Source organism: Musca domestica, unplaced genomic scaffold (assembly GCF_030504385.1).
Source record: "Musca domestica strain aabys unplaced genomic scaffold, Musca_domestica.polishedcontigs.V.1.1 83, whole genome shotgun sequence".
Taxonomy (NCBI): Eukaryota; Metazoa; Arthropoda; class Insecta; order Diptera; family Muscidae; genus Musca; species Musca domestica.
The window spans coordinates 1,553,029-1,697,207 of NW_026712415.1; positions in this window are offsets into that span (position 1 = coordinate 1,553,029).

Sequence of the window (144,179 nt, forward strand, 5' to 3'; positions counted from 1 at the left end):
TTTCTACTGAAATCGTTATGTTTTTTATTTCAAAAAGACAAATGTCAATAGATTGGTTAGGATAGTGGGAGTTCTGGTTCACTAGCAAAGCAGTCGGCTGGGGGGGGTTCGAATCCTTACCTTCCTATATTCTGATCACCACTACAATAATAATTTAACTCCCTTTAATTTGAAACTACATTATAAAACAATTTACGTAGAATGTTTAAAAATAAATTTTAATCATTATCAAAAATACAAAAACAAAGAAAACCAGGAATGATAACGATGGTTATATTGGTCGCAATTTGTCAAGAATATTAGGGCTACTCAAGATGAAGAAGAGTGCCTCGCCTCTGTACCCTCCCATTCCATAGTCCATTCGGCGGTTATATTTGATGGACCCCTTATTTAAGCTGGAAATTATTAGCTCAATCCATAGTTCCTGTCGTCATAATTGAGAACTCTATGAATAACTCTTTAGCACGACATATTATGTTCTAACGACATTTTTTATTAATTCATTTCATTTGCTTAATACAAGATTTCATTATACTAGTATAGGAGTAATGGATTAAAATTAATAATGAATTTTTCTTAAAAGTATGTAATATATTCAAAATAGCCTATTGTAGGGTAAAGAAATACGAGAAAAGATAATATACGATAATAGTACTCTAAGAATGATTACATATGGTGTGTAGGCAAACACAATAATTATGAATGAAGTAATAATCAAAACAAACGACGAATTCAAAAAATTCCATTCGTCGACAGTAAAAACAAAACTAATGTCACTCATTAGAGTACTACTATCACTCAAGAGAGTTGCATGAACGTACAAATATAAGGAAAAAAAAAGATCACTGAAATGTGCAAAGTATGAATGAAGAATACTTTACAATACAAATTTACATTACATAATGCTTTGACTTTGAATTAAGACAAAAGGGAAGAGAAAGGCATATTTTTTTCTTTCATTCATGAAACAGTGACAGAGCTAAAAAAAAATTCATTCAAAAGGAATAATGCGTTCGAACACGTGAGAGGTTGTAAAGAAGAAGAATGATGTTACAGCTCCCTTACCCCCTTCTAATACGTGTCCACGACAGTATCAATAAAAGAATTATAAAGGTCACAAAAACTTACCCACACTGGATGGTGATGATGGAGAGGCCTTTCCAATATCAGCTTCCGTGGATATTGCTGGAACAAAATTAAAGTTATGTAGCTCGCTTGTCCTTTTTTTTCTTCTTTTGAGCTATATCACATTAGGCTAAGTTTAAAGGCAAATAGGGTATACACTCATGCAAATTTGTCCATTCCTCATATACGTACAATTTTTTTTTTTTTCTTAAATGATCAACTGAATTATCTGGAGATAATTTGAAACAAATAATTCGTTCGAAGCACAATTTGTCCACTTGTATGATTATACACTTTTGGTTCACCGATAAAAAAAAAAAAATCTTTTCTAAAACATCAAATCTTTTGGAAAATTCTTAAAGTTAGCGATCGTTACGGTGTTCTGCACTCGGTGTACAGTCTCAAAATGATGAACCTTGCTCTTGACTCTTAGCACACGTGGATCGAAGTCTGATTCTGTAGAAATAATTGGAGATGTTCGTTTTGTTTCCTTTCTTATGCTGAAGGTGTTTGTTATGGCCTAACATGTAGTTTTGTAGCCTTTTGATTGGAATTTTGTCACTCTCTGTTTCAGTTGTTTTGGAATTGTCTGCCTACTGGTTTACAGATTCTGCCTTCTATGATCTGCAGACTCGCCCCAACATTAGGGTAATCCGAAGCGTGCAAAATGTCCAATAAAGAAAGGATGAGTAGCCGGAACAATTTGACGCCTATTGATGTTAATCAATTTGTAGCAACCAGAATTCAAACGACAACTTTCTTATCTTTTCAACGTGAATTCAATGTATAAATTTAGTGGGTGTGTTGGACAGTATAATGCAAATTCAACCAAGAAGATGGATGCACGTAATCTCCTCCTGTAACCAACCAATATGGTAATTGTCGTATGCCTATTTTGGCAAAATTTATACTTTTCACACGTTAAAGTTTGTGTATTTTAGATTTCGCTGATTAAATCGGGTTGATGTTTTTTAGGCATGTCCGTTCTTGTTGGCCGATTAAAACAGAAAAGGAAGTTCCTCTGACATTCCCAATTTAGGTGACATATGCTCTGTCCATACAACAATATATTGAAATTGATAGCCCAACCAAATCATATGTTAACTGTTTATATTTAATAATATACACAAGGAAAATCGCATGCGATAATAAAGTTTAGTGAACGTTATTTTTGTGGCAAGAAAATAAGTATTTGAATTGAGTCTTGGGGGATAAAAAGTCCATTACAAAACTAAATAATTATTGCTCCTTGAGCAAATAATTAGTTAGAAAGAGGACTTACTTTCGAATATCCTTTGCGTGGAAAGTTCCGATGAGTTTTCCTTCTGTATCTACCAAAACATAATAATGATTTCCAAGCTTTTGCGAAATTTTAGCTTTTAGAAACATGGGTGCCAATTTGGCATTAAAATGTTTTTCCATGTTGCTTTGAGCAAAATTTCGACGAAAAACTTCATCTCCGACGTTAAAGATAGGCGCTCTGGTGCGCAGATTGTAATTTCTTTTATTTGTTTCATAGGCATCTTTAATATGCTTTCGAATGTCATTTCGTAACATTTGTAATTGGTCTTCTCTTGACACAGTGGCAATCGGCTCGTCTAATATGTGTAGTTTTCGCAAGAGGTTATACGAAGAACCGTGGGTTATCATGTTAAACCCAAAAAGCGATCTGTATGGGGAAACATTCAAAGTCTGATGGTACGAATTTCTAAGAGCACACGATATGCTGCTGAGATTTTCGTCCCACATCTTATGGTCTTTTTTTAGATAAGCTCGGATTCCGGCTATAAGTGACCTATTCACTCTTTCGGAGGCGTTGGCCTGTGGGGAGTAGAGGGCAGTATATGTATGCGTGATCCCATACTTTGTCAAAAAGGCGTTGAAGTCATTTGCCTTAAATTGACTACCATTGTCACTGACCACTACCTCCGGCACTCCAAAACGTGAAATATTTGACTTTCTAAAAATTTTTGGATGGAGATGGCCGTGAACTTCCTAAGGGGGCAAACCCAGTGAAACTTCGTAAGATGGTCAAGAACGATTAACAACCCTGTATGACCATTTTTACTGCGGGGGTAGGGCCCGAGAAGGTCTATATAAAGACGTTGGAATGGACGGATGGAAACGTATTGGTTACCCATAGGTGGCTTCATAATGAAATTAGGTGCTTTGCTTGACTTACAGACGTCACATTTTTGAATATATTTCCTCACATCGCGGACTAAACCAGGCCAATAAAAATTTCTCCTTATAAGCTCCAAGGTCTTACAAATACCTCCATGAGCGGAGATTGGGGAATCGTGGGCGCGGTAAAGGACTTGTTGTCGAAGATGGAATGGTATCCAAAGTTTCCAAGCTTGATTCTCTTGCAATTCGTCACCTGAATAATGATCGGTTCGAACATATACGAAACCATCAACTATTTTTATATCGGGGAATTTGCTTTTATCGCTATTAATTTTTCCTTCAATTCTTTGTAGTCGTTATCCTGAAAGTGAGGGGAATCCAGGTCAATTTCAGGCGGGATAAGTTCTAGGGATGCAACTTCCGACTCTGGAATTCTGGATAGGGCGTCAGGAACGACGTTATCCTTACCTTTTCGGTGGCTTACAGTAAATTTATAGCCTTGTAACTGTAAAGCCCATCGAGCAAGTCTGCCAGAAAGGTTAGGTTGACGCATAAGCCATACCAAACTACTATGATCGGTGATGACTTCAAATTCCTGCATTTCCAAGTAACAGCGAAAACGTTTAATTCCTTCGAGAGCCGCTAAACATTCACGCTCGGTAACGGAATAATTTCGTTGAGCGGAGTTGAGTTTCCGGCTCATGAATGCTACCGGTTTTTCATGGTTCTCATCATCCAGTTGCACCAATACAGCTCCTATGCCATAGTCACTGGCATCACAATGGAGAAAGAACTTTTTATTAAAGTCGGGATTTGTAAGGACGGGAGCAGTAGTAAGAAGCTGTTTGACTTTATCAAACGCCGCCTGCGCTGCTGCAGTCCAATGAAATTTCTTTTTTGTGGATAATACCTCAGTAATGGGGAAGACAACTGTCGCAAAATGTTCAATAAATCGGCGATACCACCCCGCTAAACCTAAGAAACCGCGAACCTGTTTCAGGTTCTTTGGTACTGGCCAATTATTGATAGCGCTGACTTTGTCTGTATCAGTTTGTATTCCACCATTTCCTATTACATAACCAAGGTAGTTCACTCTAGTGACACAAAACTTACTCTTGTTTATGTTGATGGTCAAATTTGCCTTCCGGAATTGTGAAGCAATTCGAATTAACACTTCTAAGTGAGTTTCAAAGTCAGCCGTCACCGTTATCAGATCGTCTAGATACCCAAACACACAGTGTCGCAGATCGGGAGGAATAATTTGGTCCATCAACCGACACATAGTCTGCGGCGCGTTGCATAAACCGAAGGGCATCACGGCGAACTGATAAAGGGGCCTTCCTGGAACCGTAAACGCCGTTAAGGCCTTAGAGGGTTCATCAAGGGCAATTTGCCAAAAGGCATCCTTGAGATCCAGCTTCGTAATAATGTTCGCCTTGGGCAGTCTTGAAAATATCCCTTCTATCGAAGGAAGAGGATATGCGTCCTTTTTTGTCACTCCGTTTAATTTCCGGGCGTCAAGACATAGCCTTATTTTATGGGGTTTTACTACTAGTCTTATTGGGGAACTCCACGGCGAATTTGACGGCTCTATGACCCCAAGAGAAAGCATCCGATCAACTTCTTTGAACATAAGCTTCTCAATGGCAGGTGAAACGGGGTAATGCCGTTGCTTAATAGGTGAAGCATCCCCCACCTCAATGTGGTGTTTTATTAAGCTAGTGCGGCCGAGTCCATGCTTCTCACAACTCGGGAATAATGAAATTACAGTAGCAAGTTGACATCTTTGTTGGTTGTCTAGAGGGAACTGGGTTTCAAAAGCCGAGTTATTGTCCTCATTCCTGGTATATACAGGTGTTTCGGTAATACCTGGAGATAAATCCGATGAGTTATCAACACTGATTAGATCCACACAGCCCATAATATTGTCAAATAAATGAAATGTTTTACAAAAATCTACCCCCAGTATAAGTCTCTGCGATATAGATGGTATTAGGAAAAATTTTATATTGTGAGATTGACTTTTAAAGTGCACCTGCACGTCGATCCACCCTATTACCATTTGGGAATTACCATCTGCGGTCTGAACGAATGACTTGCATTTGGTATAATTTGGAAATTTGGACAGGGCCAAATCGGAACCAAGACAACTTATATTTGCCCCGGTGTCGATTAGTCCATATTCCGTAAAGTTAAGAAATGATATTTTAGCATAAAAACGCTTGTCTTTGGGGTTTGCAATTATAGCTGATATAAGAAATTTCCGGGACAGTTTTTTTAGTTTAAAATAGTTACGAAAGCGCAAAGTTGATCGTTTTGGTTTATGATTGAATTGGAAGTCTACATAATCAACGTTGAAAATTTCGTTGCGTTTTTGAATATACCTTTCCAATCTTTTATGGTAAGGGAGACGGGGAAATAAAACATGTTCAACTACAGAATTATCATCGACAGAGTTTGAAAGTCTTTGAGATACAAGCGGGTTAGTAAGTAATTTAGGTACATCAGGTTTTATAGAATCTTCAAAGTTCTTTTTAATAAATTGCTAGGCAAAGATGGCAGTACTATATCTGTTCCTTTGGAGGAACAGAAGGTTGGTGGTTTTTTGAGCCATAAACCGCATTGTATTTACATTTTGTACAGTTTGGCTTATATACTTTCTTAGCCCCGCAACCGTAACAAAATATCTGGCGATCCTGAACACAGTCCTGCCAGTGATGACCTTTACCGTCGCAGTTCCAACAGAGAGATTGGTACGAGGACGCTTGTATAGCATTAATTGCTGCATCATTCTCGATCTGTGATTCATAATCCACAGCAATTCCGTCATAATCTATTTCAGCTAATTGTCTTCTTGTTGTCGGGTTTTGATCTTGACGATTATTCATATTCCTCCGAACATGTAAGTCGTTTAAGAAATTTTCACGCTTGTGCACCAATTGACGAAGGTGTGAAACTGAGCTGATATTAATATACAAAAGTTCCTGTCGAATCTCAGGCCGCAAATTCCTAGTTAATGTCTCGACTATCTCAGTTTCTGTCATGGGGTTATCTAGCCTGTCTATAATACACGATATGGAGTCAAAAAACACATCAAAGTTTTCTCCCGGCTTTTGTTTCCTATTTCGAATTTCTTCTCTTAGGTCCGAAGAAGTTTTAAAATCAGCATATTGAGAACGAAAAGCTTGACAGAAATCTTCCCATTTTATTATGAGGACTTGTTTTCTATATCTCCATAACCACTCTCTTGCACGACCTGACAGCAAGATTTGTAAATTCTTACAAATGAGAGAAAAGTCTCCTTCGAAATAATCTAAAGTTAGAGACTTCACACGATATAAAAATTCGTCTACATTCAAACCACTTTGTGAACCATCGAAACGAAGGTTCCACCCTTGTATAATGGCGGATATTTTGTCAACTGTATAAGGTAAACGAAAGTTTGTGGATATATTAGAATAATTATTCAAATTCTGGTCAGTGGCACCAGGCTCTGCCGATCTTTGCCCCTGAATTGGCACATCATTCTTATAGAAGACATTTCGGTTAGCCGTTGGTGTATTCCTTCCCGGATTTTCGAGAGGACGTTCTGAATTAATGGTGGGGTTTACTCCCAAGGAAGGAGTAATATTGAGGGAACTTATTAAACGGGACACATTTTCTTCAATCATTCGATTGATATATTCATAGTCTACATTCGGCTTATTGTTTCGTTGATTTGGAGGAAAATTATTTCGAACAGAACTTTGGTCTGCCGAATTCCTTGGCCGATATTCATTTTCGGTGCTATTAATTTCTTGGGTTACGTTCAAGGAGGCTGGACCTTCATTATATAGGTTTCTTGTGTAGCTACGTGTGTTATATGCTTTAGCCCCTCTTGGCTTTCCACGTCCATTAGGCTTGGCTGTGGGAATATTAGGTGGATTTATCTGAATAGGAGAATCAAACACAGATGCCTGGTTAGATATTAAATTTAAGTTATATGCTCGCAACTCGGAGAGTTGACAAGATCGTTTGCATATAGGGCATTGTGAACTAGTAGCTAGGAAAGTTTCGATGCAAATTTTATGAAATATGTGATTACATTCTTGAATTATCAGACAATTTTGGTCCTCCAATAGATTTTCGTTACAAATTGAACATATGTTTACCGAATCAGCATCATTATTAACCGCGGATGCCCTAGGCGGGGTTCTTTCCAGTGACATTTTGAGTAGAAAATTTATATAAATATTAAGTACTGGTTCTAGATAAGGGTGGGAAATTCACACCATAAATATAAAATTATTGTATGCAAATTCATAAATTAGAGTTCTCTTTATGACGACAGACTAGAAAAGAGGATTCTAGACTATTTTGACCAATATAGGGATAAAAAAAAAAACTTGTCTATGGAACCATCACCTATTTTACAAACTCACATCTTTTGAAAAAACTAAGTTTCTAGTTGCGATAGGACAGGAGTTCGCAAACAGCACAATTCCTGTATTCCATATACAAACAGTTGCTGATAATTTAATGCAAAAAATGTAAAGTATGCCAAAAGGTTCAATGCTTTCATAAAGTTCGGGTTCAACATCCTGGATCCGGCTACCATAAAACACATAAAATCAGCTATATGGTTAGCCTATTCGACCTTTTGATCCTCAAATAGCTAATATTCCGATATAGGGATAATATTAATTCTTCTGGAGACTTTACCAAATCATTGATCCCTCACTTTATGTGGTATGGATATAAGAACTCTACTAATTATTGAAAAATGAGCAAGAAAGGATACCATCCTTACATGCCCCACGTTGGGCGCCAATTATTGTAATGAACAAATTAAAGTCATACTATTTCTACTGAAATCGTTATGTTTTTTATTTCAAAAAGACAAATGTCAATAGGATTGGTTAGGATAGTGGGAGTTCTGGTTCACTAGCAAAGCAGTCGGCTGGGGGGGTTCGAATCCTTACCTTCCTATATTCTGATCACCACTACAATAATAATTTAACTCCCTTTAATTTGAAACTACATTATAAAACAATTACGTAGAATGTTTAAAAATAAATTTTAATCATTATCAAAATACAAAAACAAAGAAAACCAGGAATGATAACGATGGTTATATTGGTCGCAATTTGTCAAGAATATTAGGGCTACTCAAGATGAAGAAGAGTGCCTCGCCTCTGTACCCTCCCATTCCATAGTCCATTCGGCGGTTATATTTGATGGACCCCTTATTTAAGCTGGAAATTATTAGCTCAATCCATAGTTCCTGTCGTCATAATTGAGAACTCTATGAATAACTCTTTAGCACGACATATTATGTTCTAACGACATTTTTTATTAATTCATTTCATTTTGCTTAATACAAGATTTCATTATACTAGTATAGGAGTAATGGATTAAAATTAATAATGAATTTTTCTTAAAAAGTATGTAATATATTCAAAATAGCCTATTGTAGGGTAAAGAAATACGAGAAAAGATAATATACGATAATAGTACTCTAAGAATGATTACATATGGTGTGTAGGCAAACACAATAATTATGAATGAAGTAATAATCAAAACAAACGACGAATTCAAAAAATTCCATTCGTCGACAGTAAAAACAAAACTAATGTCACTCATTAGAGTACTACTATCACTCAAGAGAGTTGCATGAACGTACAAATATAAGGAAAAAAAAAGATCACTGAAATGTGCAAAGTATGAATGAAGAATACTTTACAATACAAATTTACATTACATAATGCTTTGACTTTGAATTAAGACAAAAGGGAAGAGAAAGGCATATTTTTTTCTTTCATTCATGAAACAGTGACAGAGCTCAAAAAAAATTCATTCAAAAGGAATAATGCGTTCGAACACGTGAGAGGTTGTAAAGAAGAAGAATGATGTTACAGCTCCCTTACCCCCTTCTAATACGTGTCCACGACAGTATCAATAAAAGAATTATAAAGGTCACAAAAACTTACCCACACTGGATGGTGATGATGGAGAGGCCTTTCCAATATCAGCTTCCGTGGATATTGCTGGAACAAATTAAAGTTATGTAGCTCGCTTGTCCTTTTTTTCTTCTTTTGAGCTATATCACATTAGGCTAAGTTTAAAGGCAAATAGGGTATACACTCATGCAAATTTGTCCATTCCTCATATACGTACAATTTTTTTTTTTTTCTTAAATGATCAACTGAATTATCTGGAGATAATTTGAAACAAATAATTCGTTCGAAGCACAATTTGTCCACTTGTATGATTATACACTTTTGGTTCACCGATAAAAAAAAAAAATCTTTTCTAAAACATCAAATCTTTTGGAAAATTCTTAAAGTTAGCGATCGTTACGGTGTTCTGCACTCGGTGTACAGTCTCAAAATGATGAACCTTGCTCTTGACTCTTAGCACACGTGGATCGAAGTCTGATTCTGTAGAAATAATTGGAGATGTTCGTTTTGTTTTCCTTTCTTATGCTGAAGGTGTTTGTTATGGCCTAACATGTAGTTTTGTAGCCTTTTGATTGGAATTTTGTCACTCTCTGTTTCAGTTGTTTTGGAATTGTCTGCCTACTGGTTTACAGATTCTGCCTTCTATGATCTGCAGACTCGCCCCAACATTAGGGTAATCCGAAGCGTGCAAAATGTCCAATAAAGAAAGGATGAGTAGCCGGAACAATTTGACGCCTATTGATGTTAATCAATTTGTAGCAACCAGAATTCAAACGACAACTTTCTTATCTTTTCAACGTGAATTCAATGTATAAATTTAGTGGGTGTGTTGGACAGTATAATGCAAATTCAACCAAGAAGATGGATGCACGTAATCTCCTCCTGTAACCAACCAATATGGTAATTGTCGTATGCCTATTTTGGCAAAATTTATACTTTTCACACGTTAAAGTTTGTGTATTTTAGATTTCGCTGATTAAATCGGGTTGATGTTTTTTAGGCATGTCCGTTCTTGTTGGCCGATTAAAACAGAAAAGGAAGTTCCTCTGACATTCCCAATTTAGGTGACATATGCTCTGTCCATACAACAATATATTGAAATTGATAGCCCAACCAAATCATATGTTAACTGTTTATATTTAATAATATACACAAGGAAAATCGCATGCGATAATAAAGTTTAGTGAACGTTATTTTTGTGGCAAGAAAATAAGTATTTGAATTGAGTCTTGGGGGATAAAAAGTCCATTACACATATTATTGTCTTTTGAAATTTTTTTTTTAAAAATTCACGTTTATAGCTCCAAAGTTCCATTGGAAATATTCTGTTAAGAATCCACGTTTATGGCTCTGTTAATCCTTTAAAAATAATTTTAAAATTTTTAATCCTTTTAAAATAATTTGTAATCCTTTGAAAATGATTTTTAATCCTTTGAAAATAATTTGTAAAAAATTCACGTTTAAAGCTGTGTTAATCCATTGAAAATAATTTTTAGTCCTTTGAAAATAATTTTTAAAAAAACCACGTTTACAGATCTGTTAATCCCTTGAAAATACTTTTTAAATTTTTAATCCTTTGAAAATATTTACAAGTTTACAGATCTATTAATCCTTAGAAAATGATTTCTAAATTTTGAATCAATTAAAAATAATTTTTTAAAAAATCGTTAATCCTTTAAACATAGTTTTTAAGAAATCCGCGTTTACAGCGCTTTTAATCCTTTGAAAATATTTTTTAAATTTTTAATTCTTTGAAAATATTTTTTAAAAATCCACGTTTACAGATCTATTAATCCTTTGAAAATATTTTTTAAATTTTTAATTCTATGAAAATATTTTTTAAAAATCCACGTTTACAGATCTATTAATTCTTTGAAAATATTTTTTAAATTTTTAATTCTTTGAAAATATTTTTTAAAAAATCCCCGTTTACAGCTCTGTTAATCCTTTGAAAATAATTTTTAAAAAAATCCTAATATCTTTTAAAAATATTTTTTTTTAATTTTTACAGCTCTGTTAATCCTTTAAAAATATTTATAAAATTTTTAATTCTTTTAAAATAGTTTTTAAAAAATCCACTTTTAAAGCTCTGTTAATCGTTTGAAAATAATTTTTAAATTTTTAATCCTTTGAAAATCATTTTTAAAAATCCAGGTTTACAGATCTGTTAAATGTTGGCAAACATTTTTAATCTTTTAAAAATCATCAGAGATCTGTTAATCCATTTAAAATAGTTTTTAACCCTTTAAAAATCTACGTTTTCAGATCTGTTAATCCTTTAAAAATAATTTTTAAATTTTGAATAATTTAAAAATAATTAAAAAAAGATGCACCATTGAAACCATTGGCCTTTTGAAAAATATTCTTTAAAAATCCACGTTTTTAGCTTTGTTGGTCCTTAAAAAAACTCTAAAAACCGATGACATTGAAAACATTCAAAAGCCCATAGAAATAGTTTCTTCTCTCAAGGCTCTTTCGAAGCTATCGGTGCTTCGGAACAACTGTAAATCTCAAAAATGCAACATCATGCCACAGAAAGGCCTCGGTATCGAAAACCACAACAACATCCAAATGCAAGGCATTTGCATGAAAAATTTCATAATTGTTTTGTCGGATCGAATAGACGACGATGATGACGATGATAATGGCTGAATGGCATGGATTGGGGATGAATGGACCTTTTTTCATCCATGTCTCCATTTTACATCGCCTATTATTTCTTTTTAATGCCATTCCCCATTGTAATTTCATTTACAAAGTAACTTGCGGTTAAGGTAAACTGAAGTGTTTTTTCTTTTGTGTTGTGGTTGTTGTTGTAATCGTAATTACAATAACAACAACAGCAGCGACTGGGAATTGAAAGAAATAATAAACCGTACAGAAATAATCATTGACGAACGCATGGCATGTCAAATGGTCATAAAAAAGGCAAGCAATGACGATCGCCGTGGCAAGCGTCATATTTATTTCCAAGCCTCTTCGAAGTCCAATAGAAAAGATATTTTTTGTTGTCTTCAATTCAAATTATAACGTGTCATTGTGAGCCGAGGTCGAAGAAAGAAAGAGACACTTGAGCGGTCATACAATGGGATACCGATCTATTGGTCACATGGAATACGGTGGTTGTGAAAAAGGTACGGAAAAAGGTATTTTTCTATTGAAGATCCTCTACTAATGGAAGACCAATTTTTCATGCTAAGCCATATGAGATCTTTGTCGCTTGAAGACGTTAGAACATATACCCTCAGTCATATGGCTACATATCTCATATAAAGTAAAGGAAGTAGTCGATATAGCCCAAACCTAGCTCATCGCATTATTATATCATATATATTTAGGTCCGATGCATTTGTTTGTAACATTGAGAAGGAAGCGAGATAGACCCATATTTACTTTTGAGGATCTTCATAGAATCACTTTTTCTTTGGGCCAAGGACGAACCCTATTGAAATTGGTGATAATCGGATCAGATTTAGGTATAGCTCCCATATATCTTCAACCGATTTCGGGTTAATTGTGCCCCAAATATCACTCCAAAAATCCAGAATTTTGGTACATCCGACCGAATTCAGTCTAGAAGCAAGTACATCGAATTCGGAGAAAATCGGTGCAAATATAGCTATAGCTCCCATATATAAGTTTCATCCGATATGGTGTTTAAGTACCTTACATTCGTAATATGCACTCCGCATGAATGATATTTGGTACCAGATGTCAGATACAGGCCAGAAATACCCCTGCCAAATCGGTTCAGATTTGGACATATATCTTAATCCGACATCAGGTTTATTGTGCACCAAATAGCTAATATCAGCCTTAATGAAATGAATTTTGACGACCGAATTCAGTCTAGAAGCTGTAAGGGCAGGGCTCGCCGGGCCAGGGGTTCGTACAGAAATTTGATTTGTTGAGACAGAAAGGGAAAGACAGTGGTTTGAGATTTATATTAAGTTTATTATACAGTAAATAAAAATTCTCCTAATCGTCTTCGGTCCGGGATTGAATGTGTTTTATCAACTCGATACCTGGATAAGTACTCGTGGAACGGGACAGGGACGCAGGATTTGATTGTTCAGGATTCGGGATGAATTCAGTGCTAGATACCTGGATAAGTACTCGAGCAGGCTGCAGGATATTCAAGGATACGATTGCAAGAGACCTTAATAAATACAAATCAAGCACTACAAGGATCTAGGATACGGTTGTAAGAGACTTTAATAAGTACTAAATCACTATAGGATATTCAAGGATACGGTTGCAATAGACCTTAATAAGTATAATAAGTACTCAAGCTGACTGAAAGGATCTAGGATACGGTTGCGAGGGACCTTAATAAGTACTCAAGCACTCTAGGATATTCAAGGATACGGTTGGAAGAGACCCTAATAGGCACTCAAGCACTACAAGGATCTAGGATACGGTTGCAAGAGACCTTAATAAGTACTCAAGCTGACTACAAGGATCTAGAATGCGGTTGCTAGAGACCTTAATAAGTACTCAAGCACTACGGTACGGTTGGAAGATACCCTAATAAGTACTCAAGCACTACGAGGATCTAGGATACTACGACTATAAGGATATTCAAGGGTACCACCGGGATTCAAGGATTATAGACCTGTATAAGTACTCAAGGAAGGAATTCACTTACCGAAGATGGTGTCTATCACGTTCTAGGTCTGGTACTCACTGTCACGATCAATAGTGGGGATGAGTGGTGCTGTATATTTTTGTTGTTGTTGCGATAACGGTTTACCTTTATTGAGTGTGGTTGCTCCCGAGAATTTAGCTGGGTAAATTGTAATTTCTCATAGCGTTTTGTGTGGGCAAAAATGACGGAGGATTTTTGCCGTCACAAAGCAAGTACGTCAAATTTGGTAACGTTCAGATATAACCATAGCTCACATTTCCTCCGATTTGGTGTTTAAATCTCTCACATTTGTAATCTGCACATGAATGATATTTGGTACCAGATATCAGATGCAGCCGAGAAATGCCTAGGCCAAATTTTATCGAGGTCGGTTTAGATTAGGATAGTCTAGAAGCAAGGACATCATGTTGGGTGAAAATCGATTCAGGTGTAAAAGAAAATTGTTTCGGTTTGGTGTAAAAGTACCTCACATGCGTAATATGCCCTCCACAACATTGATATTTGATACCGGACACTGGTCGAAAATACCTCTTCCAAATCTTATCGAGATCAGTTCAGATTTTTACATAGCTACGATATACACCTTCACCCGATTTTACGGCTAATTCTAACGTAATAAGTAATATCTGCCCAAGTTAAATAGATTTTTTCAAATTCAACCGAATTTTTTTTCATTTGGTGAAACTCGGTCCTCTGATAAATACGCATAGTGGTTTAGGGTATTATATAGTCGACCCAGCCCGATAGTAACAATATCCGCCGCAAGATATCGCTCCTTATTATAGTGATGTATAACTTTTACAACTTTTTTTATTTTCAAAATATTTCTTTAAAATTTTCTTTTGCAGACCACTGTACAAATACCGAAAGTCATGCCATAACGCCATAGAATGATATTGCATAAATTTCCGAGTTCACTTTATCAAAGCACAAAAAAAGAGAAGTTTGTTTTGAAGTCGAATCTATTGAGAAAAATCAAAGTGTGATTACTTGCAGGTTATTGTTGTACCGCAATCGCGGTGATCAACGATTGTAACTATGTTCAACAATGTTATGGCTGGCTAAAATGTCATTTGCTAACGGTAATTTCTTCTACGGCAAATTTTGGCGATAAAAAATACAGAAAATGTCTCGATTTGAATGTGGAGATTTTTCTTTTTGCATGAGAGAAAGAGGGAGATTGAATTGGGTGTCAATTTACTAGGAATTAGGCTAGGAATTACAATTTGCAAATCAATTTTAATGCGATGGGAATGGTTATAACTCTATTGATTTTTTTTTTGTTTTTAATAAGAAATAAACTCAAAAAATGTTTCATTGTAATTTTAAGTGGAGAAATTGAAACATAATTTTGATTTCGAATGGGGTTTTTTTCATTACCGAACTATCGTTTTGATGATTACAATCAAAACAGCCACAATTATGGCCTGAGGTCATTGATTGACTTCAATACATTCGATTAAATATGAATGAAGTTTTTTTTCTGCTTCATCTTTAAAAAAATTTGAATTTGAAAAAAAAATTGAATTTTAGCGCCGAACTGGCCCATTTTATATTTGTTACGTATTTATTCACTTCTTTGTTCTTTGTTTTTTATTTTTTATTTCTTTTTCGATTTTTATCTTGAGGGAGTTTCGAAAGAATTGCGTGTAATATAACCGGAAATTGAACATTTCATTTAATGGCCTTTTATGCAAGTGTAAATTTAAAGCTATTCGCAAACATCTGGCATCCAAACTTGAGTACTTTAAGTGCCTTTAGAAAATTGTATTGAACATGGAGTGCCAATAAATTGATGCATATTTAAAATTTTATTGAATTAAAGGAAAAATGTCGGAAATAGCATCAAATTTTAGTATAAGTTTAGATTTGTTCGAATTGGTCAACTTTGGCACGAATTATGGCCTTCAAACGGCCAATGAAACTGTCACACACTGCCCGAATATTGCTCTGTGGTATTTTGGTCCGTTCCCGGCGAAGCGCTTGCTTGAGGTGATCGACACTTTTGTATTTTTTAGTGCCAACCTTGCTTTCCAAAATACTCCAGACACAATAGTCCAACGGATTGGTATCCAACCAATTGTGGCCATTGTGCGCTGGAAATGAAGCGAGGAACCTTATTTTGTAACCATTCCTGGTGGCGCGGGCTGAGTCATGTTGCAATGTCCAAGGTCTGCGGCCAAGATGTTTGCGTGCCCAAGGCTTTAATATACCCTACAGAATATTTTCACCACAATATTTGGCATTTATTCTAATAGCACGGTCCATTAATACGCGGGGAGAGCGTCCATCGGCTGTTATGGCGGCCCACACCATCACCATGGACGGCGCTTGAGTTCTGAGATCTGGTGGCCAACCGAAGGTGCACATTTTTAGCTGACCTCTTTGACAAGTAAACACGATCATTTGTTTGTTCACAAACTGCTGGACAACGAATGTTTTCTCATCGGAGAAAACAAAATTCGGCACTTCACCACTTTCGGCCAGGCGAAGCAAATCTTTAGCTCTTTTGAGTCTATTTTCTTTCTGTTGCGGTGTAAGTTCTTGCACTTTTTGAAATTTCAATGGTTTTACCGCGAGCTCATTTTTCAAAATTTGCCGAATGGAATATTGTGATATGTTCGGCTCACGAGCCATTTTTCGGCCACTGCGACGCGGGTTTCGAATCAAGTCGCTTCTTTACTTTTCGAACCATTTCTGCTGTTGTTGCTGTTTTCTTCCGTCCACTTCCTTGACGTCGGGCCAAGCTACCAGTATCACGGTATCGACCGATGGTACAAGACACAAAAAATATTTATTCACATTTAAATGCTGGATTGCTCTAACGATAGCCACTTGTGGTTTTCCAGCCAAATATAAAGAAATCACACTATCACGCTTGAATTCCATCACGAATAACTTTTTTTTCTGGAAAATTCTCACCAAAATGCTTTTGTATGCTTGTAAGCAAAATAATCAGCGTAAAGGAGCAGTAGATCCTCTACTCCTCATAGAGGAGCAGTAGATCCTCTACACCTCATAGAGAAGCAGTAGATCCTCTACTCCTCATAGAGGAGCAGTAGGTCCTCTACTCCTCGTAGAGGAGTAGTAGGCGCTCTACTCCTCATAGAGGAGCAGTAGATCCTCTACTCCTCGTAGAGGAGCAGTAGGTCCTCTACTCCCCATAGAGGAGCAGTAGGTCCTCTACTCCTCATAGAGGAGCAGTAGGTCCTCTTCTCCTCATAGAGGAGTAGTAGGTCCTCTACTCCTCACAGAGGAGCAGTAGGTCCTCTACTCCTCATAGAGGAGAAGTAGTAGGTCCTTCTCATAGAGGAGCAGTAGTAGGTCCTTTACTCCTCCTCATAGAGGAGCAGTAGTAGGTTCTCTACTCCTCCTCATAGAGGAGCAGTAGTAGGTTCTCTACTCCTCCTCATAGAGGAGCAGTAGTAGGTCCTCTACTCCTCCTCAAAGAGGAGCAGTAGTAGGTCTTCTACTCCTCCTCATAGAGGAGCAGTAGTAGGTCTTCTACTCCTCCTCTTAGAGGAGCAGTAGTAGGTCTTCTACTCCTCCTCTTAGAGGAGCAGTAGTAGGTCTTCTACTCCTCCTCATAGAGGAGCAGTAGTAGGTCTTCTACTTCCCTCTTAGAGGAGCAGTAGTAGGTCTTCTACTCCTCCTCATAGAGGAGCAGTAGTAGGTCTTCTACTCCTCCTCTTAGAGGAGCAGTAGTAGGTCTTCTACTCCTCCTCTTAGAGGAGCAGTAGTAGGTCTTCTACTCCTTCTCATAGAGGAGCAGTAGTAGGTCTTCTACTCCTCCTCATAGAGGAGCAGTAGTAGGTCTTTCTACTCCTCCTCATAGAGGAGCAGTAGTAGGTCTTCTACTCCTCCTCTTAAAGGAGCAGTAGTAGGTCTTCTACTCCTCCTCATAGAGGAGCAGTAGTAGGTCTTCTACTCCTCCTCTTAGAGGAGCAGTAGTAGGGTCTTCTACTCCTCCTCATAGAGGAGCAGTAGTAGGTCTTCGACTCCTCCTCATAGAGGAGCAGTAGTAGGGTCTTCGACTCCTCCTCATAGAGGAGCAGTAGTAGGTCTTCGACTCCTCCTCATAGAGGAGCAGTAGTAGGTCTTCGACTCCTCCTCATAGAGGAGCAGTAGTTAGTAGTAGGTCTTCGACTCCTCCTCATAGAGGAGCAGTAGTAGGTCTTCGACTCCTCCTCATGAGGAGCAGTAGTAGGTCTTCTACTCCTCCTCATAGAGGAGCAGTAGTAGGTCTTCTACTCCTCCTCATAGAGGAGCAGTAGTAGGTCTTCTACTCCTCCTCATAGAGGAGCAGTAGTTGGTCCTCTACTCCTCCTCATAGAGGAACAGTAGTAGGTCCTCTACAGCTCCTCATAGAGGAGCAGTAGTAGGTCCTCTACAGCTCCTCATAGAGGAGCAGTAGTAGGTCCTCTACAGCTCCTCATAGAGGAGCAGTAGTAGGTCTTCTACTCCTCCTCAAAAAGGAGCAGTAGTAGGTCTTCTACTCCTCCTCAAAGAGGAGCAGTAGTAGGTCTTCTACTCCTCCTCAAAGAGGAGCAGTAGTAGGTCTTCTACTCCTCCTCAAAGAGGAGCAGTAGTAGGTCTTCTACTCCTCCTCAAAGAGGAGCAGTAGTAGGTCTTCTACTCCTCCTCATAGAGGAGCAGTAGTAGGTCTTCTACTCCTCCTCAAAGAGGAGCAGTAGTAGGTCTTCTACTCCTCCTCATAGAGGAGCAGTAGTAGGTCTTCTACTCCTCCTCATAGAGGAGCAGTAGTAGGTCTTCTACTCCTCCTCAAAGAGGAGCAGTAGTAGGTCTTCTACTCCTCCTCATAGAGGAGCAGTAGTAGGTCTTCTACTCCTCCTCAAAGAATAGCAGTAGTAGGTCTTCTACTCCTCCTCAAAGAGGAGCAGTAGTAGGTCTTCTACTCCTCCTCATAGAGGAGCAGTAGTAGGTCTTCTACTCCTCCTCATAGAGGAGCAGTAGTAGGTCTTCTACTCCTCCTCATAGAGGAGCAGTAGTAGGTCTTCTACTCCTCCTCAAAGAGGAGCAGTAGTAGGTCTTCTACTCCTCCTCATAGAGGAGCAGTAGTAGGTCTTCTACTCCTCCTCATAGAGGAGCAGTAGTAGGTCTTCTACTCCTCCTCATAGAGGAGCAGTAGTAGGTCTTCTACTCCTCCTCATAGAGGAGCAGTAGTAGGTCTTCTACTCCTCCTCATAGAGGAGCAGTAGTAGGTCTTCTACTCCTCCTCATAGAGGAGCAGTAGTAGGTCTTCTACTCCTCCTCATAAAGGAGCAGTAGTAGGTCTTCTACTCCTCCTCATAGAGGAGCAGTAGTAGGTCTTCTACTCCTCCTCTTAGAGGAGCAGTAGTAGGTCCTCTACTCCTCCCCATAGAGCAACAGCAGCTCCTCTACTCCTCATAGAGCAGCAGTAGCTCCTTTACTCCACATAGAGGAGCAGTAGCTCATCTACTCCTCATAGAGGAGCTGTAGCTCATCTACTCCTCATAGAGGAGCAGTAGGTCCTCTACTCCTCATAGAGGAGCAGTAGGTCCTCTACTCCTCATAAAGGAGAAGTAGTAGGCCCTCAACTCCTCATAGAGGAGCTGTAGGTCCTCTACTCTTTCCAGATCAGCCTCTTTTAAAATATGATTGATCAATAACGAAACCCCTTTTATAAATACCACAATTAATTCGATTAATTTGCCTCGAAATTAAACAATTAATGACCAAAATATTCATTCCGTAAAAGCCGTTTAATGATCTTTTTTATTGGCTTTAGCTTATAATCAACATGGTTTATGAGGTTTGTTTCTCCATAAATTTATTTGATTTTATAATTAAATTATTTCAGAAATGAAAATGCCCCAGTCATATCGAATTACTGCGGAGCCACTTGGTCTTGGCCAAAATTGCTGTTATCAGTTCGTATGGAGTTTATGGCTCGCCAGCTTTGGCTGATGGTGGTTTTAGATTTTGGTTTTGAATTTTTAAATGCAGCTACTTTTATCGTGCAGTTTGTTGTTTTTGCTCAACTCTCAGTAAAATTATAAACATTAATAAATTTAATTTTTTTCAAAAACCACTTACCAACACGTCTTGGCTGACATCGAAGAAAACAGGTGTTGGACGTCGCCAGCATAACACCAAAGCTTGTCGACTGGTCGTCTCTGCGCCAGCCAACCAACCAACCAACCAACCCTTGTTAAACATATCAGTTAATTAATTGCGATTTTTTCCACAACACTTCGGCAATGGGTGAGCATGTAACGGCATTATGTGTGTGTCTGTGTCTGTGTATTTGTTTATTTATATTTACCATTAGCTTGTGATTTGTTTGCATTCGTTTTGTTTATCTAAGAAAATATTTATTGCTTTAAAGGCAATTGTAAGTTTTACTTTTGTTTTTCTATCGCTTTTTTTGCCGGTGCTGCTGCCTGGAAGCCACCAGCAAAGCTCAAGCATAAATATTGACTTGCAATGACCTTCAGAAGCAACAAATGATCGGAGGGTAGGGTATGGTAGGTCGGGTGGCCGTTTCAGATACTTGGTTACTTAGAGTTCATGTTTTTCTTTCCACTTATTCTCCAAATAGTCAATATTCATAAAACAACAACAACAAAAATAATAATCTACAACAACTATTTTCAGTTTATAACTTTATAAAGTAAGAAGTGTTGGTGATATTATTTCTAAATAGGGTGACCAGTTCATGTATCTCATAGAGGAGCAGAAGGTCCTCTACTCCAATATCAGGGGGAGAACGTCCTTTAACCTCATAGAGGATGAGTAATCCTCTACTCCTCGTGGAAGAGCAGAAGCTGTAGGTCCTCTACATCTCGTAGAGGAGCTGTAGGTCCTCTACATCTCGTAGAGGAGCTGTAGGTCCTCTACATCTCGTAGAGGAGCTGTAGGTCCTCTACAACTCGTAGAGGAGCTGTAGGTCCTCTACAACTCGTAGAGGAGCTGTAGGTCCTCTACAACTCGTAGAGGAGCTGTAGGTCCTCTACAACTCGTAGAGGAGCTGTAGGTCCTCTACAACTCGTAGAGGAGCTGTAGGTCCTCTACATCTCGTAGAGCAGCTGTAGGTCCTCTACATCTCGTAGAGGAGCTGTAGGTCCTCTACATCTCGTAGAGGAGCTGTAGGTCCTCTACATCTCGTAGAGGATCTGTAGGTCCTCTACATCTCGTATAGGAGCTGTAGGTCCTCTGCAACTCGTAGCAAAGCTGTAGGTCCTCTACATCTCGTAGCAAAGCTGTAGGTCCTCTACATCTCGTAGAAGAGCTGTAGGTCCTCTACACCTGAGGAGCTGTAGGTCCTCTACACCTAGTAGAGGAGCTGTAGGTTCTTTACACCTCGTAAAGGAGCTATAGGTCCTCTACACTTCGTAGAGAAGCTCTAGGTCATCTGCACCTGGTAGAGGAGCTGTAGGTCCTTTTCACCTCGTAGAGGAGCTGTAGGTCCTTTACACCTCGTAAAGGAGCTATAGGTCCTCTACACTTCGTAGAGGAACTGTAGGTCCTCTGCACCTAGTAGAGGAGCTGTAGGTCCTCTTTTAGAAGACCCGAAGGTCCTCTACTCCTCAAAGAGGACCAGAAAATCCTCACTCCTCATAGACGACCAGAAATTCCTCTACTTCTCATAGAGGACAAGAATTTACTCTATTCCTTGTAGTTGAGTAGAAGATCAACTTCTTCTCGTCAAGAAGCCGAAGGCCTTCTCATTCTCTCCTGCCGCTATTTCAGAGTTAAACCTCTGGCCACCCTGTTGCAATCAGCTGCATCTATGCCCAGGCTATTGCTGCCAACTTTTTTTTCTGTGAATTTGTTGTTGTGCCGCCGTAGAAGATTTTTTTGCATAGCTCTATGACGGTTGTTGTTTTCTTGCCATAGTTTCCTGTGGTTTTTGCCCAACATCAACGACGACAATCGTAAAACCACAACGAATGGCAAACCAGACAACCTAGCCGCCGTCACCACGCCAAGCGAACAAGAGAAGCAAAAGGAGTTCGTGAACTTGAAGATTTTTTTTCTCCAATTTTTTCTATGGCAAATTGTATTTTTTTTTTTGTGAATATCTGTGCGGGGCCAAGATCACGAAGTAACCAAAACAGCTGTCAGTTTGACAGTTATACAGAAAAAGATTATTATTCCAAGTGGATTTGAAGATGGAAGAAGGCAACTATTGTTATGCGGGTTAGGTGTTTAGGAGAGAGGGAGGCTAGATAAAGTAAGCAACAAAAGCGACCTTAACCTTTGGTAACATTTTTCGTTTTGAGGTATTAAATATGGAAAGTTTCTAAAAATTCTCAGTTATTTAGATTTTATATAGCGGGAAGGTTTTCAGTGTCATAGGAGAGATTTTCAAGTTTTTATGTGTCATTCAGACTTTTTCAAAATCTTCTATGGAATTTTTTTGAGAAGACCATTTTATGTTATCCTATGCTATGAAACCCCTGTCTAGACTTCCCAAACATTAAGAAACCTTTTCAAGGCCTTCCATGTTATAGACGACGTTTTTGTGAATTTCCATGCCATAAATGGACTTTTCAAGCTGTTGTTGAATGTGACGTCCGTTGGAACTACAATTTTTGAATTTCGAAAAAAGGAAAGTTGTGATGAATTGTGATGGGTTTGTACTCAATTGTGTCGATTTTTTTTGTCGAAATTCGAAAAATTGTCCGAGATATTCAAAAAATAGATTTTTTTTTTCGAAATTCAAAAAATTTTCAGAGATATTCAAATATTTATATTTTTTTCGAAAAAAATCTGGGAGAATTGCCATTTTCGTATTTCGAAAAAAATTAAGTTGTTCTGAATTCGCTTGTGTTCATTTGTCCCGTTAAAATTTTTTCGATATCTATTACCAAATTCGAAAAAAATAATAATTTCGAAAAATTTTCTGAGACTTTCGAAAAAAAAAATAATTTTTTTAAAATTCAAAATATTTTGTGAGATAGTCGAAAAAATATTTTTTTTTCGAAAAAAATCTAGGAGAATTGCAATTTTCGAATTTCGGAAAATTAAGATTTGTTCTTGGTTGTGCTAACTTGTGCCGTTGTGCTCACTAGAACAATTTTTCATCCATACATTAGGAATTTCCGAATTCACTCGTTACTCGCTGAATTACAGAGATTTTTCTGAAAATTACTGGTTTTTTCGAAATTGTCATACCTCGAAAATTGTTAAAGATATTGAGAAACCAGTAAAGAAAAGTCAGAAGTCGGGCGGGGCCGACTATATGATGCCCTACATCACTATGCATATTTCCCGTAACAAAAAAAATTATTTAAAGTAGATCATACCACCTATCAGCATTTGGCTATAGGGCATTCATAGTTTCGTTCCATAGGGGATTAATACAGGGTGAGATGAAAAAACGGCAACCAATTTCAGACTGCTATCATTTCCAAGTCACTCGTCCGACAGCTGTTAAAATTATTCCAGTGACACCTCTTTATATTGTTTACAAGCGTACAAAAGCATTTTGGTGAGAATTTTCAAGAAAAAATGTTGTTCGTGATGGAATTCAAGCGTGATTATGTGATTTCTTTATATTTGGCTGGAAAACCACAGGTGGCTATCGTTAGAGCACTCCATCATTTAAATGTGAATAAATATTTTTTGTGTCTCGTACCATCGCCCGTTGCCGTGATATTAGTGGCGTAGCCCGACGTCAAGGAAGTGGACGGAAGAAAACATCAACATCAGCAGAAATAGTTCGAAAAATAAAGAAGCGACTTGATCGAAAACCGCGTCGCAGTAGCCGAAAAATGGCTCGTGAGCTGAACATATCGCATTATTCCATTCGGCAAATATTGAAAAATGAGCTAGGGGTTAAAGCCATTGAAATTGCAAAAAGTGCAAGAACTTACACCGCAACAGAAATAAAATAGACTCAAAAAAGCTAATGAGTTGCTTCGCTTAGCCGAAAGTGGTGAACTGCCGAATTTGGTTTTCTCCGATGAAAAAACATTCGTTGTCCAGCAGTTTGAAAACAAACAAAATTATCGTGTTTACTTGCCAACGAGGTCAGCTGAAAATGTACACCTTTGGTTGGCCACCAGATCTCAGAACTCAAGCGCCGGCCATGGTGATGGTGTGGGCCGCCATAACAGCCGATGGTCGCTCTCCGCTCGTATTAATCGACCGTGGCATCAGAATAAATGCCGAATATTATCGCAAAACTATTCTAGAGGGTGTATTAAAACCTTGGGCACGCAAACAATTTGGCCGCAGACCTTGGTCATTTCAACAGAACTCAGGACCATCGCACTCAGCACTCGCCACCAAGAATGGCAACAAAATGAGGTTCCTCGTTTCATTTCCAGCACACAATGGCCACCAAGATCTCCGGATACCAATCCGTTGGGCTATTGTGTCTGGAGTATTTTGGAAAACAGGGTTGGCACTAAAAAATACCAAAGTGGCGGGAATGGACCAAAATACCGCAGAGCAACGTTCGGGCAGCGTGTGACGGTTTCATTAGCCGTTTGAAGGCTATAATTCGTACTAAAGGTGACCAATTCCAATAAATCTAAATTTATTCTAAAATTTGATCCTATTTCCGACATATTTTATTTTCATTCAATAAAATTAAAAAAAAAAAGTAAAAAACTGTAAGTTCGGCCGGGCCGATCTTTGAATACCCTCCACCATTTGGTACAAATTTGGCAATTTTCAAATAAATAAAATCCATTAAAAATTATTTTGAAATCTTAAAAATACCACATGTAACCGTATATTGGGGTCTATACGACGACGTGGACCTGCATAGGCAACTTTTGTCATAAGCTATTACAATATTCAAATGCGAAACTTGAAAAAAATATGTTTATAATATAGCTAAAATCATTACAATACCGAATATAAAGAGGTACTGTGGGGGTTATAAAACGTGGACCTGCACAGACAATTTTCTGTCATAGGCTGAAGTATCCATTACGAAGTTCAAATGCGATATTTGAAATAGTTCCGGTAAATAATGTCGCTAAAATCATCAAAATACCGAATATCGGGAGGTACCGTTATATGGGCGCTATACGAAGACGTGGACCTACATGGCTCATTTTCTGTCTTAGGCTGTAGTATCCATTACGAACTTCAAATACCTAATTTGAAAAAAAAAATCCGGTAAATAATATCTCTAAAATCATTAAAAAACCCAATATCGGGAGGTACCGTTATATGGGGGCTATACGAAGACGTGAAGCGGCATAGACAATTTTCTGTCTTAGGCTGTAGTATCCATTACGAACTGCAAATACCAAATTTGAAACGATTCCGGTAAACAATGTCTCTAAAATCATCAAAATACCGAATATCGGGAGGTACCTTCATATGGGGGCTATACCAAGATGTGGATCTGCATGGCTCATTTTCTGTCATAGGCTGTAGTATCCATTACGAACTTCAAATACCAAATTTGAAACAATTCCGCTGAATAATGTCGCTAAAATCATCAAAATACCGAATATCGGGGGGTACCGTTATATGGTGGCTATACCAAGATGTGGATCTGCACGGACAATTTTTTGTAATAGGTTATAGTATCCATTGCGATCTTCAAATACCAAATTTAAGACAATTCCGGTGAATAATGAAGTCATAATTATCAAAATACCGAATATCGGGAGGTACCTTTGTATGGGGGCTATACCAAAACGTGGACCTACATGGCCCATTTGCAATACCAAAGGTCCTGTAGACATAATACACATTTGAGTAAATTTTTATCAACTTACTTTATTTCGTTCGGAAGCTAGAGTGATTTCCACAGTCGGACAGACGAACGGACATCGCTTAATCGACATAGCATTTTATGCTGATCAAGAATATATATACTTTGTGGGGTCTAAAATCTATTTTTCGAGGTGTTACAAACGGAATGACAATATTAATATACCCTCCATACTATGGTGGAGGTTATAAAAATGTAAAAATTGTGGCGTTTGACTTTGTTGCAGTTTTTTATCTCAGCCTGTACTTTCCAACTTTGGTTTGCGAATTTGGTAAGAGATATCTAAAAAATTTCAATGGCAGAAACTGAGTACAGTTCAGCACAACTTAATTATTTTCCGAAATTCGAAAATTGCAAATCTCTTAGATTTTTTAAAAAAAATCTATTTTCGAATAACTATAATTTTTCGAATTTTGAAAAAATATATTTTTTTGAATATCTTGGAAAATTTTTCGAATTTTGAAAAAAATCGGCACAATTGAGCACAGACCTAGCACAATTCAACACCACTTTCCTTTTTTTCGAAATTCGAAAAATGCAATTCCAAGGGACACCACATTGTTTTAAAGCATTGAAGATCTTATATTGCTACAATGTCATATGAAAGCCCTTTAGAGTTTCCACTTGATTTAAATAAAACTAAAACAACTTTAATTGGCATTTTCATTCCGCATTACCATATCCGCAGTACTTCTGGTTAATTCATTGGCCACAGTAAATGTCAATATTATTAATTGCGCATATAACTGAGGCCATTGATTAGCCATAAATCAATGCATTTTAAAGCTTTTATTTATTTAAAATGGCTATTTAAATCCTACCTCCCCTCCCTCCCTTCTCTCTCTCCCTCTCTCTCACTCCCTCTCTCTCTTTCTCCATTCCAAATGCAGTTAGTAGCCGGTATTTATAATTCATGATATTTACTCGCTTGTTTATTATCCAGCGCCGGCTTCCAGCCAATCGATCATGGAGTAATATTTTTATTTTTTTTTATAAATAACTTGGTAATAGAGTCTTTATGGCTGTGCTGTCTGTTGCCTTCGACTCCATGTGGCCATTTCCTTTAGATTTCATTCCGTTTTCATCACTACCTCAATTTCAATTACATTTTGAGTGCTGTTGTCCGAATGAATGAATAAATTGCTCATATTTCTTGGGATTTATTTCAACATTACCATTGGAATTGGATTTTTTTTCTCTTGTCATTTTTGTTGTTGTTGTTGTTGTGGTATCGCCCGTGACACGAAACGCTTTTAAATTGTCAAGATATACACACATTCAGATTGTTTGCTAAAAGCTTTCTTGTTGTCGACATTTACAATGTCGTGCTTCAATGATTATTGCCCGGTGTTCTATTCGGAATGGAGAATTGTTCTTACTGGCTGGATGATTTAAAAACATTTTACAGTTGTGGCTATAACAATGGAATATAGAAGTAATTTTAAAATATAAATTTATTTATTTTTTTAATTCTGATATAAATTTGGTTTAAAAAAAATTTCACAGAAATATCTTACAAATGTGGACCTCTATAGACAATAATTTACCAAGGAAGGGTGCTGTTAAAAAATTTATCTAAAAGTCTTGAAATACCGGATATGGGAGGTGCACTTATATATATCCGTACAAAAAATAGGACCTAGGACAATAGAAATAGGACAGTTATCTGCAAGGATGTTTCCAATATACTTGGAATAAAAACTGCAAATTTTCAGCAAGTTCGCTTAAAAATGTGACTAAAAGACCTAAAAAACTCTAATTCTGTCGGTAAAGTTATATGGGTATCATACCCACTTCCAATACCAACCAGTTAATAATGGTCAAAAGCGTGGCCACTAAGCGTATAAAAAACTGCATAAAAATCTGAACCGATCTCGATAAAATTTGGCAGAGGTATTTCGAGCAGTATCTGATGCCTGGTATTAAACATCATTGTTGTGGAGTGCATATTAGGTATGTGAGGGACTTTAACAGCAAATCGGGTAAAACATATATATGGGAGCTATAGCTATATCTGAACCGATTTTCCCCAAAATTTGATGAACAATAAAATCCGTTAAAAATGCTGTTAAAATCTTAAAAAACCCGAATGTATCTATTACATTAGGGTCTATACGACGACGTGGACCTGCATAGGTAACTTTTGTCATAAGCCATTACAATATTCAAATGCGAAACTTAAAAGAAATCGGTAAATAATGCAGCTAAATTCATCAAAATACCGAATAACGGGAGGTACCGTTATATGGGGGCTATATGAAGACGTAGCTCTGCACAGACAATTTTTTGTCATAGGTTGTAGTATCCACTACGAACATCAAATACCAAATTTGAAAGATTTCCGGTTAATAATGTCTCTAAAATCAACAAAGTACCGAATATAGGGAGGTTCAGTTATATGGGAGCTTTACGAAAACGTGGACCAGCACAAACTATTTTCTGTCTTAGGCTGTAGCATCCATTTCAAACTTCAAATACCAAATTTGAAATAATTTCGATAAATATTGTCGGTAAAATCATCAAAATACCGAATATCCGGAGGTACCGTTATATGGGGGCTATACGTAGACGGGGACCTACACGGACAATTTTCTGTCATAAGCTGTGGCATCCATTTCGAACTTCAACTACCAAATTTGAAACAATTCCGATGAATAATGTCGCTTAGATCATCAAAACACCGAATATCGGGAAGTACTGTTATATGGGGGCTATACGTTGACGTGGACCTGCACAGACAATTTTCTGTCATAAGCTGTGGCATCCATTTCGAACTTTAAATACCAAATTTGAAATAATTTCGATAAATATTGTCGGTAAAATCATCAAAATACCGAATATCGGGAGGTCCCGAATATCGGGAGGGCTATACGAAGACGTAGACCTGCACAGACAATTTTCTGTCATAGGCTGTAGTATTCATTTCAAACTTCAAATACCAAATTTGAAAGAATTCCGGTGAATAATGTCTCTAATATCAACAAAGAACCAAATATCCGGAGGTACCGTTATATGGGGACTATACCAAAACGTGGACCTACATGGCCATTTTCAATACCAAAAGTCCTGTAGACATAATATACATTTGAGTAAAATGTTATCAATCTACTTCAATTCGTTCGGAAGCTAGAGTGATTTCCACAGACGGACAGACAGATAGATAGACGGACAGACGGACGGATATCGCTAGTTCGACATAGAATTTTAGGCTGATCAAGAATATATGTACTTTGTGGGGTCTAAAATGTATATTTCGAGGTGTTACAAACGCAATGACAAACTTAATATACCCTCCATACTATGGCGGAGGCTATAAAAACAAACAGGTATATTGCGCCTTTCATTATTGGTAAAAAAATATTCTTTTGCAGAATTTCTTAAAAAATATGTTTTTTTTTTTTAAATTCTATATTTTTCAAACAAAGCAATAAATACTTTTCACCCCCACTGTTTGCCAGGAATTCGTGAAAATATTCTAATGTAATGCCATTTAGCATTGCATAAATCAGAATTGTGGCTGTTTTCTAAATACCTCGAAGAGTCTTAGACAACATTGTTGACTCGTTAATCGCTTGGAAATGACTTACAGCCAGCCAGGCAGTCAGGTAAATGAAGAATTCGCTGTCATTTGTTATCGCCACTAATGAAGTGGGTGTAAACATTATTTGTCTCACAAAAGACACACACAGTTATCCGGTTAGGAATTTAAACGGCTGATGGAGTTATTTTAACAAATAAATTAAAAATAGATTTCGATCGCAGGTGAGGGAATGTAAAGAAGCTCCCTAGTTGAAGGGGGGGGGGGGGGGTTTAGAAAACAAATTGTTGACAATTGATGACAACACGATGGGTACTTAAGCTGAAGCTGGTCGAGAATATGTGGAGAGGTAAGTAGTAGTAAGAAAATGGGACAAATATTGGGGTAATATAAATTCAGGAAAGAACTTGGGTCAGATGCTAGCCTAGAAAATTGTCTATAGAGTATCATCGGTAAATATAGAGGGAGAAAGGGGAAAGGGAGTGGGAGAAGTTTCTGATTGTTCATCGCCCAACCCTATATAGGCACATAAATTAATCAGGAACATAAGACCCCGTATACCTCCATATAATATGGGGAACTGCAGACACCCCAAATACAGGGAGAGATAAAAAAACTGCAACAAAGTCAAACGGCATAACTTTTTAAATTTTTTTTAAATTTTATTGAATGAAAGCAAAAAATGTCGGAAATAGCATAAAATTTTAGAATAAGTTTAGATTTGTTCGAATCGGTCACCTTTGGCACGAATTATGGCCTTCAAACGGCCAATGAAACCGTCACACACTGCCCGAATGTTGCTCTGCGGTATTTTGGCGCATTTCCGGCGAAGCGCTTGCTTGAGGTGATCGACACTTTGGTATTTTTTAGTGCCAACCTTGCTTTCCAAAATACTCCAGACACAATAGTCCAACGGATTGGTATCCGGAGATTTTGGTGGCCATAGTGAGCTGGAAGTGAATCGAGGAACCTCATTTTTTAACCATTCTTGGGTGGCGCGTGCTGAGTGCGATTTGCTGATTCCTGTTGGAATGTCCAAGGTCTGCGGCCAAAATGTTTGCGGGCCCAAGGCTTTCATACACCCTCCAGAATATTTTCACGATAATATTCGGCATTTATTCTGATGTCACGGTCAATTAATAAGAGCGGAAAGCGACAAGCAGCTATTATGGCGGCCCACACCATCACCAATGCCGGGGCTTGAGTTCTGGTGGCCAACCGAAGGTGCACATTTTCAGCTGACCTCTTTGGCAGGTAAATAGATCATTTTTGTTTGTTTACAAATTGCGGGATAACGAATTTTTTCTCTTCGGAGAAAACCAAATTCGGCTCAAATTTTAGCTCTTTTGAGCCTATTTTCTTTCTGCTGCGGTATAAGTTCTTGCACTTTTTGGAATTTCAATGGCTTTAACCCGAGCTTATTTTTCAATATTTGCCAAATGGAATATTGCGATATGTACAGCTCACAAGCCGTTTTTCGGTCACTGCAACGCGGGTTTCGATCAAGTCGCTTCTTTACTTTTCGAACCATTTCTGCTGATGTTGCGGTTTTCTTCTTCGGTCCACTTCCCTGGCGTCGGGCTACGCTACCAGTATCACGGTAACGAGCGATGGTACGAGACACAAAAGATTTATTCACATTTAAATGCTGGAGTGCTCTAACGAGCGATGGTACGAGACACAAAAGATTTATTCACATTTAAATGCTGGAGTGCTCTAACGATAGCCTCTTGTGGTTTTTCTGCCAATTATAAAGAAATTCCACTATCACGCTTGAATTCCATCACGAATAACTTTTTTTGTGGGAAACTCTCACCATAATGCTTTTGTACGCTTGTAAACAATATAATGAGCTGTCACTGGAATAATTTTAACACCTGTCGGACGAGTGACTTAGAAATGACAACATTCTGACGTTGGTTGCAGTTGTTTCATCTCACCCTGTGTGTACATGTATAAATGAGGAAGATAGGACAATGTGTACCTCCAAATAATTTTGCGAATTTCAGCCACTCGAAACGTGCTTTCCATCCCTTCATCCTCCCTTGAGATATGTATTTTGTGCCAATACCCAAATATCCCTTAAGGCCATTGATCTTCGGTTTGATTGGTGTCACAAATTCTCAACATAAATTCCCGAATTCCCTAAAACAGAGGGGACATTAAATCCAGCAGCTTTTTTTTTTTTTTTTTGAAAGAATGCTGCTCAACTCTTCCCTCCGACAACCTTCCAAGTCTACTACAATATGAAACATGATCTAAGTACTTTGAACTTGTCTCTCATATCTTTTGTTTGTCTCCTCCACCAAATCAGTTGTTCAAAAAAGCCCAAAATTTGGCGACATTTAATGAACTGCGTAATACAAACTTATTTTCTGGCAGATCTTTTGTTCGCTCTTGCTTTTGTCAACCCTCATTGCAAATTCAAATGGTGTCTGCGATACGAATTCATTTAAAATAAACACCCGAAAATCGCCTGCTTTACGACTTAAGTGTCAGCGATAATTTAAGGCATTTTTATTTTGGGTAGAGGGAGATATTAAAAAAAACGAACGAACGTGCCTTCAACATTCAACGATGAAAATGTTCTGCAGATATATGTGGGTGTTTTAAAAAAAATTAAAGGACTAACAATGGCATAAATGTGGATCTTAAAATAACTGTTTTTGGGAGACATTGAACTATAGGCTTAAATTGTACTGCGCTACACAAAGAATAATTATAGGAAAGATCCAGCAGATTATGAAAGTAAAGCTAACAAGTAAAAAAGCTGTAAGTTCGGCCAGGCCAAACTTTTAATACCCTCCACCTTAGGGTTAAGGAAACATTAGAAGAAATGTGGCAAAAACCATTAAAATGCCGAATATCGAGAGGTAGCGTTATATGGAGGCTATACCAAATCGTGGACCTACACATTCAAGGTTCCGCCAACGGAGCTAGAACCTATTATGACCTACAAATACCAATTTTCAGACAAATGCGGGGAAAAAAAATTTGGCAAAAATCATCAAATTACCGAATATCGGGAGGTACCGTTATATGGGGGCTATACCAAAACGTGGACCTATAATTACAATGACTCGCCACACGAACTGGGACCCACTATGATCTACAACTACCAAATTTTCAGACAAATCCGTGAAAAAATGTGGCATAAATCATCAAAATACAGAATATCGGGAGGTACCGTTATATGGGGACTATACCATACATGCAATGTTTCGCCACCGTAGCTGGAACCTATTATGACTAATAAATACCAATTTTCAGACAAATCCTTGAAAAAATGTAGCATAAATCATCAAAATACCGAATATCGGGAGGTACCGTTATATGGGGACTATACCAGAACGTGGACCGATATGTCTCATTTTCAATACCAACCATCCTAGACACAATACCAATTGCTCTGCTAAATTTTTGCGCCCTACGTCAAATAATATGGGCTGTATCGTGATTTCAATAGACAGGCAGACAGACAGACGGACATCGTTAAAACGACTTAGAATTTTATGCTGATTATGAATATATATACTTTATGGGGTCTACGAAGAATATTTAAGGATGTTACATACGGAATGACAAAGTTAATATACCCTCTTTTCCAAGGAGGAGGGTATAAAAATAGAAGAAATGTATATCGTGGTTTTGAAACTTTACATTGCAAAGTAACCTAAAGAGTCACCTCTTGTAACGCGATGATTTCATCACATTCATTTGTCACAACATACAACCGCACCTTATGTATCAATAGTACAACAACAACTTTACAACTTGCTATATCTAAATAATTCTCTCAACCAGAAACCTGAGATGAATCGGGAATTTATGAAAATTGGATATAAATGTTCGATTTTCTTATAATTTTGCCAATGTTTTTATCTTCGTTAGATGAAATATTAAAATGGACTACTTCGGTCAAATGTATCGGGCTCTTCATTCACATTTTAACATTTTCCAAACATTATCACATATCTCATATAGAGTGAAGGAAGTAACCAATATAGTACAAACCTGACACGTCGCAATATTTATATCATATTTATTTAGGGCCGATAAGAAATGTATCATGTTGTCCTATTCCTTCGGAACCTACTCCATATAGGGTCAACAATTTGAATAATCATAAAAGAACTGAAAATATTTTTGAGGGTATATGTCTGTGTGTAAGACCGACTGATACTTTTGAACTTGTTATACCCAACAACACTATGTGTTGATTGTGTCAAAAATTATTTATCACCTCGAAATATTGGTCTCTGACATGGACACTATGGATCTTCCTATCTCGCCGAGCTAAGTCGATCTTGCTATGTATGTCCGCCCATTCTTCTGTCCATATTAATTTGTAATCAAGCTACAATTGTGACCCGATCCTCACGAAATTGAAAACGGAAGCGGACTTAGGGTCAGACAGAACCCTATTGTTTTTGAGCTGATCCCAAAATATTAAGGGGTTGAAATGGACAAAAACAAACCAATCGGAATTTTGTATGGAGTTGGAGTTTAGGGCTGGACAAAACCCTACCAATTTGGATAGTCATCGAACCATATTTAAAGGGTAAAATAAACCATAACTTTTTTGAAAAAAAAACACAAAATTTTCACTAAACCGCTAATATTTTTACTCCTGGCGAAACCACAAATACACGAAAATTCTACTTCTGACCGTAACATTGATGCTCATATCCAAAATATCGCATATACAGGGTGAGATAAAACAACTGCAACCAACGTCAGACTGCTGTCATTTCTAAGCCTCTCGTCCGACAGCTGGTGAAATTATTCCAGTGACAGCTCATTATATTGTTTACAAGCGTACAAAAGCATTTTGATGAGAATTTTCTAGAAAAAAAGTTATTCGTGATGGAATTCAAGCGTGATAGTGTGATTTTTTTATAATTGGCAGGAAAACCCCAAATGGCTATCGCTAGAGCACTCCAGCATTTAAATGTGAATAAATCTTTTGTGTCTCGTACCATCGCTCGTTACCGTGATACTGGTACCGTTGCCCAACGTCAAGGAAGTGGACGGAAGAAAAAAGCAACATCAGCAGCAATGGTTCGAAAAGTATGGTCGAAAAATGGCTCGTGAGCTGAACATATCGCAATATTCCATTCGGCAAATATTGAAAAATGAGCTCGGGGTAAAGCCAAAGCCTGAAATTCCAAAAAGTCCAAGAACTTAAACCGCAACAGAAAAAAAATTGACTCAAAGGAGCTAAAGAGTTACTTCGCTTGGACGAAAGTGGTGAACTGCCGAATTTGGATTTCTCCGATCTCCGATGAGAAAACATTCGTTGTACAGCAGTTTGTAAACAAACAAAATGATCATCTTTACTTGCCAAAGAGGTCAGCTGAAAATGTGCACCTTCGGTTGGCCACCAGAACTCAAGCACCTGTGGGCCGCCATAACAACCGATGGTCGCTCCCCGCTCATATAAATCGACAAACAAAATGATATATATATATATATATATATATATATATATATATATATATATATATATATATATATAAATGTAAAAATTATGACTTTGTTGCAGTTTTTCATCTCACCCTGTATATGGGAGTTATAGCTATATCTGAACCGATTTCCACCAAATTTTTAGTACTTTTTTTCTAGACCTTTTGATGATCTACATAGAATCACATTTTGAGTCGATTGCATGCATATCTGTCCGTCTGTCCATGTATTTTAGTAAACAAAGTACAGGTCGTATTTATTGCCCGATCAAGATGAAATTTTGCAAAAATTATTTTTTTGACCCAAGGACGAACCCTATTGAAGTTGGAGATAATCAGTAAACATTTAGATATTTAGATCATTTAGATATGATGATCGTATGTAGATCATCAAAAGGTCCTATGGACCTATCTCGTTTCCTTTTGCCTGTTACAAACACAAAGACACAAATACCCTGATACCCTGACCACCTTGTGGAGTAGGGTATAAAAATCTTCTATTGGGTTGGTCTTTGAATAAGATTTTTTTAAAAGTCCACGATATATTGGGACTGTTTAAAAAAATTTTATTAAAAAGTCCAGGAGTGGTTGGAACTTAAAAGAATATATTTTTTTTTAATCCACAGATTTATCTATCTTCAGAGGCATATTTTTAATAAAAATTCACGACTGCATGGACTCTCGAGTTTTAAGTGCATAAATGGCCTCTCCATTGATTGAAAGAATAATTTCGAACCCTAGCTAATAATATTTTAAATATTTTACTAAAATTCCAATTTTTTGTTTGTTCTCGCCAAAAACATGACCTGACTTAATGTCGAAGTAAAACATATTTCAAACTCATTTCTTCAGAAATTATGCTAAACGGGGTGGTTTGCCTGTTAATATGCAATTTGTAAGACATTTACTCGATATTCTCTCTGCATACGAGTATAGCATAATTTTCCTTTTTCAAATTGGTATTTTGGTTTCAATTTTTTTTTTTCTGTAAAAACCAAAATTGCGCCCTGAATTAACAACACATGTTGTGGGTATTTAGCATGAGGAAAAGAAGAAGCCCCACCGAAAGGGGTTTCATTTCTGTTTGCTGCCATCTCGAATCTCACCAACAGCGAGTGAATTTCGAACACATGGTTTTTCGATTCAAATCAATATATTTCCCATCCCGTCTACCGAATCGATTGGGCCACATGTGTGAAAATGTGTCGTGGAAGAAAACATTTCCAAACAAATTAATATCTTGGTCGTTTTTTTTTCGCACCTATTTATTGATTTTGTAATACAGCCTTGGTGGTGGAGATCACGATCGTTCGATCGGGGTGGGGAGTTTTTCATTTGCATTGAAGACCTGACAATAAACTCCATAACGATGTCTCAATTCTTTTTCCATGTTTCTTTGATGCCATTGTTGACATTTGGAATGCACTCCCTGCAAATGGTGAAGATGCTACTGCTGCTGCTGGTGTGGTGGTGGTTGGCTGATGGTGGAATGCTTAGACGGCGTTTGTACTTTACATTTACACATCAAGGTATTTGGAAATTCGTATTCAATTACCATCTGAGAATAGGTTTGTTTGCTCTGATGGGTGTCTGTTTTTGTACGTCCGACTGTCTGCCTGCCTCTCGGTCAGTCCGTTCCGAAGGCCATTAATATGATATGCGTGTGACGCTTTGCAAGATCACTTACAAACCGGCTAGAGAATTCCAAGTCGGTGTCATAGCTAAACTCCCATGGGGTGGTGGGGAAATGCAATGAATGGAGAGAATTGTTGTGTGTGTGTGTCAACAGAGAGTATTTGTAGTAAGAAATAGTGTAGCATACAATTAGGGGCCTAGGAGGGAGGAAAATGTTTTCTTAATAAAAAACAAGTAAAAAAGTTGTAAGTTCGGCCGGGCCGAACTTTAAATACCCACCACCGTTAGAACGAATTTTCAAAAAAATAAATAAAAAATAAAATAAAAAAATAATAATAAATATATAATAAAAATAAAACTTGTTAAAAATTCTGTAAAAATTGTAAAAATATCGAATATAGCCATTATATTAGAGTCTATACAACCACGTGGACCTGCATAGGCAACTTTTGTCTTGAAACTTAAAAAAAAACCGTGAATAATGTAGTTAAAATCATTAAAATACCGAATATCCGGCGGTGCCGTTATATGGGGGCTATACGAAGTCGTGGACCTGCACAGACAATTTTCTGTCTTAGGCTGTAGTATCTATTACGAACTTCAAATACCAGATTTAAAACAATTCCGATGAATAATGTCGCTAAAATCACCAAAATATCGAAAATAGGGAGCTACCGATATATGGGGGCTATACGAAGACGTGGACCAGCTAAGACAATTTTCTGCCATAGGCTGCAGTATCCATTACGTATTTCAAATACCAAATTTTAAACAATTCCGATGAATAATGTCGCTAAAATCATCAAAATACCGAACATCGGTAGGTATCGTTATATGGGGGCTATACGAAGACGTAGACCTGCACAGACAATTTTCTGTCTTAGACTGTAGTACCCATTACGAACTTCAAATAAGAAATTTGAAACAATTCCGGTGAACAGTGTCTCTAAAACCATCAAAATACCGAATATCGGGAGGTGCCGTTATGTGGAGGCTATACGAAGACATGGACCTGCACAGGTAATTTATTTTTTATTGCCAACCTTGCATTCCAAAATACTCCAGACACAATATAGGCCATTGTGCGCTGGAAATGAAGCGAGGAACCTCATTTTGTAACAATTCTTAGGTGGCGCGTGCTGAGTGCGATGGTGCTGAGTCCTGTTGGAATGTCCAAGGTCTGGGGCCAAAATGTTTGTGTGCCCAATGCTTTAATATACCCTCCAGAATATTTTCGCGATAATATTCGTCATTTACTCTGATGCCACGGTCGATTAATACGAGCGGAGAGCGATCATCGGCTGTTATGGTGGCCCACACCATCACCATGGCCGGCGCTTGAGTTCTGGTGTCCAACCGAAGGTGCACATTTTCAGTTGACCTTCTTGGCAAGTAAACATTTATTCTGATGCCACTGTCGATTAATACGAGAGGAGAGCGACCATCGGCTGTTATGGCACACCACCACACCATCACCATGGCCGGCGCTTGAGTTCTGGAGGTCAACCGAAGGTGCACAGTTTCAGCTGACCTCCTTAGCAAGTAAACACAACCACTTTGGTTGTTTACGAACTGCTGGACAATGAATGTTTTCTCATCGGAGAAAACCAAATTCGGCAGTTCACCACTTTCGATCAAGCGAAGTAACTCTTTAGCTCTTTTGAGTCTATTTTCTTTCTGTTGCGGTGTAAGTTCTTGCACTTTTTGGAATTTCAATGGCTTTACCCCGGGCTCATTTTTCAATAATTGCCGAATGGAATATTGCGATTAGTTCAGCTCACGAGCCATTTTTCGGCCACTGCGACACGGGTTTCGATCAGGTTGCTTCTTTACTTTTCGAAACATTTCTGCTGATGTTGCTGTATTCTTCCGTCCACTTTCTTGACGTTCGGCTACGCTACCCTCCTTCATACTATGGTGGAGGGTATAAAAATCAGCTATTATGACCTTGATGGTCATCTACAAAATTAGATTAGAAATTCAATATTTATTGGTCAGATGGTCCTTGAAAAAATTCTTAAACATTTTTACGATTCTCACCCTTAGTTGTTCCTTGACATAATATCAGTTTTTTTGCTCAAATCTTGTGATTGCTCCAAATTCCAGTTGTATTGATTGGTCATTTGACTCGAAATCTACTTCAACAATTTTTACGCTGAACATTTCAATTTGTTTTTGCGGCATCTCGTATCTCTCGCATCTCTCGGCAATCATTTTTTCATTGAACAAATGATGCTTTGGTAAAGCGAATAGCCTGCCAGGCAGCCAATCAGTCAGTCAGCCTAGCTCTCATGGTTTGTGGTTGTTGGGTGCATGGTGGCCACGTGAGCATTGTATAAGCGCTGTAACTTTTGGGGATGGGGAGGTTGGCGTTTGAAATTGGCTCCAGTCGAAGAAAACCTACACCTTTTGCCAACTGTGCAAGTGTGCGTGTGTATGTGCGAGTATGTTACAATTCATGTTTGCATTTATGTTCGTCAGCTTGTCGCCTTGAATGTTGTTGTTGTTGATTTGCTTAGATTTCCAAATGTTCGAATCATTCGTTCATTCATTCATTCAATCGCTCGCTCGTTCGCTCACTCAAATTCAACGTTGTTAATTAAATATAAATTATTAATATTGACACTTACAAGATTTGTGTTATTTTCAAGCGTTCCGCAGTGTCCCCCAACCCCTCAGTCACCTCTCTATATCTCCTTCCCTCCAGCATCGTATTGACTTTCAAGCATGTAAATGGAAGTAGGTTTTTTCATTTCGCTTTTGAGTTTCTTTGCTTTGATAGCTATCATGTTTTTGGTGATTTGTGTTTTTTGTTTCGATGTGGCGTCGGGCCCGAGGAGCTTTCCATTCGCGCCTATAAGGAAGTAAATTATCGCAATCCACTCTTGTGTTGTGTGTGTGTGTCTATTGGCCTAAACACAATTGACACATTGCTTTGATTTTGCCTGTCAAAATAGTCTATCTCATAAAAATGTCAGATGCTGTGGAGATAAGACAAGCCTAATGTCAAATCGAATTCAAGATCATATCAATATCAAAATCAAAATTTAGTATTTATTAACGAGGAAATATTCAGAAAAGAGGAGAGAAATGTGATGTGAAGGAAAGGAGGGAAAGCCAAGTGGTATAAGCATGATAGGACTAATCAACAATAAACTAGCCTTTAAAAGACCATGCTTATTGCTCCTTGGAAATAAATTCTTAAAAATTTGATTATTGTTGTGATGTCCTTGAAAGCATATCCTTCAGAAATCCAAGTTTGCATGTCCTTAAAAATCTTTATTAATAAAATAATTGACTGACTTGACGATTCATCAACGTACAGACAAAACGGCTGAAACTAGAATCTTGAAATTTTAGTTGAGGGCCACTATTGGTCCGACGGGGTCAGATAAGGCAGGGTGTTTGTATATTCGTACTAGAACGGTACGAAAAGTATTAAAAAGTACTAGATATGGCACCCTTTGTATTTGAGGAAGCAGTAGAGCTAAAACTCTTAAATTTGGAATGAGGGTAACTAATAGAGTGTATGATAGATGTACCAATGGGTTTTTGGAAATTCGCACCGTAAATGTACGAAAAGTGCTAAAATGTACTACATTTGCTACCGTAATTTGCAAACTTGTAATTTAGAATGGGAATCAAGGTTGAGAAGTAGAGCCGAAGTAAGTAGGAAGTTTTGGAAGTGTGTACTCATGTACAGGGTGAGATAAAAAACCAGCAAAGAAAGTCTTTAAGTCGGTCGGTCCGACTTTATGATACCCTACACCACTTTGCTGATTTTGTACAGTTCCACATAACAATTAAAAGTTTTTATGTGAGAATTCAATCATACACGCTATGATCATAATTATAATTTAAAGTCCAAAGGACTAAATATGCCGAAGCATTTGTGTCTTTTAAATTCGGACTTGTAAAGCCCATTTGGTGCACAATTAATTTGAAATCGGATAAAGATATATATGGGAGCTATATCCAAATCGGAGCCGATTTCGATAAAATTTGGCAAATGTATTTCTGAGCTGTATTTGATATATTTCCCCAAATATTGTTGTTACAGAGTGCATATTACGGCTGCGGAGGACAAAAATAACAAATCGGATTAACAATATATATGGGAGCTATAGCTATATCTGAACCGATTTCGATAAACCGATAAAATTTGGCATACTTATTTTCAGGCCTAATCTGGTTATATGTGCAAAATTCCATACCATTCGGCCTGATATTACACATTTGGTGCACAATGAAAGGCAAATCGGACGAAGATATATATGGGAGCTATATCTAAATTTTGACCGATTATCTCCAATTTCAATAGGGTTCGTCCTTGGGCCAAACAAATGATTTGTGCAAAATTTCATCTGGATAGGATAATAAATGCGAACTGTACTTTGTTTACGAAAATACATGGACAGACGGACGGACGGACGGACGGACGGACAGGCATAAATCGACTCAGAATGTGATTGTATGCGTATCATTGTATCATCAAAAGGAACTATGTGTCTATCTCGTTTCCTTTTGCCTGTTACAAACAAATGCACAAAGACATAATACCCTGACCACCTTGTGGTGTAGGGTATAAAAACTGCAACAAAGGTCAAACGCCATAATTTTTACATTTTTTTTTTAAATTTTATTGAATGAAAGCAAAAAATGTCGGAAATGTCAGCAAATTTTAGAATAAGTTCCCATTTGTTCGAATTGGTCACTTTTGGCACGAATTATGGCCTTCAACGGCCAATGAAACCGTCACACGCTGCCCGAATGTTGTTCTGCAGTATTTTTGCCCATTCTCTCTATAATTGTACGAAAAGTGCTGAATGGTACTAAATTTGGTTTTTGTAGAAGGGATAGATATGAAATTCTTTTGATATTTAGATTACTGATGGCATGTAAGTTCAAGATTTGGCGGCGGTTTGGAAATGCGTCCTATATTTGTACAGGGATATGGCTGAAAGCCTAACATATGATATTGAGGTCTCTGTAATTAAGATATAGAGGTGGTATTGAAAATGTGTACAATAATTGTTCGAAAAGTACTGAAAGGTATTGGGTGAAGGGATAGAAATACAATTCTGAAACATGATATTTAGATTACTGATATTATCAGTGTTTGAGATTTGGTGGTGATTTGGAAATGCGTTCTATATTTGTACAAAAAGTACTTAATGGTACTAAGTTTTGTATTGGAAAGTTTTATGGCCCAAAACTTCTCCTTTCACCGTTTAATTAAACAAAATTTTGACATTTGTAAGACAAAATTGAAAGCCTGCCATAAAAGCCATGATCATAAATGCCATCTCCATCAGTTGAAAGCCATCGAAGAAGATTTGTTGGTGTGAACTTCCCACGACTTCACAAGGCAACGAAGGTGGCCACTGACCCACAAACGATCGACAAAAAAAAAACAAGTAAGCAAAGGCTACAGTCGAGCGGGGCCGACCGTTGAATACCCTACAACGCTATAATAAACCAAACAGTTTATATAGGCGAAATACTCGGCAGAATTCCACAAGATATTTTGACAAATAATTATAGAAAACCATCAGGTTTCGTTCTCTAATTTTCGAATAATAGCAACTTTAACTAATTTGCTCATTTCCAATTTATTGGAAGATATTACATGTAAATGGTCTTCCTAGATCTGGAACCAATATTTCCCAAAGACCTATAATCTCTCAGAAGTGGCAAAAGATTAACATTTATTATTGGTATTTGACTGAAACGCATCTATATGAGATACAGACACTTGACTATATTCTTCAACGAAATCAGCGTTAAAGAAATAGTCGGAAGTGCGTTTTTCCTGTATTTGTGAATTCTCCAAAAAAGTCACTGGAATGGACATCGGGCGATAATTACGACCTGCTGACAATTTTGCAGTTTTTTGGTCCATTTCAACCCCTAAATATATGGCGATCATTTCCAAAAAGAGTAGGCTTCTATTCTGATACTCATCTTATCCCCATGCAAAATGTCGTAAGGATCGGGCAATAAATGCGATCTGTATATGATATCCTGATATCATAACTACTTAGTTTTTTTAGCTGTAGAAATATTACCAAATGTTTAATTCAAAATGAAAATATGCCAAAAATATGACAAAATTGAAAAAAATATTAGAAAATGTTACAAAATCAATATTTTCATCTTTAGACAGATATTTTTATGCGATTTTTTAGACGTTTTTTGTTTCCTGTCAAGAGGCCATTCTAAATTAATGAGAACTGTCGAAATCAGTTCAGCCGTTCTCGACATATAAGAGATCTTTCAAGCATATCTTCTTTGATAAACATATATATCGCACATATTTTGCTTTATATCCGATTTGTTGGATGTTAACATCAATGTAAAGGTCAGAAGTAACCTTTTCATGGCTTTGTGATTTCGCCGGGATTTAAAATATTCGCGGTTTAATGAAAAATTTTGAATTTTTTCAACACAAAATATATGGTCTATTTTACCCGCTAAATATTATCCGATGACCACCCAAATTGGTAGGCTTCTTCCCCGTCCTAAACTCTAGCTTCATGCGAAATTCCGCGTCGATTGGTCTATAATTGCGACCTGTATAGCTACTGCAAAATCCGACATTTTTTCAGTATTTGGTCCATTTCAACCCCTAAACATTTGGCGATCATCTCAAAAAGAAATAGGGTTCTATTCTGGCCCAACCCCGACCTCCATTCCAAATTTCGTGAAGATCGGGCCATAATTGCGACCTGTAGAGTGATTACAAATTAACATGGACAGACGGACAGACGGACAGACGGACAGACGGACGGACGGACATACATAGCTAGATCGACTCAGTTCGGCGAGCTAGGATGATCCATATATACTTTCCTATGTGGGAAACCAATATTTCGTGGTGTTACATAATTTTTGGCCCAATCAAACTTATAATACCCCCAACACATAGTGTTGTAGGGTATAAAAAGAAACAATAACAAATGTCAGAGGTCTCATATGACGGTCATAAACTTGGTTTACATTTAAATATTTAAGACGTTTTATCTCTCCCCTGGTTAGCCGAAATCATGGCGGTTGGCATCTAAGCCACCATTGCCAGCCTATTGGTGTCACATGGAAGCCAATCTCCAGTTTCTTTGCTTGGCATACATCTATCGATTTTTGAAAATCAGCGGGTATCATCATTACCAATCAGTTGTTGCAGTTGTTGGCAGCTGCATCGAGAGTGCCGCATGCTGGGCAGGCGCTGCTGAGAGCAACAACAACAGCGTTATTGAGCCACCCAACCAATGTGGTCAACACACATTTACCGCTGTTTATTGGCTAAACATTTAAAAATTCCGAATATTTTCTAATACTCCACTCCCCTGGCCGTTTTGTGGCAAGGTAAATTGGAATTTCTTCTTCCGTGGCAGAGGGAACCCCCCACCGCCCCATTAAAATAAAGTGGCAAATGTATTTATTGGGGGGAAATTATGTCTAGTTTTCTCATTAGCGGGAACAGTGGGCACGACTTCTCACAGAGAAGAAAAAAAAGAAAGAAGTAAAAGATCTTCTAAAAAAAGAGAAAAAAAAAAAACAAGTAAAAAGCTGTAAGTTCGCCTAGGCCGAACTTAGAATACCCTCCACCATTTGGAACGAATTTGGCAATTTTCAAAACAAAAAAAAAATAATAATAAAATCCGTTATTCTGTTAAAATCTTAAAAACACCGAATGTAGCCGTTATATTAGGGTCTATACGACGACGTGGACCTGCATAGGCCAATTTCGTCATAAGCCATTACAATATTCAAATGGGAATTTGAAAAAAAATCGGGCAACAATAAGCTAAAATCATCAAAATACCGAATATCGGGAGATATCGTTAAATGAGGGCTATACGAAGACGTGGACCTGCACAGACATTTTTCTGTCTTAGGCAGTAGTACACATTACGAACTTCAAATACCAAATGTGAAACAATTCCGGTAGATAATGTAGCTAAAATCATCACAATACCGAATATCGGGAGGTACCATTATATATGGGGCTATACGAAGACGTGGACCTGCGCGGACAATTCCCTGTCTTAGGCTGTAGTATCCATTACGAACTTCAAATACCAAATTTAAAACAATTTCGGTGAATAATGTCGCTAAAATCGTCCAAGTACGGAATATCGGGAGGTATCGTTGTATGAGGGCTATACGAAAACGTGGACCTGCACTGACAATTTTCTGCCTTAGGCTGTAGTATCTACTTCGAACTTCAAATACCAAAGTTGAAACAATTCCGGTGAATAATGTCGCTAAAATCATCAAAGTACCACATATCCGGAGGTACTGTTATATGGGGGCTATACGAAGACGTGCCGCTCCACAGACAATTTTCCGTCTCGGGCTGTAGTATCCATTACGAACTTCAAATACCAAATTTGAAACAATTCCGGTGAAAAATTTTGCTAAAATTATCAGAATACCGAATATCGGGAGGTACCATTATATGGGGGCTATATCAAAACGTGGACCTACATGACCCATTTTCAATACCAAAAGTCCTGCAGACATAATATACATTTGAGTAAAATTTCATCAACCTTTTTTATTTCGTTCGGAAGCTAGAGTGATTTCCACAGACGGATAAACGGATAGACGGACGGACATCGCTAAATCGATATGGAATTTTATGCTGATCAAGAAATATATACCTTGTGGGTTCTAATATGTATATTTCGAGGTGTTACAAATGGAATGAAAAATTTAATATACCCTCCATCCTATGGTGGAACAGTCTTCTAGTACAAGGGCTAAGGGTCTTCCCATATTGACCAGAAGGCTTTCTCAAAGAAGACAAGAAAAGGTCTTCTCCTAGAAGACCGGGAGAGGTCTTTCCTCAGAAGGCCAGGAGAGGTCTGCTCCTACAACATCAGGAGATGTCTTATCCTAGAAGACCAAAAGGTCTTCCCCTAGAAAACCTAAAGGTCTTCTCTTAGAAGACCGGGAGAGATAATTTCCCAGAAGGCCAGGAGAGGTCTTCTCCTAGAAAACCAAAAGAGGTCTAAGATAGGATTCGACGCAATGACAAACTTAATATACCCTCCATACTATGGTGGAGGGTATAAAAACAGGAAAAACAATCTTCTCGTAGAGAAGATGTTGACTAGAAGGCTTTCTCTTAGAAGACAAGAAGAGGTCTTCTCCGCGAGAGGTCTTTTCCCAGAAGGTCAGGAAGGGTATGTTCGTAGAAGACCAGAAGATATCTTCTACTAGTAGACCAGAAGATGTGTTCTCCTAAAAGACCAAAAGAGGTCTTATACTAGAAAATCAGGAGAGGTTTTATTATAGTAGACCAGGAGTGGTCTTCTCCTAGTCGTCGAGAAGGTTCTCTTTCCTATAGAGATCCTGTTATAGAAAATTATTGGATTTTCTTCCACTCCATCAAAATGTCCCCCCTCCTCACCACTGTATTTCGCTCCCCAGTTTCTAATCAATTTTCCGTTTTATCGGCATCTTCTGACTGGCAATAAAACGAGTTATTTGAAAAATTGTTGTGCACATGCCGGATGATTGCTGTTCAAATTCAAACAATTAATGAAAGCAGGTAATTCAATACTTTAGTTTGTTTTTATACCCTACAACACTATGTGTTGGGGGTATTATAAGTTTGATTGGGCCAAAAATTATGTAACACCTCGAAATATAGGTTTCCCACATAGGAAAGTATATATGGATCTTCCTAGCTCGCCAAGCTGAGTCGATCTAGCTATGTATGTCCGTCCGTCCGTCTGTCCGTCTGTCCGTCTGTCCATGTTAATTTGTAATCACTCTACAGGTCGCAATTATGGCCCGATCTTCACGAAATTTAGAATGTAGGTGGGGTTGAGGTCAGAATAGAACCCTATTTCTTTTGGAGATGATCGCCAAATGTTTAGGGGTTGAAATGGACCAAATACTGAAAAAATGTCGGATTTTGCAGTAGCTGTACAGGTCGCAATTATAGACCAATCGACGCGAAATTTCGCATGTAGCTAGAGTTTAGGGCAGGGAAGAAGCCTACCAATTTGGTGGTCATCGGATAATATTTAGAGGGTAAAATAGACCATATCTTTTGTGTTGAAAAAATTCAAAATTTTTCATTAAACCGCGAATATTTTAAATCCCGGCTAAATCACAAGGACATGACAAGGTTACTTCTGATCTTTACATTGATGTTAACATCCAACAAATCGGATATATAGCAAAATATGTGCGATATATATGTCTATCAAGGAGGATATGCTTGAAATATCTCTTATATGTCGAGAACGGCTGAACTGATGTCGACAGTTCTCATTAATTCAGAATAGCCTCTTGGCAGGAAAGAAAAAACGTCTGAAAAAATCGCATAAAAATATCTCTCTATAGATGAAAATATTGATTTTGTAACATTTTCTCATATTTTTTCAATTTTGTCATATTTTTGGCATATTTTCATTTTGAATTAAACATTTGGTAATATTTCTACAGCTAACAAAACTAAGTAGTTAGGATATCAGGATATCATATACAGATCGCATTTATGGCCCGATCCTTACGAAATTTTGCATGGATATAAGATGAGGGTCAGAATAGAAGCCTACTCTTTTTGGTGATGATCGCCATATATTTAGGGGTTGAAATGGACCAAAAAACTGCAAAATTTGTCAGCAGGTCGTAATTATTGCCCGATCCTCACGCACATTTGGATGGGGGTTACCGGACATTGCAAAAGCCAAGCAGTTTTGGATGGCCAACCCAAAAATATTCAATGTGTGAAATAGTTTGCCAACTTTTGTAGACAAAATACGAAAATGTCCATTCCGGTGACTTTTTGGAGAATTCACAAATGCAGGAAAGACACACTTCTGACTATTTCGTTAACGCTGATTTCGTTGCGTTTCAGTAAAAAACCAATAATAAATGTTAATCTTTTGCCACGTCTGAGGGATTATAGGTCTTTGGGAAATATTGGTTCAAGATCTAGGAAGACCATTTACGTGCAACATCTACCAATAAATTGGAAATGAGCAAATCAGTTTAAGTTGCTATTATTCGAAAATTAGAGAACGGAACCTGATGGTTTTCTTTTATTATTTGTCACAATATCTTGTGGAATTCTTTCGAGTATCTCGCTTATATAAACTGTATCATTTATTATAGTGTTGTAGGGTATTCAACGGTCGGCCGCGCTCGACTGTAGCCTTTGCTTACTTGTTTATTTTTTATTTGAAAATCGAAATCCATACATTTCTCAAATGCATTGCTTTATTTTGGTTGGACATTTGAAATTCCAATAAAAAGTCAATGCTGTTAAATAACGTTACGTTTCTAGACCAGTGATGGTGGTGATGGTGGTCACCACCTCGAAATGAAAATTTTGTATCGAATTAATCAAGATTTAGTTTTTATTGGCATTTTGTTCGTTTCGGTTCCGATATTAATTTAATTAACGCTGCATTCATTCGGTCGGTCGGTCGGACGATTGGTTGGTTAGTCATTCATTTGGCTTTAATGGAATGGAATGGATCAATATTGCCCATTTCGTATCGGACTTAAATAAATATGATGTAAATATTGCAACGTGCCAAGTTATAATCGAAATCGACTACTTCCTTCACTTTATATGAGATATGTGATATTTTTTTGAAAATGTTAAAGTGTGCGTGAAGATCCAGATATAGTCGATCGAAGTATCCCATTTTTATAATTTATCTAATACAGATAAAAATATTGGTATATGAAATATTACAAAAAACAAGTAAAAAGAACATTAAGTTCGGTCGGGCCAAACTTTTAATACCCTCCACCTTAGGGTAAAGGAAACATTAGAAAAAATGTGGCAAAAACCATTAAAATGCCGAATATCGGGAGGTACCGTTATATGAGGGCTATACCAAATCGTGGACCTACACATGCAAGGTTCCGCCAACGGAGCTAGAACTCATTATGACCTACAAATACCAATTTTCAGACAAATACGTGAAAAAATGTGGCAAAAATCATCAAATTACCGAATATCGGGAGGTACCGTTATATGAGGGCTATACCAAAACGTGGACCTTTAATTACAATGACTCGCCACACGAACTGGGACCCATTATGATCTACAACTACCAAATTTTCAGTGAAATTCGTGAAAAAATGTGTCAAAAACAATCAAAATACCGAATATCGGGAGGTACCGTTATATGGGGCTACACCAAATCATGGACCCATACATGCAATGTTTGGCCACTGGAGCTGGAACCCATTATGGCCAACAAATACCAATTTTTAGACAAATCCGTTAAAAAATGTTGCAAAAATAATCAAAATATCGAATATCGGGAGGTACCATTATATGGGGGCTATACCAAAACGTAGACCTATACATGCAATGTTTTGCCACACGTACAGGGACCCGTTATGACCTACAAATACCAATTTTCAGACAAATCCGTGAAAAAATGTGGCATAAATTATCAAAATACCGAATATCGGGAGGTACCGTTATATGGGGACTATAACAGAACGTAGACCGATATATCTCATTGTCAATACCAACCATCCTAGACACAATGCAAATAGCTCTGCTAAATTTTGGCGCTCTACGTCAAATAATGTGGGCTGTATTGTGATTTCAACAGACGGACAGACAGACAGACGGACATCGTTAAATCGACTTAGAATTTTATGCTGATTATGAATATATATACTTTATGGGGTCTACGACGAATATTTAAGGATGTTACAAACGGGTTGACAAAGTTAATATACCCTCCTTTCCAAGGTGGAGGGTATAAAAATCGAAGAAATGGTCCAATTTCTACCATCTTGATGGAAATATTGAGATGTACCAAGTCTGAATGGAATCGAACGATAATTTCGCGTTTTATGAGCTTCTTGGATATACAAAATTTTTACATTTTGTGAGGGACGTATCAGAAGGAGTGGACTGATATATTCCATCTTCATGCCAGATCTTGGGTTAATAAAAATATTGTGATCTGGATGATTTGGAGGCAATCGGACTCCTACATCACATTTTATAATAGTTATAATTATTTAAAATTGTACCAGGACGAGTGACGTACCATGAGGAGTAAGCCGATATATTCCATCTTCACAGCAAATCTTGTGCTGCTAAAAATAATGGTATGTGTGAAATTTGAAGAGAACAGGATTCTTAATTCGGATTTTACGATAGTTTTGATTATTCAAAATTTTTACCCTTTGTGGGGGAAGTACCAGAAGAGATGGTCCAATCTCTACCATCTTTATAACAGATCTTGTGTTGATGGAAGTATTGAGATGTACCAAGTCTGAATGAAATTGGATGTTGATTTCGCATTTTATGAGCTTCCTTGATATTCTAAATGTTGACCCTTTGTGGGGTAAGTATCAGAAGGAGTACGCCGACATATTCCATTTTCACAGCAGGTTTTGTGCTGGTAAGAATAATGGCATGGGTGAAATTTTAAGAGAACGGATGCTTATTTCGGTTTTTAAAATCGTTTTGCTTATTTAAAACTTTGACCCTTTGTGGGGGAGGTATCAGAAGGAATGGTCTGATCTCTATCATCTTTCTTCTTGCGATAGAAATATTGAGATGTGCTAAAGCCTGAATGGAATCTAATGTTCATTTTGTGTTTTATGAGCTTCATTGATATTCAAAATTTTTACCCTTTGTGGGAGAGATACCAGAAGGAGTAGATCGATATATTCCATCTTCAAACCCGACCTGGGGTTTGTGAAAATATTGTGATGTGTGTAATTTGAAGACAATCGGAATCTTAGCGCACATTTTATAAGAGTTTATATTATGCAAAATTTTGACCCTTTGGGGTACTTGATGGAGTGGACGATATTGTTCATTTTTGCACCTGACCTAGAACTGGGATGGGGCAAATTCGGATTATCCTTTCTCTCTCTGTGCAGTAAAATATTTTCTTTGAAAACTTTCGGCCTTTTATGGGGGGGGGGGGGGTGTGGTACCAGAAGGAGTGAACCGATGTTACCCATCTCCGAACTCAATCTTAGTTCGGTAATAATATTACGATGCACCAAGTTTGGATCAGGTGGGGTAAGTATAAGAAGGAGTACTCCAATATATCCATTTTCAAAGCAGATCTTGCACTAGTAAAAATAGTTGCATGTAAGAAATTTAAAGACAAGCGGATGCTTATTTCGGATTTTACGATCGTTTCAGTTATTTAAAATATTTACCCTTTGTGGGGGAGGAACCAGAAGAAATGGTCCGGTCCTACCATCTTAATAGCAGATTTCGTGTTGATAGATATATTGAGAATCTGAATGGAATTTCATATCGATTTCACGTTTTAAGAGCTCCATGGTTATTGAAAATGTTGACCCTTTCGTTGGGGAGGAATTATAAGGAGTGAGCCGATGTTGCCCATCCCTGAACTCTTTCTAAGTTTGATAATAATATTACCATGTATCAGGTTTGTACCAAATCGGATACTCCCTTCGAGAGTTATCGTGCGCACCAACCAGACAGACAGACAAGCGGAAGAACGGACATCGCTAGATTGACTCCAAATGTCCTGGAACGGATTTGGTCCAATAAGACCTAGGATCTAAACCCGTTATTTCGATGAGCCACGTTTTGGCCGTATTAAATGATATATACCATGCCTCTCTCTAGCCATATAGCTGGGGGTATAAAAATCCAAGTTTATTTGTCCTTGAAAAAATATTCTTTAAAAAAATCCAGTTTTATTGGTCCTTAAAAAAAATATTCTTTAAAAAATCCACGTTTATTGGTCCTTGAAAAAAATATTCTTTAAAAAATCCACGTTTATTGGTCCTTGAAAAAAATATTCTTTAAAAATCAACGTTTTTTGGTCCTTGAAAAAATATTCTTTAAAAAATCCACTTTAATTGGTCCTTGAAAAAAATATTCTTTAAAAAATCCACGTTTTGTGGTCCTTGAAAAAAATATTCTTTAAAAAATCCACGTTTATTTGGTCCTTGAAAAAAATATTCTTAAAAAAATCCACGTTTATTTGGTCCTTGAAAAAAATATTCTTTAAAAAATCCACGTTTATTTGGTCCTTGAAAAAAATATTCTTTAAAAAATCCACGTTTATTTGGTCCTTGAAAAAAATATTCTTTAAAAAATCCACGTTTATTTGGTCCTTGAAAAAAATATTCTTTAAAAAATCCACGTTTATTTGGTCCTTTAAAAAATATTCTTAAAAAAATCTACGTTTATTGATCCTTGAAAAAATATTCTTTAGAAAATCCACGTTTAATTGGTCCTTGGAAAAAATATTCTTTAAAAAATCCACGTTTATTCGGTCCTTGAAAAAAATATTCTTTAAAAAATCCACGTTTATTTGGTCCTTGAAAAAAATATTCTTTAAAAAATCCACGTTTATTTGGTACTTGAAAAAAATATTCTTTAAAAAATCCACGTTTATTAATCCTTGAAAAATATTCTTTAAAAAATCCAGGTTTATTGATCCTTGAAGAAATATTCTTTAAAAATCCACGTTTATTGTTCCTTGAAAAAAATATTCTTTAAAAAATCAATGCAAAAATATATATTTTTTAAAAACCCACGTTCATTAATCCTTGAAAAAAAATATTTTTTTTAATTTTGTTATTTATCCTTGAAAAAATATTCCTCCAAAAATTCACGTTTTTTAATCCTAGAAAAGTATTCTTTTAAAAAATCCACTTTTATTGGTCCTTGCCTTCTATAAGCAATGACAGTTTCCCATCTCTGTTTTTGGTATATTTTGGATAGTGAAATCTCTTCAAAGGTCATGTGAACCTCAAGCCTTTATTAATCGCCTTAATTTTTTGGTTAAAATTGTAACTTTCTTTTATTTTATTACAGCATTTTGTTAATGGATTTTTTGCGGGTTTTCGGTTTCAATTATAAAATGATAAATCTTCCAAATGAGAGAAAATTAAATCAGCAATGATGCGGCAATAAACCTCCGCCAGCGAAAATGCAATTTAAATAAGACACGATGTGACTGCCATTTTTTTCTTTTTTCGGTAAAAGCTGTAACGAAAAAAAAAAATTGAAAAATTAATCAACAAAAAAGTCCAACTGACACAGAGAAATTGTTGACATTAATTTTTTGGGAGGGCATAATGCTCCCGAGTACAAGTCATCTTGCGACTCTGACCTAAATACCGGATTGAAAGTAAAAAAGACTTCCTACCAAGCAAATACCATGGATTTTTAATGAAATTTTCAATTCAAAGAGAAACCAAAAAAAAAGGAATTTTGATCAACTTAATATCAATGTAACCGTGAGTGAGTAACAACAATTTTGCCACTGCCACTACACAAAAGGTTGGACAGCACAAAAAACAGGGAAGACAATGAAAAAAAAACAGTTGCATCCACATTTCCATCGAAGGTTTGCATAATGTCGATGGTTGGTTGGTTGCATGTGACCTGCCTTGCAACCGCACATAAATGGCTGTTTGAGTGTGGTTGGCTAACAAAAAAAATCTGCGCATGCGTATTTTGAAGCGGATCTTTTTTATGATGGGAAGTAAATGAGCAGAGATTTATACACAGGAAAGACATAAATTGTGTGTGTGTAAAAAATACGAGGGACAGCAGACATCAGTAATGGGCTAATAACACTGACCTAATGACACTCTATCCGCTCTTTAATGGAAACTCGAATTAGGGACAAGGAAGTTGAACATATCCTCTTTCACCTACCCAAGGCAAATTAATATTTTGCAAAAAAAATATCAAAAATTATTAGATATCCCTTAAATTTGCTTAATGTTCGACTATCTTATCATCATTAAGAGTTCGAACTTCCCAATCACCCCAGTCTTTGCCTGTAGGGTACACGACCGGAGACAACTTTTGTTTTTCCTGTCTTCTTCCAACCAGCCTGTCATACATTTCAAAAGGTGACTCTTGATGAGGAGCCGACACATGCAATTAACATCAACTGACGTCTGTCTGGTCAGTTTGACTTTATGTCTTCCTCCAGTTGGCTTGCCATGTATTTACATTTGTTGATTTTTTAAGGAAGAGCTGCACACAAAAAATGATGTGAAATTTTTGCAAAAAGCAAACATGAGTGAAACAGGGGGTCGTTTTACGCATATTATTTTTCATATGGCCGAAATGTTGTTCCCAGCGAACGCACATGGCCTGTCATCGATGATATTTTTCATGACCATGGTTGTTAAACAACTCGTGTAGCAAAGGAGAAAAAAAAAACAAGTAAGCAAAGGCTACAGTCGAGCGGGGCCGACCGTTGAATACCCTACAACGCTATAATAAACCAAACAGTTTATATAGGCGAAATACTCGGCAGAATTCCACAAGATATTTTGACAAATTATTATAGAAAACCATCAGGTTTCGTTCTCTAATTTTCGAATAATAGCAACTTTAACTAATTTGCTCATTTCCAATTTATTGGAAGATATTACATGTAAATGGTCTTCCTAGATCTGGAACCAATATTTCCCAAAGACCTATAATCTCTCAGAAGTGGCAAAAGATTAACATTTATTATTGGTATTTGACTGAAACGCATCTATATGAGATACAGACACTTGACTATATTCTTCAACGAAATCAGCGTTAAAGAAATAGTCGGAAGTGCGTTTTTCCTGTATTTGTGAATTCTCCAAAAAAGTCACTGGAATGGACATCGGGCGATAATTACGACCTGCTGACAATTTTGCAGTTTTTTGGTCCATTTCAACCCCTAAATATATGGCGATCATTTCCAAAAAGAGTAGGCTTCTATTCTGATACTCATCTTATCCCCATGCAAAATGTCGTAAGGATCGGGCAATAAATGCGATCTGTATATGATATCCTGATATCATAACTACTTAGTTTTTTTAGCTGTAGAAATATTACCAAATGTTTAATTCAAAATGAAAATATGCCAAAAATATGACAAAATTGAAAAAAATATTAGAAAATGTTACAAAATCAATATTTTCATCTTTAGACAGATATTTTTATGCGATTTTTTAGACGTTTTTTGTTTCCTGTCAAGAGGCCATTCTAAATTAATGAGAACTGTCGAAATCAGTTCAGCCGTTCTCGACATATAAGAGATCTTTCAAGCATATCTTCTTTGATAAACATATATATCGCACATATTTTGCTTTATATCCGATTTGTTGGATGTTAACATCAATGTAAAGGTCAGAAGTAACCTTTTCATGGCTTTGTGATTTCGCCGGGATTTAAAATATTCGCGGTTTAATGAAAAATTTTGAATTTTTTCAACACAAAATATATGGTCTATTTTACCCGCTAAATATTATCCGATGACCACCCAAATTGGTAGGCTTCTTCCCCGTCCTAAACTCTAGCTTCATGCGAAATTCCGCGTCGATTGGTCTATAATTGCGACCTGTATAGCTACTGCAAAATCCGACATTTTTTCAGTATTTGGTCCATTTCAACCCCTAAACATTTGGCGATCACCTCAAAAAGAAATAGGGTTCTATTCTGGCCCAACCCCGACCTCCATTCCAAATTTCGTGAAGATCGGGCCATAATTGCGACCTGTAGAGTGATTACAAATTAACATGGACAGACGGACAGACGGACAGACGGACAGACGGACGGACGGACATACATAGCTAGATCGACTCAGTTCGGCGAGCTAGGATGATCCATATATACTTTCCTATGTGGGAAACCAATATTTCGTGGTGTTACATAATTTTTGGCCCAATCAAACTTATAATACCCCCAACACATAGTGTTGTAGGGTATAACAAGAAATAAATTTAAAGTATATATTTTTCAAAAATATTTTTTGAAGTAACAATAAATTTGGATTTTTAAAAATATATATTTTTTAAAGTAAAATAAACGTGGATTTTTTTTTAAATATTTTTTAAAGTAAAAATATACGTGGATTTTTTTAAAAATATTTTTTTAAATAACTTTAAATGTGATTTTTTTTAAAAATATTTCTTTAAAGTAACAATAAACATGTATTTTTCTAAAAATATTTTTAAAAGTAACAATAAACGTGGATTTTTCTAAAAATATTTTTTGAGGTTTCAAAAAAACGTGGATTTTTCTAAAAATATTTTTTGAGGTTTCAATAAACGTGGATTTTTTTAAAAATATTTTTTTGAGGTTTCAATAAACGTGGATTTTTATAAAAATACATTTTTGAGGTTTGCAAGAAACGAGGATTTTTTAAAAGAATATTTTTTGATTTAACAATAAATGTGGATTTTATTAAAAAAATATTTTTTTAAACAACAATAAACGTGGATTTTATTAAAAAATATTTTTTTAAATAACAATAAACGTGGATTTTATTAAAAAATACTTTTTGAGATAACAATAAATGAAGATTTAATAAAAAAATATTTTTTCAAGTTAATAATAAACGTGGAATTTTTTAGAAAATATTTTCAAGTTAATAATAAAGGTGGATTTTTTTAGAAAATATTTTTTCAAGTTTATGATAAACGTGGATTTTTTTAGAAAATATTTTTTCAAGTTAATACTAAACGTAGATTTTTTTAGAAAATATTTTTTCAAGTTAATAATAAACGTGGATTTTTTTAGAAAATATTTTTTTAAGTTGGTAATAAACGTGGATTTTTTTAGGAAATATTTTTTAAAGTTAGTAATAAACGTGGATTTTTTTAGGAAATATTTTTTAAAGTTAGTAATAAACGTGGATTTTTTAGGAAATATTTTTTAAAGTTAGTAATAAAAGTCGATTTTTAGAAAATGTTTTTTCAAGTTAATAATAAAGGTGGATTTTTTTAGAAAATATTTTTTCAAGTTAATAATAAACGTGGTTTTTTTAGGATTTTTTTTAATTAGTAATAAACGCGGATTTTTTTAGAAAATATTTTTTTAAGTTAATAATAAACGTGGAAAATATTTTTTCAAGTTAATAATAAACGTGGATTTTTTTAGAAAATATTTTTTCAAGTTAATAATAAACGTGGATTTTTTAGAAAATATTTTTTCAAGTTAATAATAAACGTGGATTTTTTTAGGAAATATTTTTTCAAGTTAATATTAAAAATAAATATTTTATTTTTTCAAGTTAATAATAATTTTTCAAAATATATTTCTTCATAACCTAATAAACGTGGATTTTTAAAAATATATTTTTTCATAACCTAATAAACGTGGATTTTTAAAAATATATTTTTTCATAACCTAATAAACGTGGATTTTTAAAAATATATTTTTTCATAACCAAATAAACGTGGATTTTTAAAATAGATTTTGGATTTTTCATTGGATTTAAAAAAATCAAGGCCTATTAAACGTGTTTTTTTTTTTAAATAGATTTTGGATTTTTCATTGGATTTAAAAAAATCAAGGCCTAATAAACGTGGATTTTTTTAATATAGATTTTGGATTTTTCATTGGATTTAAAAAATCAAGGCCTAATAAATGTGGATTTGTTTTTAAAAATATTTTTTTTAAGTTCCAATAAAAGCGGACTTTTTTTTTTGAAAAATATGTTTTTTAAGTGCCAATAAAAGTGGACTTTTTAAAAAATATATTTTCAAGTCCCAATAAACGTGGATTTTTTCAAAAAAAAAATATTATTTTCAAGTTCCAATAAAAGTGGACTTTTTTAAAAAAATATATTTTCTAGTCCCAATAAACGTGAAATTTTTTTTAAATATTTTCCCATGATTTTTTAAAAATATATTTTTTCATAGATTTTTCCGTGGATATTTTTAAATAATTTTTATAGCCTTATAAACGTGGACTTTTTTGAAAGAATAATTTTTCAATGTCTAATGAACGAGGATTTTTTTTAAAAAAATATAGTTTCAAGGCCTAAAAAACGTGGATTTTTTAAAAAATATTTTTTTAAGGCCTATTAAAAATGAACTATTTAATATTTTTATCAAGATTTAAAAGAAATATTTCTTGAAGGCCTGACAAACGTGGATTTTTTTTTTTAAAAAATATTTTTTCAAGTCCTATTAAAAATTAACAATTTTATATTTTTATCAAGGTTTTCAAAAAATATTTTTTGAAGGCCTGATAAACGTGGATTTTTTTAAAAAAAATATTTTTTTAAGGCCTATTAAAAATGAACTATTTAATATTTTTATCAAGATTTAAAAGAAATATTTCTTGAAGGCCAGACAAACGTGGATTTGTTTTTTAAAAAATATTTTTTCAAGTCCTATTAAAAATTAACAATTTTATATTTTTATCAAGGTCTTCAAAAAAATATTTTTTGAAGGCCTGATAAACGTGGATTTTTTTAAAAAAAATATTTTTTTAAGGCCTATTAAAAATGAACTATTTAATATTTTTATCAAGATTTAAAAGAAATATTTCTTGAAGGCCTGACAAACGTGGATTTGTTTTTTAAAAAATATTTTTTCAAGTCCTATTAAAAATTAACAATTTTATATTTTTATCAAGGTTTTCAAAAAAATATTTTTTGAAGGCCTGATAAACGTGGATTTTTTAAAAAAAAATATATTTTTTCATGGCCTAAGAACGTGTATTTCAAAAAAAATATATATTTTTTATAGCCTAATCAACGTGTATTTAAAAAAATGTTTTCGAGGCTTAAAAAATGTGGACTATTTAAAAAAATATTTTTTCAAGGCCTGAAAAACCTTGAGATTTTTTAAAGAATATTTTATCCAGCCAGGCCTAATAAACGCGAATTAAAAAAAAAATATATTTTTTTCAAGACTTAAAACGTGAACAGTTTTAAGAATATTTTTTGAAGCCTAATAAACAAGAATTTTTTAGAGATATTTTTTGTGTAAAAAAATTGTTTTATTTCAAAATACTTCAATAACCTCATCTCCTCAATATGACATTCAAAACGCTTAAACAATTTATTGTTAATTAATATTCATAATTTCTATGGGATTACCGGTGCAGGTTTCAATGGCAATTACGGCGTTTCGCTGTATTTAACTCTAATTGAGCGGAAAATTAATAACCCACCACTTGAGATGAAGTGCTTTTGCATTTTAATTCCCCCAAAAAATCAAAAATATTTTTGACATTTTCAATTCCTTTGTTTTTACCAATTTCGGTTATTGTTATTATTGCTGTTGTCCATGGCTGCATGTTTCCTGGTGTGTTTTTTTTTTTTTTTTGATCTTGAATATAAACCATCAAACCATCGAACATGCTTGAATACGATTTAATGTCTAATTAATGTCAATGTTCGAGTAGGTAAATAATGCCGTTAGCACTGCAACAGGTTTCCAGTTTTATATCTGCGACTTTTGGGTGGAACATGCAACCTCCAATGGCAACTCCTTGAACACCTCATTCAATCTTCCACTTCTTCATCGATACGATATTAAACCGGAGTCTAATCATCCCAACTGGAATATATTTAAGAGGGTTGTCAGAGCATATTTGCCATGGCATTTCTGACACTTTTAAACGAATTATCATTTCTGCAACAACAACGACAACAACAACAGTGGCTGCAACAACTGCAACAAAAAACTTGTTTTCCTTTCCTATTTCGATTGCATTCATGGATGACGGGAGAGATGACAACGCAGTGGAAATGTGGTTTGTGGTGATTTTTCAAAACCAGATCACTTTATTTTATTTGATAGAGGGTCAAGGGCGGAGCTTTGGAGAGGAGGATAACTGGGTTAAAAATTTCGAAGAATTGACGATCTTGGAGGGGATTCGCCTCCAGAGCCACCAGGCTGTGTATGTCAGTTTAGGGAGAAGGTGAAGGATCAAGGAGGTCTATATGAAGGAGCAGACGGATAAGTCGTCAATAAAAAGGACCTAATGGACCTGTCCTCAAAATAGACAAAAAATTGGTCAGACTCCGAAATAGACGAAGGGTCATTCTTCAAAATAGACGAAATGATGGGATATTCGACGATTTAGACGATTTGATGGCGAATTGTTTTTAAAAAGACTAATTGATGGGACAGAAGTTGACTAAGCCGAGCTGTGGAGTCAGTCGTCGATAAGTAAGAGCTGATGAGAAGTCGTCGATATTGACAGGTAAATGGTCCATTTGCCAAAATATACGAATAAATAGTACAGACATCGAAATAGACGAACCGATGGGTTTGTGGTCGATGAAGGCTATATAATCGACTAGTCATCGCTTTTGCCGATCTGATGGGCTGGTCCTCGATATAGACGAGTTTATAGGTCAGTCGTCAGATTTCGACGAGAATTTACGTCATTTGTCAAAATAGAAGAGATCAAGGACGAGAAAATTTTTCAGTAGCCGAAATAGGCAAGCTAATGAGCCTGTCGTCGAATAGAGAGAAATGGGTCAGCCTTCGATTTCGACGAGATATTTCACTAATCTTCAAAATACTTGTCAAAATTATCGACGTAGAGAAGGAGATAATCGACCATTCGTCAAAGTAGACGAACTAATAGATCAGCCATCGATTTCGACGATGTCGTCGAAATAGACGAGGTAATGGGCAAGACATCGAAATAGTCAGGATTCTGGTCCAGTAGTCAGCCAGTCCCCAAATTGATGACCTAATGGACAAGCTTTCGATTTCGACGAAATTTTGCGCCAATAGAGAAGCTCAAAGACCATTAGTCGATATAGACGAGATAATATGCAAGTCGTCGAAATTAACGGGTTTATGGGCAAATCCTCGAACTAGACGACCAGAATTCGACGAGATTTTGCTCTTATCGTTGAAATAGACAAGCTCAAGGATCAGTCGTCGATATAGACGAGATAATAGGCAAGTCATTGAAATAGTCAGGATTATGGTCCAGTCCCCAAATTGACGACCTGATGGACCAGCCTTCGATTTCGACGAGATTTTGCGCCAATTATCGAAATAGAGAAGCTCAAGGACCTTAGTCGATATAGACGAAATAATGGGCAAGTCGTCGAAATTAACGGGTTAATGGGCTAATCCTCGAACTAGACGACCAGAATTCGATTTCGACGAGATTTTGCTTTTATCGTTGCCATAGACAAGCTTAAGGACCAGTCGTCAATATAGACAAGATAATAGGCAAGTCGTCGACATAGACGAGCTGATGAACAATTAGCTCGTCTATTTCGTTCTAATTCGTGGACCGGTCTCTCTAGACTCTAGACCGGTCTCTCTAGACGATAAAATTCGCCAGTTGTCGAAATAGGCGAGTAATGGGTCAGGCATCAATTTCGACGAGATTTTGCGTCAATCGCCAAAATAGACAAAATGACTAAGACCAGTAGTCAATATAAATTATATAATGGGACAGTCGTCGAAATAGACCAGAATATGGGCCAGTCGTCGAAATAGACCAGTAGTTAATGATCAGGAAATGATTTCGACGAGATTCATCAAAATAGACACGATCAACGACCAGTCGTTGTTATAGGTTAGATATTGGTCGAAATATTTCAGTTTATGGTCCAGTAGTCGAAATAGATGAGCTGAGTCAGCTCAAAATCGAAAAGCTCATAAATGAGTTGCCGAAAAAGACGAGGTAATGGGTCAGCCTTCTATTTCGACCAGATATTGGAGTAATCTTCAGGTCAGGCTTCAATTTCAACGAGATTTTGTGCCAATCGTCAAAATAGAAAAGCTCTAGGACCAGTCGTCGATATACACGAGATAATAGGGAAGTCGTCGAAATAGACGAGCTGGTGGTACATTCGAAAAGCTCAAGAATCAGTCGTCGAGAAAGACGGGGTAATGGGCCCGCCTTCGATTTCGATCAGATATTGCACTAATCGACTAGATATCCCACAGTTTCAAAATAGGTGAGCTTAAGGTCCAGTCGTCGAAATAGACGAGCAAATGGGTCAGCCCTCAATTTCGACGATATTTTGCGCCAATCGTCAAAATTCACAAGCACATGGACCAACCGGCGATATAGACGAGATAATATGGACGTCGTCGAATTTCCGAGCTGATGGTACATTCGCCGATTTCGACGAGATTTCAGCCAATCGTCAAAATTGAGAAGTTCAAGAACCAGCAGTCGATATGGACGAGATTATAGGCAAGTCGTCGAAATAGATGGGTTAATAGGCTAGTCCTCGAACTGGACGAGCTTGAGATTGAGTCATCGATTTCGATGAAATTTCAGTCAATCGTCAAAATTGAAATAGTCGATATGGACGAGATTATAGGCAAGTCGTCGAAATAGACGGGTTAATGGGCTAATCCATGAATTAGACGAGCTAAGGATCAGCCTTCGATTTCGACCAGATTTTGCACTAATCATTAAAATAGACAAGCTCAAGGAGCAGTCGTCATTGTAGAGGAGACACTTGCAAGTCGTCGAAATGGACAGGCAATGGGTCAGTCGTCGAAACAGACGAGCTGTTGGTACAGTCGTCGAAATCGAAAACCTCAAGAGTCGGTGCATCGAAAGAGACGAGGTAATGGGCCAGCCTTCGATTTCGACCTGGTATTGCAATAATCGATCAGATATCGTACAGTCGTCAAAATAGCCGAGCTTAAGATCCAGTCTTCCGAATTTAATAGCCGTAAGCCCATCAGCTCGGCTTCCTATCGATATAGACGAGATAACGAGCCAGTCGTCAAATAGCTGAGCTTGCCGAAATAGACGAACTAATGGATCAGTTGTCGAAATCGAAAAAAAAACTTTAGAATCACTCATCGATTTAGGCAAGTTAATGGGCCATTCGTCGATTTAGACGAATCGATGAAACAGTTTTCGAAATATGTGGGATACTGAGCTAGTCGTCAAAATAGGCGAGTTGACTTGCCAATCGTCGAAATGCATTACTATATCGGTTTGGACGAGTTAAAAGGCCAGTCGTAGAAATAGAGGAGTTAACAGGCTAGTCGTAGATATAGAAAAAGCTGCAGGGTCAACGTTGTCATAGACCAACCAATGGGCAAGTCTACGAAATAGACGAACTCTTAGCCCAGTCGGCGAGATATAAAAGCTGAAGGGATAGTTGGAGCCAAATTGATTGGCCGAAAAATCGACGATTTGAGAGGTCGAACTCCAATGTAGGTGTGATAATGAAGTAAATCGTCGATATAGACGAGCTGTTGATTCTGTATCGATACAATCGTCGGAAATTATCACCAGCTATCTTTGCTGACAAGTTAATTAACCTGTCTTCGATAGCGATGAGCTGAAGGACCATTTGATGATTTTGACGAGCAGGTGGAAAGTCGTCGATATAGAAGATGTTATGGTCAAGTTGTCGAAATAGACGACTTGATGGCCAGCTGCCAATACTAACATGTTCATGGCAAGCTGATGGGCTAGATGTCGACGTCGTAGTCCATAAGTTTCGGATCAGCCATCGACGAGCGGAGGGGATTGTTGTGGATATGGAAGAGTCAATGGGAAAGTTGTCGATTTTGAGTAGCTTATATTGGCTATGAGCTGTCGATATAGACGAGCTGATGAACCTCTCGAAATAGACGAGGGAAGGATCGAGTCGTCGAAATGACGAGGAAAGCATCCAGTCGCCGATATAGATGAGCCGACAATAGGGATGAGGTGATACCAGAGCCCAGACTTGCTCGTTTTTACTCGAGAGCGTGAGTGTTTGAAGAGAGTGAGTTTTATACGATGTTTACTCTTCTCTCTCACTCTCTCTTTCTCTCTCTTGTTTTGTGTGGATGCGCTAAGAGTCATTCGTTTCTGATAAATGTGTGTGTATGTGTGTAACGTCAAGCCGGGATTGATTCTGCTGCGAACTGTGTGCCTGGGGCTTGATCGTGTACAAAATCAAAGAAGAGAAAATGAGGAGATGCCAGCTCTTTTTTAATTCCACCCGTGTGAGTGCTTCCGCTTGCATTCGAGCGATTTTTACTCTTTACTCGAAGCGAGTATTTCGGAAGTCTGGTTGACAATTATTGAGCGGATGGTCAAGAGGTTAATTTTAACGAAAATTTTCGATAGAGACCGCAAGGTGGGCCAATAACGTCCATACGGTCTAAATGACAGAACATGAAGTCTTTTGCCTCAAAATGAAAATCAGGTATTCTTTGATCACCATATTAACCCTCTAACCATTTACACACTCAATGAGTAAGATCCTGACTTCTTTTCCTTTAAAATAATATTAATCTCCTAACCTTCCACATCCCCTTGCGTCAGACCCTGTCTACTTATGCATCAACGATAATTTCCCATTCCCATTCAATATTGATCCGCATACTCTCTTATCTTTGAAGACAAACAAATTCTTGTGAAAACCATCAGAAGTGGGATTCACTCAGTGTAAATGTCTCAATGTCTGACGGCATGAATGTCTCTACCATTGACAGCCAGGCAGCTAAGTTGCAGATTTTCTGCATGTGTGTGTGTGTGTGTATGTGTCTACGGAGAGATTGTCAAAATAAGTTATAACACAAATCAGCCAAGACAAGCGTAAGTGGGAAAGATGGAGTCTCGATGCTGGGAGCCAACAAGAAAATAATAAAGAAATGCCATAAACAAATCAAGACGAAGACGAAGATGCAAAAGAGGGGAGAAGAGGTGGAAGGAGAAGATGAGGAGAAGAAAAAGAAGTAGTTAACACTTCGATAAATTTTCTATGGATTTAACTCCTCTTCATTTTCGTCTCTGCAGAGTGATCTCGGGGTTCTTCATTAATCACAGCCAGCTAACCAGCCAGCGGGCCGTTCAGTTAGAGTGGTGGGGTTTCAGATTTTTTTCTTTCTCCTTCTCCTCAAGAGTTCTCTGCCCAAATGACCACAACATGAAACGGCCTTCAAACGGCCATCTCCGGTTCTTGTTTTTTATTTTTGTTGCTGCGGCTGCTTCTGGCCATTTTCATAACATTCTGTTTGTAGCCAAGAACCTGAAACTCCATAAATCCCCAACAGCGGCATGTTAAACATTTGGAGTGGCGTGATGCTCCATAATGCTAAATATATGTTGTTGTTTTTGGTTGTTTTGCAAATATTTTTCTATGTATATGTGTGAGTGTTATGTACTCTTGGAAGGTTGTTTGATGTGGAGGGGGGGAGGAGAGTTGAGTATTTGAAAAAGGCCATTTTGGTGTTGACGGAAATGTACTTGAATTGCAAAGTGGTTGTGTGTGTGTGCGAGAATGTGTGCAAAAATTAACCGTGGAATCGAAGAGGTGGTCAAGCAGGAAGTCCATGAAGGTGATCTTAAGGCAAGGGAGTCATGGAGGAGCTATATGGAGATGAGACATTGATAAACGAACAAGGTAGGAAAGGGAGGGTTTATAGTCGAGTCTGTGCCCAATAAGTGTCTACGGATCAACTTAGTCGCCAGGGAGTCTAAATTTGGATTTAGGGGACCCACACCACGTCTATGTGGATTTTGCTATTCCTTCAGATCGTCGATATAGACTTCAATGGACGAAGGATGTGGACTACTAGAGATGAAGGCATGGTCATCTATATAGACAAATTTAATGTTCAGCGATTGTCTACAGATCAGTAAAGCAGCCAGGAAGTTTAAATATGTATTAACAGGTCGCTCAAACCCTCTATGTATGGATCCCCTGTTTATATAGATCTTATTTTTTTATAGATCTCTTTTATATAGACCTTAAATTCCTTACGAGGATGTATCTATCCATTAAACAAGTGAAAAGCAGCAGTAAGTTCGGCCGGGCTGAACACTGAATACCCTCCACCATTTGGAACGAATTTGACAATTTTCCAAAAAATAAAATCTGTTATAAGTTCTGTTAAAATCTTAAAAATACCGAATGTAGCCGTAATGTCAGGGGCCTAAACGACGACTTGGACCTGCGTAGGCAACTATTGTCATAAGCTATTACAATATTCAAATGCGAAACTTAAACAAAAAATCGGTGAATAATACAGTTAAATTCATCAAAATACCGAATATCGGGAGGTAACGTTATATGGGGGCTATACGCAGACGTGGGCCTCCACAGACAATTTTCTGGCATAGGCTGTAATATCCATTACCAACTTCAAATACCAAATTTGAAACAATTCCGGTGAATAAAGTCGCTAAAATCATCAAAATACCGAAAATAAGGAGGTACCATTATATGGGCTCTATACCAAAACGTGGACCTACATGGCCCATTTTCAATACCATAAGTCCTGCAGACTTACAGACTTACTTATAAACTTGAGTAAAATTTTATCAACCTATTTTATTTCGTTCGGAAGCTAGAGTGATTTTCACAAACCGACAGACGGACGTACGGACGGACGTACAAGAGAAAATCTGTAAATCGACATAGAATTGTATGATAATCAAGAATATATATCCTTTGTGGGGTCTAAAATGCACATTTTGAGGTGTTACAAACGGAAGGACAAACTTAATATACCCTCCAAACTACGATGGGGAGTATAAAAAAAATGGAAGCATAACCTGCTGCTCTTCAGTCACTTCTCTTTCATCTTTCTCTTGAATGGTTTATGGTTTTCATACCCTTAGCCATATGGCTAGAAAGGGGTATATACCATTTGATATGGCCATAATGCTCCTCATCGTAATAACAGTTTTACATCCTAGGTCTCCTTGGGCCAAATCCGTTGTAGGACATTTGGAGTAGATCTAGCGATGCCCGTCCATTTGTTCCTCTATATGGCGGCTGGTGCGCACGAAAACTACCGAAGGGAGTATCTGATTTGATCCAAACTTGGTACATTGTAATACTATTATCAAACTTAGATCGAGTTCGGAGATGGGCAATATCTGGTACCTCCCCCCCACAAAATGTCGACATTTTCAAAGAAAATAATGTACTGCACAGAAAGAGAAAGGATTATCCGATTTTGATCCAACTTTGCAAATCACAATATTTGCATCAATGCAAGGACAGGTGCGAAAATGGACAATATCGGTGCACTCCATCAAGTATCTCCCCCACAAAGGGTCAATATTTTGAAGAATTATAACTCTTATAAAATGTGATGTAAGAGTCCGATCGTCTTCAAATTACACACATCACAAAATTTTTTTTTTTAACCCATGATCTGGTGTGAGGATGGAATATATCGGTCTACTCCTTCTGGTAGCTTCCCCACAAAGGGTCAAAATTTTGAATATCTGTAAAGCTCATAAAACAATAAATTGGCATCCCACTCCATCCAGACTTGCTACATCTCAAAATTCCATCAACACAAGATCTGTTATATATATGGTAGAGATCGGACCATTTCTTCTGGCCCCTGCCTCAAAACGAGACAATGTTTTGAATAACCAAGCGATTATAAAATCCGAAATAAGCCTCCGGTTCTCTTCATATTTTACACATCTCATTATTTCTACTAACACAAGATTTGCTGTGAATATATTTATATTGGTCCTCTCCCTCAGGTGTCTCCCCCACAAGAGGTAAAAATTTTGAATATCCACAAAACTCATAAAACGCGAAATTAATATCCGATTCCATTCAGACTTGGCACCTCTCAATATTTCCATCGACACAATATCTGTTATAAAGATTGTAGAGGTCGGATCATTTCTTCTGGTACCTCCCCCACAAAAGGTCGAAATTTTGGATATCCAAGAAACTCATAAAACACGAAATAACCATCAGATTCCATTCAGACTTGAAACATCTCAATATTTCCATTAACACAAGATCTGTTATAAAGATGGGAGGGATCGGATTATTTCTGCTGCTGACAAAACGTTCAAAGGGAGCGTAATCAGCACCCAACTCTCTTCAAATATCACACATACAAACATTTTAGCTAACATGAAATCTGTTGTGAAGATGATATATATCTGCGAACCCCCTTTTGGTACCTCACCAACAAGGGGTTACAATTTTCAATATTTTTATCTGTCACAACTTGCGAAACAAGTCAGCGATTCTTTACAACTTCCTATATCTAAATATTTCTCTCAACTAGAATCCTGAGATGAGAATTTATCGGAATATGGAATTTATCGGAATTTATGATTTCGCATAAAATTGGATATAAATGTTCGATTTTCTTGTAATTTAGCCCATACCGATATTTTTATCGGTATTAGATGAAGTATGAAAATGGAGTACCTCGGTCGACGGTATCTGGTACTTCACACATATTTTAATATTTTCTAAAAATTATCCCATATCTCATACAAAGTGAAGGAAGTAACCATTATAGTCCAAACCTGGCAAGTTGTTATATTTTTATCGTATTTATGTAGGTCCGACACGAAATGGACAATATTGGCCCATTCCAGCGAAACCTACTCCATAGAGGGTTAACAATTTGAATACTCATAACAGAAGTCATACTGTATTTAAATAATCGAGCATTGGCTGAGGGTATACATCTGTTGGCAAAACCGACCCATACTTTTAACTTGTTATGAGTGCAATTGGTATTCAAAATTGTAACCCTTAGTGGGAGAGGTAGCAAAAGGAGCGGTTTGATAGATTCCATTTTCACACAAGATCTATAATTGGGAGAGATATTGGGATATGAGAAATTTGAACACAATCGGATTCTTCTTCCATATTTTATAAACGTTTGCTTTATTCAAAATTTTGACATTTTGTGGGGGAGGAACCAGAATGTGTGGCCCGAACAATTCCGTCTTCATATCACATCTGGGGTTTGATTTTGGGATATCCGAAATTTAAAGGGAATTGGGCTCTTCTTTCACATTTTATAAACGTTGAGGTTATTCAAAATTTAGAACGATCGAGAGATATTAGAAGGAATAAACCGATATTGTCCATTTTAGCACCTTACCTAGATTACAATTTTCAAAGTTCGAAGGAAATCGAATGATCCTTTATCTTTCTATGAGTTAAATTTCCTTTTTTGTGAATATTTACCTTTTGTGTGCGAGGTACCACAAGGATTGGTCCGACAATTCCCATATCCGAGCTCGTTCGAAGATTGACAGCCCTAGATCGACTCCAAATGTCCTGAAACGGATTTGCTCCAAAGAGAGCTACGGCTTAAAACTGTTTTTTAGATGAGACACGTTTTGACCACATCTAGTGATATAGGCTCTGTAACCATATGGCTGAGGGTATAAAGAGGTGTAGAGCTTTAGAACAAGGTTATCGTCTTGTCTATATCGACGAGTGTACCTTTGTCATGAGCTAGTCGAGTTGTCTATGTCGACGACTAGTCCATCATATCTAAGACATTCTCACCGGTTCAACTATGCCTCTTTGAAGCGCTACGGTGGGATATTAACAACATATTTTATGCATCCGCTCTTGGCCACGATGGCGATGCCGACGACGAAGACAACAACGACGACATTAAGCCAATTTCATATTCAAACCATAAAATATGTTTTGTGGATGGATGGGTGGACGGACAAGCGGATGGGTGAACATCATCATGAGCGAGCGCCACAATGATGATGATCAATCTGAAGCCGGCTTAAAAACATGCCTCACTTCGACGGACGATGATGTTGTTGATGTTTGTCTTAAAATTTGTTTTTTTTTTTTTTTTTTTTTGGTTTTCGTTTTTCCACTTTTTAAGCGGCAATCACATGGGGCATTATCAGGCATTTGCTACAACGGCAGCAAACAGCATTGAAACATAAAAAAACAACAACGCCAAGTTGGAAAAAAAATTTGCGAAGGTCGTTTCAGCATCACATGATTTCGATACATTATCTCCGATACAGCAACGCACCAAAACTTAAAATCACTGCCACAAGGCAGAAGGTTAACGAAATTAAAACGAAAATGTTGTTCGATATCTCCATCTTCTTCTCTTCCGCTGCATGCATAGCTCGGGAGATTTCAAGCTTGAAATCATGTGAGAGTATTTACTGGGGTTTTGGTGTTTGGCAGAAGAAAAAAAATGTGATTTTTTTTGGTATTTCTGTTTCTAACAGCCTTCTGTGACCTTGAGAAATGTCACTTAAGCAGAATTTTTAAACGGAAGAGGATGCGATTTTTTCGGCTGGAATGTCATGTGGAGAAAAGATAATGAATTAAAAATGAAACTTTTGAGCGAGAGCTGGAGGCCAGAAAGTTTTTATGAAGAAGCAGGTTATGCAGTCATTATCAGTGTTGCCGTTTGAAATTTTTTTTCAGCCCAAATTTTTTCTAAAAACCGCCCAAAATCGTCCATATCCGCCCAAACTGTAAAAAGTTGAATAATTTATATGTAGTTTGCATTCAACTAAAATTTATTGAAAATTTTACAAATTTTTAAAATTTTAGAACCCTTACGTAGATGCCGATTGTAAATATATGTGATATATATCGGGAAATATATACAATGTAAATATACAATGGAAGGGGATGTTATCTAGAATGCATATATCTCAAGAATGGCTTTACCGATTTTGACAAATTTTGTCAATTCAGACTGCCCTCTTCGTATAAGAGAATAAAATCTAAAAAAATCGCATAAAAACGTGTCAATAATGGTGTTATTATAGATTTTGTAGTATTTTGTGAATTTTTTTTATTTTTTAATATTTTTTATCGCATGCGATTTTTTCAAATTGACGTAGTTGTTTTGTAATATTTTTTCACTTTACAACACAGGTTAGGGTTATTATTTATATACAGATTGCAATTATCGTTCTATCCTCACGAATTTTTTCACAAAGGTAGGGTTAGGCTCAGAAGGGCTTAGCCTATTGTTTTCAAAGATGTCCGCAATATATTTAGTGGTTGAAATGGACCAGCAACTCAAAATGTTCCTGATTTTGCAGCCGTTATAAAGGTCCCAAATATAAACCTAAGGACACGAAATCTCGCATGAAGTTAGAGCTTAGGACAGCGGGTAGAATGGACCACTACTTTTGTTTAAAAAAATACCAACATTACTTACAGGCGATACACAATAGGTGAACTTCTGGCTTTTTTATGCTGATTTCGTTGACGAATATAGCCAAATATCGTAGACAAGCAAATCATATAGATGAGTTTAAATTTGGAGAAACAGAGGGGCCTCTTGCTTTTGGAGATGCTCGCAAAATATTTAGGGGTTTAAATGAACCACAAACAGTTGAAGCCAATCGACACTCCTGAGAAGATAGGTAAGCACAGGGAAGAATTCTGGCATTTTGGATGACCATTGGAATATATTTAGCCGTAAAATATTGGGAAAATGTCCCTGGTCAAAATGCTAAGGGTAATATCTGGGCAGTGCTCTGTGACATAATTTCAAAAGCGAAATCTTCCAAAACGGATTTGGACATGAGGGGGCTTCTAACATATTGTAGTGTTGTAGGGTATCACGTGGTCGGCCCCGCACGACTATAGCCTAATGTATTATATATATTATTAAAAATCTTAACAAAAATCTATTAAATAAATAACGAAATAAACAATGAAAAATAAATTTGTACCCAATATGGAAAGAATCCGCCCAAAATCCGCCCAAACCACAAAATTTATCCTTTTTCCGCCCAAATTTAGACGGAAACGCCCAAAACGGCAACACTGGTCATTATAGGCGAGTGGAAGGCTACAGAGAGGTAAGTCAGATAGTTAACATAGACGAGCGATGGGCTAGTATATCTATTTATGAAGCTTATTTCAAGATTTATATAAAGCCGAACTGCCTGCCCTGGAAACCAAAGGGAAGAGCTGAATTGCCAAAAAAAAAAAAAAAAAAAAACAAAATATCAGTCGATTTTGCCGACAGATGTATACCCTCAGCCAATGTTCGATTATTTAAATATATTTTGACTTTTGTTATGATTATTCAAATTTTTGATCCTCTATCGAGTAGGTTCCGAAGGAATGGCTCAATATTGTCAATTTCATATCGGACCTAAATAATTATGATATAAATATTGAGGTATGCAGTTTGGACTGTATCGACTATTTCCTCCACTTTATATGAGATATGTGATAAATTTTAGAAAATGCTAAAATGTGTCAGGTACTAGATTTAGTCGACCGAGGTGTCCCATTTTCATGTTTCATCTAATACCGATAAAAATATTGGTATGGGAAAAATCACAAAAAAATCGAAGATTTATATCCGATATTATGCGAAATCATAAATTCCATATTTATCTTAGGTTTCTGGCTAAGAAAAATATTAAGATATAGGAAGTTGTAAAAAATCGCTGATTTGTTCTGCTGGTTATGACAGATGAAAGTATTGAAAATTGTAATCCTTTGTGTGTGCGATACCAGAAGGGGTTGGAAGATATATATCATATTCACAACAGATCTTGTGTTGGCAAAAATGTTTGTATGTGTGAAGATAGTTGGATGCTTATTTCGCTTTCTTTGAGCCGTTTGGTTTTTCAAAATCTTGGACCCTATGTGGGCAAGGTACCAGAAAAAATGGTCTGATCTCTAACATATTTAAAAAAAAATCTTGTATTGACGAAAATATTGGGGTGTACCAATTCGGAATGGAATCGGATGTAAATTTCGCATTTTATGAGCTTCAAGCGGGAGGTACCAGAAGGAGTGGACTGAAGATCTTGTGTAATTATAAATAATGGAATTTGTGAAATGCGAAGGGAACCGGATTTTATGATCGTTTCGGATATTCAAAACTTTTACACTTAGTGGGGAATGTTCCAAAAAAAAAAAAAAAAAAAATGGCCCGATCTTTAATATATTTATAACAGATCTTTTGTTGATAGAAATATTGAGATGTGGCAAGTCTGAATGGAATCGTTGGTTAATTTCGCGTATTATGAGCTTCATAGATATTCAAAATTTTGACCCTTTGTGGGGTAGGTACCAGAAGAAGTGGACATATATATTTCATCATCACACCAGACCTTGGGTTAATAAAGATATTGTGATGTATGAAATTTTAAGACAATCGGACTCATACATCACATTGTGTAAGAGCTATAACTATTCCAAATTTTTACCCTTTGGGCAAGAGGTACTTGATGGAATGGACCAATATCCAATATGGACCATGTTCACAACAGATCTTGTGTTAGTAGAAATAATGGGATGTGTGAAATAAAATGCTTATATCGTATTTCATAATCTTTTTGGTTATTCAAAACTTTGACCCTTTGTGGGGCAGGTACCGACAGGAATAGGCCGATACATGCCATCTTTATAAAAGAACTTGTGCTGATGGAAATATTGAGATGTGCCAAGTCTGAAAGGAATCAGATATTAATTTCGTTTTTTATGAGCTTCATGAACATTCAAAATTTTGGCCCTTTTTGGGTGGGGGAGGTACCAGAAGAAGTGGACCGATATATCCCATTTTCACACCCGACCATGGGTTAAAAAAAAATATTGTGATATGTAAAATATAAGGTGAACTGGATGCTTATGTCGGATTTTATAATATTTTTGGTTATTCAAAACTTTGACCCTTTGTGGGGTAGGTACCAAAAGGAGTAGGCCGATAAATTCCATCATTATATCAGAGCTTGTGTGGACGAAAATATTGAGTAGTGCCAAGTCTGAATGGAATCTGATGTTAATTTCTTGTTTTATGTGCTTCATGGATATTCAGAATGTTGACCCCATGTAGGGGAGACACCTGAAGGAGTGGACCGATATATCCCATCTTCACAGCAGATCTTGTGGTAGTAGAAATAATGGGATGTGTGAAATATCAAGGGAACCGGATGCTTATTTCGGATTTTTGATCGTTTCATGAACTTCATGCATATTCAAAATTTTGACCCTCTGTTGGGGAGGTACCAGAAGGAGTGGACCTATATATCCCATCTTCACAACAGACCTTCGGTTAATAAAAATATTGCGATGTGTATAATTTGAAAATAATCTGACTACTTCACATTTTATAAGAGTTATAATTATTGAAAATTTTGACTCTATGTGGGGGATGCATATTATGATGCAAATATTAGGATTTGCAAAGTTTGAACAAAATCGGATTATCGTTTCTCCTTCTGTGCAGTAAAATATTTTTTGAAAATTTTGACCTTTTGTTAGGAATGTACCAGGAGGAGTGGACTGATATTGCCCATCTCCAAACTCGATCTAGGTTTGACAAGAGTATAAGAGTAAGAGTATAAGAGTTATAATTATTCAAAATTGTGTCCATTTGTGAGGTTGGTGCTTGATGGGGTTAATCGATTTTAACCATTTTCTCACCTGACCTAGCACTGATGGAAAGATTAGGATTGGCAAAGTTGGAGCAAATTTGGATAATCCTTTCCCTTCTCCTGCAGTTTTGTTCGTTTTGTTTGTTTTTTTTTTTTTTTGGGGGGGGGGAAATCTCGACTTTTTGTGGGGAGGTATCAGAAGGAGTGAACCGATATCGCCCATCTCCCAACTCGATCTAAGTTTAATAATAATATTACGATTAACCAAGTTAGGATAAAATCGGATACTCCCTTCGAGAGCTATCGTGCGTACCAGTCAGACAGACAGTCGGAGGGACGAACATCGCTAAATCGACTCCAAATACTCTGAAATGGATTTGGCCCAAAGTGAATTAGAGCATAAAACCGTTTTGGCAGTATCAAATAATATATACCGTCTATGGCTAAGGGTATAAAAAAATCGTTTATTTTTATAGCCTCCACCGTAGTTTGGAGGGTATATTATGTTTATCATTCCGTTTGTAAAACCTCGAAATATACATTTTAGACCCCACAAAGTAAATATATTCTTGTTCAGCATAAAATTCTATGTCGATTTAGCGATATTCGTCTGTGGAAATCACTCTAGCTTCCGAACGAAATGAAGTAGGTTGAAAAAATTTTACTTAAATGTATAGTATGTCTGGTATTGAAAACGGGCCATGTAGGTCCACGTTTTAGAATAGCCCCCATATAATGGTACCTCTCTATTTTCGGTATTTTCGTGATTTAAGCGACATTATTCAACGGAATTGTTTCAAGTTTGGTATTTGAATTTCGTAATGGATATTACAGCCAATGACAGAAAATTGTCTGTGCAGGTCCACGTCTTCGTATAGCCCTCATATAACGGTACCTGCCGATATTCGGCATTTTGTTGATTTTAGCCACATTATTCACCGGAATTTTTTTCAAATTTGGTATTTGAAGTTCGTGATGGATACTACAGCCTATGATAGAAAATTGTCTATGCAGGTCCACGCCTCCGTATAGCCCCATTTAACGGTACCTCCTGATATTCGGTATTTTGATGTTTTTTTGCACACTTTTTCACTGATTTATCTGAAAATTGGTATTTGTAGGTCATAATGGGTCCTAGTTCGTGTGGCGAAGCAATGTTTATATGGGCCCACGCTTTAGTATAGCCCCCATATAACGGTACCTCCCGATATTCGGTATTTTGATGATTTTTGAGACATTTTCCACAAATATGTATTTGTGGGTCATAAATGGTTCTAATGTTTTATTTCCTATGGTGGAGAGTATTAAAAGTTCGACCCGGTCGAAATTAAATGTTTTTTTACTTGTTAAGATTTTAACAGATTTTTTAAAGGATTTTATTTTTTTTGAAAATTCCCAATTTCGTTCCAAATGGTGGAGGGTATTTAAAGTTCGGCCCGGCCGAACTTACAGCTTTTTTACTAGTTGGTAAATAACAAGAACACCATCGAAAGACTAAAAACTCTTTTAAATTGTTTGTCTTATTAGAATCCTTATTTCATCCTCATGAGAGTGATGTTGCTATTCGGAGCATCGTTGTGGTAAACATTGGCCATCAGAGTGTCAACTGAAAACACTTGAGTACACACGTGTGTAAACAAATGTCACAAACTATGGTGACATACATACATGACATCTAATGAATTTGTTTAGCAGATTATTTGAAAATACTAAGAGATGCAAGAACTTAATTAGAGTTCATAGTTGATATTACCTCCCCGAAGATCGCCTGATGAGATTGTTTATTAAAAGATCATGTCATTCACACCCACAATTATTTGGTGGTGTTCAATTTTAATTTTAACAAAAAATTGTTTTAATTTATGTAAATAAACTGAAAATGTTCTCCTTCACATATACTAACACTTTTTACCTCAAATTCATGCGAATATCCAATAGAAAAATTGGGGAATCCATGTGTACTTAAGTTATTCACAGGGTGAGATAAAAAAAAAAACTGCAACAAAATCAAACGCTATAATTTTTATTTTGTTTTTTTTTTAATTATTGAATGAAAGCAAAAAAATGTCGGAAATAGCATCAAATTTTAAACTAAGTTTAGATTTGTTCGAATTGGTCACCTTTGGCACGAATTATGGCCTTCAAACGGCCAATGAAACCGTCACACGCTGCACGAATGTTGCTCTGCGGTATTCTCGCCCATTCTCGGCGAAGCGCTTGCTTGAGGTGATCGACACCTTGGTATTTTTTAGTGCCAACCTTGCTTTCCAAAATACTCCAGACAAAATAGTCGTACGGATTGGTATCCGGAGATTTTGGTGGCCATTGTGCGCTGGAAATGAAGCGAGGAACCTCATTTTGTTACCATTCTTGGGTGGCGCGTGATAAGTGCGATGGTGCTGAGTTCTGTCGGAATGTCCAAGGTGTGTTCCCAAAATGTATGCGTGCCCAAGACTTTAATACACTCTCCAGAATATTTTCGCGATAATATTCAGCATTTATTCTGATGCCACGGTCGATTAATACGAGCGGAGAGCGACCATCGGCTGTTATGGCGGCCCACACCATCACCATGGCCGGCGTTTGAGTTCTGGTGGCCAATCGAAGGTGCACATTTTCAGCTGACCTCTTTGGCGATCATTTTGTTTGTTTACAAACTGCTGGACAACGAATCTTGTCTCATCGGAGAAAACCAAATTCGGCAGTTCAGAACTTTGGGCCAAGCGAAGCATCTCTTTAGCTCTTTTGAGTCTATTTTATATCTGTCGTTAGTTCTTCCACTTTCTGGAGTTTCAATGGCTTTACCCCGAGCTCATGGAATATTGTGATATGCTCAGTTCACGAGCCACTTTTCGGCCACTGTGACGCGAGTTTCGATCCACTTCCTTGACGTCGGGCTAAGCTACCAGTATCACGGTAACGTGCGATGGTACGAGACACAAAAGATTTATTCACATTTAAATGCTGGAGTACCCTAACGATAGCAACTTGTGGTTTTCCAGCCAAATATAAGCAAATCACCCTATAACGCTTGAATTCCATCACGAATAACTTTTTTTTCTGGACAATTCTCAACAAAATGCTTTTGTACACTTGTAGACAATATAATAAGCTGTCACTGGAATAATTTTAACAGCTGTCGGACGAGTGGCTGAGAAATTACAGTAGTCTGAAGTTGGCTGCAGTTTTTTCATCTCACCCTGTAATGGGTTTTAGCTCCAGTGGCGAAATATTGTATGTATAGATCAACGGTTTTGTATAGCCCCAATATATCGGTACCTCCCGATATTATTATTTGCAGGTCATAATGGGTTCTACCTCATGTGATGGAACATTGTTTGTATAGGTCCACGTTTTCGTTTAGCCCTCATTTAAGGGTACCTCCCAATATTCGGTATTTTAATAATTTTTGCCAAAATTTTCACGGGTTTGTCTAAAAATTGGTATTTGTAATTCCTTATGGGTTCTAGCTCCGGTGGCTGAACATTGTTATAGGTCCACGTTTTCGTGTAGCTACCATATAAGGGTACCTCTCTATATTCGGTATTTTGATGATTTTTGCCACATTTTGCACGGATTTGTCTAAAAATGGTATTTGTATGTCATAATGGGTCCTAGCTTCTGTGGTGGAACATTATATGTTTAGGTCTACGTTTTCGTATAGCCCCCATGTAAAGATACCTCCCGATATTTTCACGGTTTTGTCTAAAAATTTGTATTTGTAGGTCAGAATGGGTTCCAACTCGTGTGGCGGAACATTGTATGTATAGGCCCGCGTTTCGGTATGGCGGCTACATATATCGGTACCTCCTGATACTCGGTATTTTGTTGATTTTTGCCACATTTTTCCACGGCTTTGTCTATAAAATTGTATTTGTTGTTTGTAATAGGTTCCAGCTGTGGTGACAGAACACTCGTTATATAGGACCACGTTTTCGTATGACCCCCATATATAGGTACCTCCCGATATTCGGTATTTAGATAATTTTTGCCACATTTTTTCACGGATCTGTCTAAAAATAGATATTTGCTGGATGTAATGGATTCTAGCTCCTATGGCGAAACTGTGTATGTATAGGTCCACATAATTGTATAGCCCCATATAAGGGTGCCTCCCGATATTCGGTATTTTGATAATCACATTTAATAATATTGCCTATATAGGTTCTTGTTTTGGTATGGCTTATGGTTTTTTGAAAAGTTTAACTGAAAAAAAAGATGAAGACGTTAAATGTGTGACCTGTGAGAGGCTTCATAAATTCGTTAATAAAATCCATCGGGAAAATTCTTAAAATTCTGTGATGTCTTTCAATCTACTCATTTATAGTGTCAGGGAAGTTTTGTAAGAATTTATTTATTAAAAACTCGTTGTTGACGGTCCTTTTCGAAGAAAAAATCCTCTATGATAGTTTACGTTGAATTCTTGAAAATGTGATGATTTTAATTTTCATAACATCTCATATCTGGTCTATTTTCACAATTTCCTACCACCAGCGACGCTTACAATAACTTCAACTTATTTTTTATTTATTTATAAATTTTATTTTTTTTATTTATTTATTTTTTTTTTTTTTGCAAACTTTCTTTCCTCTACATTTTTCCCCATTAAATATTCATGAAATGCCAAAATCGAAACACAAAACAAAATAGCAAAGTCAAGTATTTGACATATCAGGGTAGAATGTAACACATTCGAATATGGCATGAACAAGTTTGGTGCATTCATTGCATTTTTAATGCAGAACGGGACCCTATTAAAATACCACCTCTTAAAAATTGAATAAAATATGCAAAGCCAAACAAAGCTAAGCTAAAAAAAAAACTACGAAAACGAAACGAGTAAAAACGTCAACTTTAACACCTACTTGGGGAAAAAAGCGAACAGCGCAAAAAAGTGGGCAATTGTATGTTTTTGGTGCCTTCAAGAATTCTTCAATTCAGTGGAGTGACACTATTTTGTTTTCCATTGGTTTTTTTTGGGCTCACATGGGGTGCCATGCCATGCCACAAACAAAAGCTCACATCATAATTTATAACACCAACACACATGGTCCCATCAACCAGCAATCGTAGGGGAGTGCTGGCGCGCGCACTCGCTGGCTCTTTATGTGAAGTGCGCATGCGCTTATGACCAAAATAATGCGCCCCCATTGCATGTGTTGAGCGTGCGCCTTCGTTCTATGGCTTAGCTAAACGGCTTTCTAGCTAAGCTCAACGAACTCGCCTGCTAAATTTGGTCGGCTTAAACCGTAATGTAATTTATAGGTTTCGAGTATTTTTTAAGTTTTCTTTTCCGAACCTCATCGCCGTCATCATCACCATTGTCGTCATCATCAACAACATCAGCATCAGTATCGTCAACATCTCGGTAATGGAGGTATTGTTAAGTACTCTCAAAACGAAACTTTTGACTTGAGGACTTGGCTGGCCGACTGGCTGGCATGCTTGGAGTCATCAATAAAGTGGGAATAACCACTAAAGTGCCATGGCACAACCGCAGCGGCTGTCATGCTTCTCAATTGCTTCAACCCAAACTGAAATGCGTTGGTGTTGTTTGCCTGATTTGAGTTCAGAAATCTATGTTTTTGTTTTGCTATGCAGTAGTAAGTGGGGTTCCCCTCCCCGATCCATGGCACACAACATAACATGATGGCAACCGTTTTGTAGCTGCCTAAACTTGCGATAATATTTTAAACATGCAAAAGTCATATTTTTAAAATTCGAAACAATAAAACTTCCAACAAACAAATTGGTCGCTACGAGGGGTGGTATGGAAGTTTAAGGGAAAGAAGAAGGGATAAAATTCCTCATGCTCCAGGGAGTCTATAGGCTATAGACCAGCTGAAGCCCCCTGGCTTCAGGGTGTCTATAGGCTATAGACCAGCTGAAGGCCCCTGGCTTCAGGGTGTCTATAGGCTATAGACCAGCTGAAGGCCCCTGGCTTCAGGGGGTCTATATGTTATAGACCAGCTGAAGCCATGGACTTCAGGGTGTCTATATGCTATAGACCAGCTGAAGCCATGTACTTCAGGGTGTCTACAGCCATAGACAAACTGAAGCCAGGGGCTTCTATAGACAAACTGAAGCCAGGGGCTTCAGCTGGTCTATGGCTATAGGCAAACTGAAGCCTGGCTTCAGCTCCTCTATGGATATAGGCAAACTGAAGCCTGGCTTCAGCTGGTCTATGGCTATAGGCAAACTGAAGCCAGGCTTCAGCTGGTCTATGGCTATAGGCAAACTGAAGCCAGGCTTCAGCTGGTCTATGGCTATAGGCAAACTGAAGCCTGGCTTTCGCTGGTCTATGGCTATAGACAAACTGAAGCCTGGCTTCAGCTGGTCTATGGCTATAGACAAACTGAAGCCTGGCTTCAGCTGGTCTATGGCTATAGACAAACAGAAGCCTGGCTTCAGCTGGTCTATGGCTATAGACAAACTGAAGCCTGGCTTCAGCTGGTCTATGGCTATAGGCAAATTGAAGCCTGGCTTCAGCTGGTCTATGGTTATAGACAAACTGAAGCCTGGCTTCAGCTTGTCTATGACTATAGACAAACTGAAGCCTGGCTTCAGCTGGTCTATGACTATAGACAAACTGAAGCCTGGCTTCAGCTGGTCTATGGCTATAGACAAACTGAAGCCTGGCTTCAGCTGGTCTACCGCTATAGACAAACTGAAGCCTGGCTTCAGCTGGTCTATGGCTATAGACAAACTGAAGCCTGGCTTCAGCTGGTCTATGGCTATAGACAAACTGAAGCCTGGCTTCAGCTGATCTATGACATTAGACATCCTGAAGCCAGGCTTCAGCTGGTCTATGGCAATAGACACCCTGAAGCCAGGCTTCAGCTGGTATATGGCAATAGACACCCTGAAGCCAGGCTTTAGCTGGTCTATGGCTATAGACAAACTGAAGCCTGGCTTCAGCTGGTCTATGGTAATAGACACCCTGAAGCCTGGCTTCAGCTGGTCTATGGTAATAGACACCCTGAAATCAGGCTTCAGCCGGTCTATTGCAATAAACACAATGAAGCCAGGCTTCAGCTGGTCTATATCTATAGACTTCCTATAGAAACACTTAAGCCCATTTCAAAAACTTGAAATTGTGTTTCGTAATTTTTTTCAAGGACCTTATATCATAAATTTTCTAAAGAAACTTTCCATCCTGCCCTCCACCCTGAAGCAATTTATTGAACAACAGTTGTTGCCTTTTTTTCCTTATCCCAACACTTTTATCAGCTGACTTACGGTAACAGCAAAGAAATCATTAACGTTTTCTTATTGCTTCATTGTTTTCCAACCCAAAGGGCGTATGAAGTTAACGAAAGGGAAAAAAAGCATTACAATTTTCTCTTTTTCCAGCTTCTCGTATGCAACATGGCCCCTTTAACGGAGTTTTGTTTTTCTACAACGGAATATTGAGCGTGGGTCTATGGGCTGAATGGATGGATGGCTGCAACAGTGCTGACTGTTTGGCTATTCATTTTGCATTCCTCACTCGATTTGATTTAGAGGATCTACACCTTTTAGCCACACGACATCACCATCTTGGCTTCGACGGCAGCAGCAAAAAACAACAACAACAGCTGTAACCTCCATTGCATCCATAATTTTTATTCCAAATCAAAAATCATTTCATCTTTCTTTCCAGTGAAATTACTTTTCATCTCCTCTCCCGCTCTCTCTCTCTCACAGTTGGGTTTTTGGTTTTGCCCATAACCAAAAACGAAACAAATGTGCATGTTTTCCATTTTGATTTAATGCATTTTAATGCAAAGATCCGCACCAGAGGTTAAACGTAAAATATACACGCGATTATTGTTTTCGAAGACATGTTACCCTATAGTCAGTGGGGTTCGGAGGAACATCGTAGTTGTAATAGTGAATTTTTCGATACGTGGGCCAGTGAGTCGATATAGACGAGCTGGTGGACCAGTGAGTCGATGTAGACGAACTGGTGGGCCAGTGAGGTGATATAGACGACCTGGTGGGCCAATGAATCGATATAGACGAGCTGCTGGGCCAGTGAGTCGATACAGACGAGCTGGTGGGTCAGTGTGTCGATATAGACGAACTGGTGGGCCAGTGAGTCGATACAGACGAGCTGGTGGGTCAGTGTGTCGATATAGACGAGCTGGTGGACCAGTGAGTCGATATAGAGGAGCTGGTGGGTCAGTGTGTCGATATAGACGAGCTGGTGGACCAGTGAGTCGATATAGAGGAGCTGGTGGGCCAGTGAGTCGATATAGAGGAGCTGGTGGGCCAGTGAGTCGATATAGAGGTGCTGGTGGGCCAGTGAGTCGATATAGAGGAGCTGGTGGGCCAGTGAGTCGCTATAGAGGAGCTGGTGGGCCAGTGAGTCGCTATAGAGGAGCTGGTGGGCCAGTGAGTCGCTATAGAGTAGCTGGTGAGCTGTGAGTCGCTATAGAGGAGCTGGTGGGCCAGTGAGTCGCTATAGAGGAGCTGGTGGGCCAGTGAGTCGCTATAGAGGAGCTGGTGGACCAGTGAGTCGCTATAGAGGAGCTGGTGGGCCAGTGAGTCGCTATAGAGGAGCTGATGGGCCAGTGATTCGCTATAGAGGACCTGGTGGGCCAGTGAGTCGCTATAGAGGACCTGGTGGGCCAGTGAGTCGCTATAGAGGAGCTGGTGGGCCAGTGAGTCGCTATAGAGGAGCTGGTGGGCCAGTGAGTCGCTATAGAGGAGCTGGTGGGCCAGTGAGTCGCTATAGAGGAGCTGGTGGGCCAGTGAGTCGCTATAGAGGAGCTGGTGGGCCAGTGAGTCGCTATAGAGGAGCTGGTGGGCCAGTGAGTCGCTATAGAGGAGCTGGTGGGCCAGTGAGTCGATATAGACGAGCTGGTGGGCCAGTGAGTCGATATAGACGAGCTGGTGGGCCAGTGAGTCTATATAGACGAGCTGGTGGGCCCGGGAGTCTATATAGACGAGCTGGTGGGCCCGGGAGTCTATATAGACGAGCTGGTGGGCCCGGGAGTCTATATAGTCGAGCTGCTGGGCCAGTGAGTTGATATAGACGAACTGGTGGGCCTGTGAGGTGATATAGACGAACTGGTGCGCCAGTGAGGTGATATAGACGAACTGGTGCGCCAGTGAGTCGATATAGAGGAGCTGGTGGGCCAGTGAGTCGATATAGAGGAGCTGGTGGGCCAGTGAGTCGATATAGAGGAGCTGGTGGGCCAGTGAGTCGATATAGAGGAGCTGGTGGGCCAGTGAGTCGATATAGACGAGCTGGTGGGCCAGTGAGTCGATATAGAGGAGCTGGTGGGCCAGTGAGTCGCTATAGAGGAGCTGGTGGGTCAGTGAGTCGCTATAGAGGAGCTGGTGGGCCAGTGAGTCGCTATAGAGGAGCTGGTGGGCCAGTGAGTCGATATAGAGGAGCTGGTGGGCCAGTGAGTCGCTATAGAGGAGCTGGTGGGCCAGTGAGTCGCTATAGAAGAGCTGGTGGGCCAGTGAGTCGCTATAGAGGAGCTGGTGGGCCAGTGAGTCGCTATAGAGGAGCTGGTGGGCCAGTGAGTCGCTATAGAGGAGCTGGTGGGCCAGTGAGTCGCTATAGAGGAGCTGGTGGGCCAGTGAGTCGCTATAGAGGAGCTGGTGGGCCAGTGAGTCGCTATAGAGGAGCTGGTGGGTCAGTGAGTCGATGTAGACGAGCTGCTGGGCCAGTGAGTCGATATAGACAATCTGCTGGAGCTGGTGTGCCAGTGGGTCGATATAAATGCGTTGGAGAGCCAGTGAGACTATATAGGTGCGTTGGAAGACCAGTGAGACAATATAGGCGATTTGGAGGCCCAGGCAGTCTATATAGGAAAGTTGGACTCCCAGTGAGCCTATATAGGCAAGTTGGAGGCCCAGTGAGCCTATATAGAGGAGTTGTAGGACCCTTGAGACCTCTGATCGCGAATTTTTTAAGGAATTTTTGTCAAACTCCATACAGAAAAAGCGTATTTTGAAAATAATTGTTTTCATGAATTTAGTTTACTGACTCTACAGCCCATTTCCGATTCGTTGTCTGCCCCTTAAAATCTTTGGATTTCACACCATGTCGTGTATTTCTGCAGTTTGTCGTAAAAGTTCGTTGGCATCGAACATTTTTTGTTTTTGGCGTTTTCAAAGTTCATTACCAAAAATGTTTGTTTGTTTGGTTGGATCAGCATCTTGGGTATCGATGGGCATCGACATGCATGTGACAGCTAACAAACAGAAAACGAGCAGCGAGAGGATTGGACAGACATCAAGTCGCACAGACATAGGTTTCGAACTCGTATTCAAATGTTCAGGACGTAATGGTGGCCACAATGCGAAAGAGCCTAGATGTAAGCGTATCACGCTTACTTGCTTCTTCCGTCATGTCTGCTGTTTTTTGTTTCTGGGAGGCCTTAGGCCTACCATTGTTTTTTCGGTTTTTGTTTTCAAAGATATATTTTTCTCGCATTAAAAGTTTTTCCAGATCGCTTGATTGGGAAAGTTGCGTAAATTGGAATTTTAAACATTGTTAATTTTAATTGAAGATTAAAAAAACTTCCAGAGAGTGAGAGGATCCCTCAAAGTTCATCAGGGAGTAAAGCAAAGGAGGGCTCCGCTTTCTGGACCTTGGCTAAGTTAAATGTTTACAAAGAAAATTTCCCAAAAAAACAAATTTGTAGAAAGTTTCCAAATTTTGTTGTGTTTGTTGTTATTTTAGATTTTTTTTTGGTAGAAAAAAATAACCAACAACACCATTGGTGTTGGTGTTTTTTTTTTTTTCTTTTTGCTTTGGGACATTGGTTTTCCGTGGTGTTTTCTGAATTTAACATGGCACCTAACGTGTTGTACGTTGTAACTTGGCCAATGCCGGGTGTATGTGTGTGTGTCGCTATGTATGTGTCTATGTATTGTTGTTGCAATTGATTTCTGATACTCTGCTCATCAGATAATCATTATTTGGCTGTTTGCCTGCCAATGGTCCCAGTGGTTGTATGGCAGTCGGTCTGTCCGCCCGTCCGTCCGTCCACCTTTCTGCCAGTGTTACAAGAGTATCAATTAATTTTGGTGTTTCGTTACTTGTTTTTCTTTGGTATCTGTTTTCTTCGTTGTTGTTGTTGTTTGATTCGTTTTTTTTTTTGGCATTTATTGCCATATTTTCTTTTTGGCTGTTAGAAACAATGTGGCTTTTATCGCTTTAAACGTATCAGGAAAAAAGAGTAAAACTGTAATTTCAGTAATCAAATTAAAGTCAATAATAAATTAAATTCGATCTCCAAATAAGGGGGTACAAACAGTGGGTGGAGGGTAGTCCATTGACTTTCAAAACTTGATGATGGTGCAGAAAGAAAACAACATAAATGCCTTCAAAATGCAACGGAAGACCCTGAACAGGTGGGTATCGGCTGTTGGCAATAAAAAATACTATGGAAATGGTATCTTGCATAAGAAGTTCGAATCCGTATTATATATTAAAATAATGTATTTTTTTACCCAATATTTTCCACTTCGTATTTGGCCTAATTCAGATATAAATATTACAACGTGCCAGATTTGGACTATATCGACTACTTCCTACACATTTTATAAAATATGTGAAAATTTGTTACATACTGGTCCGAATAAAAATATTGAGATGCAAAAAAATCAAATAAAGGGTGTGCCGGTGTGTATCTTTCATTAGTACAAATATTAGGATATGTGAAATTTGAAGAGAATCGGAGGCATATTTCATATCAGACATATATTATTCTGATCACTTTATGGGTCAGAACGTTAGTGTTTCGGTTTTTCAAAATGTTAACCCTTTTAGGAGGAGGTACCAGAAGAACTGGGTCTATACATCCCATCTTCCAATCGGATTCTGTTAATAAAACTGTTGAGACCTGTGAAGTTTGATGAGAATCTGATGCTTATTTCGAATTTTATGAGAGATAAAATGATTAAAAAATTTGACCCATTGCCTCTCCCACAAGGGAGTGGACCAGAAGGAGTGGACCGGTATACATATGCCATCTTTACATCAGATCTTGTGTTTATAGAAATGTTAAGAGGTACAGAGTTTGAAAGGTAAAGGATTCCAATTTCGTTTTACGACCTTCATGGATATTCCAAATTCTGACCCGTTATGGTGGAGGTATCAGAAGGAGTAGACAGATATATCTCATCTTCACACCAAATCAGATATTAGTAGAAACATTGGAATGTGCGAAATTTGAAGATAGTCGGCCTCTTATTTCAAATTTTATAAGAGTTATAACCTAACCCTTGAGGAGCGTACCAGAAGGAGTTGTTCAATATATACCATATTCGCAAAAAATCTTGTGTTGTTAAAAATATTTCGATTTGCGAAATTTGAAGAGCATTGAATGCTCAGTTCGCATTTTATGATCGTTTTGGTTATTCAAAATTTTGACCCTTTGCGGGGGAGGTACATCAAGGAGTTGTCCGATATATTCCATCTTCACAACAGATGTTGTATTGATAGAAACATTAAGATATGCTAAGTTCACGTTTAATGATTTTCATTCATTTTCCCAATTTTGACCCCTCGTGGGGGAGATGTCAGAAGGAGTAGACTGATATATCCCATCTTCACACCAGATTTTGTGTTAATGATAATATTGGCATGTGTGTAATTTGAAGACAATCCGATTTTATTTTTTATATAACTATTCAACATGTTGACATTTTGTCATTTTCGAACCTGCCCATTTTCGAACCTAGAACTGATGAAAATATTAGGATTTGCAGAGTTGGAGCAAAATCGGATGATCCTTTCTCTTTTTAAGAAGCAAGATAATATTTTGAAAATTTTGAGCTTTTGTTGGCGGAGGTGCTTAACTCCAAACTCGAGGTAACTTTGAAAATAATGTTGCGACGTACCAAGGTTGGACCAAATCGGATACTCCTTTCGGGAGTTATCGTGCGCACCAGACAGACAGACCCCTAGATCGACTCCTAATGTCCTAAAACAGATTTGGACCAAAGAGACCTAGGGTCTAAACCCGTTATTTCAATAAGGCACTTCTTGGTCGTATCAAATGATATATATCCTCTATAGCATTAAATTATAGGAAAGCTCCGGAAGGCCTTAAATGATAAAAAAGCTGCAGGAGATCTTCAGTCTATGGAAAAACTCCAGAAAAAAAGAAAAAAGGTCTAAGAATTCTAGTTGCTCTAAATGATCACAAGCTTTTAAAAAGCTCGCGAATGTTGCTTATCTTTAGATTCGTTTAAGGATTTTTTCTATAATTGAAAGAGCTCCACGTGGAGGACTTCTATTTGTTCAATATCTTCTATCCCTCGAATGTCTCTATAAAGTCTTCCATATACAGAAGAGGTCTCAAAAAAGCTTCTCAATGTTTAGAAGAGTGTTTCTATGTACAGGAAAGTTGCAGGAGGTCGTCAACCTATAGCAGAGCTGAACTAGATATGCTATCAGTAGAGGAACAACAGAAAGTCTAGCACTTATAGAAAACTCTCCAGGAAGTCTTCTCTCCATAATGGTCCATATAGCTCCTAGATGAGTTTTAGGAGCTATAGAAAACCCCCCTGGCTCTTGCTCATATGGAGCTAAGCCGCATCACTTATCCATAGAGGTGTTTTTTAGGCCTTGGTCTACCCATGAAAGAGATCCAGGAATAAATATGTGGGGAGGAACCGGAAGAAACGGTCCGATCTCTACTATCCATGGAACAGATCTTGTGCTGATGGCAATGTTGAGGTGTCTCAAGCCTGAATGGAATCGGATATTAATTTCTCATTTTATGAGCTTCATGGATATTCACATTTTTGTAGGGGAGGTACCAGAAGGAGTGGACCGATATATTCCATCTTCAAAAATATTGAGATGTGTGTAATTTGAGGATAATCGGACTCTAACATCACATTTGATAAGTGTTATAATGAAAAACCTCTTGAAGCTCTTCTATCTATGGAGGAACTGGACCTAGAGTTCGTCTGCGGGTCACAGAGAGGTCCTCTATTAATAGAAGACCTCCTAAAGCTCTTCATTGGATAAAAGCTCATAGATTTGTGGCCAAGGACTAACTACTCATATCGAGTGACATAGCCAAGTTTAAATAAGGGGTTTGTGATAGAAGTTTTAATGATCTCTCCTTTTCGATGCCTGTAATTGCTTCTATGTACGGGAATGTTTAAGATGAAATCCCTATCCAAGAGAACATATAAACGATGAGCTATGTATAGCAGATCTGCAGGATATTTTGTCAGTCCCTACAATAAGCAGTATATTTCTCAGCTGTCACATTTGTATACCCTACATCACATAGTGGTAAGGTCTAGAAGAAAGTACACTAAATTTGGAGAAAATCGGTTCAGATATAGCCCCAATATATATGCTTCATCCGATTTGGGGTCTTAATTCCATCACACGCGTAACTATGATCTTTGGTACCAGATATCAGATACAGCTCTGAAATAAGTTTTTCAATTTTTGTCAAGATCGGTTCAGATTTGGATATACCTTTATCCGATATCAGGTTTTGTTGTGCACCAAATGGCTAATATCAACCTAAATTAGCTGAATTCGGACTGAATTCATCCTAGAAACAAGTACTTCAAATTTGGTGAAAATCGGTTCAAATATAGCTATAGCTCCCATATATATGTTTTATCCGATTTAGGGTTTAATGTCAGTCACATGCGTAATTTGCACTCCAAAACAATAATCTGAAGTTCCAAATATCGGATACGGCTCAGAAATAAGTGCCTAAAATTTTGTCAAGATCGTTTCGGATTTGGATGTAGCTTCCATATCCGATTTCAGATTTTTTTGTGCACAAAATGGCTAATATCAACCCAAATTAACTGAATTTTGGGAATTCTAACCGAATTCATCCTAGAAAGAAATCCTTCAAATTTGATGAAAATCGGTTCAGATATAGCTATAGCTCCCATTTATTTGTTTTATCCCTCACATGCGTTATATGCACTCCAAAACAATAATCTTTAGTACAAAATATCGGATATGGCTCAGAAATAAGTGTCTACAATTTTGCCAAGATCGGTTCAGATCTGGAAATAGCTTCCATTAATATCTTTATCAGATTTCAGGTTTATTGCGCACAAAATGGCTAATATCAGTACGAGAAACAAGTGCTTCAAATATCGGTAAAAATCGGTTCAGATATAGCTATAGCTCCCATGCATATGTTCCATCCGAGTTGGTGTTTAAGTCCCTCAGAGGCGTAATATGCACTCCTCAACAATTATATTTTATACCGGGCATCAGACAATGCTCGAAAATAACCTCGAGATCGGTTCAGATTTTATATAGCTTTGATATACATCTTCATCCGATTTTACGGTTACTGCTTACCCTGCATGTAATATCAGTACACATTGAATAGATTTTTTTTTTCATATTCAACCGAATTTTACCTTTCGGTGAAATCATAGTTGGTACGATCTACTTCACTTAAAATAAAATTACGGAAGCTCTCTAAATACGCATAGTGGTGTAGGGTATTATATAGTCGACCCCGCCAGATTTTTGACCTTACCTTAATGGAAAGTTCATATTTTAAATTTTTTCTGTTTCCAGCTGCCAATTGATCACTTGGGCGCCATTCATATTTAATTATTGGTCGTTATTGAAAATTATACAACAATTAGCCGAATAAATGGGTATTTTCATAAAATTTTATTAAATATTTAAAAACTTCAACAACAACTCGAACTCAATTAAATTTTTAAGTAGATTGACAATTCATCTGCCATCGATGACATTTCAAATGATTTTATGATCGACTGGCAAATCTCGTCTCGATCTCACTAATGATGTGAAATGACCACCACCAATGCTCTGAGATAACGATAACGTCGGCAGGCATGTCAAATTGAAAATTTGACAGATTAAATAGTTGATTTTCCAAAATTGGTACAACAGATACCGAAAGAGATCTGACTGCAGATCAGAGGGGTGAAACAAACTGACCAGCTGTTGTATGTGGTCTTTGTAGCATTTGAAAGCAAATGCAGTCACTGAGCGGCTAAATGCATTTTGAGCTATCAAAAATCATAACATTTTCATCATCGATGGCAGTTTTATGATGTCACTTTAGAGAGAGAGAGAGAAAGAGAGGCCATAAAATGTTACAGATCTAACCGACCAACCGACCGACCTTGTTGTCGGCCGTTTTAAGTGGCCATTAGTTGGCCATTGAAATTTCCACCAGACAATGACTCAATTTTATTTCTCAGATCATCAGTTGTTCTGTTTTCGTGACATGAAGAATAATTTTATTACATCTGTTTTGAAAAGAAATTGAAATTTTATTTTTTGAAACTTCATTAGCACCTGTTTCGAAGAAAAGGGGTTCTGACATGTTTCACTTAAAAATTTAAATATATTTGTTTTTTTTTACATAAATAATGGTCTCTGGTATCTTACATAGCTCGTGCTGCTGCTGGCCTTTGTGGCACTTAAGTAGCCCTCATGTCATTCTTTGAGACCTTAAGAGTTTCCGTTGATTGCCCTTTGACGTGTTCGGTCGGTCTGTCTTTTTGCTGGTCAAAACAAGATAGGCTCACAACCAGTTTTTGTTTTCATTTTTTTCTGTTATTGATTCAAAGCCAACTTCCTGGCCAGAATCCATTTAACATAACATCAAATGAATTCTGGCGTTAATTTGTTGGATTGACCCAATTGTTTATTCATAATTATCAGTGTTTTCAAGAAATTTACATATTTTTTCGGTTACAAGAGGCAATGCAAGAAGTGAGCACATCGGAGGGGTGGTACCAATTCTAATGTTAACGTGTGAATAATGATTAGAGGAATATTGTAATCCATAATTATTTTTATTTATAGGCTATAATTTTGTAATTAAGGGAAGAAAGGGAGGGAATGATGAGAAGGCCTTGATTATTTGAACAACTAATTTAACCGGGTGAGATAAGGGTATGAAAGTACTTACATTTCGAGAATGGTACGTCATTATAATTGGGCTATCTGTAAGAGCAAGAACTTTGAAATTTTGTGAAAGGGTTACTCTCTACGAGAAGGTATCTCATCCCCTTTTGAAAAATCGCAATCAAATAAAAAAATACAAAAAGGTGCCAGAACTTTCTAAAACTTCCGATTCTAACTTTTACTTTAAAACATGAAATTTTGGAAATTTATACTTCAAAAGCGACAAAGAAGTACTGAAAGTTATGAAATGGTAAGGCATAATTACACTGTGGGGAAAATGACATTATTTACAATATTTAAGGGGGGGGGGGGGGGGGGGGTGAGGTTGTATCAAGCAGATTATAAAAGTAGAGCTAAAAAGAAGATACGGGTATCGGCATTCGGAAGTTTACATCGAAAAGTAACCTCTCGTTCACTCTTTTGGAAATGTTCACATTAAGATTCCCCGGAATCCGTGGACTTTAGCTATATAGTGTCATCGGCAATATTGCAGATAAAAATACGAGAAAAAATTTTGCCGAAAACTCTAACCCTAAAACGAGTCAAGAAAGGAAACTCTTTGGTCCTTTTTCTACGCTACACCAAATATTGGTAAGGGTATCATATCTTTGTGCATTTGTTTGTAACAGGGAGAAGGAAGCGAGATAGACCCATCGTTACCTTTGAGGATCTTCATAGAATCACATTCTCAGTCGATTTATACATGTCAGTCCGTCCGTCCGTCCATGTAATCTTGTGAACAAAATGCAGGTCGCATTAATTATCCGATTGAGATGAAATTTTCCAAAAAATATTTGTTTGGCCCAAGGACGAAACCTATAAATTGGTGATAATCGGATTAGCTTTAGATATGCCTTCCGTATATCTTCAACCGGTTTCGGGTTAATTGTGCACCAAATGGCTAATATAAATCCAGATGACCTGCATTTTGGTACACCGCACCGAAATCAGTCTAGAATCAAGCAAATCAAATTTGGAGAAAATCGGTTCAGATAAAGCTATAGCTCCCATATAAATGTTTCATCCGATTTGGGGTTTTAAGTCACTCACATGTGTAATATGCACTCCAGAAAAATGATATTTGGTACCGATTTGTCGAGATAGGTTCAAACTAGGATTTAGCTCCCATATATATCTTCAACCAATTTCGGGTTACGCGTTCACCAAATGGCCAATATCTGTCCAAACGATCCGAATTTTGGCACATCCGACCGAATTCAGCCTAGAAATAAGTACTTCAAGTTAGGTGAAAATCGGTTCAGATATAGCTATAGGTCCCATATAAATGTTTCATCCGATTTGAGGCAAGAGACTTAGCATGCACAGTTGCCCTCCACAAAGAATGATATTTAATACCAGGCATCAGATACTGCTCGCAAATACCTCTACCAAATTCTATCGATATCGGATCAGAGTTGTGTATACCTTCGATTTTACGATTATTGTTCACCATATATGTAATTTCAGTCCATGTTGAATAGAATTTTTCATATTCAACCGAATTTTACCATTTGGTGAAACTCGGCCCGGTCCAATTAACATTTTTATACCCTTAGTCATTTGGCTAGAGAGGTTATACATCATTTGATACGGCTAAAACGTCCCCATTGAATGATGGTTTTAAAGATCTCTTTAGGCCAAATCCGTTTCAGAAGGGAGTATCCACTATCCACAGATTGAGTTAGGAGATAGACAATATCGGTCCACTTCTTCTGGTATCTCCCCCATAAAAGTTCGAAATTTTCAAAAACAAATAATTTCCTGCACAGAGATAGAAAGGATAGTCCGATTTTGTGAAAAGTTTACAATTCTCAATATTTTTATGACTACTTTATCAAGTACCTCCCCAAAAAAGGGTCAAAATTTTGAATAATTATAACTCTTATAAAATATGATGTAACAGTCTGATTGTCTTCAAATCTTCACTCAAATGAATATGGAATACATCGGTCCACTCTTTCTGATACCTCCCCACAAGGGATCAAAATTCTGAATATCTATGAAGCTCATAAAACGCGAAATTAACATCCTATTCCACTCAAACTTGGCACATCTCAATATTTCTATCAACACAAGATCTGTTATATATATAAAGGTGGTAGGGATCGGAAAATGCCTTATGTTACCTCCCCCCACAAGGACTCAAAATAATAACCAAAACGATCATAAAATCCGAAATGAGCATCCGGTTCTCTTTAAATTACGCACACCACAATATTTTTATTAACTTAAGGACTGTTGAAAAAATATGTCGGTCCACTCCTTCTGATACCTCCGACAAAGGGTCATTGGGCCATTTGTTCTGGTACCTTCCCCACATAGGGTTAAAGATTTTGAAAAACAAAACGCTCAAAGAAAGCGAATTATGCATCCAACTCGCTTCAAATTTCACACACACAAACATTTTTGCTAACAAAAGATCTGTTGTGAGGATAACATATATGTTTGCGAACCCCTCCTGGTACCTCACCACAAAGGGTCTCAATTTTCATTACTTTAGTCTGTCATAACTTGCGAAACAAAATATTTCTCTCAGCCTGAAATCTGAGATGATTTAAGTCCGATACGAATTGTTCAATATTGACCCATACCTTCGGAACCTAATCCATGGAGGGTCAAAAATTTGAATTATCATAACACAAATAAAATATAAATTTTAATAATCGAACATTGGCGGAGTGTTTTCATCTGTCAAAACCGACTGTTACTTTTGAACTTGTTATCTATTATTTTAGATAAAGACCAATAAGACCCATATGGTGACTAGCTTGAGGGTTATAATTTCTTACGAAAATAATCCTCGTATTGTATTCAGTATGTATCATGTGAGGACACCATATCGCAAAAATGAAAAGATTTCCGAAAGTTTGAAAAGACAAATGTAGAAGAAGGGGATATTTCAACTCTTTACCTATTTAGGGTACTTTTCCCTAAATTTAAAGTTTTTAAGGCTAAGTAACCTATATAGGTAAAGAGGTCAAATATCCCATTACAAAGATCTGCTCTTTTTAGCTCAAAACATTTGTTGGTTTTCCAATACAAAATGCCCTGAATGGTCAAATACACAACTATTAGAGGAGCAACATGAAACCATCTCAATGCTTGGCCTTTGCCCAAATCGGTTACTCTAACTTCCATAATTAAAGTGACTCTGTAAAACCACAAAACATGTTAATAGCCAACCCCCCTAACCAACCAATTGCCATCTATTCTGTTCAACTCTCGTCATTTAACATGGTAATGACATTTTCACTTGTTCACCCATTGTAATTTATTTCAACAACCATAGGAACGACCAGACAGCCATCCTACTATGAAAGCGTTTTACTTTGAATATTTAATTGCAATTTGTTTAAAATTCCAAATGCATCAACTCAAAACATACATACAAGACAAAAAAAAAAAAAAAAAAAAAAAACAATTTACCAGATAAAAACATACATGAATACAGTGGGGCAATGGTATAATAAAATACAAGAAATCGTCTTTGAAAAAAAAGATTCTCTTTTCAATGAAAAAACTTCAGACTGAAAAGTACTAATATGTTCTACATTTGGTACCATTTCGTATCATGTGTAAAAACTTAAAATTCGGAATGGGAATCAAGATTGAGAAATAGAGTCAATGTAAGGAGGTAGTTTTAGAAGTTTGTACTTATGTATACGAAAAGTACTAAACGGTACTAACATTAGTACAATTTGAATTTGGAGGAACGGATGGAGCTGGAATCCTTAAATTTGAAATTAACATTACTGTGCTAGTTAAGGATTGGAATATGGAGGGAGTTTTCGAAATGTGTACTTATGTGTACGAAAAGTACTAAATGGTATTACATTTGGTGCAATTTCTATTTGGGTGAACCGATAGAGCTGGAATTCTGAAAGTTAGAAGTAAGATTACTATAACATTTTAGAGTCGAGCAATGTTGGTAGTTTTGGAAATTCGTACTTATGTATACTAAGTGGTACTAAATTTGGTACAATTTGAATTTTTGAAAAACCAATAGAATTGCAATCCTGAAACTTGAAAATTAGAATACTATTGCATTGTAGGACTGAGTTGTGTAGTTAGTTTTGGAAATTCGTACTTATGCGTACTAAGTGGTACAAAAATTGGTACAATTTAAATTTTTGATTGAATCGGTAGAGTTGGAATCCTGATATTTGAAAATACTGATACAATTTGGATTTGGGTGAACAAATAGAACTGCTAACCTTAAAATTTGGAAATAAGATCATTGTCGGCGTGCAGGATTGGGATATGTAGGTAGTTTTGGAAATTCGTACTTATGTGTACTAAGTGGTACAAAAATTGGTACAATTTAAATTTTGGGAGAACCGATAGAGTCGGAACTTAAGTGTACTTAATGGTACTAAATTTGGTACAATCTGGATTTGGGTGAACCAATAGAGCTGGTATCCTTAAAAATTGCAAATACAATCACTGTCGGAGTGCAGGATTGGGATATGTAGGTAGCTTTGGAAATTCGTACTTATGTGTACTAAATAGTACTAAATTTGGTACAATATAAATTTTGGGAGAACCAATAGAATTGGAATCATGCAATTTGGAAATAAGATTACTATTGCATAGTAGGACTGAGGTATGTAGATAGTTTTGGAAACTCGTACTTATGTGTACTAAGTGGTACAAAAATTGGTACAATTTAAATTTTGGGTGAACCGGTAGAGTTGGAATTCTAATATTTGAAAATAAAATTTCTATGATGTAGGTAAGTTTGAAAATGTGTACTTATGTGTACTAAATGGTACTAAATTTAGTACCATTTGGAACAAATAGAGCTGACATCCTTAATATGGAAATATGATCACAGTCGGGGTGCAGGATTGGTATATGTAGGTAGTTTTGGAAATTTAAACGTATGTGTACTAAGTGGTACTAAATTGGGCACAATTTAAATTTTAGGAGAACCAATAGAGTTGAAATCTTGAAATTTTGCATTGAGATTACTGTTGGAGTGTATGATCGGAGTATGTTGGAAGCTTAGGAAATTCGGCATATCTGTACTAAATGGAACTAAATTTGGAACAAGTTGCTCCAAAGCGAGCCGATGGGGATGGAGTCCTAAAATTTAGAAGTGGAGTTACTTTGAGAGTGTGTGTAGTGAAAAGTTGCTGCAGATCGTTTATGGCTAGAAGACCCCCGGGAATTTCATAAACGAGTTCCAGGGTGAAATAAAGAAAACTGCAAAAAAGTCAAACGCCATAAAATTAACATTTTTTTAAATTTTATTCAATCAAAGAAAAAATGTCGGAAATAGCATCAAATTTTAGAAAAAAAAAAAATAGATTTGTTCGAATTGGCCACCTTTGGCACGAATTATGGCCTTCAAACGGCCAATGAGACCGTCACACGCTGCCCGAATGTTGCTCTGCGGTATTTTGACCAATTCCCGGCGAAGCGCTTGCCAGAGGTGATCGACACTTTGGTATTTTTTAGTGCCAATCTTGCTTTTCAAAATACTCCAGACACAATAGTCCAACGGATTGGGATCCGCAGGTTTTTGGTGGCCATTGTGCTCTGGAAATGAAGCAAGGAACCTCATTTTGTAACCATTCTTGGGTGACGCGTGCTGAGTGCGATGGTGCTGCGTCCCGTTGGAATGTCCAAGGTCTGCGGCCAAAATGTTTGTGTGCTCAAGGATTTTATACACCCTCCAGAATATTTTCGCGATAATATTCGGCATTTATTCTGATGCTACTGTCGATTAATACGAACGGAGAGCGACCATCGGTTGTTATGGCGGCCCACGCCATCACCATGGCCGGTGCTTGAGGTCTGGTGGCCAACCGAAGATGCAAATTTTCAGCTGACCTCTTAATTTTGTTTGTTCACAAACTGCTGGACAACGAATGTTTTCTCATCGGAGAAAACCAAACCAAATTCTACAGTTCACAATTTTCGGCCAAGCGAAGCAACTCTTAAGCTCTTTTGAGTCTAATTTCTTTCTGTTGCGGTGTAAGTTCTTGCACTTTTTGGAATTTCAATGGCTTTACCCCGAGCTCATTTTTCAATATTTGCCGAATCGAAAATTCCGATATATTCAGCTCACGAGCCAATTTTTCGGCAACTGCGACGTGGGTTTCGATCAAGTCGCTTCTTTACTTTTCGAATCATTTCTGCTAATGTTGCTGCTTTCTTCCGTCCACTTCCTTGACGTCGGGCTACGCTATCAGTGTCACGGTAACGAGCGATGGTACGAGACACAAAAGATTTATTCGCATTTAAAAGCTGAAGTGCTCTAATGATAGCCACTTGTGGGTTTCCAGCCAAATATAAAGAAATCGCCCTACCGCTTGAATTCCATCACGAATAACTTTTTTTCTGGAAAATTCTCGCCAAAATGCTTTTGTTCGCTTTTAAACAATATAATGAGCCGTCACTGGAATAATTTTAACAGCTGTCGGACGAGTGGCTTAGAAATGACAGCAGTCTGAAGTTGGTTACAGTTTTTGCATCTCACCCTGTAGACTTATGGCCACCTTAAGGCCTTCTGAAGCTCCTTTAAGGATAGAAGACCTCATAAAACACCTCTTTGGCTAGAAGATCTTCTTGATTTTTTTTTTCATTGGTTAATGGTCTCCTGGACGTGTTTCGTAGTTATGGCCAGAAGATCTCATGGTGCTGGAAGGCCCCGTTATAACTCTTCTATGGATAAATGACCACCTAAAGGTTTTCTGGAGCTCCCTAATGGATAGAAGACCTCATAAAGCTCCTCTTTGGCTAGAAGACCTTCTGTAGGCTTTCTATTGGTTAGTGGCCTCCTGGACTTGTTTCGTAGTTATGGCCAGAAGATCCCATCCTGCAGCCAGAAGGCTTTTTGTAGGCCTATATTTTTTTAACCTCCTGCAGCTCTTCTGTGGGGAGAAAAGTTGCAGCAGCTCTTTTATGTATGGAAGACCCCCTGGAACTTGTCAATAAATAAAAGAGTTCCAGAAGGTATTCTAACTCATTTATGGAGAGAAGGCCACCTAAACTTCTTCTGGAGCTCCCTTATGGATAGAAGACCTCATAAAGCTCCTCTTTGGCTAAAAGACCTTCTGGAGGTATTCTATTGGTTAATGGCCTCCTGGACATGTTTCGTAGTTATGGCCAGAAGATCTCAGGCTGCAGCTAGAAGGCTTCTTGTAGGCCTATATTTTTTGACCTCCTGCAGATCTTTTTGTGGGGAGAAAAGTTGCTGCAGCGCCTTTATGGATAGAAGACCCCCGGGAACTTGTCAATAAATAAAAGAGTTCCAGAAGATATTCTAATTTTTCTATGGATAAATGGTCACCCACATGTCTTCTGGAGCTCCCTTGTGGATAGAAGACCTCATAAAGTTCCTGTTTGGCTAGAAGACCTTCTGGAGGTGTTCTATTGGTTAATGGTCCCCTGGACTTGTTTCGTGGTTATGGCCAGAAGATCTCATACTGCAGCCAGAAGGCTTCTTGTAGGCCTATATTCTTTGACCTCCTGCAGCTCTTCTGTGGGGAGAAAAGTTGCTGCAGCTCTTTTATGGATGGAAGACCCCCTGAAACTTGTCAATAAATATAAGAGTTCCAGAAGGTATTCTAACTCTTCAATGGACAAATGGCCACCCAAAGGCCTTTTGGAGCTCATTTATGGATAGAAGACCTTACAAAGCTCCTCTTTGGCTAGAAGACCTTCTGGAGGTTTTCTATTGGCTACTGGCCTTCTGTAATCGTTCCATAGTTAAAAAGCCGCCAGAAGCTCTGGTATGGCTATAAGATCTCATGCTGATCTTTTATGGAGAAAATACGTCCTGCATATAAGAGATATATCCAGAAGGTCTATATCTCTTATATGCAGGACCTATATAGGTCTATCTTCTGTTGTTTCATGGGGTTTCAGAAGTTCATTTAGTGTTGTTCATTTTATCTATGTCCCCCTGTTTTTTTTTTTTTTTTTTTTCAAAAAGCTGTTATCACCTACATTTCGGTCCGCCACTAAGTCACTATGCCTATCATTACGAAGAAATGTGATGATGATGATGGAAGCAAATGAATTGGTTTACATTTTTTTAATGAATTCCTAGAAGGCGTACCGCAGCACCATCGTTCTGTAAAACAAAGTCAACAACATCGGCGACTGATGTACGTGGGTAGATTCCCATTATACGGATGGAGGGAGCTACATCATCTTCTGTTTTTATTATTGCCAAGTCAGAAGTGAGCCACGAGATGGACAGACAGACATGCAGTCATCACCTTTTTTTTCCTACAAAATAACCAGACCCTTTGCTTGAAATAATTTCCCTCTACCTTCCGTTCCGAAAGCCATAGAGTGTGCCAATGAAATGCATCTGGCGCATTTGGCTTGGGAGTCGGCTTTGGGTTGTGCGTGTGTCAGTCATTTCGTTCAAAGGTAACAGCTGCTGCACACAAATGACGGTCAGTGGTTGTAGCCCTGCCAGGCACGTGCCATGTTAACAGTTTTCGGAACGAAGTCTTTTTTTCTCTTTTGTAAACACCAAATTTAAAATCCATCCATTTCTTGCAACACCAAAGCCAGGTTTGGCCACGGCTCATTGCTCGTTTCCCGTTTTATTACTCTCATAACTTTTTTTTTAACTTTTAATTTTCACTTCTTGTATGCGAACTGCATTTATCCGATATTTGTTACGAAGGGTAGATTTAAATTTGGAACTTCTTGCGCATGGCACGTGGTATTGGCTGGAAATAAAACTGGAAATTTGCCGGCCAGTCGACGGCGAACTTGAACTTGATGACAGGTGTATTTGTCTTTGGCCACGAGGAAGAGTCATAATTGGCCATAACTTAAAGTTGTTTGGGTAACATAACTCATTTTGGATGAGGATGGCAAAAAAGGACTTTATCATGAAAAGGATATTTCAAAAAGATTAATTTAATAGCAATTTTGCAGAAGCACAGCTGAAATGTTGGTGAAGGGGATGCAGGTGAAAAGTGGCACGAGTATCAAAAAGCCCAATTAAAAGTTGTACCTAAATAAATTAGTTTTATAGACAGACGAAAGAAGAAGGAGAAGGCTAGAAGATAGAAGAGCTTTAAAAGGTCCTGTAGCCATAAAAGAGTTTTAGGAGGTCTTCCCTCCATAGAAGAGCTTCAGAAGGTCCTCTAGCCATAGAAGAGCTTCAGAAAGTCCTCTAGCCATAGAAGAGCTTCAGGAGGTCTTCTAGCCATCGAAGAGCTTCAGGAGGTCTTCTAGCCATCGAAGAGCTTCAGAAGGTCTTCTAGCCATTGAAAAGCTTCAGAAGGTCTTCTAGTCATAGAAGAGCTTCAGAAGGTCTTCTAGCCATAGAAGAGCTTCAGAAGGTCTTCTAGCCATAGAAGAGCTTCAGAAGGTCTTCTAGCCATAGAAGAGCTTCAGAAGGTCTTCTAGCCATAGAAGAGCTTCAGAAGGTCTTCTAGCCATAGAAGAGCTTCAGAAGGTCTTCTAACCATAGAAGAGCTTCAGAAGGTCTTCTAGCCATAGAAGAGCTTCAGAAGGTCTTCTAGCTCTAAAAGAGCTTCAGAAGGTCTTCTAGCCCTAAAAGAGCTTCAGAAGGTCTTCTAGCCATAGAAGAGCTTCAGAAGGTCTTCTAGCCATAGAAGAGCTTCAGAAGGTCTTCTAGCCATAGAAGAGCTTCAGAAGGTCTTCTAGCCATAGAAGAGCTTCAGAAGGTCTTCTAGCCCTAAAAGAGCTTCAGAAGGTCTTCTATGGCTAGAAGATCTTCTGCAGCTCTTCTATGGCTAGAAGACCTTCTGAAGCTCTTCTATGGCTAGAAGACCTTCTGAAGCTCTTCTATGGATAGAAGACCTTCTGAAGCTCTTTTATGGAGAGAAGGCCTCTGAAGCTCTTCTATGGATAGAAGAGCTTCTGAAGCTCTTGTATAGCTAGAAGACATTCTGAAGCTCATCTTTGAATCTAAGAACCTCTGAACCTCTTCTTTGAATTTAAGACCCTCTGAAACTCTTCCATGAATCGAAAACCTTCTGAAGCTCTTTTATGGATCGAAGTTCTTCCGAAGCTCTTCTATGGATAGCACACGTGCTGATGAGGTTTAGATGATCCCCATTCTATGTTATAATTTGAGGAGGTGTATAGGCCCCATTCTACATGTCTTTTGTATGTGTTGTTGTTTTTCTGATTGATACCTTTCCATCTTCAATCTCCACCTCTGCCATCTGCTACATGTAATTACACTGCTGCCCTTGAAATGCCCACCTAGCGCACGATTTGCAACCAAATAAGTGGGCTTAGAAATCTGATAACAATTTACATTATTAAGAATTATGTATTGCAGAGAGAGATGACCGTGTGCCGTGCCCACCTCAGATCTGCCCACCTTCTACACGGACGGGCCGTTGTTTACGATCCCAGCTTCCCACATTTGTTACAAAGAAGCTGCATCAGAGTGGGCAGTAAATTACAAAATTTAATGATCGGCTTCAGATTCAATTCAATTATGAACGAAACGAATATTTTTATGTGGAACAGATGTGGTGTGGTGTGGTGTGGCATGCGTGCGCTCAGGTTCGAACGTTCAGGTGTAAAAGCGAGGCATATAAAAGTGAATTTATTTGGAATTGGATTTGAATGCAAGTCAAGTTCGGAATTTGAATACCAAATAGGGTAATAATTTATTAAATAAACAAATTTATTACAATATCGGCAACAACAATAAAAGCCACCATACATTTGTAATAATTTTCGGTTTTTATTAATTTTGTCAAGTGATGTTGTTGTTGGTGTTGTAATATATTTATTTCGAAAAGCAAATGGAGCGGCATGGTTTTTTACAAGTCATGATTATCATCGATGTCTAGGTTAAAGGGTGGGGGTGTTTATGTTTACCAAGACCAGCTTGAAGGTGGTCCCCCGGTTACATGGTGCGGTGGCGTTTTTTGGTATTTACTCTTATCTTGAGATGCGATCTGCTCTGGTTTGTTTCAATATTTGTGTTAATGAATTCCGATAATTCATTACAAACAGATTTTGGTGCTCCGCCACCAATCGTTGGTGACCATTTCAATATTCATCGTGCCGAATATAATTATGTTAATTTTTAGATCAACAATTAGCCGTACCAAATTCCGCTTTTTCAATTCATAGACCAAAAACAGGCATTTCGGTTTATTATTGGAATTTCGAATTTCAATTTTTTTTCTTCTTTTAATAGATGCATCTATTTAAGATAAGAAAAAACGGATTTTTAAACGCTTTATCTAAATGTAACTGTCACTTTTTAATTACCGATGATAATTTATAAATAATTTTCGGTGATTTTGGATTAATAATAATGAATTGTATGTCAGATGGAAAAAAATGAGTATCGTCTACATATTTGAAATAAAATTTCGGAACCTGACACGTATATATATGAAGGTATCTTATGAGATCGTCAAGTGTTTTCAGATCTTCTGGAAATAGACCATAGTTAGAAAGCTTTGTTTTGGTTTTCTATTGGTAGAAACCCCTTTTAAACCGTCTATCAAAAATAGGATATGGAAATCCACTAGAGGCCTGAACTAATGAAGACTTTCAAGAAAGGTCACTTTATTGATAATCATGGGGTAAAACCCAGGGACGATACAGAATTATTTTGGTAGAAAAAATTTAAAACTTCAGCTTTCGTTTTTTTTCTTGTTATATACTCAGCCATATGGCTATAGAGGCTATATATCATTTGATACGGTAAAAACATGCCTCATCGAAATAACGATTTTAGACCCCAGGTCTCTTTGGACCAAATCAGTTTCCGATTCGATCCGATTTGATACAAACTTGGAGCATCATAATATTGTTGTCAACCTTAGATCGAGTTCGGAGATGGGCACTATCGGTCCACTTTTCCTATACCTCCCCAGATTTCCTATACCTCCTTCAGACTCTGTATATCTATCAACACAAGGTTGGCTATGAAGATGGAATATATCGGACTACTTCTTCTGGTACTCATGGACCCATAGTTACTTTTGAGGATCTTCATAGAATCACGCTATGAGTCGATTTATACATGCCAATCTGTCCATCTGTCCATGTATTTTTGTGAACAAAACAACATTTGTTTAGGCCGAGGACGACCCCTATTTAAAGTGGTGAGAATCGATTCAAATTTAACCAGTAAGGAAAGCTCAAAAGTCGGGCGGGGCCGACTATATGATACCCTACACCACTATGCATATTTAGTAGAGCTCTCGTAAAAAGGTTTATACAGGGAATTTCAGAGCTCTATGAGATATTTGGTACAAAATCAAAATCTATCTAATTCTATCTAATTCTATAGCTATCTCTGAACCGGGTTTCTCCAAATTTTACATATTAGCTTCTAGACTGAATTCGGTCTTATGTACGAAAATTCAGGTGATTTGGGCTGATATTGACCATTTAGTGCACATTTAACCCGAAATCGGATGAAGATATATATGGGAGCTATATCCAAATCTGAACCGATTTCGATAAAATTTAAAACAGCTGTTCCTGTGCTCCATCTAATACCTGGTACCAAATATCACGGTTGTGGAGTGAATATTACGAATGTATGGGACTAAAACACTAAATCGGATGAAACATATATATGGTTGCTATATCTATATCTGAACCGATTTTCACTAAATTTGATATACTTGCTTCTAGGCTGAATTTGGTCCGATGTACTAAAATTCAGTCCATTTGGACTTATATCGGCCATTTGGTGCACAATTAACCCGAAATCGGATGAAGATATATATGGGAGCTATATCCAAATCTGAACCGATTTCGATAAAATTACAAACAGCTATTTCTGGGCTGTATCTTATATCTGGTACCAAATATCATTCTTGTGGAGTGCATATTACGAATGTGAGAGGCTTAAACACCAAATCGGATAAAACATATATATGGGAGCTATAGCTGTTTCTGAACCGATTTTCTCCAAATTTGTTGTATTTGCTTTAAGGCTAATCTCGGTCACATGTGCCAAAATTCGGGCCATTTGGGCTGATATTGGCCATTTGGTGGTCAATTAACCCGAAATCGGATGAAGATATATATGGGAGCTATATCCAAATCTGAACCGATTTCGATAAAATTTAAAACAGCTATTTCTGTGCTCCATCTAATACCTGGTACCAAATATCACGGTTGTGGAGTGCATAGTAGGAATGTGAGGGACTTAAAGATCAAATCGGATGAAAGATATATATGGGAGCTATAGCTATATCTGAACCGATTTTCTCCAAATTTGATATACTTGCTTCTAGGCCGAACTCGGTTGGGTGTGCCAAAATTCAGGTAATTTGGACTGATAGTGGACTTTTGGTGCTCATTTAACCCGAAATCGGATGAAGATATATATGGGAGCTATATCTAAATTTGATCCGATTCTCACCAATTTCAATAGGGTTCGTCCTTGGGCCAAAAAAAGATTGTTTGGAAAATTTCATCTCAATCGGATAATAAATGCGACCTGCATTTTGTTCACAAGAATACATGGACAGACGGACGGACGGACGGACGGACGGACGGACGGACAGACGGACGGACATGCATAAATCGACTCAGAAAGTGATTCTATGAAGGTTCTCAAAAGTAACTATGGGTCTATCTCGTTTCCTTCTCCATGTTACAAACAAATGCACAAAGACATAATACCCTTACCACTATGTGGTGTAGGGTATAAATACAGCTCCGATTTCAGCTTAATGGCCAGTATAAGTCCAAATGATCTGAATTTTGGCACATCCGACGGAGTTCAATTCAGAAGTAAGTACAACAAATTTGTTCAGATATAGCTATAGCTTCCATATATATGTATTATCCGATTTGGGATTTAAAGTCCCTCACACGTCTAATATGCACTCCACTAGAATGATATTTGGTACCGAGTATCAGATACAGCCCAGAAATACCCATATCAAATTTGATCAAGATCTATTCAGATTTGGATATAGCTCCCATATATACCTTAACCATACCACTAAATGGCTAATGTCAGCCCAAGTGGGGTGAATTTTGGCACATCCGACCGAGTTCAGCCTAGAAGCAAGTACATCAAATTTGGTGAAAATCGGTTCGGATATAGCTATAGCTTCCATATATATGTTTTATCCGATTTGATGTTTAAATTCCCCACTTTCGTACCTCTGTCAAATTTTATCGGGATCAGATTTGGATATAGCTCTCAAAAATAGGTTTGTGAGATTTAAATGTTATTGTGAGCTAAATATGTAATGTGTTTCAGCACATCCGACCTCGAATTCAGCCTAGAAACAAGTGCTTCAAATTTGGAGAAAATCGGTTTAGATACAGCTATAGCCCCCATATATATGTTTCACCCGATTTGGTGTTAAAGTCCCTCACATGCGTAATATGCACTCCACAGCAATGATATTTGATACCGGACATCAGGTACTGTTCGAGAATACCTCTGACAAATTTTATTGAGAACGGTTCAGCTTTTTTATAGCTTCGATATACATCTTCATCCGATTTTACGATTATTATTCACCAAATATGTAACATCGGCCCAAATTGGATAGATTATTTTATACTCAACCGAATTTTTCCATTTGGTGAAACTCGGTCCGGTATATCTATTGCTCCAATAGGTAGGGTGGGTATACATAGTAGGGAGGGTCTATCATTATCATTTTACCGATGTCCGTCCGTCTGTTCGTCTATCCGTCTGTGGAAATTACTCTAGCTTCCGAACGAAATTAAGTAGGTTGATAAAATTTTGCACAAATGTATGTTATGCCTGCAGGACTTTTGGAATTTAAAATGGGCCATGTAGGTCCACGTTTTGGTATAGCCCCCATATAACGGTACCTCCCGATATTCGGTATTTTGATGATTTTAGCGACATTGCTAACCGGAATTGTTTCAAATTTGGTATTTGAAGTTCGCAATGGATACTACAGCCTAAGACAGAAAATGAGCCATGTACGTCTTCGTATAGCCCCCATATAACAGTACCTCCCGATATTCCGTATTTTGATGATTTAAGTGACATTATATACCGGAATTGTTTCAAATTTGGTATTTGAAGTTTTTTTTCAAGTTTCGCATTTGAATATTGCAATAGCTTGTGACAAAAGTTACCTATGCAGTTCCACGTCGTCGTATATACCCTAATATACGACTACATTCGGTATTTATAAGATTTTAACCGAATTTTTAACGGATTTTATTTTTTTATTTATTTTTTTTTTTTTTGAAAATTGTTAAATTTGTACCAAATGGTGGAGGGCATTCAAAGTTCGGCCCGCATTTGAATATTGTAATGGCTTATGACAAAAGTTTCCTAAGCAGGTCCACGTCGTCGTATAGACCCTAATAAAGAGGCTAGCTTCGGTATTTTTAAGATTTTAACAGAATTTTTAACGGATTTTATTATTTTTGGAAAATTGCCAAAATTCGTTCCAAATGGTGGAGGGTATTCAAAGTTCGGCCCGCATAGTACGCAAAGTGGTGTAGGGTATCATATAGTCGGCTCCATTATATCGGGTACCGCCGGAACTTGAATATTTCCTAAAAAGTTTGCACCAATTTGTAAAGAATATGCATCTAAAAATAAACATCTAACCCAAGAAAATAAAAAAATCGAAATATATTTGTAGCTCTGCCTTCTCTTTATTTCATTGTACCGTGGAATTTTCCAATGCAAGATTCTGCATTGCACTATCAATATTTCCTCTATTACTAGGCTATATTGGTGAGATTTTGAATTATATCAGAGGCAGTTGTATTCATCAAATGTTTTCAATACATTACAAATTTAAAACATAGACTTTCATTTGATTAGCACATTATTTAATTTCATTATCTTAATAAACCTGAAGCTCATTATTTCGACCAATATCAATTTTGGAGCACTCAATACGACTGACCGCTTTAATCGATTAATTCTTTTCATTTTTATTTTCAAATCACTCGTTTCGTTGCAGTTGTCTGTCATTCACTCTTCAAACGAAACCTAAACCAAAACCAAAAACAATCTAACCAATTTATCCAAAAGTGATCGCCAGAGCTTCGATGCCATTCGTTTAGCGCTCAACAAGTTCATTAAGTTTTCACAATTGCTTCATTGCATTGGCGGCTGTTGTTGATTCTTTCGCTTTTTTCAAAACTTATGGTGTTCGGCTTTGATTTTGTCATGTCTGTTGTTGTTTGACATGTTGTCTTGGCCAAATTTGGTTTGATGGCGGGATTTGTGTGAGCTGTGCTTAACAGCTCACGAGAAAATTATAATTAAAAAAATAACAAAAATAAACAATAAAATAAGAAAAATAAATAAAAAATAACAATTTTTAAAAAATAATCCAAAACAATAGCATATTTGGTTAAAAATCTAAAAATGATTGCGCCAATTATGGCGCGAAGTTGACCGATTTTGTTGGGGTGAGAGAATTAAGCAAAATAAAAATAAAACGCAGAAATAATAAACAATTTGGAGTGCGACATTACAAATTAAATTTCTCTAATTTTTCTCTTGAGGTCTTCTTATAGGAAATCCTGAGATCTTCTCATAGAAGAGCTTGAGGTCTTCTCATAAAAGAGCAGGAGGTCTTCTCATAGAAGACCTGGAGGTCTTTTTACAGGAAAGCTTAAGGTATTCTTATAGAAGAGCTTGAGATCGTCTTATGGAAGATCGAGAGGTCTTCTTATAGGTGACCAGGAGGTCTTCTCGTAGAAGAGCTTGAGGTCTTCTCATAAAAGAGCAGGAGGTCTTCTCATAGAAGACCTGGAGGTCTTCCCATAGAAGACCTGGAGGTCTTCTCATAGAAGACCTTTAGGTCTTCTCATAGAAGACCTTTAGGTCTTCTCACAGAAGACCTCCAGGTCTTCTCATTGAAGACCTGGAGGTCTTCTCATTGAAGACCTGGAGGTCTTCTCATTGAAGACCTGGAGGTCTTCTCATTGAAGACCTGGAGGTCTTCTCATTAAAGACCTGGAGGTCTTCTCACAGGAGACTATGAGGTCTTCTCACAGAAGAGTATGAGGTATTCTTAAAAAGACTAGGAGGTCTTCTCATAGAAGACCTGGAGGTCTTCTCATAGAAGACCTGGAAGCCTTCTCATAGAAGACCTGGAAGCCTTCTCATAGAAGAGCTGGAGGCCTTCTCATAGAAGACCTGGAGGTCTTCTCATAGAAGACCTGGAGGTCTTCTCATAGAAGACCTGGAGGTCTTCTCATAGAAGACCTGGAGGTCTTCTCATTGAAGACCTGGAGGTCTTCTCATTGAAGACATGGAGGTCTTCTCATTGAAGACCTGGAGGTCTTCTCATAGAAGACCTGGAGGTCTTCTCATTGAAGACCTGGAGGTCTTCTCATAGAAGACCTGGAGGTCTTCTCATTGAAGACCTGGAGGTCTTCTCATTGAAGACCTGGAGGTCTTCTCATTGAAAACCTGGAGGTCTTCTCATTGAAAACCTGGAGGTCTTCTCATTGAAGACCTGGAGGTATTCTCATTGAAGACCTGGAGGTCTTCTCATTGAAGACCTGGAGGTCTTCTCATTGAAGACCTGGAGGTCTTCTCATTGAAGACCTGGAGGTCTTCTCATTGAAGACCTGGAGGTCTTCTCATTGAAGACCTGGAGGTCTTCTCATTGAAGACCTGGAGGTCTTCTCATTGAAGACCTGGAGGTCTTCTCATTGAAGACCTGGAGGTCTTCTCATTGAAGACCTGGAGGTCTTCTCATTGAAGACCTGGAGGTCTTCTCATTGAAGACCTGGAGGTCTTCTCATTGAAGACCTGGAGGTCTTCTCATTGAAGACCTGGAGGTCTTCTCATTGAAGACCTGGAGATCTTCTCATTGAAGACCTGGAGGTCTTCTCATTGAAAACCTGGAGGTCTTCTCATAGAAGACCTGGAGGTCTTCTCATTGAAGACGTGGAGGTCTTCTCATTGAAGACGTGGAGGTCTTCTCATTGAAGGCCTGGAGGTCTCCTCATTGAAGACCAGGAGGTCTTCTCATAGAAGACCAGGAGGTCTTCTCATAGAAGACCAGGAGGTCTTCTCATAGAAGACCAGGAAGTCTTCTCATAGAAGACCAGGAGGTCTTCTCATAGAAGACCAGGAGGTCTTCTCATAGAAGACCAGGATGTCTTCTCATAGAAGACCAGGAGGTCTTCTCATAGAAGACCAGGAGGTCTTCCCATAGAAGACCAGGAGGTCGTCTCATAGAAGACCAGGATGTCTTCTCATAGAAGACCAGGAGGTCTTCTCATAGATGACCAGTAGGTCTTCTCATAGAAGACCAGGAGGTCATCTCATAGAAGACCAGGAGGTCATCTCATAGAAGACCAGGAGGTCATCTCATAGAAGACCAGGAGGTCATCTCATAGAAGACCAGGAGGTCATCTCATAGAAGACCAGGAGGTCATCTCATAGAAGACCAGGAGGTCATCTCATAGAAGACCAGGAGGTCATCTCATAGAAGACCAGGAGGTCATCTCATAGAAGACCAGGATGTCTTCTCATAGAAGACCAAGATGTCTTCTCATAGGAGGTCTTCTCATTGAAGACCTGGAGGTCTTCTCATTGAAGACCTGGAGGTCTTCTCATTGAAGACCTGGAGGTCTTCTCATTGAAGACCTGGAGGTCTTCTCATTGAAGACCTGGAGGTCTTCTCATTGAAGACCTGGAGATCTTCTCATTGAAGACCTGGAGGTCTTCTCATTGAAAACCTGGAGGTCTTCTCATAGAAGACCTGGAGGTCTTCTCATTGAAGACGTGGAGGTCTTCTCATTGAAGACGTGGAGGTCTTCTCATTGAAGGCCTGGAGGTCTCCTCATTGAAGACCAGGAGGTCTTCTCATAGAAGACCAGGAGGTCTTCTCATAGAAGACCAGGAGGTCTTCTCATAGAAGACCAGGAAGTCTTCTCATAGAAGACCAGGAGGTCTTCTCATAGAAGACCAGGAGGTCTTCTCATAGAAGACCAGGATGTCTTCTCATAGAAGACCAGGAGGTCTTCTCATAGAAGACCAGGAGGTCTTCCCATAGAAGACCAGGAGGTCTTCTCATAGAAGACCAGGATGTCTTCTCATAGAAGACCAGGAGGTCTTCTCATAGATGACCAGTAGGTCTTCTCATAGAAGACCAGGAGGTCATCTCATAGAAGACCAGGAGGTCATCTCATAGAAGACCAGGAGGTCATCTCATAGAAGACCAGGAGGTCATCTCATAGAAGACCAGGAGGTCATCTCATAGAAGACCAGGAGGTCATCTCATAGAAGACCAGGAGGTCATCTCATAGAAGACCAGGAGGTCATCTCATAGAAGACCAGGAGGTCATCTCATAGAAGACCAGGATGTCTTCTCATAGAAGACCAAGATGTCTTCTCATAGAAGACCAGGAGGTCTTCTCATAGAAGACCAAGATGTCTTCTCATAGAAGACCAGGAGGTCTTCTTATGGAAGATTCTGGAGGTCTCCTTATGGAAGACTCTGGAGGTCTTCTCATAGAAGACTCTGGAGGTCTTCTCATAGAAGACTCTGGAGGTCTTCGCATAGAAGACTCTGGAGGTCTTCGCATAGAAGACTCTGGAGGTCTTCGCATAGAAGACTCTGGAGGTCTTCTTATAGAAGACCTGAATATCTTTTTATAGAAGACCCTGGAGGTCTTCTTGTAGAAGACCACGAGAAGATCAGGAGGTCTTCTCGTAGAATACCAGGAGGTGTTCTCATAAAAGATCAGGAGAAGATCTTGACGTAGAAGACCAGGAGGAGGTTTTCTCATAGAAGACCAGGAGGTCTTTTTATAGAAGACCATTTGTTCTGTTGCCTTTCCTTTGTTTTTGTATTTCTCTGTCTTAGAAAATAAATCACCTCCCCCAATTAAAGTTTAAGGCGTGTTATCAAAAGGATTAATTTTGCATTTCCATAATTAAGAAGTCACACAAATAAATCCCAGAGTCGAAGTCAGTTAAATTCTAATATTCCATGGGTGGGTGGTCCCATATGCTGCCATTTCTAGCTGGATCGACAAATTCCAAAATGTCAACATAAATCAAACACTACCACACAACAGCAGAGAAAAAAACACACAGCAACAACAGCAAACCGATAACAATGGAAACAGCAACAAAAAATCTCAAGTCAAAGTCAATTTGAATGTCTGAACAAAAAGAAGTGGATATGCTAATCATAATTATGGAGCCGCAAACGATAGGAAAAAATTCACAAAAATGCCAATAAAAAAACAAGGTGTAAAATTGACAACAACATTTTTGTTGCCAAAGGAGTTTGAGAGAGAGGCAGGGAGGTGGTAAAGGAATGAAGGTGAGTGGCTGGGACAGAGCACGAGACAAAAAACATATTTTTTTGTTTTGTTTATAATCTTTGGTTGGCCGAACGTGAGTTGTCTCCCAATTAAACCAGTCCCCCCAAAAATCATTGGCGTGCGGCGAATGTTGGCCCAGCAAAATCAAAACAAATCAAATATTTGAAAATAAGAAACACCAAATCAAGATTTCAAATTTTTCAATATTTAAAGCGATAATACATTTTGATTGTTTTATTTTTTTTTTTGTTTTTAAACATTGTATGTACATATGTAAATCGCGCGCCGCGTGAGACTACTTGTTATTAATAAATTATCATTATAATTTGATGATCGACCGTTAATGTCTGCTGTGCTATCTATTTGGTATGATGGTGGTGGTGATGGTCGTGGTGGGTCTTTTATCTAAATGTGGTCAATTCCGATAATTTCGTTTATTGGCCAACAACTAACGAGAGTTCTTCACCATTAGTTTTTAATTAAATTTCAGTTTTATTTGTTAACTATTTAGAGATGACGATGATGACGACCAAGACATAAATTCGCCATTAAATGTGCATTTACGCAAAGAGCATCTTCATAAAGTGCCAGCACAGAAACGAGTTCCGAATCAAATTCAAATACATTGTGAATTTGCGTTTTGTTTTCTTAATTTCATGTGAATTCAAAAGAAAACATTAAATTTCAAAATGGAATTCACATCGTTTAATTTGCAGTGTTTTGTAGATTTGTAATTAGCTACGAGTGACACTGTTCTACAGAATTTAAAAAAATATATATTTTTTTTCCATTTCTACGAAAAAATAATATAAGGTCCACAGAATGCTATTCTTTTGTAACAAATGTATATCCTCAACCAAGGTCATATATATTGTTGAAATATATTTTGACCTGCGTTATTATTTTTTCAAACTGTTAACACTTTAACGTTCCAAAGCAGTAGGTCAATTTTTCGTATCTGACGCTGGATCGAATATTTCCTTAATTTTATATAATATATGTGATTTTTTTGTGTTTTTGAAAATGTTGAACTGAGCAAGAGGTACCAGATATGGTGGAGCCAAGCATACAACTTCATCTAGTACTGGAAAGAAAATCTAGGAATGTGAAAAAATCGAACATTTATTTATTAAAATTTTGGCTTTTTTGTGGGGGAGGTACCAGAAGGAGTGAACTGACATCATCCGTCTATACACCAGATCTTGTTTTAGTGAAAATATTGAGATGTGCCAAGTTTAGGAGGAATCGCGTGTTCATTTCGATTTTCATGACTTTTTAGTTATCCAACATTTTGACCCGGTGTGGGGAGATATCGGAAGGAGTAGACCGATATATGCCATCTTCGCATCAGGTCTAATGTTGATAAAAAAAGTAAAAAGCTGTTAAATTTGAATTTGAATCCTTGAAAATGCTATTAAAATCTTAAAAATACCGAATGTAGCCGTAATATTAGGGTATATACGACGACGTGGACCTATATTCAAATGCGAAACTTGGAAAAAATCGCTAAAATCGTCAATATACAGAAAATAGGGAGGTACCATTATATGGAGGCTATACGAAGGCGTGGACCGGCACATACAATTTTCTGTCATAGGCTGTAGTATCCATTACGAACTTCAAATACCAAATTTGAAACAATACCGGTGAATAATGTTGCTTAATCATCAAAATACCAAATACCGGGAGGTACCGTTATTTGGGGGCTATACGAAGACGTAGACCTGCACAGACAATCTTCCGTCATAGGCTGTAGCATCCATTACGAACATAAAATACAAAATTTTAAACAATTCCGGTGACTAATGTCGCTAAAATCACCAAAATACCGCATTTTGGGAGGTACCGTTTTATGGGGGCTATACGAAGACGTCGACCTGCACAGACAATTTTTTGTCATAGACTGTAGTATCTATTACGAATTTTAAATACAAAATTTTGCATAGGCAATCTCCTGTCATAGGCTGTAGTATCCATTACGAACTTCACATAGACAAATTTGAAACAATTCCTGTGAGTAATGTCACTTAAGTCATCAAAATACCAAGTATCGGGAGGTACCAAAAAGTGAACCTACATGACGCATTTTCAATAAAAAAAGTCCTGCAGACAGAATATACATTTGAGTAAAATTTTATCAACCTACTTCATTTCGTTCGGAAGTTAGAGTGATTTCCACAGACGGACATCACTAAATCGATAGAGATTTTTATGCTGATCAAGAATGTATATAGCTTGTGGGGTCTAAAATTTATATTTCGAGGTGTTACAAACGGAATGACAAACTTAATATACCCTCCATACTATGGTGGTATAATAACTTCTGACATGTATATCCGAAAGGGGGGAATTACATTTTCTAGTATGAAAGTCCTATATAAAATTCTTAAAAATCCAGCACTCTTAATGCTTCGGAAAAAAGTTCTTTAAAATCCTTAACATCTAGCTGGACAGTCCCATAAAAAAAAACATTTCTAATTAGAAGTTCCTTCAGATCATTGTCTCAAAATGTCAACGATTTTTGGTTAGGCTGCGCTTCATTAAACCCTACACCACATATTAGTAAGGGTATTATGTCTTTGAGCATTAGTTTGTAACGTGGAGAAGGAAGCGAGATAGATACATAGTTATTTTTGAGGATCTTCATAGAATCACTTTCAGAGTCGATTTATGCATGTCAGTCCATGAATTTTTGTGAACAAAATGCAGGTCGCATTTATTATCCGTTTGAGATGAAGTTTTCCAAACAATATTTGTTTGGTCCAAGGACGAATCCTATTGAAATTGGTGATAATCGGTTCAAATTTAGATATAGCTCCCATATATATCTTCAACCGATTTCGGGATAATTGTGCACCAAATGGCCAATAACAGTCCAAATGACCTGAATTTTAACAAATTTAACCGAATTCAGTCAAAATAAAAATTGGTGAAAATCGGTTCAGATATAGCTATAGCTCCCATATATATGTTTCATCCGAGTTTTGGTTTTAAGTCTCTCGCATTCGTAATGTGCACTTCACAACAATGATCTTTGGTACTAGATAACTTATGGAGCTCAAATACCTCTGTCGAGATCGGATCAGATTAGGATATAGTTCCCACATATATATTTTTATCCGATATCAGGTTTATTGTGCACCAAATGGCTAATATCAGCCAAAAATGAAATAAATTTTGGCACTTCTGACTGAATTCATCCTAGTAACAAGTACTTCAAAGTTGGTGAAAATCGGTTCGGATATAGCTATAGCACCCAAATATATGTTTCATCCGATTTAGTGTTTAAGTCCCTTAAATTCCTAATATACATTCGACAACAATTAAATTTGGTACCACATATTTTATAGAGCTCGGAAATACCTCTGTCAAATTTTGTCAATATCGGTTCAGATTTGGATAAAGGTCAACCGATTTCCGGTTAATTGTACACCAAATGGTCAATATCTGTCAAAAAATACTGAATGTTTTTACAGCCGACCAAATTCAGTCTAGAAGCAAGTACATCGAATTCGGACAATAGCGGTTCAGCTTAGATATATATTTCATCCGATTTGGTGTGTAAGTCCCTCACATTCGTAATATGCATTCGACAACAATAATATTTGGACCCAGATATACGTATGTATTTGTATTAGCAAAGGTATTTCCGAGCTCTTATTTTTCTTATAATCCCCATTTAGACCACCCAAAATACCTGCTAAAAATTTCCCATGAAGGTCCTCTATTTGCTATAGCTGATTTTTGGGACTTTGAGCAATTCTTAACAAATGGCCAATCAACTTGACAGTTATTGATCATATTGATCTTCTTTGGCTAAAAAAATCCAATATCGGTTTCACATTTGGAAGTTCCTACCGCTTTATCATATTAAAAATTCTAAAAGAGCTGGCCACATTTTCCACTAGAATGGGTTGTCTTTTCATAGTTTGAAGTGTTAATGAGGTAGACCCCAGAAATTCAACACTGTCGAAATGGAAACAGTTTTTTTTTTTTTTTTTTTTTTTTTTTTTTTTGCTCCATTGTTCTGCTCCATGTTTTTTCGTTGGTATTTATTCAAATTTTGCATTGTCTAGTTGAATTTTGTTATTCTTATTTTGGCATAGATAGATAGAACAGAAAACGAAAAAAAAAATAAAAACGCAACAAAGACACCAACAAAAAAAATTGAAAACGAAAACATTTGTCATGACGTTTAGCTGGGGGTTTTGTGGCACTGAAAAGTGTGCCGGCAAACAAATAACAAAACTCACAAAAAAACAAAAGAAAAAAACTAATAATTATAATAAGCATGGATTAAAATTTTAATTTCGTTTCTGCATGATAACATTTTTGATGCGGATATCTGTATTGTTGTTGTTGTTGTTTTTTAGCTGTATGCCATGTCTGTGATTATTAATGAGTAATTATATTAGATTAATTAGGTTTTTTATTTGCCAAGGAATTTTATCAAAATTTGAAACTTTAAAATAAAATAAATAAATATTTTTTTATAAAGCCCTAAAAAGACAAAGGGTTTGTGGGAGAATAGCGCCACTTAAGGTCTTACTAAAATTTTTTGTATTTTAAAAAATCGAATGTTGAAACCGAAAAAACTAATAATACCTTCTAATGACAGCCCCATTTTTTGTTAGAATGGCGCCCCTTTCAGCAGCAACCAAAAAATTGGTATTTTTCTTTTAAATTCGTTATTGAATAGAAAAGATAAGATATTGTCAGGGCACATAATTAAGCGTTTTGTGTGCCCAAAGTATAAGACCCAACGATTTGTTAACAATAGGTTTATGACTAAAAATGTTGACAACTACATCAATAATCTTTGGAAATTTACATAGAATAACAAAATAATCCCCCTACCAATCTTTCTATATTTTTTTTTTTTTTTTTTTTTTTGGCAAACTAGCAGCTAATCTTGGCTTTCAAATTCTGTTCGCACGTTTTATTCATTTCTATTGTCTTAAAGCAAAAAATTAGAACTATTATTTGACACATTTTTTCAGTGTTATCACATAAATGTCGCTTTTATGAGTTATATGGCGCCCAACGTAGGGTCCATTGTTTTTAAATTATTATTTTTTTTTTTCATATTTTTCATTCAAATTTAAGTTCCTTCTTTTTATTACGCCCAAAGACTATGCAAATCTCCATTTTTATCTCATTTCGTTTCTCAATAACAATATCGAAAATTAAAATTATTTCATTTTTATTCAGATTTTGTTCAGGCTTTGAAAAAATAGTTTTTTCTTTTCTATATTGTTGTTTTGATATAAATTATGCTCCTAAAGATGGAAGGTAATTAATTTGGTTTTTTTTTTGTCTTTAATGTTACTTCCTTGAACTCATTATAAATAAATACCATTAAATTAGCAGTGGGTGGTAGACTTTGAAGAAAACAATTGATATATATATTTCTTTTAGAAATAAGGAAATGAATTTTAAATCAAAAATAGCCTGGGAAGACGTTCAGGAGGTTCTCTTTGAAACATAAGCTCCCAAAGGCTGTTACAGGGTGAGATAAAAACAAGTTAAAAAACAGTAAGTTCGGCCGGGCCGAACTTTGAATAACCTCCAACATTTGAAACGAATTTAGACATTTTCAAAAAATATAATCTGTTAAAAACTCTGTTAAACTCTTAAAAATACCGAATAAAGCCATTATATTGGGGTCTACATAGGCATTGTTTGTCATAAGTCATTACCATATTCAAATTCGAAACTTGAAATAAACGGTGAATAATGTAGCTAAAATCATCAAAATACCGTATATAGGGAGGTATCGTTATATCGGAGCTATACGAAGACCTGGACCTGCAAAGACAATTTTCTGTCATAGGCTGTAGCATCTATTACGATCTTCAAATGCGACATCTCAAACAATTTCGGTGAGTATTGTACCTAAAATCGTCAAAATACCGAATTGAGGGAGGTATTGATATATGGGGCCTAATCGAAGACCTGGACCTGCATAGACAATTTTTTGTCACAGGCTGTAGATCCCATTACGAACTCTAAATACGTAATTTGAAACAATTCCGGTGAACAATGACGATACCAATTTTTAGACAAATTCGTGAAAAATTGTGTCAAAAATCGTCAAAATACCGAATATAGGGAGGTACCGTTATATGGGGGCTACACCAAAGCGTAGACCCATACATACAATGTTTCGCTACACGAACTAGGGCCCATTATGATCTACAAATACCAATTTTCAGACAAATCTGTGAAAAAATGTGGCAAAAAACATTAAAATACCGAAAGTGCATCAAATTTTAGAATAAGGTTAGATTTGTTTGAAATGGTCACCTTTGGCACTAATTATGGCCTTCAAACGGCCAATGAAACGCTGCCCGAATGTTGCTCTGCGGTATTTTGACCCATTCCAGGCGAAGCGCTTACTTTTAGTGCCAACCTTGCTTTCCAAAATACTCCAGACACAATAGTCTAACGGATTGGTATCTGGAGATTTTGGTGGCCATTTTGCGCTGGAATGAAGCGAAGAACCTCATTTTGTAACCATTCTTGGGTGGCGCGTGCTGATTGCGATAGTGTTGAGTCCCGTTGAAATGTGCAAGGTCTGCGACCAAAATGTTTGCGTGCCCAAGGCTTTAATACACCCTCCACAATATTTTCGCGATAATATTCGGCATTTATTCTGATGCCACTTTCGGTTAATAGGAACGGAGAACGGCCATCGGCTGTTATGGCGGCCCAAACCATCACCATTGTCGGCGCCTGATTTCTGGCCAACCGAAGGTGCACATTTTCAGCTGACCTCTTTGCAAAGCAAACACGATAATTTTGTTTGTTTACAAACTGCCGGACAACGAATGTTTTCCATCGGAGAAAACCAATTTCGGCAGTTTACCACCTTCGGCTAAGCGAAGCAACTCTTTAGCTCTTTTGAGTCTATTTTTTTCTGTTGCGGTGTAAGTTCTTGCACTTTTTGGAATTTTAATAGCTTTACCCCGAGCTCATTTTTCAATATTTGCCGAATGGAATGTTGCGGTATGTTCAGCTCACGAGCGCGTAACGAGCGATGGTACGAGACACAAAAGATTTATTCACATTTAAATGCTGGAGTACTCTAACAATAATCACATGCTGTTTTCCAGCCAAATATAAAGAAATCACACTATCACGATTAAATTCCATCACGAAATACTTTTTTCTGGAAAATTCTCACCAAAATGAGCTTGCGCTTTTGTACGCTTGTAAACAATATAATGAGCTGTCAATGGAATAATTTTAATAGCTGTCGGACGAGTGGCTTAGAAATGACAGCAGTCTGAAATTTGTTGCAGTTTTTTCATCTCATCCCGTATAGGTGTTCGTTTAAGTATGGCACCAATATAACGCTACATCGAAATATTCGGTATTTCCAGGATTTTCGCGAAAATTATTAACGAACATTATTAACCGAAATTGCGTCAAATTTCGCATTTGAGACTCATAATGGGTACTACAACCTATGACGGAAAATTGCCGCGTCATTCGGTATTTTGATTATATTAGCGACATTATTCACCGGAATTGTTTTGAATTTTGTATTTAAAGTTCGGAATCGTTACTACAGCCTATGACAAAAATACTTATCCAGTCTTCGTATAGCCCTCATATAAATGTTTTTTTTTTTTTTTTTTTTTTTTTTGAACAGTATTTTTCGACAGATTTTTTTTGGAAAATTTCAGTTTCCTTACGAATAGTGGAACTTAGCTGCTGTTTTACCTGTTTTAATTAAATGAAAGACATTGACTTCAATAATCAATGAATAACCATTAACGACTTCAATAACGACTTTATTGACAATAAAGTTACTTAAAATGACTTCTTTAACCAGGAAAAGAAGCTCCTTGGATTTCCTTCCTTTAAGGACATTCCTGTTTTTTTTTTTTTTTTTGCCAATGCAAAGTTTTTTTTGTACAGACCTTCCAATTATTTGCTGTATAAATAATATCACATAAATTCCTTATTTTCAGGACCTCCTGTAAAATCCTTCTCTTGAGGACCCTTTGCTCACAATAAAAGTCCCTTCGAATATTCTTATTCATAGCAGAGGCATTTTCAAAGTCATTTTTTTTAAGTCCCTTACATTAACGAAAGAATTTACTATAAGGCTTTCCAAATTCCTTCGTTTCTTAATACCTTTCATTGACGAAAGAATTCACTCTTAGGCCTTCTAAATTACTTCGTTTAAGGGCTCAATATAGAGAACTGAATCTCCTATAAAAGCCTCCCTTTCAAGACCCTTTGCTGACAAGAAAAGTCCCTTCGAATGTCCTTATTTATAGCAGAGACCTCTTTGAAGTAATTCTTCAAGCGCCTTCCATAGACAAAAGAATTCACTCTTAGGCTTTTTGTTGCAACCAAAAGTCCATTAAAAAGCCTTCCCTTCTGTCGACAACATAGTTTCTTTCGCTTTAAAAGCCCTTTTACTGGCGGCATAATTTCACCAGAATTCCTTTTTTTTTGTATTCGATTCCCTTTTAAAAGCCTCTCCGTTAAAGACCTTTATTTTGACAAGCGAATCCATGTAGAAGGTATTCTATTGATAACAGAAACCCTTTTAAAGGTCACCCTTCTACCGATTTGGGGTTAATTGTGCACCAAATGGTTAATATCTGTCCAAATGACCTGAATTTTGGTTCCTCCGACGGAATCCAGCGTAAAAGCAAATGCTTCAAATTTTGGAGAAAATCGTTTCTAATACAGCTATAGCTCCCATATATAAGTTTCATCCAATTTGATGTTAAAGTCCCTCAGATGCGTAATATGCACTCCACAACAATGATATATGATACCGGGCATCAGATACTGCTCGAAAATACGTCTGCCAAATTTTATCGAGATCAGTTCAGATTTTCATATAGCTTCGATACACATCTTCATCGAGTTTTACGGTTATTGCTCACCATATATGTAATAACAGCCCAAATTGAATAGAATTTTTCATATTCAAGCGAAGTTTAGCATTTGGTGAATCTCCGGTCCGTTCCGGTATCTATTGCTCCAATAGATATTTTTTAATATGATTCTTTTCGAAGTCATATCATGCTCTATATAGCCATGCTATTCGGTTCACAGTTGGTATGATCTACTTAACCTTAATTCCAATATAAACTTTTTTTGATACGGGAGCTGTACTATAAAGGCATATTGGTGTAGGGTATCATATACTTGGCCCAGCCCGACTTTTGACCTTTTCTTACTGGTTTATATTTTATAAGGATTTTTTTTTGAGATACTTCGGACTCCAAACCTTTGATTTTTTTACGATTTTCTATTTCACAGACAGCGGACTTATTTTTTTAAAACAATTCTCTGAGATCATCCAACCTTAAATAATAACTTTTAAATTTTATTTTTAAAAAATTTCTCAAACTGCAAACTTTTTGGGTATTTTTTTAAACATAAAAAAAACCTCAAATGGTTGATGAAGGAGAGATTTTCAAATCGGGGTTTTTAAAAAATTTGTAGAATTTAAATAATGTATGTTATAGAGGGGTTTTAAAAGAACATTTTCAGTTTTCGAGAAATGAAGACATTTAAAATTTCGAAAATATTTTTTCAAGGACTACTAGATCAAAAATTATAGATTTTGAAGGAAAAAAATCAAAGGAGATACAGACCTCACATTGAAGATTAAAACAAAAAAAAACTTTAAACATTAATACATTTTTTTCTAAAATATTTTTCAAATACTATCAGATCTTAAATCATGAAAATTTTCACGAAGGTCTCCTGGTCTCTTTTGGTCCTCGACTTGCCTTCATAAGTTGATCCATTTTCAAAATTGTTATATTTCTTCCAACCGATCAAATCAAACTGTCATCATCATAGGCTTATCGAAAAAACTTATTTATCATCATCGTCACAATTGGACTCTATTCTACATTCGCAACCATTTTCGTTTTTGATCAATTCTCTTCTCTGTTTACAAATAATGTCATGCAAATTGAAACGGCCTTAAAACGAATTTCTAGTCTCCAACTGTCAGAATTGGGCCAAACAAAAAAAATCACAAAACAAAACTCAAACTTGATGTTTGCGCCATGGATAGTTGGCGGTTAACGGTCACAGCGAGCAACACATCCCGCTGGTGGGTAGGCTGGCTGTCACTGTGTCACAGCATCCAATTGAGCGTTTTTTTCTTTGGAGAACTCTGTTGCAAAATCCCAATTGAATTGTGAACAATTAAACGTCACACAAAATTATGAGTTCGGAGGAGAATGAAAACAAACTCGGAGCACAACATTGAATGCTACGCATCTGAATATCTGCCGTTATGTGATAAATGATTGGAGCCATCTGAAACCAAGTTTGGCTGTCTGTCCTGTCCTGTCCGTCTGTCTGTTTTGTGTATTGTTTAATGAAATTGCCACATAAAAAATTCATTTAAAAAAAATATTGGTACGCCAAGATGACAGCAAACATAAGGGAAAATGAACTGTGCTACACCCACAGATGTTTTCGAACATGAATCTGTAATTGAAAGGGAATAAGAAAAATAAATTTCATGAAGATCTGCTCAATTACTGATGATGGTACTGGTGGCACATGGCAAAATTTTGTTTTTGGGTCATGGAAATATTATCAATTAAAATTAAAATAAAATTATGAAAAAAAAAGTAAACAAAGAATAAAATAAACAAATCTGTTTTATTGAAATTGGATAAGAATGATTTGAAAGCAATAAAATCAGCAGTCGATTCAAAATTTGAGCATTTATATAAAATAGCTTCTTACCATGTATCAAATTTTTAAACTTGATACAAAGCAGAACCCTTAAAGATATTCCAGATGGAAAAACAAGTAAGGAAAGGTCAAAAGTCGGGCAGGGCCGACTATATGATACCCTACACCCCTATGCATATTTAGTAGACTTCCCGTGGCAATAAAAATGTATATTCGGAATTTATGTGAAGCATGAAGATCATACCTACTATGAACCTTATTTGAATGCTTATCATGGCTTTAAAGAAGTCACAATTTGGAAACTATATCCAACTCTGAATCGATTTTTAACAAATTTGACGGAAGCTTTTGTACATCTATTACCAAAAAAAAAATTGCTGTATAGTGCATGATATGACTTCGATCAGGATTATATACAACAAGTAGAAAAGCAGTAAGTTCGGCCGTTCCGAACTTTGAATACCCTCCACCATTTGGAACAAATTAGGACATTTTCTAAAAATAAAAATAAAAATCTCGAAAGGTGCCGATATATGGGGGGATAAACGATATTGTGGACCTATATAGACAAATCTATCTCTAGGGATAAAGTACTCACAACTAACTCCTTTTTGGATTTTAAGAGAATTCCGTTTAAAAATGTGGCTAAAATCATCAAAATATCGAATATCGGGGGGTACCATTATATGGGGTTTACACGATATTTTGGACCTATTAGACAATTCCCTTTCAGGGGGTAATGTTCTCACAAGGAACCCTTTGTGTAGAATTTTAGACAATTCCGTCGAAAAATGGGGCTAAAAACATCAAAATACAGAATATCAGGGGGTTCTGTTATATGAGGTCTATAGGATATCGTTGACCTGTATAGATAATTCTCTGCCAAGAGATAAAGTGTTCTTAGTGATCTGCTTGTGTGGATTTTCATAAAATTCCATTGAAAAATGTGGCTAAAATCATCAAAATACCGAATATCGGGGGGTACCGTCATATGGGGGCTATACGATATCGTGGACCGATATAGCCCATCTTCGAACTTGACCTCTGCAAGCAGGTGAAAGTGAGATCTGGCAAAATTTTAGCTTTCTATCTTAATTCGTTTAGCCTGTAGCGTGATTACAACAGACGGACAGACGGACGGACAGATCTAAATCGTCTTAGAATTTTACGCTGATCAAGAATATATATACTTTGTTTGGTCTAAAATGATTATTGCGATGAGTTACAAACGGAATGACGAACTTAATATACCCACCATACTATGTATGGTGGAGGGTATAAAAGTATTTATTGGAGCAATGGATATACCGGACCGAGTTGCACCAAATGTAAAAATTGGGTTAAATATGAAAAAATCTATTCAATTTGGGCTGATGGGATGAAGATGTAAATCGAAGCTATAAACTGAACCGATCTCGATAAAATTTTGCAGAGGCTTTTTCGAGCACTACCTGATATCCCGTATCAAATATCATTGTTGTGGAGTGCATATTACGAATCTTACGGTCTTTAACACCAAATCGTATGAAACATGTATATGGGGGCTATAGCTATATCTGAACTGATTATCACCAAATTTGAAGTGCTTGTTTCTAGGATGAATTCAGTCGGAATTGCCTAAATTCAGTCCATTAGGGCTGGTTTTAGCCATCTGGTGCATAATAAACCTGATATCGGATAAGAATATATGGGAGCTACATCCAAATCTGATCCGATCTAGATACTAATGACAGATATATTTTTAAGCTCCATAAGTTATCTGGTACCAAATATCATTCTTATGGAGTGCATATTAAATCGGTTGAAACACATATATGGGAGCTATAGGTATATCTGAACCTATTTTCTCCATATTTTATGTACCTGCTTCTAGACTGAATTCGGTCGGATGTACCAAAACTCAGTTCATTTGGACTGATACTGGCCATTTAGTGCACACGTAATCCGAAATCGGTTGAAGATATATATGGAGCTATATCTACATTTGAACCGATTCTCACCAAATTCAATAGAGACCTTGGGCCAAACAAATATTGTTTGGAAAATTTCATCTCAATTGGATCATAAATGTGACCTGCATCTTGTTCACAAGAATACATGAACAGATTTTATTCAAACTATACACATCCAAATATTTGTATCCGAGTTAGATTATGTGCGAAAATGGACAATATGGACCCACTCCTTCTAGTACCTCCCTCAGATTTGGTCAAAATTTTGAATAATCTCAACGATTTTAAAATGTTAAATAACAATTAAATTCATAAAATTTCGCACACACCAATATTTCTAACAACTATAGGTTCGGTATGAAGATGGGGTAGGCCGGACCACTAATTCTGGTACCTCTCCCACAATGGGTTAAATTTTTTAATATTTATATCTTGTATGAAACACGAAATAACCATCGGATTCTCTTAAAGTTTCACAAATCTGAATATGTTTTTCTACACAAGATCTGGTGAGAAGATGCAATGTATCGGATCACTCATTATGGGAGGTACCTTTATAAGAGGGCTATACAAAGACGTGGACCTGCACAGACAATTTTCTGCCTTATGCTGTAGTATCCATTACGAACTTCAAATACTAAATTTGAAAAAATTCCGGTGAATAATGTCGCAAAAATCATCAAAATACCGAATATCCGGAAGTACCATTATATGGGGGCTATACGAATGCATGGACCTACATGGCCCATTTTCAGTACCAAAAGTCCTGCAGACATAATACACATTTGAGTAAAATTTTATCAACCTACTTCATTTCGTTCGGAAGCTAGAGTGATTTTGACAGGCGGAAGGACGGACGGACATCGCTGCATCGACATAGAATATTATGCTGATCAAATATATACATACCATGTGGGGTCTAAAATGTATGTATTTTTGTATGTGTATATTTTGGAGGTGTTACAAACGGAATGACAGACATACCGTAGAGGGTATAAAAATACGGAAGAGGGAAAACTTTTGGTTATGTTTCCCTTGTGGAAGCCGATGTTGTCAAAAGAGGAAAAAATTGCGATCTTAAAGCCCAAGCATTGCTTCTATATCGCTCTCTCAAGGCAGCTTCTGTTCTCCAAGCTCTCTGAGCAAGGTGCCAACAGTTTTCGTGGTAAAAACTCCTGGTGTATTTTATAGGCATTTAGTTACTTTTTAGCTTCCCCAACATTGCCTCCTTATTATTAAAGTCATATAATTCCCATTCATCCAAGTCCACCCCTTTTTAAAACCCATAAAAATTGACATTCAATATTTGGCTGTCATTTCATAGAAATTATTCGAAAACCCCCAATCCCTGAAGATAGAATTTCCCAATGCCCGAGAGGCCAAAATGTGGCATAAATTAAACTGTTTACTAAGTGTGTCTGTGTGTGTGTGCCTTCACTTTTAACCCCGACTCTGATAATTTCAAAATTACCAAAAAATAATGTTGAAATCAATATCTCCCTCCATCCAAAACAAAAAAAAAGAAATTCATAAAACTGTCATTTCATTTGAAACACAAAACAGTTGTAAAGCTTCCCCTTGGGCAATGGAATGGCTGCGATGGCTTGGAACTCCGATTAAAAATACCATTTTGGTTATTGTATTCAAATCGATTGAAATAATAACAATCGACCCCCAGAAGTTGATAATGTCAAATGGGGAATTAAATTTCGCCACATGTCAAGTTCGGCGAAAAAAAAGAGATTTTGCAAAGAAACACACAAAACTTAAGTCATTCCTCATTTTTTTGTTGTTGATGGTGGTCATAGGGGCTGGGTGGCGAAACTTTATATTTACCTACCATTTATGCGGTATTTTGGTATTTCATTTCTTCTTTCGTTGAGTTTCTTTTTGGCTTTTTGACATGTGTCAACCTTTCTACCATTTCTCATTTTTTTATGCTGCCGCTGCTGGCCAAATATTATTGCTCGAAGCATGTTCGATGTGTTCGAGGGAATAACATATTTAAATACCAGTGGTATTTTATTGTGGTAAGCTTATGCAGATACGTTTACATGGATTTGTAATTTTTGTTTAATTAAATTTCATTAAAAAATTTTGGGTGAAAGATTTAAATTAATGAGGGGAATTATTATTGGATTTCAGCGAAGAATTATTATTGGTTTTCGATTGAGGTATTTTAATCTAATTAAGAGGATTTGAAAAATATTTTTGCTCAAAAGTAAATAAAAAACAAGTAAGCAAAGGCTACAGTCGAGCGGGGCCGACCGTTGAATACCCTACAACACTATAATAAACGATACTGTTTATATAGGCGAGATACTCGAAAGAATTCCACAAGATATTGTGACAAATTATAAAAGAAAACCATCAGGATTCGTTCTCTAATTTTCGAATAATAGCAACTTAAACTAATTTGCTCATTTCCAATTTATTGGTAGATGTTGCACGTAAATGATCTTCCTAGATCTGGAATCAATATTTCCCAAAGACCTATAATCTCTCTGAAGTGGCAAAAGATTAATAGTTATTATTGGTTTTTGACTGAAACGCATCTATATGAGATACAGACATTTGACTATATTCTTCAACGAAATCAGCGTTAACGAAATAGTCAGAAGTGCGTCGTTCCTGTATTTGTGAATTCTCCAAAGAGTCACTGGAATAAACATTTTCGTATTTTGTCTACAAAAGTTGGCAAATTATTTCACACAATGAATATTTTTGGATGGCCATCCAACACTGCTTGGCTTTTGCAATGTCCGGTAACCCCCATTCAAATGTGCGTGAGGATCGGGCGATAATTACGACCTGCTGACAATTTTGCAGTTTTTTGGACCATTTCAACCCCTAAATAAATTGCGATCATCTCCAAAAAGAGTAGGCTTCTATTCTGACCCTCATTTTATACCCATGCAAAATTTCGTAAAGATCGGGCCATAAATGCGATCTGTATATGATATCCCGATATCCTAACTACTTAGTTTTGTTAGCTGTAGAAATATTACCAAATGTTTAATTCAAAATGAAAATATGCCAAAAATATGACAAAATTGAAAAAATATGAGAAAATATTACAAAATCAATATTTTCATCTTTAGAGAGATATTTTTATGCGATTTTTTTAGACGTTTTTTGTTTCCTGCCAAGAGGCCATTCTGAATTAATGAGAACTGTCGCAATCAGTTCAGCCGTTCTCGACATATAAGAGATCTTTCAAGCATATCTTCTTTGATAGACATATATATCGCACATATTTTGCTATACATCCGTTTTGTTGGATCTTAACATCAATGTAAAGGTCAGAAGTAACCTTGTCATGGCTTCGTGATTTCGCCGGGATTTAAAATATTCGCGGTTTAATGAAAAATGTTGAATTTTTTCAACACAAAATATATGGTCTATTTTACCCGCTAAATATTATCCGATGGCCACCCAAATTGGTAGACTTCTTCCCCGCCCTAAACTCCAGCTACATACGAAATTCCGCGTCGATTGGTCTATAATTGCGACCTGTATAGCTACTGCAAAATCCGATATTTTTTCAGTATTTGGTCCATTTCGACCCCTAAATATTATGCGATCATCTCCAAAAGAAATAGGGTTCCATTCTGACCCTAGCCCCACCTCCATTATAAATTTCGGATCGGACCATAATTGCGACCTGTAGAGTGATTACAAACAAACATGGACAGACGGACAGACGGACGGACGGACATACATAGCTAGATCGACTCTGCTCGGCGAGCTAGGAAGATCCATATATACTTTCCTATATGGGAAACCAATATTTCGAGGTGTTACATAAATTCTGGCCCAATCAAACTTATAATATCCCCAACACATAGTGTTGTATAAAATTCCAGTATCGAATTTTTCCTAAAAAAACAATTTAGAGAAGTTTTGCTATAAAATAATTACATTCCGCAAAGTTTTTGTAAAGAAAACTAATTCAACGAAATTTTCTTAAAGGCAATTCCCAGATTCAGCCAAAATTTTCTATAGAATTTTTCCACAGAAAAAACGCAATTCAGTGAAGTTTTTCTGTAGAGAAAATATTCTATAGAAAACTTCTATTCAGGGAAATTTTTTTATTCCGCAAAATAATTCATTATCAATTAAATAATTCAATTCAGCGAAGTTTTGCTATGAAACAAGTAAAAAAGCTGTAAGTTCGACCGGGCCGAACTTTGAATACCCTCCGCCATTTGGTGCAAACTTGAAACAAAATATTGTTATAATGTGGCTAAAATCATCAAATACCGAATATAGGGAGGTACCATGGCGGTTATAAAACGTGGACCTGTACAGACAATTTTCTGTCATAGGCTGTAGTATCCATTACGAAATTCAAATGCGAAATTTGAAACAATTCCGGTGAATAATGTCGCTAAAATCAGCAAAATTCCAAATATTGGGAGATACCGTTATATGAGGGCCATACGAAGATGTGGACCTCCACAGACAATTTTCTGTCTTAGGCCGTAGTATCCATTACGAACTTCAAATGCGAAATTTAAAACAATTCCGGTGAATAATGTCGCTAAAATAATGAAAAATGTCGAATATTGGGAGGTACCATTATATAGGGGCTACACCAAAACGTGGACTTACATGGCCCATTTTCAATGCCAAAAGTCCTGCAGACATAATATACATTTGAGTAAAATTGTATCAACCTACTTCATTTCGTTTGGAAGCTAGAGAGATTTCCACAGACGTACAGACGGATAGACAGACGGACATAACTGAAGATTTTTTATAGAAAATTTACAAAAAGTGAAATTTTTCTATAGAAAACCTTTATTCAGGGAATTTTTTTCAAATTCCGCAAAATACTTTATTAAAGGAAAATGAAATAAATAATTCTATTTAGCGAAGTTTTGCTATGGAAAAACTGTATTCAACCGAGTTTTATTTTTTTTGACAGAAAGCTAAGCTTTCCCATAGAAAAGCACAATTCAGTAAAGGTTTTCCGTCGAAAGACTTTTTAAAGTCAAGTTTTTCTATAGAGACTCAGTTCTGCAAAGACCTTATTTTATTATACCCTCAGCCATAGAGAGGGCTAGAGAGGGTATTTATCATTTGATACGGCCAAAACGTGCCTCATCGAAATAACGATTTTAGACCCTAGGTCTCTTTGGACCAAATTCGTTTCAGGACATTTGGAGTCGATCTAGAGATGTCCGACCGTCTGTCTGGCAGGTGCGCAGGATAACTCTCGAAGGGAGTATCCGATTTGGTCTAAACCTTGTACATCGTAATATTATTGTCAAACTTAGATTGAGTTCGAAGATGGGCAATATCGGTCCATTCCTTCTGGTACCTCCCCCACAAAATGTCAATATTTTCAAAGAAAATAATTTACTGCACAGAAAGAGAAAGGATAATCCGATTTTGCTCCAACTTTGCATATCCTAATATTTGCATCAATGTTAGGTCAGGTGTGAAAATGGACAATATCGGTCCACTCCATCAAATACCTCCCCCACAAACGGTCAAAAATTGTGAATAATTACAACTCTTATAAAATGTGCCACAAGAGTCTTCAAATTTCACACATCACAATATTTTTATTAACCCTAGGTCTGATGTTAAGATGGAATATATCGGTCCACTCCTTCTGGTACCTTCCCCACAAAATGTCGAAATTTTTAATATTCATGAAGCTCATAAACTGCAAAATAAACATCCGATTCTATTTAGACTTGAAACATCTCAATATTTCCATCAACACAAGATCTATTTCAATGTTGGTAGCGATCGAACCATTTCTTCTGGTATCTCCCACACAAAGGGTTAAAGTTTTAAATAGCCAAAACAATTATAAAATCCGAAATAAGCATCCGGTTCTCTTCATATTTCATACATCCCTGGGTTTTAGGTATCGCTAAGTTAACTGCAAATGTGCGGTGTATTGGCGTTTTAAAAGCTTACATAGAGATGTAACCAAAATAGGGCGGGGAATTTCCTCCCTTTTTCCATTTCCAAAAATATTCGATAGAAGATGCCTTGTCATCCATTCATTTAGGGTATATGGTGTTTTCTAACTGGCAAAAATCTGAGGAATGACATTCTGACATTCAGAGCAGTCGTTATAAGGGTATTTTAGGTTCTTTCCTTCCAAAAACGTTTTTATACTTTCTTTGTACAACAGGCACTATTAAAGAGAAGAGCCTAAAAGACCCCTTTAACGACTCTTCTGATTATCAATTTGTGTTGCAAAAACATTCCTCAGATTTTTGTCAGCTTTTCAGCTAAGTTTTGTTTTTTTTAGTGGAAAACTAATTTGAGTCACGTTTTCCTATTAAAAATTCAGATCAGCTAAGTTGTTCAAAGAAAATTTCAATTCAGTGGAGTTTTTCTATAGAAAGTCTCAATTCCGCAAAGTTGTTCAATAGAAAAACTTAATTCACCCAAGTTTTTATACCCTCCACCATAGTATGGAGGGTATATTAAGTTTGCCATTCCGTTTGTAATACCTCGAAATATACATCTCAGACCCTACAATGTATATATATTCTTGGTCAGTGTAAAATTCTATGTCGATTTATCAATGTCCGTCCGTCTGTCCGTCTGAACGAAATGAAGTAAGTTGATAAAAATTTATCCAAATTTGTATTATGTCTGCAGGACTATTGGTATTGAAAATTGGCTACGTAGGTCCACGTCTTCGTATAGCACCCATATAACCCCTCTATATTCGGTACTTTGATGATTTTAGCGACATTATTTGCCTGAATTATTTCAAATTTTGTATTTGAAGTTCGTAATAGATACTACAGCATAAAACAGAAAATGGGCCATGTAGGTACACGTCTTTGTATAGCCCCCATGTAACGGTACCCCCCGATATTCGGTATTTTGATGATTTTAGCGACATTATTTACCGGAATTGTTTCAATTTTGATATTTGAAGTTCGTAATGGATACTACATCCTAAGACAGAAAACGAGCCGTGAAGGTCCAGGTCTTCGTATAGCCCCCATATAACGGTACCTCCCAATATTCGGTATTTTGATGGTTTTAGCGTCATTATTCACCGTACAAGTTTCAAATTACTTACTAGAGTTCGTAATTGGAACTACAGTCTGTGACAGAAAATTGCCTATGCAGGTCCAGGTCCTCGTATAGCCCCCATGTAACGCTACCGCCGATATTCGGTATTTTAATGATTTTAGCGACATTATCTACCAAAATTATTTCAAATTTCGCATTTGAAGTTCGTTATTGATATTACAGCCTATGACAGGAAATTGTCTTTGCAGGTCTACATATGGTACCTCCCTCTATTCGGCATTTTAATTATTTTAGCTCATTATAAATAGATTTTTTTTAAGTTTAGCATTTGAATACTATAATACCTTATAAAAAAGGTATTATAGGTCCACGTCGTCGTATAGACCCTAATATAACGGCTACATTCGGTATTTTTAAGATTTTAACAGAATTTTTAATGGATTTTATTTTTTTGAAAATTGCCAAATTTGTACCAAATGGTGGAGGGTATTCAAAGTTCGGCCCGGCCGAACTTACAACTTTTTTACTTGTTTTTTATTAAAAATTTATTTCAGAAAAGTTTTTCTGCTAAATTTTGAAATTATTTTTCTACAAAAAAATTTAAATTCAACCTAGTTTTGAATACTACTTTTTTGAATAAAATTCAACATTGACCCCTTGAAAATAGCACTGAACTTCTTCGTCTTTAACAATTCAATTACCCAACGACGCAATGAATCCATTCAAATCATTACCCAAAACTAGCCCCACATAAGTGGTGTTGTCTTTTTTATGGATCAATCATTTTCATTTTATTCTCTTGTTTTACCACCAAAAAAAAAAACTCGGCAGTTCAAGGTCATCCCAAAAAAGTTCATTGCGAATGGTTTCGAAAGGGAGACCCTTTTCATAGACGAAATGAAATCAAAAGTTTTGTTTACATGGCGAAGTGTCCATCAAAGTTCTCAGTCTCAGCTGTGAACGACCACCACCAGTAGTTTCAATTAGAGAGGCAGAATAATCTATTTTTGCTTGAGCCATGCTTTGTTCGCCGCACTGGCCATTTAAGTATCGTTCTTCGTCTGTTTCATGCTCACACAATGCTTACAAATACCGCGAGCCGTTCAGTTACTGCGTTCGAGTTGTTTTGTAAACTTTAAGTGATCTTTAACCCACTTTTAAATCATTCATGAATTAATTGAACGCATGAACATGGGTTTCGCCAAATGCGTGGCTCAGCATTGCCTCATTTGAAATTATATTCGTTTGGTGTTGTGGCTGTTGTTGTTCCTGCAAACGAGGTGACCATTTTTGGATGGCCATACATGTATACCGCTCGGCTGACTTGTGGTGTTTTTGATTTATAACTTCAAACAACTTGACATCCAAGCCAAGAAACCAGACGGCTTGACGTTATCAGTTTTTTGTTGTTGTTCTGAAAAAATACATTTTTTTTGAAATTTTTTGATTTGTGACAGTTAAATCAATTCAAGATTTCCGTAAAATGGAAATCATCTTCAAAAGACCAGTAGCACATGGTCTAAATTGAAATTTGAGTTCCCACCATCGATGCTTTTATCGATAATTTTTCGAGAGTTTTATGTCAGGAAGTCATCACAGTCAACGGATATCCATAAGTAGTTCGAATTTGTATTTGAAATCGAAAAAAAAATTAATTAAAGAAAAAATGCCATTATTTCGAAATTTTCTGTCAAAATTTATTTTAAACAAGTCAAAAAGTATCAGTCGGTTATGCCGACAGATATATACCCTCAGTCAATGTTCGATTATAATTATTCAAATTGTATGGAGTAGGTTCCGAAGAAATGGACCAAATTTGTCATGGAAGTGGACGGAAAAAAGCAGCAACGTCAGCAGAAATGGTTCAAAAAGTAAAGAAGCGACTTGATCGAAACCCGCGTCGCAGTGGCTGAAAAATTGCTCGAGAGCTGAACATATCGCAATATTCCATTCGGAAAATATTGAAAAATGAGCTCGGGGTAAAACCATTGAGATCCCAAAAAGTGCAAGAATATACGGTATATGTGAAATTTAAAGACAATCAGACTATTACTCCACATTTTACAAGAGCTGCGATTTTTCAAAATGTTAACCCTTGTAGAGGAGCTACTAAAACGAGTGGACCAATGTTGTCTATTTTCTCACCTGACCTAACACTCAAATAACCTTTTACCTCGGCCGAAATAACGGTTTTAGACCCTTTGTCTCCTTGGACCAAATCATTTTCATTAAACTTGAAGTCGATGGTTGGAGCGCATGATAACTCCCAAAGGGAGTATATCATTTTGGACCAAACATGGGATATCGTATTATCATTGTCAAACTTAGATCGATTTCGAAGATGGGCAATATTGGTCCACACCTTCTGGTACCTCCACCACAAAAAGTCAACTTTTTGAAAGAAAATAATTTATCTCATTGAAAGAGAAAGGATCATTCGATGCGCATCCCATTATTTCCATCGGTGTAAGGTGAACAAATGTAAAATATCGGTCCACCCCATAAAATTCTCCCACAAAGGGTCAAAATAATATTTTACTAAATATTATTAAACCCAATATTTTTACTATCTAGTGTGAAATAATCCTCAGTAACTGAAGAATTTTTTTTTTTTTTCTTTAAAAAACAATTCGTGAGGAACCAAGGACAATTTTTTTCTATGGAAATAATCCTCAAGAACTGAGCACAATCTTTTTTCATTGGAAAAAAGTCCTCAGTCACTGAAGACAAATTTTAAAAATCCTTAGTGGATGAGGACATTTTTTTCTACAAAAAATCCTCAGTGGATGAGTACAAATTTTTTCTATAATTAAAGTCTTAAGGGGACGAGAACACTTTTTTCTAAAAAAAATTGTCTTCATCTACTGAGGATTTTTTTCTATAGAAAAAAAATTGTTCTCTGTTCCTGGGGATATTATTCTATATTAAAAAAAAAAATGTCCTCTATAAAAAAATGTATCCTCAGTGACTGAAGATTTTTTTCTATAGAAAAACATTTGTCCTCAGCTACTGAGGATTTTTTTCTATAGAAAAACATTTGTCCTCAGCTACTGAGGATTTTTTTCTATAGAAAAACATTTGTCCTCAGCTACTGAGGATTTTTTTCTATAGAAAACATTTGTCCTCACCTACTGAGGATTTTTTCTATAGAAAAAAAAAAATTGTCCTCAGTTGCGGAGGATTTTTATCTATAGAAAATAATTTGTCCTCAATTGCCGAGGATTTTTTTCTTTTGAAAAAAATTTGTCCTCAGCTATTGAGGAAAAATATTTTTCTATAGAAAAAAATCCTCAGTCACTGAGGATACATTTTTTATAGAGGACATTTTTTTTTGTTATAGAATAATATCCCCAGGAACAGAGAACAATTTTTTTTTTATAGAAAAAAATACTCAGTAGATGAAGACAATATTTTTCTAGAGAAAAATCCTCAGTGGATAAGGACAATTTTTTTTTCTATAGAAAAAATCCTTTTCAATAGAAAAAAATCCTCAGTGGCTGAGGTCGAATTTTTTTCTATAGGAAAAAAATCCTCAGTAACTGAGGTCGAATTTTTTTCTATAGGAAAAAAATCCTCAGTAACTGAGGTCGAAATTTTTTCTATAGGAAAAAAATCCTCAGTAACTGAGGTCGAAATTTTTTCTATAGGAAAAAAATCCTCAGTAACTGAGGTCGAAATTTTTTCTATAGGAAAAAAATCCTCAGTAACTGAGGTCGAAATTTTTTCTATAGGAATAGAAAAACACAATTTATCAACTTTCTGTTTGTAGAGAAACTCAATTCAACAGAGTTTTTAATATAGAAAACCCAATTGAGAAACAATTTTCTATAGAAAATCTCAATTTGGGAAAATGTTTCTATGGAAAACCTCAGTTCAGAAGAATTTTTCTATAGAAAAATCCAATTCAGAAAAAAATTTCTATTAAAAATCACAATTCAGCTATGTTTTCTATAGAAAACCTCAATCCAGCAAAGTTTTTCTATAGAAAACCTTAATTTATGAAACGGGTTTCTATTGAAAACCACAACTCATAAATATTTTTCTATACAAAAACTACAAGTTTTTCTATGGAAACCCCCAGTTCGGAAAAGTTTTTCTATAAAAACCTCAAGTCATCAAAGTTTTTCTATAGAAAACCACAGTTCGGCAAAGTTGTCCACAGAAAACCCCGATTCAGCAAAGATTTTCTATAGAAAATCCCAGTTCGGCAAAGTTTTCCTATAGAAAACCCCATTCAGAGAACGCAATTCATAAATTTTTTTTCTGTAGAAAATCCCAACTTCTTTATGGAATAGCTCAGTTCAGCAAAGTTTTCGAATAAAAAAACCCAACTCAGCATTTTGTTTTTTTTTTTTTTTTTGGTTAAAAAAATTTCAATTCCCACCCCACTGTTCCGCCAACTATGAAATAGATTTTACGCACTTCATTTTTATAATTTCAATTTCGAGGTGTCATGTAAGCGTTAATAACTTTTGGATGTGCAATCTGATTATTTGTCTAAATAATTATGTGTGTAAATTATTAATGCTGATGGTGGTTGTTGTTATTGTTGCTGGTGTTGTTGCTTTGATTACATTACCCCCACCTCATTAAACGGCGTAAACAGCTACAGACCGCGACAATAACGCAACATAAATGCTTAAATACCCCAACTACTCGCAGAGAGCTTTGGCAAAGTTGTAGCTGTCATCACTTAATGTTACATTTTGACAACTACAACACATGACATGCCATTGTTGTAGAAAAAACAACAAAAAACGTTACGAAAACCGTTTAAATTTTGGTTATGACAGATGTAAAAAATACAAAACAGAAAAAAAAATGCAAACAACAACCGAGACTTAAGCCGCTATATCGGACTAGCCATGTGTGTGGCATCCATTCCCCCCACACACACACATACACACATCCACACAAAATGCTGGGGAGTTGGAGGTGCATCTGCTCCCAACTTCATTATCGAACTCTGCTAATGTTTTCTACAACTTTTCACAGTGCACACAGCATGTGGCCGGCCTACCCGGCCGGCTGGCTGGCTGACTTGTTGGCTGATTGAAAAATCCATGTCAGCAGCAGCTCGGATTTGCGTGGTATTGTTGGCGGGCGGCATTTTGGCTTCGTGCCTGCTTGCCTGGCCTGCCTTGGCTTACGCTTGACTTATCATTGCTCAAATATCATTAGAAACCCAAAACTGCTATCATTTCCATAAACGCCAACAGAACTGCTGAAAGATATGATAAGCGCCCACTTTTCCATTAAATCGCCTCATAATGGATTTCTTTCATGCCGATGAGGATGATGATTATGATGGGATGTCTGAGAGATGCAAATAGAGATGAGCTTCATATTTACCTAATAGGGTTGCCGTGGAAATGGGAAAAACTTGGATGAAAAAAGTTTTACTGGAAAATTTGCTGTAGAAAAACTTGATAGAATTGATATTCCCTATAGAAAGACTCTGCTGAATTGTGATTTGCGATTTTATTAAGGAATGCTTGCCCGAATTACGATTTCTTTGTAAAAAAAATATTTTTATACCCTCCACCAATCTATGGAGGGTTTATTAACTTTGTCATTCCGTTTTTAACTCCTCGAAATATTCATAATAGACCCTACAAAGTATATATATTCTGGATCAGAGTAAATTCTAAGGCGATCTAGCGATGCCCGTCTGTTGTAATCACGCAATCTTTCGAACAAATTGAGATAGAAGGCTAACATTTTGCATACATGCATAGTTTACCAGTAGCCAGGTTAAGTTTGTAAATAAGCCATCTCAGTCTACGTTTTCGTATAGCCCCCATATAACGGTACCTCCCAATATTCGGTGTTTTGATGATCTCAGCAACATTATTCAGCGGAATCGTTTCAAATTTCGTAATGGAAGATCCTAACGGATACTACATCCTAAGACAAAAAATTGTCTGTGCAGATCCACGTTTTCGTATAGTCCCCACATAACGGTACCTCCCAATATTCGGTATTTTGATGATCTCAGCAACATTATTCAGCGGAATCGTATCAAATTTTATATTTGAAGTTCGTAATGAGTACTACAGCCTATGACAACAATTTTTGTATGCAGGTCAAAGTCCTCGTATAACCCCCATATAACGGCAACTCCCGATATTCGGTATTTTGACGATATTAGCGGCATTATTCACCGGAATCGTTTCAAATTTCGTACTGGAAGATCCTAAAAGGTATTACATCCCAATACAGAAAATTGTCTGTGCAGGTCCATGCCTTCGTATAACGGTACCTCCCGATAGTCGGTATTTTGACGATTTCAGTAACATTATTTACCGGAGTCATTTCAAATTTCGTACTGGAAGTTCCTTTGGGGTACTACAGCCTTTGACAACAATTTTTGTATGCAGGTCAAAGTCCTCGTGTAGTTCCCATATAACGGTACCTCCCGATAGTCGGTATTTTGATGATCTCAGCAACATTAATTACCAGAATCATTTCAAATTCCGTACTGGAAGTTCCTAATGGGTACTACAGCCTATGACAAAAATTTTGGTTTGCAGGTCCAAGTCTTCGTATAGCCCCCATATAGCGACACATCCCAATATTCGGTATTTTAATGATTTCAGCAACATTATTTACCGGAATTGTTTCAAATTTAGTACTGGAAGATCCTAATGGGTACTACAACCTAAGACGGAAAATTGTCCGTGCAGGTCCACGTCTTCGGTACCTCCCGATACTACATATTTTTTATTTTTTCTGCTGAGCTAAATTCTGATTTTCAATAGAAAAACTCCGCTTGGCTAAATTGTAATGGAATATTGCGATATGTTCAGCTCACGAGCCATTTTTCGGCCACTGCGACGCCGGATTCGAGCAAGTCGCTTCTTTACTTTTCGAACCATTTCTACTGATGTTGCTGTATTCTTCCGTCCACTTCCTTAACGTCGAACTAGGCTACCAGTATCACGGTAACGAGTGATGTTACGAGACACAAAACAATTATTCACATTTAAATGCTGGAGTGCTCTAACGATAGGCACTTGTGGTTTTCCAGCTAAATATAAAAAAACGCACTATCACGCTTGAATTCCATCACGAATAAATTTTGTTCTGGAAAATTCTCACCAAATTGCTTTTGTACGCTTGTAAACAATATAATGAGCTATCACTGGAATAATTTTAACAGCTGTCGGACGAGAGGCTTGGAAATGACAGCAGCCTGAATTTGGTTGCAGTGTTTGCATCCCGCCCTGTATATGGGAGCTATAGCTATATCTGAACCGATTTTCACTAAATTTAATGAATTCGGTCAGATATGCCAAAATTCAGATCATTTTGACTGATATGGGCCATTTGGTGCAAAATTTACCCGAAATCGATTGAAGACATATGGGAGTTATATCTTGATCTGATCCGATTATCACCAATTTCAATAGGGTTCGTCCTTGGGCCAAACAAATATTGTTTGCATAATTTCATCTCAATCGGGTAATAAATGCGAGCTGCATTTTGTTCACAAGAATACATGGATGGTCGGACAGACGGACTGACATGCATAAATCAACTCAGAAAGTGATCCTCTCCATGTTACAAAAAATGCACAAAGACATAATACCCTTACCAATATGTGGTGTAGGGTATAAAAACACATTTTAGGTTTAAAAACGTACTTTATGTGAGTTCATGCTAAAAACTCCTACAAAGCATGATTTTAGGAGAATGACGTAAAAACAAAAAATGATCTTCATCAAATTTCATTATAAGTCACCGAGGACAAGAAATCTCCATTTCCTTTATATTTCAAGAAAATACTTACATCAATGTTGCCTAACAAAAGCGAAAATAGTTCCGAATTGTTTTTGATAAATTTTTCTTTGGCCATTTTTCCAGTTAATGCCTGAAACTGACACAAAAGTGTCAAAGGATGAAATATTCTACATAAAATTCCACTACAAATTTTACAAAAAAATCATTTACTTTCTTTAAATAGTTCGGAAGAGAATTAAATTCCAACTTTTTATATTACAAGTGAAAATTATAGGTTTACGTCTTTTATCGCTAAATTAATACTTTTCCACTCTAAGACTTCTTCCACTTTGGCAACCCTGACTCAGTATCATCACACTGTCTCGCCATCCGATCCAATCCAATCCACTCTTTAACACACCAGCTCTAAGATAAATTAAGTGTTTGCCTATGTTAATTACAACATTAAAATCCATTATTAAAAGGTGGGTGCCCTAAAGGTTGTAAGCTAGCCAGCCAACCAACCATCCAGCCAGCCAGCCATCCAGACATGTTTGATGATGCTCGTCATATCTTTGTTTTATGGCTATCAGTGAAATTACTTTATCATCTCAGGCAGCAGATGTTGTTTAAATTGTCAGTCAAGCACGGCTATGGTCTTCTACCTTCTCGTGACTTACTGGGTCACCTTTAGAGACTCTGATAAGATTTCCCTCAACAATAAAACAAAATTGTTACATACTCAAACACGAGCCCTTAAGCTCTGGTAACCGTACAAAACCCATATTCAAAATATCCATGAACGTCAACTCCAAAAAGAGAGTTTGAAACCCATAAATTAATTAGAAAAACACAGCAAGCGGAATCTACAGAGGCGTTATGTAGGCTTTTTTAGGTTTTTTATTCTGTTTTTTTTTTTTTTAATTTTTTTATTTTTTGTTGATTTGATACAGCATCAATTTTTGATTGATTTAAAAGGAAAGCTTGTAAAACTTGGCCAAGAGACTACCTTATTTGGTGGTGGAAAGGGGAAAAACAAGGTTACCAGAGTTAAATGAACAACATGCCCACCTATCTGCCTACCTATCGACCACCACCAGTTCATTGAGAAGAGAATCATTTCAAACGTTTTGAAATCTTCCATTGAAGATTGGATTAATGAGATAACGACGACCATTTAAAGCATAAAACTCATTGGGTTTGAAGTATTTCAATTGGTGGTCAGTGTCAATTTTATGAAAACAAAGAACATAATAGAATCCGTATAACAAATTTATTTAATCCGATATTAAGGGATTAGTCTAAATCAACCTGACACCTTATTGGGAGACAGTGGGATAAAGGGAGGTTATTAGAAAATCCATAACTTTTTCTAAAGCATCAATGAAAGTTATTTATTGAGAATTTATTTATGAATATTTTCTCTGATAATTAGGGGGATTAAGGGAATTTCTAATCCAAGATAACAAAACGAGCGGATAGCTCCCATTTTAGACACAAAAATCGATTTATTTATCCATTCTCTTAACATATCTTATTCTCTTAACATACCTTTAAAACCGCATTTGGCAATCTTAAGCAGGGTATAGGGTATCATGTCTTTGTGCATTTGTTTGTAACATGGAGAAGGAAGCGAGATAGACCCATAGTTACTTTTGAGGATTTTCGTAGAATTACTTTCTAAGTCAATTTATGCTTGTCTGTCCAAGTATTCTTGAGAACAAAATGCAGGTCTTACTTATTATCCGATTGAGATGAAATTTTCCAAACAATATTTGCTTGGACCAAGGACAAACCCTATGGAAATTGTTGAGAATCGATTCATATCTACATATATCTCGCATATACAGGGTGAGATAAAAAAAACTGCAACAAAGTCAAACGCCATATTTTTTTACATTTTTATACCCTCCTCCATAGTATGGAGGGTATATTAAGTTTGTCATTCCGAAATATACATTTTAGACCCCTATATGTCGATTTAGCGATGTCCGTCCGTCTGTGGAAATCACTCTAGCTTCCGAACGAATTGAAGTAAATTGATAAAATTTTACTCAAATGTATATTATGTCTGCAGGACTATTGGTATTGAAAATGGGCCATGTAGGTTCACGTTTTGGTATTTGAAGTTTAAAATGAGTACTACAGCCTATGACAGAAAATTGTATGTGCAGGTCCATGGCTTGGTATATACACCCCCCATATTCGATATTTTGATGATTTTAGCGACATTATGCACCGGAATTATATCAAATATAGGATTTGAAGTTCGTAATAGATACTACAGCCAAAGACAGAAAATGGTCTATGAAGGTCCTGGTCTTCGTATAGCCCCCATATAACGGTACCTCCCGATATTAGGTATTTTGATGATTTTAGCTACATTATTCATCGATTTTTTATTTTATTTATTTATTTATTTATTTTTTTTTTTTTTTGTTAAGTTTCGCATTTGAATATTGTATGGCTTATGACAAAAGTTACCTATACATGTCCATGTCATCGTATAGACCCTAATGTAACAGCTACATTCGGTATTTTTAAGATTTTAAGATAATTTTTAAAGGATTTTATTGTTTTTGAGAATTGCTAAATTCGTTCCAAATGGTGGAGGGTATTCAAAGATCGACCCGGCCGAACTTACAGTTTTTTTACTTGTTTTTTTTATAAATTTTATTGAGTGAAAGCAAAATAGCATCAAATTTTAGACTTATTCGAATTGGACACCTATGACACTAATTATGGCCTTCAAAAGGCCAATGAAATCGCCACAAGCTGCCCGAATGTTGCTCTGCGGTGTTTTGGCGTATTTCCGGCGAAGCGCTTGCTTGAGGCGATCGAAACTTTTGTAGTTTTTAGTGCCAATCTTGCTTTTCAAAATACTCAATAGGCCAAGGGATAGGTATCCGAAGATTTTGGTGGCCATTGTGCGCTGAAAATGAAGCGAGGAACCTCATTTTGTGTATTTGAAGAGAGTTGGATGCTTATTTCGTTTTCTTTGAGCGTTTTGTTATTCAAAATCTACCAGGAGGTACCAGAAGAAATGGTCCGATCTCTACCATCTTTATAACAGATCTTGCTATGATGGAAATATAGGGATGTGCCTAGTCTGAATGAAATCGGTTGTTAATTTCGCGTTTTATGAGCTTCATGGATATTCAAAATGTTGACCCTTTGAGGGGGAGATACCAGAAGGAGTGGCGCGATATGTCCCATCTTCACAGCATATCTTGTGTTAGTGGAAATAATGTGATGTGTGAAATATAAAGACAACCGGATTCTTATTTCGGATTTTATGATTCTATACGTTGACCCTTTGTGCGGGAGATGCCAGAAGAAATGGTCTGATCATTATCTCTTTTTAAAACAGATCTTGGGTTAATAGAAATATTGAGATGTGCTAAGTCTGAATGAAATCGGAGGTTCATTTCGCATATTATGAGTCAGAAGGATTGAACCGAATGAATATATTCCACCATTACACCAAACCTGGTGTTAAAAAAAAACTATTGTATTGGGTGTAATTAGAAGACAATCGGATGCTTAAATTTCATTTTATAAGAGTTATAATTATTCAAATTTTGCACTCATGGGGGGAAAGGGACTTGATGTAGTGGACCGATATTGTCCAATTTCGCACCTGACCTAGCACTGATGCATATATTTCTGTGAAGTAAACTATTTTTTTTGAAAATGTCGATCTTTTGTGCGGAGGAGTGGACCGATATTGCCCATCTCCGAACTCGATCTAACTTTAATAATACGTAATAATATTACGATGTACCAATTTTGGACCAAATCGGATACTCCCTTCGAGAGTTATTGAGCACCACCAACCAGCCAGACAGAGAGACCGATGGACGGACATCGCTAGATCGACTCCAAATATTCTGAAATGGATTTGGCCCAAAGAGACGTAGGGCGTATTTAGCCGTATCAAATGATACATACTTTCTCTAGCCTTATGGTTAAGGGTATAATATTGGGAGGTACATAAAGGTGATACCCTTAATAGCCTAATGTATCCCATTTAAAATATCAGTCATTCTAAACCATGATCTACGCAGAGAGCGGGGCTGGATCCCGGGCAACCCCCAAAATGATTAATTGTATGTCATTTTTTACATTTAACATGGAAGAGATCAATTTTTATACCCTGCCCCATACATAGTATGAAGGCTATATTAAGTTCGTAATTCCGTTTGTAACTCATCGAAATAATAATTTCAGACCTAACAAAGTATATATATTCCAGATAAGCGCAAAATTCTAAGACGATCTAGCCACCGTCTATTGTAATCACACCAGAGTCAAAACGAATAAAGATAGGAAGCTAAAATTTTGCACAGATCAGTCTTTTGTCGTCAGGCTGGTCATGTTTGAAGGTGGGTTATATCGGCCACGATATCATAACGCCCAAAAACAACGGTATGCCCGATATTCGGTATTTTGTTGATTTTAAGGACTTTATTCATCGGAATTGTTTCAAATTTCGTATTTAGAGTTCATAATAGGTACTACAGCTTGTGACAGAAAATTGTCTTTGCATGCCCAGATTTCGTATAGGTCCCATACATCAATACCTCCCTATATTCGGTATGTTGATGATTTTGATGATGGTATTCATCGAAATTATTTGAAATTTGATATTTGAATATTGTAATGGTCTACGACAACAATTGCCTATGCCGATCCACGTTTTCGTATAGACACTGATATAATGGTTATATGCTGCATTTTTTAAATTTTTAAATAAAATTTTACGGGTTTTTATTTTTTGAAAATTTCAAAATTCATTCCAAATGGTGGAGGATATTCAAAGTTCGGCTCGACCTTACTGTTTTTTGTACCCTCTTATGTCTTATGTCTTTGGGCATTTGTTTGTAACAGGCAAAGAGAATAGAGATAGACCCATAGTTCCTTTTGATGATCTGCATAGAATCACATTCTGAGTCGTATTGTGCATATCCGTCTTCCATGTATTTTTGTAAACCAAGTATAGGCCGCATTTTTTATCCGATCAAGATGAAATTTTGCACAAATCATTTGTTTGACCCAAGGACGAACCCTATTGAAACTTGGTTCTCTGTAAAAACGATATTTAGGGAATTATATCAAATATAGCTCAGAAACATCTTTGATAAATTTTATCGAAATCTGTTCATATTTCTGTATAGCTCCCATATATATCTTCGTCCGAGTTGGCTTTTATTGTGCGCCAAAAGTGTAAAATTAGCCTAAATGTGATTGAATTTGGCGCTTACGACCGAATTGAGTCTAGGAGCTAGTATGTCAAATTTGGTGAAAATCGGTTCAGATATAGCTAAAGCTCGAATACATATTGTTCATCCGATTTTTTATATTTGTTCTACACAGCCGTAGCAACGATATTCTGGGAAAAATATCAAATTCAGCTCAGAAATACCTTTCCCAAATTTCATCGACATCGATTCAGATTTGGATATAGCTCTCATATCTTTATCTGATTTCAACTTAATTTTGCACCAAATGGGTAGTACCAGCCCGAATTGAAATTCTGCTTATTTTTTGCTGATCAAAAATAATTATGCTTTAAGGGGCCTTAAAGGAATAACAAATTTAATATTTTTTTATGAAGGAGAGTCTAAAACGCTATCCCCTCCAAAAAACTGAATTTAAAATCTGGGTAATTTGATATAACTTTACTACCATTCAAACTAATTCATATTGAAATGCGATTCTCCAACTGATAAACTTCTATAATTTCCTAAAAAAAAAAAAACATGAAAACTAAATATTTTGAAATATTTTCTAATTATTTCACAGAGAGTCAGCAACGATTTATGAAATGGAGTCATAAATCAAGAGACTTTGCTGTGGATAATTTAAAACTCATTTCAAAGCTATTAAAGCGAAGTTAAGAATTTATGGAAAATACAAACAATCCAAGAAGAACTGCATTAATTAGAAAAAAAAAATACAAAAAACTGAAATAGGAGAAGCGGAGAGAAAAAAAAACGAAACATTTGTTATCAGCAATTCTGGCTATGAAAAATTAATAATTTGTTTCTTTTTCAGTTCCTGGAGTAGAACTCAAGATTTAATGTGGGGATTTCTTTTTCAACATTTGATTCACTCATATCAAATTACGTAATTATTATTACTTTTTTTAATAATCGAAAAAATATATTATAAACTAATAAATAAAAACGAATGAAACAATCGAAAATAGGAATGGAAACAACGATTATCGTAAATGAAGCTGAAAACTGTATTTGAAAACTAAAAATGCATGACCAATTGAAATTCCATTCGAATGACTGTAGCATCGCTGTTTAGCTGAGAGCGCGTTTTCTTGCTGTTTTTGTTGTTTTTTTATTAACAATTAAAACTTATTAAATATAGAAACTATAAATTTTACGAAATTATATACAATTAAGTGAGTGAGAATATGATGCTGCTTTGGCTGCAGTGCCTGGTAATGCCATAGCTTCAAAGCTGGATGGATGCATGACTTGGTTGTTTGTGCTCAAATACTTTGCATACGGAGAACCGGGCACATATTTTTTTTCTCAAGTTCTCAAAAGTCATGAAAACTATAAATTTCAATTGAATGTCAAAAGTTCAATATTA